Source organism: Sphaeramia orbicularis, chromosome 6, assembly GCF_902148855.1.
Source record: "Sphaeramia orbicularis chromosome 6, fSphaOr1.1, whole genome shotgun sequence".
Taxonomy (NCBI): Eukaryota; Metazoa; Chordata; class Actinopteri; order Kurtiformes; family Apogonidae; genus Sphaeramia; species Sphaeramia orbicularis.
The window spans coordinates 19,982,189-20,101,200 of NC_043962.1; the positions used below are offsets into that span (position 1 = coordinate 19,982,189).

General features: G+C 38.9%; 2 protein-coding genes across 4 annotated transcripts; one reads left to right on the plus strand and one right to left on the minus strand.

Moving 5' to 3' along the window:
- Nucleotides 1-28,538: 28,538 nt before the first annotated feature.
- On the minus strand, nt 28,539-62,756 carry mrpl23 (mitochondrial ribosomal protein L23). The gene is made up of 5 exons (XM_030137111.1): nt 62,642-62,756; nt 60,224-60,346; nt 50,238-50,320; nt 46,678-46,751; nt 28,539-29,548 (listed from the first exon to the last, which is right to left on the minus strand). The coding sequence occupies exons 1-5, from the start codon at nt 62,659-62,661 to the stop codon at nt 29,384-29,386; spliced, it is 465 nt and encodes a 154-aa protein (XP_029992971.1). The 5' UTR covers nt 62,662-62,756; the 3' UTR covers nt 28,539-29,383.
- A 6,678-nt stretch (nt 62,757-69,434) lies between these two features.
- On the plus strand, nt 69,435-115,991 carry LOC115421338 (SITS-binding protein). 3 transcript variants are annotated; one of them, XM_030137180.1, is made up of 11 exons: nt 69,435-69,670; nt 69,748-70,406; nt 72,593-72,764; nt 86,458-86,665; nt 86,886-87,036; nt 99,394-99,591; nt 100,037-100,305; nt 101,498-101,634; nt 103,829-103,950; nt 113,586-113,765; nt 113,933-115,991. In XM_030137180.1, exons 2-11 carry the CDS (start codon nt 69,936-69,938, stop codon nt 114,104-114,106), a joined length of 2,082 nt encoding a protein of 693 aa, XP_029993040.1. In that variant the 5' UTR covers nt 69,435-69,670; nt 69,748-69,935; the 3' UTR covers nt 114,107-115,991. The 3 variants fall into 3 exon arrangements, with proteins under 3 accessions (XP_029993040.1, XP_029993041.1, XP_029993039.1); XM_030137181.1 differs by having other exon boundaries at nt 69,956-70,406; XM_030137179.1 differs by having other exon boundaries at nt 69,435-70,406.
- The last annotated feature ends 3,021 nt before the right edge of the window (nt 115,992-119,012 follow it).

The window sequence follows — 119,012 nt, forward strand, 5'->3', positions numbered from 1 at the left end:
GCTGACTGTAGGATGTGCTGAGCAGGATGGTGTCAGCAGCGTACTCCAGGTCCTGGCATTAATGAAGTCAAATAAAATGACATTCACCAGCATTAAAGAAAATATACACAGCAGAAGAGTGCAAATGTGTATTCATTTATTTGTCGGACCTAATGGAACGCATTAGTCAGAACTAGATCCGTGGAGGAGCTCTTGGTGCCCCGGTTCACCCCCCACCCCCATAGCTTTCCACCTGGACCTGATGGAAAGCTGTCCGGGGGTGGGGGGTGAACCGGGACACCAAGACGCATATTTTCTTTAATCATGGTGAATGTCATTTTATTTGACTTCATTAATGCCAACTCCCATCACCGCGTCCTGTCCTGTCAGGAAGCCGGGCTACAGGCTCCAAGCGCCGCTGTTCTGACAGTTGAGCTGCTCCGTCCACCCGCTCCAGTCCGGCTTACACACCGGGGAGCGGATAGCTGTCCACCTGGACCTGATGGAAAGTTATTGGAGGGGGGACGAACCGGTACACCAAGCCACTCCTCCATGGATCTAGTTCTGACTAATGCTTTCCATCAGGTCCGACAAATAAATGAATACACATTTGCACTCTTCTGCTGTGTATATTTTCTTTAATGCTGGTGAATGTCATTTTATTTGACTTCATTAATGCCAACTCCCATCACCGCGGTCGTGCCCTGTCAGGAAGCCGGGTTACAGGTTCCGAGCGCCGGTGTGCTTGAAGGGCTTGATCCGTGCACAAAGCGGGGCTTGGTTCTGATTTCTGTGAACGAAACTAGTTCCATGATCCGTAATCGGAACCGGTTACGAGAACGGAAACAACTTCACGCTCCCCCGAGAGGCTTTCAGCAGCACAGATAGAAGGAGCTCCTGCCTGGACCAGGGACCACTGTCCCACTGACAGAGAAACAGAGCCACATTTTATTTTTTTTCAGAAAACAGTATCTCGTAAACTCATAAAAACAGAGCTTTTTTTTTTTTTTTCCGGAAAACAGTATCTCGTAAACTCATAAAAACAGAGCTTTTTTTTTTTTTTCGGAAAACAGTATCTCGTAAACTCATAAAAACAGAGCTTTTTTTTTTTTTTCGGAAAACAGTATCTCGTAAACTCATAAAAACAGAGCTTTTTTTTTTTTTTCGGAAAACAGTATCTCGTAAACTCATAAAAACAGAGCTTTTTTTTTTTTTTTCCGGAAAACAGTATCTCGTAAACTCATAAAAACAGAGCTTTTTTTTTTTTTTCCAGAAAACAGTATCTCGTAAACTCATAAAAACAGAGCTTTTTTTTTTTTTTTCAGGAAACAGTATCTCATAAACTCATAAAAACAGAGCTTTTTTTTTTTTTTTCAGGAAACAGTATCTCATAAACTCAGAAAAACAGCGCCGATTTTTTTTTTAACTTATTTTTTCTCGTAATTATGAGATAATTATCTCATTAATTCAGAAAAACAGAGCCGAAATTATTTTTTTTTGTGAATGCAATACGCTTCCGTAAAAAGGATTTCACGAACTCGGCCTCTATTTTTTTTGGGGCCATAATGAAGAACAAGTGATATCGGGGCAAAACGTCAGACTGTCATGACTGAACAAATCTAGTGTGGCAGAAAGATAAAAAGATAGGTTGAATACCGTCCAGTTCGATATTCAGTTAAAATTGTGTCCAGTAAGTCCACCCTCCTCTACAGCTAATGTAAACAAATATATAGGCATGGAACCAACCCATCGAGAAATCCACTAATAAATGGCATAGTGACTGCATTGTATAAGTCATAAGGAACACCAGAGGACCACCCGAAGCGATCATCAAGTAAGAGGCTTATTGTCTGGGTGGAGACTTCTAGTTTGTAGTGTTTAATAAAGCTTTATTGTTGAACTTTTGAACTGAAAAGACCCAGTTTGTCCTACTTCTACTGTGTTTGTAACATGTTGGTAGGGCATGCGCCTTAACCCTTTATCTTTATAGGGCACACATTGAAATACTCTGAAATTCTAAATTTCAACCTTGGTGTTGTTGGACATCATCATTTACCTCACCGTTGGTTGCTGTGACAACAGTCTCCCTCCTCTTGCTCTATAACACCTGAGCAGCACTTGCTAAAAAGTAAACACATGCAATAAAACAACTGTTATTAGGTTGTAAACTGACAAAAATCACCCATATTCACTATTTACAGCTTCAAAATTTCTATAATTGAATAATAGGTCAATAATGTGAAGCGCTTTGGGTGTCTAGAAAAGCGCTATATAAATCCAAATTATTATTATCATCATTATTATTATTATTATTATTATTATTATAAAATCTCTCTGAATCACTGTATTGTGTTAGAAAAACCAACATGCTTCTTGACCCCACTGAGGCATGGGATTGGCCCCATATTTAATGTTTGTGGAAATTACCAAAAATAGTCACTTGCCCAATAAAGGGTTAAGGCTATTGATTTAGCGTCTGTTGCCGTGAATAGTCAGGAAAGTGCATCTTTTTCTCAACAAGCAGCAACAGCTTAGTGCCTTGTCCACATTAATATGGATATATGGATATTTTTCTAAACATAAGCTATTTGTTTCCTCAACACCTCAAACTAGAAGAAAATACTTGGAGGAGCACAGAGTTACTGACGTGGGCGTTGCTTGAGGTTGTAAAAGGGGATTTTTTTTTTTTTTTTACATTGGGTGGATTTGTACATAACACTGGTCTGGTCAGTCTCCCAAAGGTATCCATGCTGACCTCGATCTACTGCAGGTCCTTCACTGATTTATACACCTGAATGTGATGAGTCAGGTGCAGATTCATTACACAAAGGGGTGTGGTGCCATTGTTTTCCAACCTCTCCATTTTCACTGAACACAAGCATACATATTGAATAGTGCAAATAGGGTAAAATCTGAGTTTGTAGCTGGGTTTCTGCGTGATTAAAAGGGCAAAGACTGAAACCTTAGCTGTGGTAGAAACTTTCCTTTTTGCTTACCTGTGTTTCTCTCTCTCCTTCAATAATTACATTCAACTACATATTTAAAAAAAATACACACAACTTCCATACATCCCCGCATACCCACGTCTCTGGGTGCACAATAGTATAACTCAACCTTTTGTTTTCCACAACATTTGGTCAAAAATGACAGCTGCGTCTCCTCTTTGACCGGGTCTTTATTGACCTATGAACCATTGACCATGGTCATGTGACAGAACCACCAACATGAATGTGCCTACTGTTGTATGTATGCATTTGCTTACTCAAAATTTAAACTTCTGCATATCAATCTGTCCCAAATCTATTGTTTTTTCTTCCTTTACAAAAATCAAACTTGATGTAATATCAGATGACTTTACCATGGTTTACGTGGTCCACCTGAGCGCTAAATAATACATAACACTATACAGTGATTCAGAGAGATTTTATAGAAATTTTGTTGATGTAAACAGTGAATATGAGAGATTTTGCCAGTTTATGACCATATAGCAGTTGTCTTGTTGTATGTGTTCAGTTTTTAGCAAGCGGTGCTTGTATGTTTTATGGCAAGACGAGATAGATGACAATGTCTAATAACACATTAAGGTTGAAGTTTTGAATTTCGGAGCATTTCAATGGGTGAACCTCTTTAACAGCAGTGGGCAGCCACATAAGCCATATCCAGATCTAAGCTACCCAACAAAGCCAATAAAACAGAATCAATCTATGTTTTTGAAGGCACAGCAAACCAGCAAACCTGCAAACTTTTTACATACATATTCATAGATATCATATCCAAATAGGGGCCAAAGTGGAAATGCCCAAAGTTCTTTTTTTGTTAGGTAACAGAAAAGCCATGTTCATTTTCAAGTGGAATGGTTAAGAAACATTCCAAAAAGGTAAATGCTAGAAGAAAATACTCTAAAAGACAAAAAAGACTTAGAATAAATGATCAAAAAAGCATGAATCCTCACTGAATCTTTACTTTAATGTATGGATATGTCAAACAGAATCCATACACTCATCCATTCACTTTTGTTTTATATCACACCAGCACATTCACTAAAATACAAATACAATAAAAGGCTAATAATCCCACTCCTCTATCACCTCATATACCCCAGAGGTAAGACACAGCCAAAAACCTCTTTAACAGATGTGGCAAATGTTTTCATTAACCTCTCAGTTTAGTTCAGTGTTCCATCTGAAATGTGTTTCATCGCATAGATTAAAAAGTTCTGTATAGCTTACTTAATACATTTGTTAGTATTTAACTTGATAAATGAAAGCCTTCTGAGTAGCGGTTTACGATGTAGTTGAGTTAAGATGAGGACACAGGCTACAACCCAACACTGAAACCCCCAAGAGCCCACATGTTGATTAGACAAAGTAACAGAGGAATGGTGAAGATTGAAACAGCCCAAAAAGGTAAATATGAAAAACAAGTGAATTAAATACATAAAAGGACTGTACAGTGCAATTATGGAGTCTCCCCACAACCAATGCTATCCATTTGCTCTATATCCCACAAACATGTTTATCAATTTATACAAACACTAAAACCCAAATCCCACCCCTCTGTCACCTTGAATACCCTATGAGTAAGACACAGCTGAAACTTCTTTGACAGATGAGGCAAATGTTTTCGTTAACCTTTCAATTTAAAGCAGCTTTGCATCTGAAATGTGTTCCACTGCATACATTGAAAAGTTCTGTGTAGCTTTCGGCATCTAATTGTTAGTGTTTTGCTTGATAAATAAAACCCTTTTGGGTGGTGGCCTATACTGCACTTGAGTTAAAATGAGGACACAGGCTGACCAAGGCAATAACTGAACACTGAAACCCCTGAGAGCCCCCCAACTCCATTATAAACCCTGTCAGAGATCTGCTTGAGGAGTTACGTGTGTGTATTTGTATGTATATATGTGTGTCCCTGACCACATTTTGGAGAGTTCTGTCAAACACCAAATCCATGTAAGGTCATTAGCCCACCTTGGACGTCTCTGCTTTGTGTCTTAATGGCAACTTCCCAAACATTCAACTCCTTACTGCCAGGGCTTCCCACAACTCACATATACACTCTCTGTTTCATGTAGACACACACAATCAAAATACAACCTGGCTGGAGTAGTGCTGTCTATAAATAGTAATGCATCTGATTGTGAGGGTGAGTTGTTTAAACTACCTTTACCTGCTGTTGTCATTATGTCCGTTACTGCAGCCAGTGACCTCAATTATTTATTATTAAGTATTATACTGTATTAGATTAAACAGTGACAGCTGTTTTATATTTGGTTCTGGTTATACAAACGGGGTGACAGACACTCAGGGGCCTCAAAACATACCAAATTTTCAGCAGGAAGCATATATTTATTATAAAATAAAATAAAAAATTCTCATTATTAACTAAGGGCAATGTACAATACACATGATGAGGTGAACAGAAACATTACTCCAGACTGAAAATGTTGCCTACAAACATACATGTACAGTAAACAGGCATCTGTCTGCTAACACATTTGTAGAACTTAATAATATGTATAAGCTGTGTCTGTGTTATAGAGCACATAAAAAAAATCACTTACTGCGTTTTATTCTTTGTTACATACTAGTGCTGCAACAACGACTCAATTAATTCAATCCAAATCGATTCTTAAAAGAGTTGGCAACAAATTTGGCAGTTGATTCATTGGGTCTTGAGCACATTAGTATTGAGGCATGTCCATATGCTGTGTAGTTTAACAGAGGAAAACACAAAGCAGCATGGCTGAGGCTTCGAATGCTAGGCCAGATTTTTAAAGCAAGGTTTACATTATGTTCCCGGTGGCAACGGCGGCCCTGTTTGGCCGAAACATAGTGCACCATTCATGTAACAAAACTTGAATATGGAGAAAAAAATGGCCAAAATCCCACATTACGTTTTGGGCAAACAGGGCTACTGTAGCCACCAGGAGCATAAACTTAGCTTAAGATAGTTTACATGTAGTGATTACTTTAGCCCACTAGCTAGTTAGACACTATTGTCATAATTGTAATGTTTTCATTCATCTCCATTTATCAGACCACCAGACTGACGTTACCTATCATTGACTGGAACTAATACATGCAATGCTAGTTTGATAGCCTATAACCGGAGCTAGTTGAAGACTATATCTTGCTAGTTTCTAACCATACCAAGTCTAGGTATCGGGCTAGCGCTCGCTAACTATACCCAAAGCCATTGCTGGGATGTAATCATTTGTGACTCGTCCACAGCCTATATTGCTTTGGGTTAAATATCAGTCTTTGAGACCTGAGACTTTTGTGTTTATCCGAAAAATTGGTTAATTACGAAAATAATCTACAGATTAATCGATTATTAAAATTATCATTAGTTGCAGCCCTGTTATATACATTATCAGTGGAGCCACAGAAAGAGAAAATTGTAGAAAAAAAACTTGAGAATCTGAAAATACAGATTTCTTCTGGTGCTGCTTTCTCCTTTTAGTCCAACTCAAAAAACTAAACATAAATATAGATGAACCTGACATAATTTCATGCTGCTCTAGAAAAATGAAGCTACTTTTCTGAACCTTGATATTGAGACACAGAGAAGACCAGTAGTCACATCCAGGTCACTTTAACCAAATCTAATTACGGTTTCAAGCACATATTCAACCCCCCTACCTGTCTGAAAACACCTATGATTAGACAAAATCTGCATCACAAATTAGATTTTCTACAGCCTGAAAAGACAGGCACGAAGTACATGCAGCTGTAGATTCTCTTGGCTTCTCAAACCACTTGAATTACAATATGCTGAAAGGGAATTACAGACTTTGCCAAATAATGCAAAAAAAAGCAACTATAAAGCACTGCAGCTTTAAATTCTAAACTTTCACATAGTCTAACTATGACACAACGGATCATTTTTGACAAGGCCTGACAGGATATCTCAGAAGGTCCAGTGTCTAGGGTTTACAGTAGATGCAATTGCTGAAACTGAATACAGTATGCTCACATTTTTTTCCTTACTGGACAGTCATCTGAAAATAACATTGACCGCTTTTCTACAGTATCCTCAGACAACCTTCTTCTTTCTGTTTTATCGTACACGTGATCTTTAATTGTAATGAATTACCACTAGCTCTTAGGTTGGATGGTGGGAAACAATTAATATCAGAACAAAAACAGTCCAACCAAAGATTGTTTCAGCAGCTGCGATAAGGGAGGGTGAGGCGAGGGGTGTATAGTCCGCTGACATTGATTGACTGATTGATTATTTCAAATATCAATGTTTAAAACCAGTACAAGAAAAATCAATTAAAAAAAAAAAAACATATTCGAAAAGGAGTGGGATGAAGTTCAACTTATATAATCCCCCCTTACTCTATCTTTTTACTGACCATAAATTCCCATGTCAGCACCCATAAATAACCATAACAAATCCTATACTTATAAAAATAAATTCTGACTAAGCCTGCACAAAACACAAAAATGCTATACATATCATAAATAAACTCTGTCCTTTTCAAACATTGTTACATATCAAAATATCTATATCTTCATTCATTATCTGAACCTGCTTTAACCTCACTAGGGTCATGGGGGTCGCTGGAGCCTATCCCAGCTACTTTATGGGCAAAGGTGGGGTAAACCCTGGACATGTAACCAATTCATCACATGACATATTGAGACAAACAGTCACTCTCACATTCACACCTATGGGCAATTTAGATTAACCAGTAAACCTTTGGATGGTGGGAGGAAACCGGAGTACCCAGAGAGAACCCACGCAGACATGGGGAGAACATGCATACTCCACACAGAAACGTCCCACCCTAATCAACTGGTGTTGGAATTGAACCCAGGACCTTTTTTGCTGTAAGACACGAGTGCTATCACTGCACCATCATGTCGCCCGTAAATATCTGTATCTGAATATCTAAATATAATATCACCATCTCTGTGCAACCTTACCACTTCATGCTACTACACCAGTGTTTTTCAATCTTGGGGTCGGGACCCCACATGGGGTCGCCTGGAATTCAAATGGGGTCGCCTGAAATTTCTAGTAATTGATAAAAATAACAAAAAGAAAACTTACTAATAAATAATAGATGGTGAGTTGACAGAGACAATCATAACACATAAAAGACATGACAAACTCTGAAACTGAAGCATTGTGGTTCTGTTTATCGTTCAAATATTCATTGTGATCGGTTTCAGATGCTGCAGCTCTTTCATAATTCATAGTTTGAGTTCTAGTTTGTTCAGTATTAATTGTTAGCCTTGTAAATCCAAGCTGGACTAACTGTACATATCCTGACCAAGGAAAATAAAATTCTCACTTTGTGCAGTAATCTCAATCTGGCTTTTCTGCCTCCGTCCATAATAATATACATTATATAGCTTAAATGTTGTCTAAAATTAATGTTTATTTGCGACATAGTATAGCAAACTATTACATGATCAAAAACAAATCAATTTTAACAAAAAAAAAGTCTCCATTTTGAATGTCTGGGGTTACCAGAAATTTGTGATGTTAAAATAGGGTCACAAGCCAAAAAAGGTTGGGAACCACTGGACTACACCTTACACATTGAAAACTGAAAGGACTGTGACTTTATCAGACTTTTTTTTTTTTTTTTTTTTTTTTTACTTCTTGGAATCTTTAAGCAGTGCAGTACATGGGAAATTCACTGGCACTGGGAAACGAAGCACACACTTCTGGCTTTGATTTCTTCCGACCAAGGTCTATTTTCCGGGAATACACGACCTCAGGGAATAGAAGTGAGCTGTGTGACACAGGGTTGACCATTGTAGGCCTGTTCTTCTCACCTGCCATGAAACAACAAATATTCCAAGGACTCAAGTAAAAAAAAAAAAAAAGAAAGAAACAGGACAAGAATTCAGACAGTGTTTGTGTGAGGTTAAGGTCTGGAAAAGTCACGTTTCTCTCACTCACTACAGTATGTTGCTACTCATCCTGTAATGTAGTAAGAGCTGCCACGTCACTGTCGATAAGGCTCTGAATCTGCTGTGAATAACAAAGATGAGATCACTTTCTGGGGAGGCTGTGGAAATGTTATGTTCATAGGAATCAGACAAACCGAGACAGAAGCATACTGTTTTTAAAATTCCACATTCCTAAGTGTCCACACCTTTAGCTATCTACCTTCAGTCCACATCAGGAGACAAATATTTTTCTGACGTAGCTCAGAAGAGATATGTATGCACACAGTCATAACCGCATGTACTGGAGCAGCAGCTGTTTTTGCTTGAAAAATTATTAGGGTCTGATCCAAACAAGGTTCCTCAGTGGGAGATGATCTGTGATATAGAAACTCAATCCGTTAATCTACCAGTCTTAACAACATACCTATGCAATTAAACTGAATGGCAAACTTGTTTTTCAAGTGTTGCTGTTTTAGAGCACAATTTTGCACTCATCACCTGCAGTGAATTTATTAGACCCCTCTGTAGATGAGGTCAGTGCGTTTAAGGCAAAGGATATGATGAGTATTTTAGCAACTGAAATCAACACGCACACATGTTCCCACACACGTTCTCGCATGCTGCATGAACACACAGAAAACATGTGCACAGACAACTCTCACTCATCTTCCTCTCTTACACACACACAAACACACACAGGCACACAGTATGACTCAGGCTAGCAGAATGTGTTTGCTCCTTGCTTGGCTCTCATCTGGAAGCTCCAGACATGAGATAACATGGATCCAATGATGACCGTCTGTCTGACCGAAGGAAAACGACCCCACGGGCTGAGTTCTGTAACCCACTCTAAAGTACATGCACACACACACATACAGAAACACAACGACGCAAGCTGCGGCTGCACACAAACAACCCCCAGCCAGCTCCATGGCACAGTCTATCTAATCCCAAGCAATCATATGAGGTAGCGTGTGGGTGATGCATTGCATATGGTTGAAGGGAAATTTACACACACCATCCTTTTATGTACTTAGCAGTTTATGTCTGATATAAACAATATAGATGGATGATTTTAAAGCGGAAAAGGCAGGCGCAATAGGATCCCATTAAGAGCACTTGAGGTTCTGTGAGACAGATGTGCTGCACCAAGAAAAAATATTTTCACGTTTCATCTGTATGACATTTAACAACATGTCATATATTTGAAATAATAAAAGAGAAGACTTGTATATGCAGGTAATTTTACTTAATGTGTGTGTTGGGCAGAAAATTGAGTAATACATGTGCAAGAAATAAGTAAGTCTCATGGTTTATCATTTTAGTGTCAAGCAAGTCCTGTGTTTCTGTGATGAAGTCATGCAAGTCAACTTGAGTCCTCGTTAAAAGCTGAGAAATTGTCAAGTCATTCATCGTTAATCTTTTAACATGTCACTTTTCTTAAAGCTGCGTATGATGTTCTTCACCAATTTTTCATCAAATCTGTAAAACCCAAGTGATAGCCTACGTATCATAAATCCGTTAGTCTTTCCGCGATTTCTCACCTGAATCACTTCCTTCACAGTGAACAACTTCAAAGTTAACTCCAACCCGGGCAGTCCATTTATTTACATATCAAACCAATATGTCACTCAGGCCTTTTCAGAAATTTTGTTGCGAAGTGCACTGTGGGAATGGGAATTCCACACATGGCCGCAACAAACACAGAAATGACTTCATGGTGTGTTGCTGCTGCAGCTGCGTGGAATTCCGAAAAGGCCCGAGTGACGGTTTGGTTTCAGTTTTGGTTTGGTATGCAAACAAACGGACTGCTTGTGATGGAGTCAACTTCAAAGTTATTCACCGTGACAGAAGTGACTGACGTACGTAATCATGGAAAGACTAACGGATTCGTGATACTTAGGCTATCCCTTGGGTTTTACAGAATTGATGAAAAATTGGTGACGAACATCATAAGCTGCTTTAAGGACAAAAGTTTTGTCTTTCAGTGAATATCCATGCTATATTGTGACATGAGCCTCATGAACTTCCACCTAGTACAGCCTACATCACCCTTGGATATGTGCAGATTTCAACAAGCGAACAGAGACAACAGGTCAGCCGCATGCTGATTGGCTGACCAATCCACATGACTATATGCTTCAAGATAGATTTCCTCCGAATAAGAAGTTTGACCAACAAAATCGGAGATTGTTTAAAAACACAAGAAAAGTACCAAAGAAAAATCTGAGGGTGTTTCCACAACTGGACTGATTGGAGCCGTTGTTCCAGAACAAGTCTTTGGCTTGGTTCCATCGTTCATATGTGAAAGCAGTAATCGCACTCTGTTACGGTACTAAACAACCAAGCTGAGACCACTTTGAAGAGGTGGTCTCAATGCGGCTGCAGTTGCTCCGCAGAGTAGTTCGTTTACAGTGTGAACATGAACACAGTGATAGAAATAGACAACTGCAGTTTTCTCTGCCACTCTGTGTCACCTGTATGTTAGCTGTGATCGGGTGTGCATGCAGGTCCAATAGTAGATATCTAATAATATCACAGAGCATGGATGTTAGACCATGGATGTCCATTTTAATATTCATGTCCATGTGGACTACTGTGCATCACGTCAGGTCAGAACCACAACTCTACACATGAGAAACCAATTGGGGGGAAAAAAACAGTTTATCCCCGTTGAGTTGAGAGAATTAAGAAACCAAGCAAATAAACAACAAGCTAAATTTAGTCTGCGCATTAGTTTCAATCCAAAGAGTCAGTGGGGACAGTTTTCTTTAGTTTCACTGTCTGACTCAACTGTACCACATACACGTATAAACAGTATGAAAACGTTTAGTCATGTGGATCAGTTAACCAATCAGCGCTGACCTGTTGTCTCTACCTGCTTGTCAAATTTCGGGGGGGATTCACTTATTGGCTTATTCGATTCAGCTACAAACTAGTGTTGGTAGAAAGTTCTAATCATCAACATGAACATCATTTTTAAAATAATGTAAACTGCAATAGAACATACTTTCTGTCTCAGGAGTCAGGACGAGTTTTCCAGTTTGCTAACGGTTTTATTGCTAGCTAGCATGGCATTAGCTAAATGTAGCTGGTGTTAAACATGCCGTTGGCTTTGAGAAGACGTAACGATGTGAAATAAAATATTTCCAAGAGATTCAATTGTCTAGACATTGTTATCAAATCAGTTTATTATAATTTAAGCTTACCATCAATGAAGGTAGCAGCAACTCGCGTCCTCTGACAAATAATACAGTCTGCGTGGGTCGGACCGGGTCCTCTGTGACCGTCTGACAGAAATTGCACAGGTTCACCTGGTCTGAAATGCAGGGGCCAGGCTAATTAACTATGGACAGACGCAAAACAACATTTCTCCCGAGTTAATGCCCACAGGCTTGACTAACTCTTTTCATTAACCCCAGCTCTGAATAACATTTAAATCACAGTGAGTTAAAACTACACTTTGAGAATGAAAATTGACTCTGAAATGTTTAACCCTGAAATTTTGAACTCTCCAATTTTTGCAGTGAAGGAAATGGGCTGAATAAATGTAAAACGGCTAAAATTAAGGCGGGGGTCAAATGAGTGGCCATTTTTGTCAAAAAAAAAAAAAAAAAAAAAGTTGTAAGAAATGTATAGAACTGTGTTGAAATAATGCTAATACATTTGTCCTCAGACTACTGATATTATTCGACAGTGGAAGCTATATTTTCAGAAATATTGGATTTTGAATAGCACGTGTATGTGAAAACTTTTGCTGGTGGATGGATGTGACATTACCCATGATGATCTGGTCAGTACCAGTACTTTATTAGTAATAAACTTATATACTTACTATTGCTAATTCTCCTCTTATTCATAAATGTTAGTATTGTGGATCTAAAACGATAACAGCTGACACAAAAACACAAAATGTGTCAGTGGATGGATGTGACATGGTTGTTCTGGATCCCATCATACTGATGCTCTGCAGCCATGTCACTGTTTCCACAAATGACTAAATGACAAAAACTTGGATCATAATTATTTATTTTATAGTTTATCATCATACTAAGGAGTAAATAACAATATAGAATTGTTATTTCTTTATAAAAATGATTATTATTAGAAAACTGTTGATTTAAAAGTAACATAAGCAGGATGGATCAGCACCATACTCCATATTGCAACCTGTAAAAATAAAACGCGATATGTAGTATATAATCTTGTTAGAAAAATTGGGGAATCTAAAAGAATAGAATATTTGTTTTTCAGGTAAATTCAGTTAAAATATAACTTAGCAATTTGTGACATAAAAATATAGCATTAATTATGATGAAACTGGACATTTTTGACCTGAAAATATAGTTTATATGATCATCAACGTGTTGCAACAGAACTGAAATCCTGTAAATTTGCATAGCTTGCATTTACCAACACAAAGTTCCTTTGGGGATTCACTTATATTGATTTCTTATGCACAAAGACATAAGACCTCTAAGCAAATTTTAGCCGAAAAAGCAAACAAAAAAATGTTGCATGTTCCAAAAATACAGAGACGTCAGTTCACACAGGACTGGTATAATCACAGGACATCTGTATTTGCTGAAATAGGTTAGAAAATTTTCGATGGAATTTTTACTTTCACAAATGTCAGATATGGCAGATTCATACAGGATCAAGATCATAGATAACCTCTGCAGCTGCCAGTTATTAAAAATAACCACAGATCCAGAGGTAATACTAGTCCTGTGTGAATAGGGCTAAAGCTAAGTTTTTCATCATTGTGAGTTAAGTAAGTTGTAAAAATTGCAACTCATATCTGACTTAAGTCATGTGATTTAAATGCTTTGTTGTTCAATAACCTGCCATGGTAGAGGATAGTAGGTATGGTATACTGTAAGTCATAGGTATATACTGTAAGCTTTACACACAAGCACCTGTGTTCCTAAATCACACACGTACTGTAAAAACCCCACATATGCACATATCCCATTGCAGATATATCCATGTTATTTTACCCCTTTGCCATTTTCCTCACAGGCCAAATGCAACACAGTTTGGAAACTCAACATGGATCGGTTCCCATCATTACCATAGTTGCCATTTTCATAGTGTTAGAGTTTTCCAGAGTGGAGAACTTCTGTTTGTTTTTACTGCTACTGTCACACATTTAGCTGCCCTGCAACCTGATTCATACCGCCAAACCTGACAGAGCTCCTTTGTATCATAAAACTGGCACACAAACTGTACATAGGGCATACTTGAAACACACATGCATGCTCACAAGTGCAAACCTTTACCTGAACTTTGGGAAATCTGTATATATACACATGCATTAACGGAATATATATATATATATATATATATATATATATATATATATATATATATATATATATATATATATATGTGTGTGTGTGTGTGTGTGTGTGTGTGTGTGTGTGTGTGTGTGTTACAAAAAAAAAAAAAGGCACACAAACAAAAGTGCACACAAGCCTGACAGTAAGAAGGTAAGCTGGTTCCTTTACATCAGAGTTTCCTTCAGTCCGCCTTGTTGGGAAATAATAAGTAGCATTTAACAGGCACAAAAGGAAACAGAGAGAGAGAAAGATGGAGTGAGTGAGAGGGAGAGGGAGAAAGCAGCCACCGTGTCCACTCACACAAAGAGCGTGTTTGAGCGCCAGCGTTGCAGATGGAGCAAGTGAGTGTGCAATAACAACGCTGATGACTGATATTTCTTTAACACTGGAGTCTATTCCTCCACATGGAAAAGAGCAGAAATGAGGAGGGGAGGGGGTGGAGGTAGGGGGGGAGTGGGTTGACCGGGGATAAAAAACACTGTATTCACCTGATGCCAGACCATTACATTATGACCAAATCCCCGTTATATTTACTGGTGGGGAACACTCAGTGGTGCAGGAAGCAGCTATAACATTGTTTTTCCCTCCTGTTAAAAAGCCTGTGTTCTAGTAAAACTTTGGGGGGTTCAAACCCACAGATCCCTTCAATCTACTTCCAGGGGGAAAGCTTAGTCACCTGAGCCCGCCTCTGGCCTCAAGCTCTCTTCATCTATATCACCATTTTTCACTTCTCCTTCTTTCTCTCTGCCTCTTACTAGGTCTCACTATCCACTTTCTCTCCATATTAAGTGGGCCATAAATGTGGACAGAAAATGTATGCAATGAAATAAGAGCCCGTGTCTATTGTAACTTTGCCTATATCGTGCTATTATGTAAGATGTTTTAAAGTCTTGGAGACTTACAGGCAGAAAGAAAAGGTCAAAGAAATATAATAGAATCCTTCTTTTATGAGTCATTTACTGGGTCATGGGCTCCCTTTTCTAGATTTCATCAACACAACAGAGGGATCTTTCACACAAACACAAACAGATATTATGTTACAGGAACAACAACCGAGAACAGAAGGGGAAAGAGAGAAAAAAAAAACCAGGCCACGATCATAACAAGGCCAAGACAAGATGGATCTGTTTTTGTCTGGTTGAGGACAGTGTAGAGCAAACTTTTTAATTACAAATAGATTAACCCACTGTGATGTTGTTGTGTGGTCTCTATGTAAACTCCCTCAATATTTTGTTTTGAGACTTGCGTGGATTCCTTCCCCTTTGTTTGTCTTCAGGAGACCCAGGAATCTCTCTTTGCAATGAGGGCCAGAGCCCATTTGAGGAAAGCAGCAGAGGGAGGGGGAAGGTGGCCTGATGCTTACGGCTAGTTGTGAATGCATCTTACACTGGTGCACTTTTGAGCGGCTAAACATTTTCGGTTGTTACAATAACTGTACACGTAGGCGTTAAGAAAGGCGCCAACAGCAGTTCCAGTCACTTCAGAACCACAGATGAAGTGTTGGACTGGAACCACAGCATGCAACATTAACAGGGCATCCATCCCCCTCCCTTGGACTGCCTCTGACTCGGGTCCAGCTCCCAGGGCTGTGGGCTGATGTTGTTATTGTTGTTTTTCGTGCTGAGAACAGGAGTCCAAGCCAAAACGTACTCCTGTTACAATAACAAGACCTGGAGGGCCCCTGCTTTGTTCTATGCTGTGCTTTATTGGTACAGGGGAGCACCAACAACGATGTCTGTGGACAATCAACAACCAATTTGCTAAGGGGCGGGATGGGAGATCAGCCAGAGACTGTTCCTTTGCTTTGTCTTTCCTCAAGCCGTGAGTCTCTGTCACGGTTAGACAACCATCTCTACTCACTTCCTCTTATGTGTCATCAACCACCACAAGGAACCATATGGCGACATTAGAGGCCATCTAGCAGAACATTGTGGGATATCTCGGTTCAATCATGAAAAAATTGGTGTGGGGTAACACGGACAAAAAACAACACACAAAGCCCACATAAATCAAGAGTTGAGGGGACATACACCACATATGTATACAAGTACTGTGTAGCAACGGAACCTCAAAGTACAAGACGAAAGTTGATAAATCAGAACAACGATACAATACAGAGACATGTAGGATAAAATATCCCATAATTTATTTTGAATCATAGAAATATGTGAGTCATAGGCTGTGATTCATGCTGTAGGACATGCAGTTCCAAATTTAAGTGCATGTGAGGGAACGTAGAGGTGTTCAGATACACTGAGCATGTAAAGTCTGGTTTTGCTTCTGTATGTTTATGCACGTACCGTCTTACTGTAAGTTGGTTACTGCTGATTCAGTCAAGTCTGAATCTACAGAAAGAGAATACCATAAAGAGAGAGACGGGTGCCTCCATCCAAAACCTGTGGTTTTTGCAGTCAGTGTAGCTACCTAAAACACTGTAGGGTAATGTTGACACAGTGCTCATGGGATCCACTAGACATTGCCAAGTCTTACTATAACTGATTTACTGCGGACCCACAATGTTTCCTAACAGGGAACTAAAATAATACTGGAAGGTCTTCAAGGTTTGCAATACCTGTTTTCATTTGCCATACCAATGACGGCAGCAACAGGGTATAGACCACACTAACCTTACCAACAAGTACAAGCACACAACAAAAGATCCAAAGTGTCAACATAAAGTTCTGGCTGCATACATGGCATACACAATTTTTTTGCTGTAAGATCATTAGGCAACACATACCCGTGTCAGTTTGCAGTACACATCTGCATCAGCAAACATAAAAATTAATGGATGGAGAGGCAAAGTCAATATGCAATCTGTTATGAAATTATTGAAGTATTAGTAAAAATACATAAATAGAAAGACTACATACTAGACAGTCGTGGGGGTAACATTAGAACTGTCTATGTCCACAATCTGTTCGGAATTGCTGAAGATGTCATTACCAGTCTTGTAGTGATTTTCACGTCTCTTAATACCTGTTCACCTCCCACTCAAAAAATGACGGGACAGGGGTAACATCCATTCTAGTGTTGGTGATGTGTGACAAAAGATGTAGTCCACTGAGACGTTTCACACAAAACTACATTACTCTACTATCTTTACTACAAACTGTGCCTTTTTTGAGTTGTAAAATTATATCTTTCAGACAAACATCATATGTATAAATGATGATACAATTTATATTTTTATTATGTACCAATGACTGCTGTTCTTTTTTTTTTTTTTTTTTAAGTTAAAACATAGGAAAGGGAAGGATTTCACCTTTCTGTGCCTTCACTGATTTTTATTTATGCCTATTCAGTGGAAATATCTTTTTTAATCACATTGTATAACATTCCACCAACTGGAATAGTACATCTCAGCTTCTAGCATCAGTGTGTGATGTGGTCTGGGACTTTAACATCACTGAAATGTTCCAAAGACATATTAAACCTGCAGACGCACAGCTACATATCTGACAAAACTGACAGGTATCATGAGGCTCTTGCAGATTCTTAAAGTCCTATAAACATTTAAGTGATGACCTTGTAATGCAATATGTCATGTGTATACATGACTATTAGAAGAAGTACTGTATGTGTAAGCTTTCAGCTACCTTGGTCGACAAAGGGGTTACTGATGCTGAGAAAGGGGATTAGGACAGCAGTGGAACCCCTTAGACCCCACATACTGGGGAAAGCCCACTCATTCCTTCAAAACTATTTACATAACTCCATGGAGAAAATTGGCCCTTTGCAGTTAGCTTTTCCATTTGCGCCACACAGTAAAGACACTGTTATGATAATTGTACTCTTACACGAGCAGGGGGCATATTCAGTACAGAAAAGGAAAAAAGGAAAAAGAGAATAAGAAAACTGCTGATCAGGAAAGAGAGTGGGGTTCCACGGATATTCCCCCAACACAAACACATTCAGTGTTGATTTTTGTCATTTTCTTGGCTCGGGGAAGTACAGTAGTTGGCAGAATAGTTAACTCTCTGATGGTTTGTATGACTGGCTGTCATGGTCTTAGAGGTGGCTTCCCGCTGCCTCAGCGTATGCCCCTTCCCTTCCTCTGTGGTGACCCTCGCCTCTCTTCGCCTCTCTTCTCCCTACCCTCCTGCGTACTTTTTCTCATTCACTCGTCTTCCATTTCTTCTTATTTTCTCCTATCCAGTCCAGTTGAATAAACAATCAACCTGGGCCCAGTTGTGCTGCCTGCTTCGCCTACTGCCCAGCTGGCATCCATTGTTTGCAATTAGTTCCAAAGCATGTGTCTGACAGCATGCATACTTGTATAGTACGCATGCTTGCTTGTACGTTTTTGCCGCCATACATGCATGTGTGTACACATATTAGCAGAAGCAAATTTTATAATCAGCAAAATTTAGGCACCCTAAGAAGCCCCACGTAGGAACAGAGCAGGTCTAATTATTAAGAACAATCCATCAATATAGTAGAGCAAACCCTGGAGCAGGCTCAGCAGAAAAACATGGCAAAAAAAGTGAAAGCAGAAAAAAATGTGGTTCTTACGAGGAGGGAGAGAAAAATCTGTCTTTACAATCCCCCTGTTTCGGCTTGCCAACTTTCTGCTGGCTGTTGGTAGTGCGGAAATGAGAGCGTGCTAGATTCTCCCCTCCCGAGAATAACACAAACCCCTCAAAGCTCAAATCAAACACACAATCCACGTCACAGGAAACCATTTTGAAGCGTAAAACCTCCCAATGGGAGCTCCATTTGAATGCTGCGGGTATGCGCTGCCTTGCTCGCCCCCTATGCCTCCCCCTTTCTCCCCTCCCGCTCTCTCAAGGCTTCAACCACAACCTAACCCGAACCACACCACCTCTCAGACGACAAGACTCCCTTTCTCTCACTCCCTGTCCATTTCCCCCCTTTATTTCTTCCTTTCCTTTTTTTGTTGTTCTTCTTTGCCTCTTTCACAGCAATTGCAGGAACAATTGTCCAATTTCATCATCAGCTATAAGACTTCATTTCCCAGCAATAGATAGATAGATAGATAGATAGATAGATAGATAGATAGATAGATAGATAGATAGATAGATAGATAGATAGATAGATAGATAGATAGATACTTTGTTCAAGTACCTAAGTGACCTCTCACCATCAGTCCACCCCATCTCCAACCTCCACCACAGCCCCCTGTACCCCCATTCGTGCTCTCCCTTCTTCTTTAAACAACCTCGTCCCTCTCCCCTCACCCCTTTTTCCTCTTTTTTGCCTGGCAATTGAAACGCAGAGGTCAGGAGGGCATATGGGAGGCAATCACAGTAGTTTGTTTTGGCTCTCTCACCCCCACACCAAGTCCTTGGCTGTGCAGAAGCAATGCCGCCACCTTGCCTGCTTGCTGCCTGGGAAACAAACACATCCTTAATCACCCAGAGGCCCTGTATCCGCCAAGGCCACACTAGTTGAGCCCTGTCTGACAAGCTCAGGCCAGAAAAGTTGGACTCCATCTGATGAACTCAGGCCATACAAGTCAAGCTCTGTCTACTGAACCCAGGCAACATTAGTGGCAGCCAGACAGTCAAATCCAGGTCGCACTCGTTGAGTACCCTGTTGAATCACAGCCAGCAAGGACATTCTCTTCAAGCTCAGTGTCTACTCAACCCAAGCCACTCATATTCAAGCTCTGATGGTCAAACTTAGGCCAGGGAAGTTGAACTCTGTTGAGTGAATCCAGGCCACAAAAGTCCAGGCATGCTTGTTGAAATCAAGCCAGAAAAGTCTGATCTATCTTTGGCTGGGTGAGCAGTTCTGTCATTATGTTGGCTAAGTGTTGGCTGACAGTGGGATTGTCTGACGTAAGCGTTGCGCAGCTGAGGGCTGGCAGTGAAACGAGATGTAAGACAGGAGGGAAGATGCTTTAAATAAGAGCCAGCACCCAACAGCCATTTTGACCAGATGAATTAGATGAGTTGTCTTACGCAATCAATTACCTCTAATCCCTGAAAACCAAGACCTTATAACTTACAAATACCATTCTATTTCCCCCTTTGTCCATCTTGTCTTTTGCTAGTTTACATAATAAAATATTTTAATTAAAACTCCTCGTAATGGTTCAATGCTTCACCACCTTTTGTCCCACCTCATTTGTACATCAGTCACAGTGTGAATGGGAAGGATCGACCAAATACAAATATTCAGGAATGTGTTTGTGTAACTGCATGTGTTTGTGTGTAAACAATGAGGGTAATAAAACTTGGGCTCCCCCACCAGCGTCTGTTTGACAATACAAGCTAAGGCGTGGTCTCATATCTGTATTATATTATAAACCACAGCATTCTCAGACCTTTGAGAATTTCTCTTTTGGGTCGTCGTATTAGAATATACCGTGTTACTCCATCACACAGCCACATACCACTGCACCCGCCGCTTTACGCTCTGTCTGCATCAGGATGTCGGACAATTAACCTTAAGGCTCTGCTCACTGGGTGATATAAGGAGATTAGTGGCCCTGGTTGATGGTGCGTGATGAGAGGGGACTTGTGTTGAAGCACATAAGATCTTGTTGCTTCAAGGAAATGAATTCACCCGATCTCTGAGGCTCACAGTCTCTCTTCTCCTCTGTTCTCCCCCTGAATTGTGTTTCAAGTCAGAGTGACCTGCGGGCAGACACAGAACAGTGATAGACCTTGCTGATCCCCGTCCAGCCCACCTCGCAGCCAAGCAGCAGCTGGAGCGCTGAGCAGGTACATGGAGCGCTGAGACCAGCCGGGGCTTCCAGGAAGTTCAGCATCAGGGATCAGTCTGTGTTATTGACTTGGCAAAGCTTTCAGCCAGTACGATTCCACCAGCGAGGGGTTCACTGACTGCCCGAAAACACAAGTGTCTATGTGTGTGCTGTTCTGCCTTCAGCTGTTTCATACTCCAGCGCAGGGCTCTGTAGTCCAGATGGGTGGCCAGGCCCCAGTTGATTTCTGTTATTCTGTTATGACAATTGAACCCATTTGAACCATTTAACTCTTCTCTTTCTTTCTGTGAAACACACGCATGTACTGTTTGCATCAGACCGACTCCCCTCTCTGCCCATCTTCTCTACATATCAGTGTTATTAACTTGTTTAACATGCAAATGTACTGTATGTGTTGAACAGCTGGCAGAGACAGGGACCACCCAGCCGGTTGATTGCAGATAAGCTGAAATGGAGTGTCAGGACAAATTCTTTCTCGCGTTCAGATAGTCGGCTAAGCATAAGCCTGATGCAAAATAACAATGCTTGATTGCTCCTCCCCCCGCTTGTTCACCACAAACAAATCTTTCAGGGTAAACACAGATGAAAGAGCCTGCCACAGCCCATTTAGTGATGAAGGCTGGCATGTGCTATCATCTATTGTCAAGACTTCTAATTGATCCTAATTGCCTCCTCCGAGGAGCTTGTATTTTCCTCACTGTGACTTTATTTCCGAGCTTGTTTATCAGACAGATTACACGAAAAGTAGTTCACTAATTTTCGGGAAAAAATGCAAAAGGGAAGGGCATGAGCTATGGATGCATCCATTGAATTTTGATTCACAAAAAAGGGGCGGATCCTTTCATTTGTGTTTATTTTCACTTTTCCATTAATTAAAAGATAGGACAATTTGAATGAATTACAGGGATTTAAGGCGTATTATCAGAAAAATGTACTGTAATTACCATAACAGCAAAGGCACTTAATATTAATATTATTGTTACTAGTGGCATTGTACCCGTGGTGTCATTGTACAATAGCATGAGAGGCTAAAATCACCCAGCATACCTCACAACATTTGAATACGGACATAAAATTGTGCCTAGTAGATAGTCAGGTAATGTTTGTATTCATTTGGCGAGTTTGGCAGCGATCGGGTGTGTGAAGGTCTGTGGTGAGGTCGGACTTGGTCCGAGGTGAGCTGGAACACGGCCCAAGGTGAGCTGGGATCCGGTCCGTGGTGAGCTGGGACCCAGTCCGAGGTGAGCTGGGACCCGGTCTGTGGTGAGCTTGGACCCGGTCCGAGGTGAGCTGGGAATCGGTCTGTGGTGAGCTGGGTGAGCTGGGTGAGCTGGTGACCTGTTAAAATCACCCAGCATACCTCAGAACATTTGAATATGGACATAAAAGTGTGCCTAGTAGATAGTTAGGTAATGTTTCTATTCATTTGGCGAGTTTGGCGGCGATTGGGCCTGTGAAAGCTGAGGACAACCTGTACAAACGCCCTCCTGTGCTGCAACATCGATGGGACATCGATCGGACAAACACGCGCCAGACACAGAACGTCCATTATAGTAGGATTATTAATAATAATCATCTATGTTGAATTCTCCACTCAGTGATGCAGCCATTTACATCTGTATTGCAGTCTATTGTTTTTGCATAAGCAGCAACAACTGTAGAACATTACAATGAAGCAATAAATAATTTTCAAATACATTTTATATCAACGCTTTTGTCAAATTACTGATTTCTTTGATGAGATGCAAGTTCTGCATCACACTGTTAGGATTTCTTTTGTAATAATGACTTGCTATACTGTTCTTCACTGTACTTACGTAACATCTTTAATATGGGTGTTATATGGTGATTACATTATTTTCATAAAAGAAAAAAAAAAAGATCCTGGAGAGGTCATAACAAAAAGCAAAAATAAACCTCAAAATGTAAATAATCAAATCTTAAATTAAGTTCCAGTATTTTTTCAGCCGTCAGCCCATTTTTTCAGGTGACTGTCAGACAACAGCTGACTTTTACGCTTAATATCAATGTGCACAAATGTTTTGCTTCTTCATGTGCGGAAAAATGCACACAGATGAAAGCATGGTTTATTTATACCTGCACTTTTCAAACCTACTTAATATCAGAAAATACCTAGACAGATGTGAATAACTTGATATTTCTGATACAGTGAAAAACATACTAATTCACTGTATTCTGTGCAACAATAAACAGCCAGTCCACATGTTTTCCACAATGTCCTCTTCAGTTGTTGCTCCTGGATCGGAGCCAGTAACTGTATAGATGTGAGTACAGTACGACTGTATATACACACTGAGGGCCCACTTCAGGGTACATTTTATGTATGTGTGAGTGGTTCGCAAGGAGCCATGCACATGAGCATCAAGCATGCATGTGTGTAGTAAATTCTTGGAAAAATGGAAATGGAATGGTTAACCTTTTTTCTTCTTTTTTTCATAAGGGCACATACAGTACATGGACCCACACTGAAGCAGGAACATACATACACGCACTTATGGGGTGACAGAGTGCACTGCCTGAGCTCAGATGAACCAATGGCAACCTGGGGAAGGAGGAATGTGCATGGCTGTAGTCCAAAAGAGGCCGTCAGAATCCTCAGCAGGCAACCCCGGTTGTCTTAGTGAACAAAAGTGTGAGTGTGTGGGAGTGTGTGCATCTGCACAAGAGGCTGATAGAGCTAGTACAGTGACTGTGGGACTATACAACGGTGTGTAATTTTACAGACAGTTGGCGATGAACTGTATGTGACAAAACCAAGAGTAGCACCTTCTTTTGTTATTGTTGTGGAGGCAGTTTTTAAGTCTCTTTCTCATTCCTGCATAGTCTGCCCCATAATTGGATGACTAATGTGAATTCCAAACAAAAATAAAAATGTAGTTTATTAGAATTATGGGACGCAACAGAGCATCTGTAGGTGAAGCAGTTACTACGGTAGAGCCAGCAAGGAGATCTGCCCCCTAGGGAGGCTGAAGAGAATCAGGGAGGATACTCACTATGCTGCCACTCATCCCACTGATCCCCAAAATACATCATGATGTCATGCAGATTCCAAATGTGGACTGCAGTAGCAAAAACAGGGTCATGTGTGCACTTGACTAATGCACAACTGAAAAGGACGAAAAAGGGAGGGAGAGAGAAGTAGAAGGAGGAGGAGGAGGAGAGCTGAAGGGCTGTTTAAAATATTCAACCCCCCTTCCATTAACTATCCATGTAGGGATAGGAACACGACCTGCACTGTACATCTCATGAGGGAGAAAAAAGAGGGAGAGAGAGATGGTGCACTGTGGGAGTAGACCGCTTTCATCCAGTAGCCCTTAAATCCAGCTCAGCATTTTCTCAGTGATGTCATCTCTTTTTCACTCACACTTCACCCTCTCCACTTTCTCCCTCACCTCTATCTGCTCTCTCTCCCCGTTCTCCCAGAGCTTTCTCCATCTCCTTTGCTCACATTGCCTCCCTCTGCACTTACATGACGTGTGGTGCATTACAATATACGGTGCATCATGTTCAGCACGCATAGATCCTTATAAATCTGTAGCTGGGGAAGAAGGAGCCTACAGTGAACCTGAGTTCAGGTGAAACAGGATTTTGCCGCATACCTTTCCATCTCCTCCGTCCTCATGTTCCTTCACACTCCAGCATCATCTGACAGGCAGGGAGAACACTAACAAACAAGGAAATGGCTGCCAGCTGCATGGACAGGAGGGAGACACACTGTGCTTGCAGCTTTTATTAGGTACGATGAGAAAGGAGAGGCTTGGGGAGAACATGGAAGAGAGCAGAGCAAGAGGAGCATGGGAAGAATCTCAGGTTAAAAAAAGGATTTAGAGGCTGTTGCGTGTCAGTGTGGCACATTTACAGAATTGGACGTTTATTTCCCAAAAAACAAGACTTCTATCTGGGAGAAATACATGCAGAAATACAGACAGCTCTACATTTGGCTTTGATTTTTAGTGAAGGCGCTCCACAGGAAACAACCACCAAGCCGGTCTCTGCCAGTGAGGACCGGTCTCATCTGCCTATACAAACCATAGCAGATCCAAACTGACTCATCTGTTATTTATTTTTTAATAAGTTTAATATGTCAATCAACATCGAAGGGTTTAAGCATTGTGACAGTATTAATATTCCTGTTTAAATCATCCAAAATGTTTTCATTACAAAAAAAAAAAAAATCCATGTGTGATTGTGAAACCAATCATCTGTTATACTGTCAACACGATCATCATTAAGATTTGTGAAGAACTATAATTATTTTAAGAAGCACATGTGAAATGAGAACATGTCATGTATGTGCACTGTATGTAATTTAAAACATGTCAGCTGCTATGGTGTGCATAGACCATAAAAAAGGCCTTTGTAGACTTTTCCATGTAGAGCTAATATGATCTAAAGTGGGCCGGACCAGTAAAATGATATAAATAATAGGATAAGAACTTATGAATAATGGCAACTCTAAAGTTTTCTCTATGTTTTTGTGTGAAAAAAGCAAAATTCCACGATGAAAATGTTTATACCTATGAACCGTACTTGAACATAACATGAACAAAAATGAACAACCTGAAAATTCTAAAGAAACAAAGCGCAATGTTAACAATATTACGCCTAAGTTGATCATTTATACATGTGCATCACAACTTAAAGATTTAGTAACAGGCAGAATATTGTATACAATTCCACATACTTCTCTTAAGACATTTCAGATTGTTCATATTTGTTCAGGATATTCATATTTTATGTAAAAGGATAGTCTGTAAATGTAACTTTTCTTCAAATGTAACTTTTTTTTATACTTAAAGAGAAAAATTTGCGGTTTTCATTATTTATAGGTTATTATGATAATATTTTACTAGTCTGATCCACTTTAGATTGAATTGACCTAAAATGATTTTAACATCCTTGATTATTAATATCTTCAGTGTAATTTTTGTATTTCACAAATTCACCCTAGGGGCCAGATTGGACCTCTTGATGGGCCGGTTTTGGCCCCCGGGCCGCATGTTTGACACCTGTGATGAAGAGGATCAGGGTCAAATGTTCTGGAAGAATCTAAAGGGTGACATGAGCCATCTTCCCCAGGTACCTCAACATGTTTCATCATTTCCTCTACAGCAGCAGAAGTTTACAACAGTTAGTGAGAAATGAGTTAATAGAGCTCATATGAGTACGAATAGAATACACAGGAAAACAACTGGATGCTGCTGTTCACTTGAAGGAGTTATATTTTGCTAAACCCACTTTTATTAGTTGTTGGTACATTTATTTGTGTATTTGGGGACCCTAGTAGTTCAAAAAGTTGGCATTTGAACCCTCCAGGTGCTGCAAAGCTATCTTTATATTCATTTTGGCAAAAATCAAGTGGATTTCTACAACCCGTTTTAATTCCTGCTTAATTTATGTCTATAATTAATTACGTCACGACATTTGCGCATATAAGGCCAAGACTTCTGACAAACATTTCTCCGAGTACGCCATAATTGTTTGTCAGCAGCAGCGATTGTAGTCCATAAAAGTCCTGAAAAAAGTAGTCCTAAAATGTTCAGTTGTTGGTTGAACGGGACAGAGCAGCACAGCCAACAACCTGAAGGGGGTGGGACATGAAGTGGCTCATTTGCATTTAAAGGGCCAGCGCTCAAAATGACCTTTCTGGTGTCATTACTCAGAAATAGGGTTGAAGATGGACCTGTGGAGTTGAATTTATGAAGAATTCAGACCCAAGCATAGCATTTACAGTTTATGTACACCACAGGAAAATGTTTTAAAATGCATAATTCCATTTAAAAACTAGAAGCACTTGGAGATCGCAGACCACCACCAAGGCAGATCAGTGCCCTGGATTTGGATGAAAATTTCAAGAAATGTTGATACTGGCACAAGGAACAAATGATTAAATTTTGGTGGTGATCGGGGGTGGGGGGGCCACTGATCTGCCTTGGCGGAGGTCTGCGCTCTACGAGTGCTTTTCTAGAAAAGACAGCGCAGACCTCTGCCAAGGTAAATCAGTGGCCCCACCTCACCCCTGATCACCACCAAAATTTAATCATTTATTCCTTGTGCCAGTATCAACATATCCTGAAATTTTCATTTAAATCTGTCCATAACTTTTTGAGTTATCTTGCACACAGACAGACAAACAGACAAACCAACACCAACAAAAACATAACCTCCTTGGTGGAGGTAAAAAGCAAAATATCACTCCTTTAAAGGCCACTGAATGTTACATGTTGAACCTTTAATACTGAAAAATCAACTGAAAGTATGTTAAAAGGTAATACTGGTTTTTTTTCTCCATTTGTTTCACTCTAATAAGTATTATGGTGATCCATCTCTAAATGATTCTTTTGATGAGCAGAAGGCTGTTTCTGTTAATTGAATATATAATCAGCATGCTTCTTCTGTCAGAGAGCTTATGTGTCGTTATAGTTAAGAAGTTACTCTTAATCAACAGGCTGTCAAGTACAAATGTGTGATGAAAATTACCACAATTACAACCACTAAGCTAGCATTTAGCAGCTGTGCTCTTTTGTCCAAATATGGTCATTTGTAGCTCAGAAACGGCAACAGCTAACATGCAGACCCCTTGGCTTCACAACAGCAGTCCAAAATCAAAAGATGACATCACTGTATCAAGTCCATGGCCTTTAACCGTATATCTACTCCTACTCCAGCTGTATCGTGTGTTGTTTTTCTCCCATCAGTTATTGGCTGCTCATATAGTCTTTATGAAAGTAACGAAGTGTTCTTACACTTTGAAACATGTCATCTAATAACACCATTAGTCACGACTATTGGGAGACTCCAGATTAGAAAAAGGTCACACTGTTAGTACATTTAATACCAGATAAATGGTTTTAAATGCATACAAGAGTGTTTATCTCACTTTAGAAGGCACAGGGTATCCCCATAAAGCGGAGGAGAGAAGGAACAGATATTGCTTGGCAAACACCAGCTCTCTGTTTCCCAACTTTCATGTGGGGTCTGTTCAGGCCTGGAGCCGAGCGAGAACAGGAATTTGGTCTCTCTGTCTGTTGGTTAAGCAGCTGTTCCTCTGGAGGTCCAGAAACGGACTGAGCAGTGAAAGAGGAAAATAAAAAGAGTGAAAACGAGACAGACAGCGAAGGAACGGAGTGTAACAGGAGGCTTGTTGTTACAAATCAGATTGCTTTACAGCGACACAGGGGGTGAGTGGTTCCAGGCAGTAGACAATGGGCCAACAAAAATCAATATTGACATTCTCCTTAGTGATAGCTGAGTTGGCTGGGTGAGGTCAGGGACTGGACCTTTGTATTAGCCAGCCAGCATTAGTGGTCACGGCTGGGGGACACTTACTGTAACCTTGGCCTCTCAGCATAATGGAGGGTCTGATCGAGCCCAGGAGAGGTCCCTCCCCTTTATGGGCCTTATTACCGTAAGAAAGCTCAGTCCTCCAGTGGCCCGATTCAACATATCATTACTTTGTCAAAACAGCTACCAGACCACGTTGGCACATGCTTAGGCCAGCTTGTGTGGCGAACAGCATCTTGAAGTGCCAGTTGTTGAGCGCAGCAGCCATGGGAGATGAGGCGCGAAGAAAGAAGAAAAAGAACACTTGGACAAGTGACCGTTTATTAGTTCTTATTTCAACAGCACTTACAATTAGACAGATTCACTGGCAGACCTGCACGCTAGGCAAACACAGACAAACACAGGGTACAATCTTTTCTCATGGTTATGGCAAGAGGTGTTACCACAAAATAATAAAACACTCCAACAAATTCCATGTTGTTGCTTTGCTGAAACAACATCTCAATAGTTGTTTACCTAAAGTGGTCAATTAATCCAAGGCAAACTCATAAAAGAGGAAAGGATGTGGGTTGTCCAGGTAGTCTGATCCAACTGGCTGAGAGTCAGGGCTACCACACCGTACCTCTAGTAAGCATGGCAGTGGTGGAGCAGGAAAAGCAGAAGTGGGACATCAGAGGAGACAAACAAGTAGGAAATTAAAAGGAAGACCACTGGCACAGAAAGAGGAGGTGCAGAAGTAAGAAGGAGAAAGAGAAATGATAATAAAAGAAGTAGGATGAAGAGAAGGAGGGAATAAAAGCAGGTCATTTGAGGTAATGAAGATTCTGTATGGTGGGCTGGTTTCATAAAAGATGGCGCCAGGCCACTCTCCTCCTCCTTCTGATTCTGTTCTGGCTCTGGTCTGCACTCAAGCCTCGCTAAGTCTCTCATACACACACACACACACACACACACACACACACACCAAACACACGTCCACACTCCTACACATATTGTATGCTCATTCTTCTTCGCTACACACTTGTGAGTTTTCTTACAGAAATAGAAGTTGACATCACCGCAGTCCAGTTGTAAATCAATAAATGCTACTCCCAATGAAACACCCACGCGCACACAACGCGCACCGACTTCCCGGTCAGTGGGCTGTCTCAGAGTCCAAACCATTCAGTGACCCCTCCTCTCCTGGGGTCGAGTTTCTGCCTCTGCTTCTCGTCCTCCATGAACTTCTCCTGCATCTCTTCCATGGAGCCCTCCGTCGGCGTCCTGTCCTTTTCTGGGAAAATGTCTGGGAAGGTGAACGTCTGGCCCTGAGCCTGGGATGAAACACAAGGAGGGAGGGAAAAATTAGCAGAATCCTTTGTGGTCTGAACTGATGATGAAAAATTAAGTGTTTGATTTGAACTTTGAATTTTGTCAAACGGCATTTTCCGTCAGTGTTTTACGATCTTTGTGGAGACAAAGTCAGATAGTGATTTGGACATCAGGATACCACTGTATCTTCCTCTCTACTCCCCTAACAGTTACACAAATGCTCTCTTCACTCTGGCATTGAATTTCTCCAACTCTCTCCCACATTTAATCTCTCTTCTCTCTCCATTTCTCTGGTCTTGATTTATTCAGAGGGAAAGGATGGTATCCATTATTTATTCCATACCAACCCATCTCTGGCCATGGCTAATGCATCACTGGCCCACCGTAGTCTGTATCAGCCATAGAGGACAGTGCACTACACGCATGTACGCTTACACACCCACACACAAAAAAGAACAGGTCAGTGGGTGCAGGCAAGCACACATATCCATAGCCCACCCCTCAGAGCCTCTCCGGGAGAGTCTTGGCAACAGGAATTCACTACCAAATCACTACCATCCTTAAAAACTCAGCCTTATGTGAAACTTCATTACAACTTGTGTAATGAAACTGCACTTAAATGTGTCACTTTTATCCCTGTATCTGAATTTTGTGTAGCTAGTCCTTACTCATTTTTTCAAAATGAGTGATAACAGTCATGGTTCATTTGTTTGTTTGTTTTTGTTTTTTTTTTGCCACAGCTTCTGTCTTGCAATGAGAAATAACCAGAACTCAATGTAATAATAATCAAGCTTTGGACTTATTTTAGTACACTGGTTTTTATTTTATTTTAATCCAATTGTCATTAAACACCAGCCATTCAATTATATTCTATCAGACTATTGATATTTTATTTCATTTCAATATTGTTTTTATAATATGAACACATCAGAACATAGCACTGAGTTAAATATATTCATCTGCTTATGTCATACCTCAAAAACTCACAAATCCCCATTCCCAACGGTAATGGTTCCTTCCGAAAGTTACAGGATGAAATCGGTTTGCAACACCATTGTCAATCAACTATTCTGTTTAAATATGTGAAATATTTTGTTTGGGGTCAGTGTGTAGGCGTAAAGGAATGGTCTGGCTCTGATGTGAATGTTACTTTGTCTCCAACCCCCAAAATACCAAGAGAAACATGCATATAATTACCACATAGCATGGTTTAATTCCCAAAGGGGAGACAACATGAAGCTCACTCAGCCAAAGATGCAGAATGGAGCTGACCTTGCCTACTCTAACATGTTCTTGAGTGGGGATACTTCTACTGCTCAAGAGTATTTTTAACAGTACACCTATTACTGCATGTATTTGAATGCAAATGATGAAATAGGTGCTACAGGTGGCAGGTTAAATTTTGCTGGTGAGGTTACAACCAATGAGAAACACTCAAACATCAAAATTTAAAACACAATGAAACTGATGGAAAGTGACAGTGAGCTTTTTCTCTTCACTGCTGTTGCTACTCTGATAACTGCAGTTTACAGCAAACTAACTCTTCTTGCTATGTTGACAGCTTATAATTTTTTTCTCCTAATAACAGTAAACAAAGCACAAAACAAGGAGCAGCTGATCGTGGGCCAAAATTGTAAAAAGACAATAGTTACATTACAGCATGCTTATGTTTCCAAAATATATCACATTATAATTGCTTCTTTAAATAGCCTAAAAGTCAAAGAGGCCGCCGTCTATTTCTTGCAACACTTGTAATTAGTGCACTGTCTAATTCCAATTTGGATGTTACAGTGAAAACAAGTCAGCCTGGAGGAAAAAGCTGGCTGTGTTTCAATCTGCATCGATGCATTAAGATATTAACAGCAATCCTCTCTTTATGCATGTGAGCTACAATTCAGCCTGGCATACCCAATCTGACAACACTGGCATGACCACACAACCGTCTACAGGACATTCAGCCATCCAAAACACAACCATTATGGAAACTACCATTTTGGGTAAGATACTTTACACATACTTGAATTCATGTCACTCTTTAAAACCTGGCCATTTGGGTCTAAACTCTCTGATACCAGCTTTGAGGAGCAGCTAAACGAAAACATGCACAACCTTCAATCAAAAGAAAATCCACCCTGTTCTTGTGTTCCTATCTTGTGGCAACGCCTGTATTGCAAACTACAGAAGGTTTTGAAGCGAGTGCAGAAATGCAGCGAGAAAGGCAAGAGTGCAAACACAGCCAGAAGGAGCAAACTTCATGAGGCACAGGCAGAGAGCTGCCAAACACCAGAGAAGCACCTGGAAACCAACAGCCCAGCCAAAGCCTTCAGTGTCTCTCTGCACTTGCACATGCTGCCATCGAGGAATGCAGAATCCTGAACACAAACACTGGACCAATCCAAGGAAAGTTTGTTGCAGGAGCTGGAACCAGGAGTTGGGAAGAGAAGGAAGCAACAGTGGGAGATGTGGGTAGAGGCGAGTAACTGAGGGAAGAGGAAGAGGAAAGTAGGGGAGGATGGAGGAAGTGTCTACTACAGCAACAACACTAGACCACAGACCTAGATCACAAAGGACTGGCGAGCCAAACAGGACTTCATCCAAGTTGAACCAAACATTGTCGCATGACAATTCCCAGTTATAGAGCGCAGTGCTGGACACCTTGTGTATACACACGCCAAAGATTAATAATGGCCTCAGAGAGAGCGATTCACAAAAACAACAAAGCCTTGAGATTGAAGTCAACAAAGCGCTAAGACTTGTTAAACAAGTCTTATTGTTGGCAGCAGGCCGCGCCCTGTGTGTGTGTGTGTGTGTGTCGAGCGTCTGCTGGACATATTTCCGCAGTCAGAGAAAGTGCTGGCTGAGAGCATTCATAGTTTTGTTTGAAATATACGTATACATCGGACCACAGCAGGAGCAAAGCCCATGTCCCCCCAGTCTCTGTGCTCTGAGCCAAAAAGATCTTTCCTGTGTGTCTGTCTGCCTCTCTGCTCGTGTATTTGTGTGTACAAGAGAAAGGGAGTGTGTGTATGAGTGCATGTTGAGTGATTTAGAGAGAAGACCGAGGCCTGGCCAAAAAGGACAAAAGTGGAGAAAGACAGGCATTATGTACCTCCCAGGGTTTCTTTCTATTACCTACTACGATTCCTAGACAACACATTGAAGGAGTGGATATTTCCCTCGCCTCTGCCATCATCCTTACCAAGCTCTCAATTGAATCAAGCTGCCATCCAGGAATATTAGGACAAGGCCCCACGCTTCTAACGATGTAAACAATCTCCTCTTACGCACATGAACAACCCATTACACCCACAGTTTCCCTCTTGATAGGAAAAGGAGGAGAAAGACCAGTGGAGGTGAGGGGTGGGGTTAAGGAGGCAAGACAAATGTTGTCGTTGACTCACTACCAACCCGTTTCACTTTCCCCGTCTGTGTATGTGTGTGTTTCCCTATTAAGCGCTTGTTGTGTTTCAGGAAGTGTGCATTTAGCCAGTCGGTCTGCCCTGTGTAACATTTGAGGACCACTGTCAGGCTTAACCAGATGATTGGGGACAGCTGTCAAATTGGTGACAACAATTGGTGTCTCTGTATTGTTTTTACTGCAGTTACATTCAGCAGAGACGGTTTTGTGACACTTTTAGTTGGAGCGAACCTCGAGGGCAGAGCAGCTCAATTTGGGGCCCGTAGGCATTTGTTTTGGCCCACCATGACATTTGACAAGCTCCTGCATATGTGTGACAGTTCTAACTGTAATGACTCAATGGTACAATTTACGCAGCTACACAGTGCACTGAGATTTCTTTGCTTCCCAATTAAATTGCACATCTTATCTACGCAGACTGACAGCTCTTCTCCCTTCCCCTGTTTGCATTTTCCACATTTTGTTTCAATAAAGGTTTACATGTCAACATAAGAGTTAAATCATAAACGAGTCCATAGTGTCCTTGAATGTCCCCCTGAATCAGTCAACAACACATACTAACAAGACGGATGGACAACAGACAGAATAACAGAATAACGAAAGGCAGCATTTCAGCACATACGTATCTGATAAACTGCAGAGAGTTTCGTGAAAAAATAGTGAACGGTTTTGTGTAAAATAAAATGATGACAGACGGGGGAAGACAGACACACTGATAAAAACCACCTCCAAGCATAACACAGATTTTAAGGTAAACTTTACGTACACACACAAGTATTCCCAAATTTTCTATATCAAAACCTTATAAGAAATACTTGCATGCTGTGTGTACTTTTATTTTGTAAAGTATTGACATTTACATGTGCATTCTGACTGAATTTTTAATGTTTGTGGATGGGTTTTTAACAGCTATTTATGCAAATTAATATCACTGAAATGTACATACACTACAAACAAAAAGTTAAGGATATTTCATTTTTTTTAATCTTTTTTTTTTTTGTCATTTTTGCCATTTGTAAATAAAACTATGTCTGGTCATTAAAAAAAATGCGTTTCAATTCAATCCACACACAAAAAGCGCTGTGCAAGAATCCCAACTGAAAAAAATAGCCCAAAAATTAAAAATATCCTTAACTTTTTGTTTGTAGTATATGTATATATCAGTAATTATGTCCAACATATCTGTGTCTATCCAATTTCACATAACATCAACATCTATTTCTATTCCACAACCCTGCATCCACATTCATTTTTCATAGGAAAGAATTCACACATCTCCGTTCTAAGGAAACATATGTATCTACGTCAGTGAAATGTCCCCATGTTAAACGTGGTTTTGTGCATGTGTGCATGCGGATACAGATATGTCACACACAAATCGTGGTTGCAACCCCAAAGGGGAAAACCAGGAAAGAGTGGAGTGAAAACAGAGAAGACCAGGCAAGAGATGGAAAGACACACAAAGGATCTCTGTATTCTATCTGATTGACCTTTGCTTCTGATCTGTAACCAACTGAGCATGCCGTCGCTGCTCAAAAACAGCCTCTGGGAAAAAAGAAATCTCAGTGTGTGTTTGTGTGTAATAATTTCCTCTTAAGAAAAAAAAAAGGGTGGGGGGGTAGGGGGGAGAAGAATGTTGAAAGAATGGACAAATGCGTGTCCAGCAACCTTGGAATGCATGTGAAATCAATACAGGGAAAATGTGAAGGGGGTGACTTTTTTATTATTCACTAGGTTAGATTTAAGTATGAAATATGAAAGCCATGGTTGTTCTGGCTTGATGTGTTAAAATGTCTTTGATGAAAGCAGGAAGGTGCTGGTGCGCGGTGCTTTTCCAACCTGGAGCTGAATAGAACATTATGGCACAGTCACCAGCTGAGGACACAAAAGGCTGATTCAACCTGCTGCTTTTGAGAGTTATACCGTACGAGACATTACCGGACTGGAACAGAACCATCTGCAGGTACACAGACGAGAAATGCATCAACATTTCAATGCCTACGACCGGGTTTCACAATAAAGTTCAGAGTTAAGTGACAAATCTGAGTAAAGAAATGAAAAAAAAAAAAAAAAAGGAGGTTTTCAATGATTATTACTCAACCCCATTGTGGTAGGTTTGACTTTATTTTCCAATATCCTCGATCCACGGCAAAAGCTTATTGGTATCAGATTTTATGTCCTCTGGAGTGAAATAAGCTTGGAGCGACATTTTATTACTTTGAACACTGTTCAGCAGCTGTAAAACTACTTTTTTGAGGTCAAATGGCGACTTCCATTCATATAATCGAGACAACTAAAAAGTTGAACCCATCAGAGAACCTGAGATCAGACTCTCTTTTGTGCTTTCTCAAAATCTCAAGCTCCTTGAATTATTGTGCAGTTAAATAAGATGTGACTGAAGGGTGTGAGGTAAGTACCCTGAAGAGAAGAACTGTCCATGCGGTCAAAGTGCCTAAAGAGGCTTAAAGCAGTCTGAAAATGTGAAACCTCAGCCCTATGACCCTGCCAGATAAATGCTATATTTGTGAAAGGGCCAATCCATCAGTCATGAGAAGATATAGTCATTAACGAAGCTGTCAATATAAATTAAACAGATGTGGGCTGTTCGTCTACAGCCAAATCTGGACCGCACACTGAAACAGAGAGGTGTTGACGATGCGGTGAGAAATCCCATGAGGCTGTGGGTCATGTGGCTGCGGTGGCAGTGTGGTGGGGTAAACCGTTGCAAACTACAGAGCCATCTTTAGTATTGGCGTGTGTGTGTATGTGTGTGTGTGTGTGTGTGTGTGTGTGCATGTGTGTGTGTGGCACAGAGTGAGAGAGACAGAGAGGTGTTCACATTGTGGTAGAATCCATTTTGACCACACAGTAGGAGAGCCTGGCAGACTACAGAGGCAGAGACCACAGTGGTGAGGTTACCAGGATTAGAGCTGAGGGTAACCCCCTGCTGAGTGTGTGGTATATATATTTGTCTACGTGTGTGTGTGTGAGTGTGTCCGTCTGTGTGTGTAGTATGTGGGTACATAAAACCTATTTTTCAAGGGAAACATTGACTGAGCATGCATCATGCTCTTTTTTAGCAACTCATACAGGTCTACTGTACACACTGTCCAAAACAGTTCCTTTTGCCTACTGCTGGCCAGTTTTCAACTCCATTTGGTCAGTTGTACCTGCCTTGCTCAAGAGCCGGTCAACTAGAATGAAAACATTCCCTGTGTTTTTTCCAAAAACAGATTTTAGCAGACCCTAAGTGTGAAATTTTACAGGTGCGATCACACTTTGGTGAATCTGTTTTCTTTGGTTAGGAGCACAGATTAAAAGTCTCTTTTGTTGCATTTTTCTTTTTGGTTCATTTAAGTTCACACTGCCCAATTACAAGTGAACCGGGGCTTGTAAAGCAAAGTCAGATGGACTCACAAGTAGCTTGTTTATTAGACAGTTTTGGCAACTTGTCATCTTGCAAGATTACAGATTTTGGAGGCTAATGAGGTTAGGGGGAAGTTCACCCCGGTTCCTTTAGCTTTAAATAAGCGCTGTGAACACTTTTTGCCATAATTAAGCATCCTTGGTGCTCATAGCATATAGAAGAGAAATAGACAAAAAAAAAGATGAATTCAGGCCCCAGTTTGCCCTTCATTCATTTATTTTTTTGTAGGTTTCCTAAACATGACTAAATATTGGCTTTACTTTTGTCACCAAATATCACTTGGGAAAACATGGCCAAACAGTGCTTTTTTCAAGGTGATCCTCTGTAGTCACTTGAGTTGCCAGAATTATTTTAAGTGGTTCCATTATCACCTGGGTAAACCTGAACAACCAAACCAAGACATGAGGGAAGGTTTCACACCGAAGCCAATTAAAAATGTTAATCTGAACAGATAATTATGTTTGATAAGGAGTACAAGCTGCTGTCAGCTGTTTAGTCTGTACCCCTGATATTAATCTTAAAGAAGTCCTGTTGTGGTCCTTTGGAATATCGTTTTACAGTGAGTCACATTACACCTTACCATCTTTAATGAAGGAATGTGCATCCCAAAAATGTATGATAAAAGTATGATACAGTTATGTAGTTATGTAATTAATGATGTGGTTCACCTGAAAAGCTGTCATCTTTAAGTGCTCCCTAAAATATACAGGTTATCTCATAGAGCTAAAGATGTTTAGGAAGAACATGGCTGTCCAGTTTAGTAATACTCAACACTCAGCTGCAAAGTCAAAGCCAACACTTGACTCTGATTGAACTGCACCACTGCTCTTTTTTTCAGCAATCTCAGCCTGATATCTGCAGACAGCTGCAGGCTGCACAACGCATCCCCACAGCATGTAGTCTGCTCCTGTGGCTTCGAGTCTCGTAATAAGAGATAGCAACTCGTCACAAAACACAAACCAAGACAGCAGATCAGCGTGCAGTCTTTTAGAAGTGGCCGCTAAACTCATTACGAGACAGTTGGAGAAGCTAGCCACCTGTTGTCACAACAGTTCATTCAGTACCACTAGTCACATCATCCTTCAACATACCGTAGTGGCTCAAATCAAGTAACAGAGGAGCTGTGATCTTGATCAGTTTTATGGACATTTTATATCATCCATGACCATAATTTCTAATTTAATTTGATATGTTGCCATCCCCTAACAGCAACCACTTGACAATTCACATTTTTAATGAACATACCCTAGGAATGATTGGTGAAATGAGTGGTGAAAACACAGGAATAAATATTTTAATTGGCTTTGTGTCTCATTAATGGCTGGAACCATGTCAACATCATCAGTCATAACATGCTAGTCATAACACCGCACATCTAAATTTGAGGCTACCATCATAAACAGCGAAGGTGTAAGTATAAGGCATCTAGAGTATCGTTTGCTGGCTTAATATTACATTATATAGGGAGGCTTTATGATCTACAACCACAGAGAAAAAATAGACAAAGTAAGGAGGGAGAGTCAGGAATGAAGATGGAAGAGGGCAGGAGAGAAGAAGAGATGTAGCCTGATGATTGTAAACAGCTCCTGCTGCCAGGCACTTGGGTGGGCCACACATTCACTCTCACTTTATCTCATTGACACACAAACACACACACAATTCTCTGCCCTGTTGTGCCTCCGTCCAGACCTCCTGGTACAAACCATTCCAGGAACAGAAGAGTGCAAGGCAGAGATGGAGATAAAAAGAAGAGCAGGGAGGGTGAAAGGGTGGAGAAAGTAAATACTAAAACATCTGAAAGTTGCTCTGGATGACACTGACGTGAGAATTATTCCATGTGAAGGGAAGACAATAAAACTAATCCAAATTCACTCCTTGGTCAAGAAGTCAGACTCCTGAGAAAATGCAAGAGACTGAAAGAGAATCAACAACTTGAGCATGAGAGACAGTAAAGGGAAATTCTCTTTGTGAAGGATAGATACAGTAAGTGGCAGTGACAGTAGACCACTAACCAACAGCATCCTGCTGTGGGTTTGTTCAGGGTCATGACCCTGGCCCTCCCTCCAATTACAATGACATCTCCTCCACAGCCCAGCAAAAGCCAAATAACTTGGTTAGATTTGGTTAGCAGTGATGTGTTTTTCTGTGCATCCCCTTGTCAGTCATATTAATGGCTGTCAAGATCATGAAGACTGAGAGATAATGTGAGAACAACATTTGCAATATTTACGTTAACACCCTTCGGATTACTGAAGCACTGCGGTATCATAAACTTTACAGTAGAACGCACCCTTGTTTCTCCGTACACAAGCTGATGGCTAAATAAACAAATACTCACCTCTGCCTTGACGCTACACACATGTTTTGTATCATGGAGCGAGAGCAGATGTAGATGTATGTATGTATATGTAAAACCCTGTTTCTAAAACCAGTGCAGCCCATAAATATGGCTTTAGTAGCGCACTTTTATAACAACTATTCAGCTGTCTCTGCTCCTGTAGTTTATCTGTACTGGATCATTTGAGTTACTGAATCATAGAGAGATACATTATTAAAGGTTTCAGACAGTAAGACTACATCAAATTTTTAGTTACCAAGACAGACAAAGATAGACAAAGACCAGAAATATGGCAGGTGGGCAAGTATCAGCTCAGGTATCATTTGAAGGGGGGGGGGCTTTAACATCAATCGCAGGGACGCTCTGAAATACTAGTGCAGGGCAGTCAGTGATACATGTAAACATACTTCTGCCCAGAGACAAACAGAGGGTGTGAGTGAGAAAGAGTCTGTGTGTGTGTATGTGTGTGTGTGTGTGTGTGTGTGTGTGTGTGTGTGTGTGTGTGTGTGTGTGTGTGTGTGTTGGTGGTTTTCATGTCTGGGCATGTCTGTTCCCAGCTTGCTACTGGATACATTGGACCCTGGTAACAGAGCTCTCAAGAAAAGATCATCACCTTCGAAATACACACTAAGCCACCCACAAAGACATTTACATCCAGCTGGTCTTGAACTGGACACTCAGGATCACAACAACAACAAATGGCACTGGCCAAGAACAACACCTTTAAATATGTTCATATTTGAAAAGATACGAACCAAATATCATCCTCAGCTGAAGGTGAACCCAGTATTGATACCTTAAAGCGGGATCCCACCTCAGGGTCGCCTCTCGAGCAGCCACTCTCATTACACACATACACACAAATAAACAGCTGTTCACTATCATTATCCCCTCCATCTATGTCATTCACACCCCAACCCCCACAATGTACCCCATTTCTCTCTTTCAAGCGCATGTAAACAACTCCCACACATCCTTACCCCTCCCCCCCCAATATCAAGCATCCCCTCCACCTCCACCTTCCACCCCCCAGTCTCCGACCCAACTATCTAGGCTACCAAACACACACACTCACACAAACACACACATACACACTTAGACTCTCACACAAAACACACTCACCCCTACATGCACATGCAACATAAACATCCAGGCAATGCCCCTGCCCCCTCCCTGACACTGAGGAATGCTGGGACCAGCTGGTGGAGAAAATAAAAAACGAAGAAGCATACCAAAACAGGAAATGCATCAGCAGGGGCCTATCAGAGGGCTTTATCAGGCCAGTGGCAGCCCCACTGAGAACCTGGGTGGCGCCGCATGCTGATTGGCTGATCAAAGTGGCAGCTGTGTCATTACGGGTCAAGGGGTCAGGGGTAATCAAGAAAGAAAGGTTACGAGCATGCACATACTCGTGTGTGTGTGTGTGTGCGCGCGTGTGCACGGTGGGGTTTGTCTGTGAATTTCCATTGCTATGAGCATGTGCACGCGTGCGTGTGCATGTTAGGGTTCGCCTGTGAATTTCCATAGCTATCTAAATAAGGGGGACCTGGAGGAAATGTGGAAGGAAATAGAAAGGAAGAAGACTCTGCTGAGAGAGATAAAGAAAGAAAAGGAGGAAAGAAATTTTAAGACAAAGAAAGATGGAAAGGGGTGACCTGAAGAAGCTGGTCTGGACATTTGTTTGTTTTCTTGATGAAATGCAATGATATTAATTGCTGTTGTAAAAAAAATTACAGTGCAGTCAAGCCTTAAACGCTTTGTGAAGGGTGTCATCTGAACTGAACTGGGAAAAGGTACAGAGTGAAACAATGAGAAAGAAACAGAGAGCCTGAACTGGAGCCATTCAAAAAAAGGTTTGCGTGTGAGATTCCAAACCGGATGGTTAAGACCCTGCTCCGTTCTCTATAATTCATGTTCTCTCTCCACTGAGCTCTTATGAAACCTACAGACACACACACATACACACACACATTTTTACTTAGGAGTGGATTTTCCAAATCAGGAGACACATAGGGAGATGGAGGGTCTTTCAGCTAAGCTTGATTGCCAGGAAAAGCTTCCCCTTTTATTAGGCTCACCACCAGCATGCATGTATGTGTGTGCACACATGTACATGTACACAAACTAATTAGTGAATCAGCCCGGTCCTTCTTTACAAAGATTTATATGCACAGATTGCTGACAGATACATTTAAGCGTGGTCTTGTCACTCTTTCACATTAGATTTGCTTTTTTGCCTTGCCATAATTTGTACTGGAAGGGTTAAATAACAGACAGAGGTCGCTACTGGTTGCCTTTTTCACATTCATCCCAATTTCCAGTCTCGGTTGACAAAATCATTTTGCTTTGACTCTGCTTTCTCCTGTCTCACTACCAATAAACTTAAAAAAGGAAAATAGCTCAAGGACAGACTTTATCCTAAAAAATGAAATGCAATTTTTCCTAAAAAGTTTACAATCAGGACTCTGGACACCCTCTGTTCTTCGACTGTCAATCCAGATGAGGAAAAACATTATGAAGAAAGAAGCCTCAGATTTCTTTCCTTTCAATTATTTTCCTGTGGTTTTTACTACTCTCTTGGCAGAGTTCTTTTATATTACTTAAATTATTACATGATTTATAATACTTTATTAAATATCCAATTTCAAATGTGGTTTTCTACATGTACAAGACAATGGAAATAAGGTATGTTAATTACATGAGAGAGACAAACAGGGAGAGTTGTGTGGTCTAGTTCTCTGCTGATTTTGCTTAGTGTGATGCTTTGGTTTTCTAAGAACTGTAGGTATGAAAAAAGGGAAATTCTGTATGGCAGAGTTCTACTGAATGTGAGAGGAAAAATCGGACAGAGACAGCGGGGAGGAGTGCGGTCAGGAGAAAAGTGGCAGAAGTTAAAAATGTTAATTGGTGTGATAAGCGAGGGTGAGGCAGAACAGGGAAGGGAAGGAAGCTGAGCAGCAGACAGACAGACAGACAGACAGACAGACAGACAAGGCTGTGTGAGGAAAGCTTGTGTTTGCGTGACATGGTGAAAAGAAGGAAAAGGGAGGGAAAGAGCGAGACCCATCAGGATCCAAATAGTCAAAAATAATATAATTCCACACAGATAAGCAAGAATTCGCCCTCAGCATGAACGCCTGATTCAGCACCTCCAGCTCCAGAGAGCCAGGGGTTCGCTATGAGCGGAGAACAGGATCGGGAGGTGTGGGTCGGGGGGCATCCTGTACCTCTGTCTACAACCGCCACAGCTTGGCCTGATACACACATCCACAGCCACACATATACAGAAAACCCAAGATTGTCTATTGTTAAGCAACAAGGAGTCAATAACAGATAAGAGATGTAGGAGGACAGTGAGAGAAGCTGTACAGCAAAACGTTGCCATCTAGTGTCAGTCAAACAGAGAAGAGAGCCAGACTTGGCCACAGTTTCCTTCTCATAATCACTCCCAATACAGCTGTTTCTTTCTCTCTACCCCCCCCCCCCCCCCCCCCCCCCCCCCCCCTTTCAGCTGTGTCACAACTCCTCCATGTTTGCCACTCAGTCTCTCCCTCTGTTTGTTTGTCTCGCTCTTTCTCACCCCCCCCCCCCCGTTCTCTTTCACTTATATCATAGTATGATGACTTCCCCGTGGACTGAGCAGGGGTGGAGACAGCAAAAGAAAGAAACATGGGAAATGAGCAATTTGAATGAAGCTACCACTTATTCTACAACTGTTGGTCCAGCCCCATCTCTTGTTTTGTTCTGCGGTTGTCGGGTTGGGACACAGCTTTGGGGCACTTCTTGTTCTGACTGGTGTTACCTGGTTTGCTGCAGCGTTATCAGTGACCAGGACCCCAGACGGAAACACAGACATGCTTTTGGTTCCTATAAAAGCCACACAAACAACACACACTCGGATGATAAATTGATTATTTTCTACACATTCTTACAACAAAAAAGTTTGGATGCAAACTCCTCAAATATAGGATTGACTTCTAATTACACTGACCCTCTGTGTTAGAAATGTAAAATATGTCATATGTAATAAATCTTATTAAATTAACCCCATTTAAGCTTTGTAGGAGTGCATCTAGTCTTTCCAGAAATGTCAACAACTAGATCGTGACCACTATTGGAATAGTGACGGCATTAGCTTATGTGTAAACAAAACTATCTGCTGACTTCATGACAACTGATGGCCAGCATCGTGACACCACCTTAGACCATCTGTGTGCCTGCTCTCCCTTCTGCTGCAAAATTTTCACTCACTGTTATCCTTATGCACAATGCTCTGACTCTATGAAGTGAGCTTTTGTCTGCAGATAAACTCTGCTGTACGGAGCTTGTGTGGGATTTAATCAAACCACACCCCAGTGACGGACATTCTTACACCAGACTCCCAGTTAGCCCACATGAATGCTGATGCACATGGGTTCCTATTCCCTGGGTACTTGTGTTCGTTTTATACCAACTGTCAGGCAGCAGAGTGAATTTTTATGCTGCATGATTGCAAACATCCCCCAGGTACCTGGACCTCCCAAGAAAACAAACTACTGTTCTTCCATTCTGACATCTTCTAAAAACAAAACTAGCTAAAATCAGCTGTTGATACTTGTAAGATGCTATAATGCATATATGTGCACTCTACTGTTCGCTGCATGAATCCTACTGATATGAACTGTAGAGACAGTTGAAAAAGGAGGGCTGTGGTCTACTGCATGGGTGGAAAATCTTCTTGGGGGTCTGTAACAAGATTTTTTTCTGATTAATACAGCACTTATGAATGTGCCGTTTGTTGTTGTTTGCGAAGGCTGATGCATTGGCTAGCATCCTGCTCTTTAGTTTCAGTTCAAGAAAGCAACATAATCACAATAGAAGCTAAAGTTGTCTTTACTGCACAAATAACAACAACTACTACTACTGTGATTTGATATTGAAAGTTTTCCCAAGGCTAATCCTCATAAAAACAAATAGAATCAACATTCATATTCAAAATCGTGAAATCAACATTGAAAACCAGCATATTCTCAGATGGATAATATGAACCAGCTGTAGACAGTCTCCTGACAGCGAATATGCATCTGCAGCACAATGTGTCAGTAAACAGGATCATTCAGAAATGCTGAGACCGGTCAGATATCCCATTCATATATTCACAGCGTCACCCTCTGGGAGCTTTCAATGTGCACTTCTGAGCACTCAGCCCACTGAAGTGCTGCAGCTGGCACCAGCCAGCACAGCTCGCTTGCAAACTAGCTGCCACTCCAAAGAGAGAAAATAACTCCTACTCAGACCAAAACTTACCACAGCCTTTTCATTTACATGCCAGGCAAAGAGTACTTTATCGTAAATGTTTGACTGGCAATAATGATCCCGAACAGTGACTGAAAACATTCAAAGATGACTATAATTTCAGTATTTTAAGTGCTTTCTCTTTTGTAAAAAGCACCATATTGGGTTTAGAAAGGTTTTAAATGGAAGCAAGGTTTAACTGGAAATGGTGCACCTCAGCAGTGAGATGGTAGTAGTGGTTACATTTAGGTTCAGATAGTCCTGGCAGTGCAGGAAAGCAGCCTGACTTTACACCCACCAGTCGCACTGAAGTACGAGCCAAGCATAAAAGCAGTCTGATAAACTCAAGATTTTTTATTTTGCACTGCTGTTTTCGTCACCCCACCAGCACCACCACCCTGTCTCTTGCTCTCTCACACACACAATCTACTCACCCTCCCCTGATCACTGCTCTGGCATGACTCCATCATGCCCTTAGTCACCTCCCCTTCTCACCCCTTGCAGCCCCTCACACACATGCACACTTTCCCACACACAGTGCACATTTCACACATGCAGACGCTATCTCTTCCCCCGATACTAGGGTCCCCCCTAAGCCCGAGGAAAATGGCCGTCACGGAACCCCGCTAACGGGAGGCCTCCCATTAACCGCAAACCAAGAGAAAGGAATGAGAGGGAGGGAGAGAGACAGAGAGAGCAAGCAAACGTATTACTGTTGCAATATTAGCTGATGGAGGGAGTGGGGAGAGCGGAGGGGTGAGGGAAGGATGAGGGTAAAATGGGGGGACCGCGGTGTGAGCATCGACCCACAGAACACTCTCCCACATGTGGAGTCAATTAGGAACAATCTTGTTTTCTACCCACCGCTGCAAAAGAAAGGAGGGTTTCCTGGGGCTGTGTGTGTGTTCCTTGTTCTTCTATCCTGGTGGGGACTTTGACCTGAATGTAGGCCTACACCAACCAGTGGGGACTCGAGTCACCGTGGTGACAAGAATTTTGATCCACCTGGGTAAAGCCTGACTTGATGTTCAAGACTTGATCTCAGGGTTTGGATTAAAATTAGGTTGATTTCAGGGTTTGGCTGTGACGTTTATGATTTGGGTAAGGGGCAAGTAAATGCGTTATGTCAAATTATGTCCTCACAGGGATGGTGAAACAAATGAATGTGTGTGTATGTGCGTACACAAGACAGAGACTGAGGTAGGAAGGGGAGTGAGAAAGCCTGTTTTTTTTCTGAAAACCTGCCAAAGAAATAGGCCGGATATTTGGTTTTATATCAAGCTGTTTTAAGCTCAAAGAGTCTGAGTCGCAGTGCTTCTGCCCGCTGTTCACCGTCAAATGAGCATGACTTCAGCAAACCGCGCCGTGATTACGCGACTACAGAGCGAATGACACTGAAGGAGAAAAAAAAATCCTCTAGGGCTCACAGCATGCATGAATGATGCACACATGTCCCTATCATCACCGTGTGCATCTGGTGAGACACAAGCATCACTACCGACTCCGCTGGGAATTCCAGACACACACAAAATCACAGGCCACTTCCTTGGTGTCAGACAAGAGGAAGTCTCCCCTTTAAAAGATTCATGGCTGCTTCAATTATGTATCCTCTTTCAAATTGTCGTGTTTAGACAATTTTCATTATTCATCCGTTTCAAGATTGATGGCTCCCAGTCGGGTGGGCGGTACGGCGTAAACAAGCGTCTACACCACTGTTGATTTATCTGGGTAAGATCAAAACGGCAAGCACAAAACAAAGGCCCCTTGCTTTTCACGTCTGCATCAAAGGGACATTAGAACAGTCACTTTTTAGACATTTTCAGGGGAGGTTTGTCTGATTTCAAAGGCTAACAGACATCAAACATTGGACGGACGCACAGGGGAATGGGCCTTCCTGACCCACAGCTCACCTCAAACACAGGTGTGAAGGCAACTGCCACGACGCAGTGCGGGAGTCTGGGCAGAAACCCCACCGCTGGGAGAGTCCTTTCAAACACACTAAGCGTACAGACACATGACTGCTCACATTCCACTTATGCCACAACACACGTGTACAGAAAGGTGAGCTACAACAGATGATAACCATAGCTCATTATTTCCTGTAGTAACTCTGGCATGTAACCAAAGACAACCTTTCACCTTCAGGTCCTGCTGGAGCCCAGACTGTTCCCTTCTTAAGAGGCCGGTCACAAGAACATGTGAAACGGCACAGGAACAGAGGTTGTTATTTTTTTTCCTTCTGTACATGTGTGTTCATTTCTGTCACATATCGGCTCATACCTGAATGCATCTGTGAGAGAATAACGGTGAGATTTCCAGCTCACCTTCAAAGGCTGGCCTGCTCCTGGGGGAACATCAACTACCCCGTTTCACCCTCTTTTGAATAGCAAGTCCCCCCCCCACAACAAAAAATAGCTTATGACACAAAAGCTGAAGCCCCAAAGTCCCAAAAAGGCCTTATCCTCCAGGGGGGTTGTGTTTAATAATGCCGCTCCACAATAAGAAAAAAGTGGATCAGTTTTTAGAGAAAGAGAAAGTTATTGTGGACTGGTCTCCACCTCCCACTGTGTACCGAACAGAAGTCGATGAGCTAATGCTATTCAAAAGGCCCACTATCAAGAAAACACTGGGAGGGGGAGGATAGGTGTGTATGTGTCTATTTGTGTCTCCTTACCAGCTGAACGTACGCTACTTTATAGTCCGGCTGTTTAACCCTCTGGTTCAGGTGATTCCTCTTCTTATTGGACCCTGGAAGATACATAAAATAGCAGGTATTGCATTTGTCTGCCAAAAGAAAAACCACAATTCGAAGATGTGAGATTAAGATGGTGGTCCAGTGATAGTGGCATCATCTATAAATACAGTGAATGTAGGACAGGACCAAAAAACAAAACAACTCCTGTGTAGCAGTGTTATTTTAAAACATGTGCTAAAAAAAACTAAAACTACTGGTGAAAATAGTTAAGTTTGTTAATTGAATACAAATAAAATGGTAATGTAGTCATCACTACATTAAAAAACACTCAGTGCTGCTAAACCAAAATAAAATTATATGGACAATCAGCTTCAGTATGAGCTGTAGCCATCCCACGTCATCTTCAGTAAAAACACTGAAAATGTCACAAAGTGTACAAGAATAAAACAGCTGATGAACACATATGTTGTAATATTTGTTTTCCAGATTTTATACATAAATGCTTTCCTTGTAATACCTGAAAAACAAAAACACAAAAAATAAAAATCTATATAAAAATTGTTCAGTTCCATAATATAAAACAAAACAAATCTATATTCTATAAAATCAAAAAACTGAAACTGAAAAAGAAAAAGAAAAAGAAATGAAAACTTTAAACTGGAGGGTTGTCAAATTTTACACTTAAGTGCAATATTTTGTCATTTGGGCACTTTCAGTGTTCTTCCACACAAGAACATGAATGAAGGCTCCAAATGAACATGGAGGGGAGTGAACGTGACATAGAATGTGATAATTCAGAACAGGAATTACTTGCATGAGAGTTCCAAAAACAGAAGGAAATGAAATGTGATGACACACAGAATGGCTATTTAAAACCATTTATTAAAACAATATAAAGAATTGAATCATGATATATACGTTACTGTGATATAAAATGGTATAGTGTGAAGATGAAGAAAAGTTTTAGTCCAATCACCTGCTCCCAGTCTGACAAATGAAATCATTGATGCAGACACAAACGTTCATTTGAAATCCAATTAACAGTTTTAAAGATGGAAAGCATTTCATCCATGTCACTACAGAGTTCTAATGTTTAATTGCTTAGAAAGCAATTATAATTATCCAAAAGACATGCTTCTGTATAGTGAAGTTCATTTCCCTGAGGAGCCACGGAGTCGTCAAGTGTGTGACAAAGCAAAGCCTGATCCAGATTATGAGTGAAGGCCCAGCGGCTCCTGTCACACCTCTCCAAGTGCATGTGTAGGATGCATGTTAATCAGGTCCTTCTGACAAAGTCTGAGGCACTTCAAGCAGGTATCAATTAAGTAACGTGAGACAAAAACGTTCATCAGTGATGGATAATGAATAGCGCATCAACCAGCACATCCCTGCGTTAGAAATTGAATCTCAATAAGACCCTGGTGGTCAAGTCAACAGGCCCTCTGAGTAAGTGCCATTGCCATGGGAACGGTTTATGACATGAAAAACAAGGGAAACATTCCGCTGTAATGAGTCATTTGTGTGTGTGTGTGTGTGTGTGTGTGTGTGTCTGTGTGTATATTGTGTCTATGTGGTACGTTTAGCTAGTAATCACTAGCCAGACAGCCCAGTGCTCAGGGAAAGCCCTGAGCAGGGTTGTAAAATACCCCCCTCCATGCCCCCCCAGCTAAATGGAGGCCCCTGTGTGGGTGGGAGCCAGAGGTAACAAAGTGTGTGTGCCTTTGTATGTGTTTGTGATTACATTGCTGATGAGGTCCTTGGGGAAATGCTGTGGAAGAGCAAGGTAAGAAACTGACCTGTCTCTTTATCTTAAAAAATAAATAAATAAATAAATAAATAGATAAATAAATAGAAAATTAAAAAAAAACAACAACACATAACAGGCTATGGGTGTTTCTTTCAAAGCATGTAGCCATTTACTAGTGCATACAGACAGAGCTTTCATACAACATTCGCAAACGCAAGCACAATTTCTCCCACTTTGAGATTGCGGTTTGGCAGCCAGCTATCACGTTACAAATCCCAGGCCAGAGAGGTAACCATGGCAACTCCTTCCAAAATACTCCTGCCGCCCATGGAGGGAAGAAAGGGTCGTTTGCACCCCTCTCTCTTCACTGCTTGTTCCCGTCTTTATGCTGCCAATTGAGTGGAACTCCTGACGCAGACAGGGATACCTTCTCTGACGCACCTCGGGATCACCGGGGGCCCTGAGCTGCCCTTTTTTCTCTATCCCCATGTTTCCCAACACAGCTCACTCCTTTCCTTCCACCTTCCCACCCACCCTGGGGCTTTCCTTTAACCTAGCTTTTACTGACACAACCCTAATAAACAACGTTAATGGGTCCTCCGCACTGTGGGCTAGGCTAAGCTAGGCGCCTCTTTCTCCCTCCCTGCCTCTGTCTCCTTGCCAGTCTCTCCTCCAGAGTTAGAGGGGGCTCCTCGTGGCCCTTTAGGCACATCACAGAGCGGGCACATGCCTCATCATTTTGCCTGCTTAAAGCTACCCATATCTCTTATCCCTGTGTTCTTCCTTGAACTTGCAAATTCCTAAATTCGTAGGGAGCCCCCAAAACAGTCCATGCAAACCCAAGCTGTTTCCTCTTCCTATAAATAGCCAAGAGGATTATTAAGTCAGTGACATCACACTCTTGTTAGCTGTATGATCACCCTTGGTGGGACCAGGAGGGGGGAAATTATGGGTTGGGATGTGCGGAGGGGATGGAGCACTTAGGCTCTTGAAACTTCAGGTTTGTAAGTGCAAGAGTATGTGTTGGTGTGGAAGGAGCATGGGGTGTCCTGGGACAGCTGGAGGCTGGAGTGCCGCAGCAGCAGATTTTCAGATAAGCAGCTGTGTGTTAGGGGGAAAGGAGAGCCAGGCACGCTAACCACTACCGCAACAAGCCACTGGAAAACACTTGCACTGCTGCATATCAATGGGAAGACCAGTTATATCATAAACTGAACCTGCTATCACTTATGTCCACTGGTATGAGAGTTACTGAAATCATCTCAAACATCCAACTTGAGGGTACATTGGTATATGTGCAATGACATGGTCTAAAAAAAAAACAATCAATGAATTTGGTTGAAGAATCAGTTACATTGCTAATATCATAAAAACACGTCATAGACAAAAAGTGGAGAATGTCAGACTTTACTGAATGTCTTGTAATTACTGAAGTATTGGACCAGAATTGTTTATGTTATGATCAGATGGCAAAACATTCTTGGAAAACTGGGAGATGGATGTTGGTCCTTCCTTGAAGGACTGGGTGACTGGTGTGGAGAAAGTAGCAGCTTATGAAAGTAATTTACAAAATGCAAGTTAGGAGAGAGAAATATCTGCTTAGGCTGGGCACAATGTAAAGATGGAAGAACATCACATTTTGACAAAAAAATAAAACCTACAGTTTACATAAAATAAACCATGAGAAAATAATCATTGTGTTGAATTTCATTCCATTGCAGCTGACATGACTTGGAGCTCATTAAAGCCACTGTTTAGATGAGCCTTTAGTGGAAAAGCAGTAGACACTTACCAAATTGAATCCTGGTCCGTACAACTCCCACGGGGACATTATAAATCTTCTCCAGGTAACTCTTTACATCACACTTGGTCATCCTGTCCAGAACAGACAGACATAAAAACAAACATAAGTACAGAGAAAGAGAAATCGGAGAGCGGAGGCCTGCAGCATCAGTGTTATGGAGGGGTGGCTCGAACGTAAGTGTGTGATAATTGAATGATGGAAGGCGTCTGAACTGTCAATTCAACATTCTCCAGTATTACATGCAACATCACTGTCCATTAATTCCACAATCACTCCATTCAGACCAACGTAGGAATGATACGGCCTGTTTCCACTCTGGATTCCCATAAACGCTGCTGTTCTATTACCTACTGTAACAGACGGGACACTCCCATATAAACCCATATTCGGCTTTTATTCTCTTGACCATAAAGTGGAGGGAAGACAAATGTGAGTGTCAGTGTTCATCCACTTAGCAGTCTATATGTATTGATCGTGCCCAGTGAAACCCTACACAGGAAGTGAAGCTAACAGCAGCTGAGGCTAGCCCATCGGGCGGCATTTGGAGCGGATTGCTCAGACCAGAGGAAGAAAGGCTTTTAACTGCTAATCAATCTAGCCAATTGGATTAGTCTGGTAGAGAGCACTTCCCAAATGCGCCTGACAAAGTGCTTAATAGCGACGCTGTGGTCTGACATGAGTGCCTCGGATATGGCTTCTTATATCACCTCATATGTTTCTTTGATAGAAGAGGATAATGTAATATTCCTGTTTTTTTAGGGGGAAAATGCACAATACCTCAAGCTGCTGCTGCAATATTAGGTGAGGCAAAAGCATTTGCATGAGAAAACCCCATCTGTGAAGACAAAGCCTCTTTGTACCTAAGAGTGATGTAATATATGTTCCATGCTGTACAAACAATAGCTTTTCACTCTATAATGGGCTAAAACTTTGGCAAGCCTGAAACTGATGCAAACCAAGAACTTCCCTTTGACCTGCTAAGTTTATCGAGAGAGGTAAACTTACAATTACAACGCACAGTAACTCTTTCCACATTTGACTGCACCATTATAGAAGCAGGATGGTTTGATGTGGTGACTCTTGATTACGATAGGGTTTTTTTTTTTTTTTTTTAACTAAATGCAAACTTAGGGCAGATGTCTTTGAGACAGGAAAGAACTAAGTACTCATTGAGATCTCCTTTTGAGATACTCCACACCACTAGGGAGTGGAGGGGTCTCTGCATTACTGGGTGACAAAAGATGTGGATTAACTTACCACGACTTCTTTAGGCTTACTTTTCTTTCTTTGCCCAGTCAAGAGAAGTGAGATGTATTTCCCCAGATGTGGCCTGCAGAGGTACCTTTCTGCTCTATTTGCACCCACCTCCCCCAATAACCTCTGTCTCACAGTGTGTGTACCAAAGGGCAATGAAGCAGAGCAGAGTCACTGGGGGTACTTGAGATCAAGGCAGGAAGAAAGAGAGTGCGGCTGCTCTGAGAGAAGAGTTTTCCTAGAAAGCACAGGCAGGAAGAGACTCAAAGTGACTGGGAGTACAGGGAGTCCTCTGACTCATTAGCAGACGGATCACTGATACTGATTAATGGGGGAAACATTTTCTAAACCCCTACTGCCTTTACCACTGTAAATACACAGCCAAGACAAAACACATTAAGTACTGCAAAATCTAAGGCATGGTGCTTTACTTGAAAATTTCCATTTTATGCAGCTTTACATATTTCTACTCAAGTATATCTCAAAGGCAAATATTCTTTATACAATATATTAAATGTGTCTGACAACTTTAGTTACTTCTCAGATTTACAGTTTTCCATTCACTTTCAGTCCTGTAAAAACCACATATTTCCAATCTGCTGATTTTGAATGTTCGTGATAAACTGAAGCATTAAGTGTCTTCATAGGTTGAGAAAAAACTCCTTAGGTCAACTAAACTATTAAGAACTCTTCCGTAATACTATACAGCCTCTATACGGGTAAAACGCTGACAGGGACCATTTTACTGTACAATGAGTGCAGTAAAATAGCACAAAATGCCCTTCCATGTGTAAATATTTTGGCAATAGCCACAGTTAAAGATAGCTGTTTTTATCCTGAACTGAGTCAGATCAGCTCAGAAAATACAGTACATGACTCCCATCCCAGCTATGAAATGTAATCTAGTCTGAGAAAAAGCCTTGGGCTGAAAGCTGAGGAGAAAATGTCAAGTTAAGCGTGTGCATAAACAAGGCTAAACTTAGACAAAGGGCGTGGTGTCTTCAATAGTGATGCAGGCAGCATCTGATCATCATCCCAGTATAAACTCCCATCTGACTATACAAGCTAACCTTTCACACGTCTGCCTTTCAGGAAGAATGAAAACCTGCCTCTAGCAACTGCCAGGGCTAAAGGCATCGTTCCTCAGCAACTGGTATATAATTACACGCAAACACACATGCTACAAAGATTCCTGGCCCAAGATGATGAAAGAACTCCAAACACAAAACCTAGAAAGGCATCAGATGACGCAGGCGATGAATTAGGTTCAATTATGGGTTGTTGTTGCCAAGCAGGTTTAAAGAGGCACACTGGCATCATTGACAGCAAACCCTGGACAAGACAAAAATTACAATTTTTATTTATCTGTAATGTTGTAGCAGTCATTAAATAGGATTCCTACTATTTATTTCCTACAAAACTCCCCAAAAATAACATTTAATTCACTTTTAATTACTTCATATTAAGTATAAATGAGTAAGACATCTGCCTTAACCCGTAAGTGTTAGTTAACTGGTTACATGGCAGAGACAGACAGAACAACTTCCCCACGTACTGTTCAGTTGACTACCACAGTTTCATTTATATAGTTATTAATCAGTCTTCCCCTCATTAAATTCAGGACAAGATGTCCAAGACCAACTTCTCCCATGTGATGTTAAAGTAAATTGACACATCAAAAAATACGGGACTGTTACGAGAAAATTCAGCTATCATTTATGTCAGCTCCCTCTTCTGGCTCTACAATGTGAAGTGAACTTTTAACACCTTCACACAATAACATAGCCCATCCATCCTTCCATTATCTGAACCACTTAGTCCTCGAGAGGGTCCTGGGGTTGCTGGAGCCTATCCAAGCTACCAACAGGCAAAAGGGGGGGGGGGGGGGGGTTATACCCTGAATGTTTTTTTTGCCAGTTCATCACAGGGCACCAACATAGACTTTCAACATAAATTCCCTACAATATATAGCCTACACATTTGACTGGACTCTTGGGATTTTACTTCAGGTGAGGGTGTTAGACCTTTCTCTTATCCTGCACACCAATGAAGCAGGGTACAGTTTCCACTTATGTTTCTGTTTATGGAACTAAAATAACTCACTGAGAGATGCATCGATCTCTATGAAACTCTGTAGGTATAATGACTGTATGTGTAGAAGTAATTAGACTTTAGTACTCATGGAAAATCAGCTGATCTTTGCCCTTGCGGATACAAATCATTCTATTAAATATTTGTGTGAAATCATCTTCATAACTGGTGAATAAATTCTTTGAGTTATAGCCAAAGGCAGTTTTTTTGAGGTCAAATGCACAGCAACCTTGACCTTTGACTTCCAAAAATCTAATCAGCTCTTCTGTAAGTCCCAGTGAAAGTTGGAGCTAAATCTAAAGAAATTCCTTGACAGCCTTTCCTGGGTTATCATAATCATAAGCATGCCCAGACATGATGTGACAGCATCCTCAGCCTTTGACCACCATGTTTTTACAAAACCTGTGTAGGGATGCATCTATAACTGTCTACAGCTGATGACCAAACGAAACATGGCAACCTCTGTAACTGACTAATTTGGTAATTCCATCCGTAGGAGTTTCATTCAAGGCCAATTTTTGGGAGGTTTTCTTACTAAACGTGTTGTGTTACAGACAATTTAGAACAGGCCCTTAGCCTAAAGCATCCCCCAGGCTTTGGGGCTTGGCCTTCTCCTGTTCATTCTTTATATGCTTCCCCTTGGAAACTTTATCCGCTGCCATGCCCTCCACTTCCACCGCTACTCTGCTGACATTCAGATACATCCTCAATGTATCATCTGATATTGCAACTACATCTGCCCTCACCTCATTGACAGTATTCATCGAGGTATGGCAACTTTCTCAAACTGAAATGAAATCAAATCTATCACTTAAGCCACAGAAAGCTTCTCACTCGACAAATGACAACCATGTTTATTTGGCTATTTTGTTTTATCTCTGGTTAGTTCATTTTATCATGATGAGTCACGTTTCAATGTTGCGTGTTCTCCGCTGTACAAACTGAATGTCAGGCAACAGTCAGTGCAAATTACTAATCACTACAGCAACATTTGATTCATAGAACGTGGGGTGTTGTTGCAGTCATGTAGTTCTTGTTTTATAAGGAACACAGTGTTGTATAGAGATGATTCAGTGACCGTTGTACTTCTTGTGGCTAACATGAATCCTTCTTGGAAAGATTGCTTGTTTTAGCAACTTTATTTGGCAAACCACTGGAAGGCTTTAATGTGGCTGCTTGTTTGATAGAAACTCATCCTAGGGTACATGTCTGACTTTTATACTGCCTTTATATTGGAAGATAAATTATAATGATTACAAAAGCAGAATGGAAAACACGATAATTCATGTAGATAAACAGTTTCTTCACAGCAAATATTATCGGCAAAAATTAAAGCAGCGGACAAATACACATTTACATCACTAAAAATCAGTCCCATTTCATAAAGCAAACTGTAATCTCAAAACACAAAGAGGATTGCTCAATATAGAGAGCTGTACTTTTCCTCTAGCGAGAAATATGTGCTCTTATGCAGCTCTTGGACGTCATCTTACTTGTACCCTTTATTAATAGGTCATAGGTAAACACTTAAAATGTCCCGATGCACAATTGCAAACACACACACACACACAAAACATCAAAGTAAATTGTGTCAAAGCGGCTTAGTGGTGAGAATGAAACAGGAGAGTTGTTTTCTGCACAGATGAAAGGCAAAAGAAAGCCGCTCCTCATTGTCAGCCCGCTCCATTGTCAGCTTTGGACCGAAATACGCACACTCACTACCTTAACCCTCCCATCTACACAGACAATACAAGCACAGAAGTTGCTCAGCACTAAGTATCAAGATCATAATAGCAGACTTTGTTTAGAGGGAAAGCCACTGAGGAACCTGAGACTTAGAGAAGAGACAGTTGAGAAGTTGATTGTATAAGAGCAGCGTGTGAAGGATTATATTTATTGTGCAGGTTTTGGTCTGACAATAGGACAGACACAGATCAAAGAAGAGGTCAACTGAAGTCACTGAACCTCTTAGGGATAGACAGGTCAGTAAAGACTCAAGAGTTAATTACAATAGTCGACTAGCTCCCTGAATGACTCCCTATGACATAAGCTGGGGTTAATTAGCGTGAAAAATGACCTTGTTTTCAAATTGGGCCATGTGTTTATGAGATGGAAGCAGCAAACAGAGGGATGACGACTGCTATGACGAACATAACATTGTTTGATCCAACAGGTAGGTACTGGTTAGCTGTACAAGAGTAGAAAAGACTGAGCTACTGTGTTGCCGGATCAGTTCGTTCCAGCCTGAGAAACTGCTGGATGGTCTGGTTTCATAGTTATTAGACAGTGTAGTAGCATGAAATGTGACTGAGTAGTAAACTGAACACAAGGTTCAGTGTTGTGTTCCTTTCTTTGTGTGTCGGTGCTGGCCTCTAGCCATGCCAGGTGAGGTACAAGAGGTGTATGTGGGTGTAAACCTAGAAATTCGATGATGTTCCTTCTAGAGAGGAAATACTAACATAGCACAAAAGGTTTGAGAACAATCAAAAAGACAAACAAACACTTCCCTCTAGCAGGTAGAAAGAGAATTACGAGAGAACACAGCCCAGGTGTCTGAAACAACAAGTGCCAAAGAGGGATTGGTCTTGGACGCATTGCAAAGTGTTCAAGAAAAGCACAATAAACAGCAAAGCCTAGGGTGGGACGGAGGGAGAGGAAAGAGAAAGCCGTGTTCAGATAGCAGAAGAAAGCGAGTGAATGATATGAGTGAGAGCTCAACAAAAGTAGAAAAAAAAAAACAAGACAGAACAAGACAGATCTCGCTCCAAGGTGTCTTAGAGACAAAAGCCACCTTGTGTTATTGACCTGAGAATTCCCACATTTCTACTTCTCATTAACGGCTGCTCTGCACTACAATGGCTTACCCACACACCAACACCACCTACCATACAGAGTCATAACTTCACCTCCACTGCTGTAATGAGCAGACTCATCAATTAGCTGAGAGTGGGAGTAATATTTTTGCTTGTGTGGCTGTCTCTCCATGTGTGCGTTTACGACACAGAGAGGATGAGAAGTAAAAAATAATAATGTTTCAAGGACGTACTGAGGCCCCAGCAGTATATCAATCAGTCATGAACCCCTCCCAAGCACAAAAGACTGCAAAAAATAAATACATAACACTCCCTGCACTTACCCACTTTTGTGCATATATACACACACACCAACACCAGTCTCACTAACTGACTTGCACTGAAAACCATGCGCGAACACACACACACACACACACAATTACATAAGTACCCTAGGAGTTTGGCAGAGAAGCGGCAAGAATCAGAGTGGGAGGCCAGGCACCTGGATGAACAGATTATGGGCTAAACCCCACCAGAGACACATAGATGATCTGCCTGAAACTTCAATTTTTCTCCCCAGTGTGGGCTCTGGGCCTCTCTGCGCCGGAGGAGCATTGCTAACCTCACTGACCTTGGCTTGCACATGAAGTCAAAATCAGCTCATCAGTTGACTGGTAAAGACCTCCTGTTGATTTTCATGGCCAAATATATATCGTCCAAACCCACAAAACTTGCAAGTAGTGCAAGACAAATAATAATAAATAAAGCACGGTAATATTCAAGGCCAATACTAGAAAGCAGTTTCAGATTTGACTGCTCTAATAGTCTGTAACACAGCCCAAATACCCACAATAACTCCTAACAAGTACACTCTTGACCTCACTTCCCACCCATGTCTGCCTTTCTCATATCATCATTGCAAGTGAGTTCACTAAAGACAGCCAGAAGTGGTAAAAACAGTCCATACTGTCAGGACTGCTGCCTCTGATTTCTGCTCTTGAGACTGCCATGCCACCTGGTGGCCATAATGACCACCACCAACCAACCCCAGCTGCAGTTTAATGGTCCAACAGTGTGTCAGAAAAAACAAATTATTGCAGTCTGAGATACAAAGCATTATGTAATAGGTCTCACTGAGCCCAATGTGGTAAAATAGTTTAATAGTAATTGTAAAAACTGGAAATACCAAAAAATAATGGTTTAATAGTCCTCAACATATTATTCTGACAGTTTTAACACAAGCTAGATGTCACTTACTCTAAGAAAAACTGTGCAAAAGTCTTAGGCCACTGTTACATTTATTGTTTTAACGAAGTTCTCGTGACTACATATTTGCCAAGGTACAAGAAATATGCACAGCATTAAAAACAGACGTTTCAAGAAAAAAAAGTGTTCTATAGCCCAAAGTGTCGGGTAGCTATTTAGCGTGAAATCCATTAGCATTTAAAAAGTCTTTATACTTTGCACAGTCAACATTTCAGAGATTTACTATGTTGATTTTCTGTTCTTCATTCAACACATTTATTTATTAAATGTATTGGCATAATAAAGGGGGTAAAATTTGTATTTTTGGGTTACTTTTTGTCCAACACAGACATTAAACTAAATACTGACTTTATGCTGCAGGGGGCATTTAGTTTAGATTATCGTGTGCACATTTCCTGTATTCTCTTGTTAGATCTCAATAGAAGAGACTAAGAAATAAATACATGTACTCATTTTAACTGAGTAAAAGCAACAAGGCTAAGGGTGGACAGTACAGTAAGTTTCATTAACTGGGATACTCCTCTGATTCCTGATGAGGTTCAGGTTTGTGGCATTGTGGTAATTACCTACTGCATGTAAGGATGTAAGCTAAGCAACACAGGTCTAGGCCCATGTCTGAGTATATTACTATGTCAGCTGTTGTTTGTTCACTGTTATTTGTTGTTCACATTAGAGGTATCCACAGGCCAATAGTGACATGAGGGGGGCTGAATTGAAAAATTGAAAATGTCTAGATGTCTATGCTTAAACATACATAATCCATAAGTTATCTAAACATTATCACACCAAAGCACAAAGTGACAAGGCTGACAAGGCTGTGCACTTTTCTGTAGGACATAGAGAAAAAGTTGCATCAGAAAAGCAACATTTAAATTTAAGCGAACAATTTTTGCTTAAATAGACATCTAATCAAACCAAACTTGCAATAGAGAGAAATGCTGTTGTTTGTAAACTGATTAATATGTGGACATTTCTTGTTATTTATGTTTTCCTGTTAAAGGAAAACTGAGCATCCATAAAGCTTTGTGTAAGTTGTGGGAGTCAGTGAACCTCATGTTTTTTGTTTTTTTGTTAGCAACACAATTGACAAACTTCAACTCCGATTAAGCACACTGAACAGATTTATGGAGAATTCAGTTCAAGTGTTTTTGATTCTGTTTTATGTAGTGCAAGCCACCTACCTGAAGGTGGTGTAATAATCTAAAAAAACTTTAGTCATGTAGTTTGACGTCCTTAAAGGTGCGGGAGACTTTCGTGACCAATTTTTCATCAAATCTGTAAAACCCGAGCCCCAGCCTAAGTATCACAAATCTGTTAGTCTTTCTGTGATTACTCACCAGAATCTCTTCCCTCAATGGTGAACAATTTCTAAGTGTACTCCTCCAAAAAACAATCCAATTGTTTACAAACAGAGCCGGTAGGATAATCAGGCATCTTCAGAATTTTTTCACGACATGCACTGTGGGAAGCGGAGCTCCAGTCGTTACCACGTCGTGTTTGTTGCAGCTGCTGTTGCCACTGCCAGGCCACTGGGGCCTATGGTTGCGGTCATAATGCGGCTGCGCGAACCTCCGCTCCCCACAATGCACATTGTGACAAATTTCTGAAAATGACCAAGTTACCTACCGGCTCTGTTTGTAAACAAATGGTTTGTTTATGGTGGAGTACACTTTGAAATTGTTCACCGTGAAGGAAGAAATTCAGGTGAGTAATCACGGAAAGACTAACAGATTCCTGATACTTAGGCTCTGACTTGGGTTTTACAAATTTGATGAAAAACTGGTGACGAAAGTCTCCCACAGTTTTAAGCAAATGTGTGATATGAAGACCCACATATGCTTTACAAAGACCAAATTTAAGAAGTAGTGCTTGAAATCACCTCTGTGGAGCAATCTGCTCTTATAGTGATTTTGTAGAGTTGAAAAGTGTTATTGAATTTAAGGTTTGATAATCATGAGTACATCATTTTTTTGCCTTTAGTCTAAGGAAAGAGGACGTATCACATCACATCTCACACATCAAATTAATTTGAGTTTGTATATCCATGAGTAAAAACATTACATTTTCATAACCAAGTTGTTATACACTATGGCTATGCATAGTTCAAACTGTTATAGACTATTATATACATGTAAAATACAAACATTGTTTATGATGTTAATAACTCAACAGTCATGCCAGTCTTTATGAGAGCAATCACACTGATTGTTTATATGGGTATTAAATGTTTTTAAATATGTTTCTTTTTCCCTTGTCCTGTGTGAAGCACCTTGAATTGTCTTGTTGCTGAAATGTGCTATACAAATAAACTTGCCTTGCCTATTACCTATTGTGTTTTATTAAAGTTTAGCTATCAGTTACCACAGAGCAGAACTCCACTCTTTGCAATGGATTCATTCATTCGGTGTTAATTGTGCCTTGAGTCATTACACCTTGTAACAAATGTGGTTACATGAACCAGTACAGTCTTACTAGCTAAAAATGCAGAATAAACATTGAATTCATTACATAAAATGTTTTTCTCCAATGCATCTCCACACAATGACAGAAAAGATCTGTAAGCAGACTTACTCCATTGGGATGCGAAACTGGACAGTGTCAGGAGGCTGCTCTTTTCCGGGCCTAACCAGAGTCAGGAACCAGTTGGGTCTGAAGAGCCTCAGCTGTGGGTTACCCAGCTGATACAGGGGATAGCTGAGGAGAAAGGAGGAAAATGTCGTCAGTGACTGTGTCCTTCCCACAAACCCTTTCTACAATCTCACTGTCAATGTTGTGTTTGTAACTAAGACTGCATGGTTCAACTTTAGTTCAGTTTTAATCTGGTATAATTGACTGCTGTCAAAATTTGAAGATATAAAAGAGCTGGATCAAAAGAGAGTTGTGTCATTAAGAAGCATAGGATGAGACCACTGTTTGGGATCCACTATCCAAACCACAAAGGGAATATTCGGTGAGTAAATATGACAACTGTCATTCCAGCTGGAGGAAAATATGTTGCTTTTTAATTGGTAATTGGCACGATTCTGATTAAAAACCATCATTTTTAACGATGCAGAAAACCAAACCTTTTAGTCCCGCATTACAGAGGTTATAATGAATTCTAAAAACATATTCAAATCATCCATCAGCATTTTTGAAATTTATAGTTTGGAAAATGTGTTCCAGGAAACACAAATTCAGATTAATTCAGTGATTCAGGAGTAGCAGGCAAAGTGTTTTACCATAACTGTCCCTATGACAGGTCCTGAGCCCATCATTGACTACATCAATGTGTGTAAATGTAGGGCAGGGCTGATATCACATAAGTAATCTATTTGATGCCACAATTATGTTCTTCAACACAGCCAACATTCAAGCAATAGGTTCATCATAGGGAAAGCCTTTGCAGATTAGTTTGTAGAGAAAAAGTGAATTTCTGCTCATTTCAACTATAACCAACATCTTATTGTAAGAGTACGGCAGACATTACAATTAGTTTGCTGAAAAAAATGTATGACTCTTAACGTAAATGCAATCTTTTCAAAAAGAAGCTGGCATGTATTGTCGGAAAACCAAGTATTATTTTCGGCTAAAATTTGCTTAGGGGTTCAAATGAGTGGCCATTTCTGTCAAAAAAAAAGTTGTAAGAAATGCATAGAACTGTGTTGAAATAATGCTAATGCATTTGTGCACAGACTACTGATATTATTTGACAGTGGAAGCTATATTTTCAGAAATATCAGATTTTGAATAGCACGTGTATGTGAAAACTTTTGCTGGTGGACGGACGTGACATTACCCATTATGATCTGGTCAGTACCAGTACTTTATTAGGAATAAACTTATATACTCACTATTGCTAATTCTCCTCTTATTCATAAATGTTAGTATTGTGGATCTAAAACAATAACAGCTGACACAAAAACACAAAATGTGGCAGTGGACGGATGTGACACGGTTGTTCCGGATCTCATCATACTGATGCTCAGCAGCCATGTCACCATTTCCACAAATGATCCCTGTGCAAAAACTAGCATCATAATTATTTATTGTATAGTTTATCATCATACTAAAGAGTAAATAACAATATAGAATTGTTATTTCTTTATAAAAATGCTTATTATTAGAAAACTGTTGATTTAAAAAGTGACGTGTGACATTCTTAATGTATGTATTGGCGTAACATAAACAGGATGGATCAGCACCATACTCCACATTGCAACCTGTAAAAATAAAACATGTGATATGTAGGATATAATATTGTAAGAAAAATTGGGGAATCTAAAAGAATAGAATATTTGTTTTTCAGGTAAATTCAGTTAAAATATAACTCGGCCATTTGTGACATGAAAATATAGCATTAATTGTGATGAAATGTGACATTTTTGACCTGAAAACATAGTTCATATGACCATCAACATGTTGCAACAGAACTGAAATCCTGTACATTTGCAGAACTTGCATTTACCAACACAAAGTTATGCACAAAGACATAAGACCTCTAAGCAAATTTTAGCCGTTTTTCAATATTAAATGACTCTATAGGACCCTACGTACACCACAGTTAAAAAGTCATCTCTTAATGACACTTAGCATAACAAATTATTAACACTGACTGACTTCTTTGGGAATAATGCCACTATCTTCCCATTTAAAGACTGGCTTACTTCAGTGTCTACATATCAACACAAGCTAATTGTGATGTATCCTAAACACTGGCTACATGCTAACGACAAGATATTTTAGCATAGCTATCAGATGCTAGCTAACTCCTCGTTGTATATAAGTCACAAAGACAACTGCTTAAAACACAGTGACAGTAGAAGAAATTCAGTGAAGCTTTTCTATGTTGATAACTTCAGTGAGATAGAAAACAGATGAAGGCTCAGACATTAGCCGCTAGCTTGCAAAACGGCCACGAAAAAGATACAAATACAGGTTTAATCGTTAACACAGTAGATAATACGCTTATTTTTGCCTAGTGCTGTGAATACATAACTTCGTGCTTACAATATTCGTGTCACCGGCATCACGTAAACGCTAGCTTTTACACATCCGCTGCAGTTTGTTGTTTTGTAGTCTTTTCAAGGTTGTCAAACGCTACACGTGTATTGAAGTACTTCCGGGAACACTTGTAATGCGCGTGCGCACTTGCTTTCGCCTGTGCCCTTGAAGACAGGGTTCAGAGGGCTGACACAGGAGGTCCCTCTGCAGCACTGTTTGAGAAAATGAGACTGAAATATGCATCTGATTTCCCTGTCATGTAAGTATGTTCTGACCAAGCACATAGACCATGAAATATGTTTATATCAATGATGATCAGGTTCCACTTTCGGTTTATGTGATAATGTGAGGTTTCATAGGGCTTAAAGATCTCCACAACTAATTCAGGAAATCTGCCATATTCTTCCCAGACCTTTTATTTATTTTCATTTATTTACTTTTGGTTGTTTTGTTTTGTTTTGTTTTGTTTTGTTTTTCGAAGCAGGTCAAAATACTTTCACTGAATTCTTTGTTGAACATGATTTATCTCAGTGTGAATGTGAAAATAAATGCCTTAATGCAAACTAACAAACAAATAAAGGTCAGTTTAAAGGTCCAGTAAATATGATCTATGACTATCAAATTGCAGTAATTATATATAATATTCATGATTATTTACTTAGTGTCTAATCAAAAGAAAAAATAAATGACAGTCAGTATGTTTTTTTTTTCTTTGTTTGTTTCTTTGTTTCTTTGCTTTAGAATGAGCCATTTATTTACAGAAGGGGCAGATCACCATACATGGAGCCCCCCATATTCCACCAGTGTGTCTCTACAATAACTTTGTCTACTTCTATATTTTTCCTTACATTTTATACCATCTATAATTCAGAGTCACCCACTATGTTTGAGTTTGTACTAGTGCTAATATTCCCTTAACAAACAGAACTGAAATTAGGTTGTTTTGTTTTGCAGCCACTGTGGCCCCTCCTTTCCCCACAGCTTTGAGCTACATTTCCTCATATGATGAGACAGCAGCAGAGGGAGACTTCATCCCATTCCTCCTTCAGAGCTCTTGCCCCCAGTGTCTGACCTCACACCAACTACGATGTGCTTACAGCAGGGGTAAGAATGATTGAAGGCCCCCTGAGTGGAACATGAGCCCCTGGCTCAGCTGGTTCAGACCTGGCAGTGGCAGGAAATGGCCTACATTGACAGCCCACACTATGCCAGGGAGGGAAGTTTCCATCAGTTAAGATACCGTGTGTGTGTGTGTGTGTGTGTGTGTGTGAGAGACATTTGATTATTATGCAGTCTTTGTATCATTGACCACACAGTCGTTCGTTTAACTATATTAGAACAACACAGGTGTCTCTGGATTTCCTTTTCTTGCCTCAGATAACGGGAATATTTGCTGCCATCACTTCTTTAGTTGTTTACTTGTTTGTTACTTTGGAATGGCATCAGCTGACATCAGTATACCGTATACTGGACGTGCATAAACATTGCAAGGTGTAGATGGGGAGATTACTTTCACATGACACACTGTAATGTGTAGTTTCCACTGCCTATTAAACATAAGGTCATATCTCCATAAAACAAATACAGTAAATATGTTCATGAAACCCCATTAGCTGTCAAAACACTTGCTTTGCTGACTGTTAATCAGAATATAGTGCATGTCAGTGTGGTGGTGTATAATTTATGCATAGTAGTGGAGTTGTTTGTGGGTGTTTACTGGTTCCTGGATCAACCAGTGTGGAATTCAATCCTCTACATTTCATAATATTTGTCAGTACTGACGCAGCTGAATGTGTTTCTACCTAAGAGGGTGGAAAGCTACACCTACAGTATAAGAAAAAATAAAGAAAAAATGCAAATAAAGATGCAATATCAACCACACAGATGAAACCTTAAACTCGGTAAAGACTGGTATGTATTACTGCAGCTGAACCTGTTTAACTCTGATTCAGTGAGGTAAATATCTGGTATTATTTCTGCCCTTATCACCTCTATACGTTTTGTTGAAAGATATTTGTGTATGTGTACCTGTGTGTAAGGTGTGAAAGGTTGATCCCTAGTTCTTTTGCCTCCTGTCTCCTCCTTGGACTCAGACCTGGAGCTTTCTATGGCTGCAGTAGCAGTAGCAGCGATCATTACCTCAGTCTGGGTGCCAATGTTTAGCAAAGTTCCAGCCAGTGCAGACCAGGCCAGGTCTATGGGGGGTGAAGGGGACCAGCAACATGAACCGGTGCAACCTTCAGCCAAAGGTCCGCTCTCACACTGTTGTCCAACTCTGCCATTTATAGATGTGATTCAAGCCTGTTTATTAACACACACAGTTGAGCTCTTTGATGGAAAATAAAAGTAAACCATATTATTTCATTTCACTGGTTGTTGTACCAGCCATAAGAATACAAACTGTTTTTTTTATTGCCTTCCAAATGACTTTGCAATAGAGAGCTCTGCTGCTGTCATTACCTTTTACATTTGCTCTTAGTGAAAATGAATGTTGCTTATTACTTTTTTCAGTTTTGCAGAAGCTGTAGTCTAGTTCATAGCCTGGCCACTCATCTACTCAGAGACAAAAGCCACACACACACACATAGATTTTGCATTTCTGTGTATTACTGAGACATTCCACCCACTTGTTTTAATTTCGTGGAGGCTTTGCACAAACGCATCATGCATATCTATAACTTTCTCTTTCTCATGCATTTCTCTAAGTCTCTCTAACTTTAAAACAAGTCTTACCCCTCAGATTTAACTATTTACATGAAGGGGACGTGCGTTTTGTCCCTGTTAGGAACCAGAGTCACCACAAGTGATTGTGTAAACAGATTTATATCTCTATAAGAAATAGATGGTTCCACATACGTATATATATGCATAGAGAGAAAAGTAACCTCAATCACAAGGAGCACACACGAGGTTCATTTTGCTGCAGATTTCAGATAATCATAATCTAAGAGAAACTACACCTAAATGTGAAGAGTGTCTGTGTGTATGAGAGAGAGAAAGAGTTGGAATGAAGGGTCAGGTCTGGGGCAGTGGAAAGTGGCTGTTTGTGCGACACTACAAAACGGGAGAAAGTGAGAGAGAGAGAGAAGATAGAGTCCTCTAACAGTAGAGGTGGATAGACGGAAACAGTTTGGTCTACAGCGGGACTGTCCCGCCAAGAGCAGGCCAGGCACTGGGGCCACATGGAAACTTTCCCCCTCTGATTCTCAGGCAGGCAGCCGGAGGAGAAGTTGTTGGTATTGAATATCCCAGAGAAGAAAAAAAAGGGGAAATGGTAAATTGAAGATCCAGACATGAAGATGGAAAAGTTTGTCAGTTCAAGTGAATAGTTTTGCATGTAATGGGACCCACTGTTGTAGTGTTTCCCTCTAAAGCCACTTCAACCTTGCATGAAGCACAGACCATCCTGATGTGTTGAACCATTTACTCAAGTAATTGCTTGACAAAAAGATGACATTTAGCAGCATGTTTTTATACTTTCACTTTTCACACTCAATAGAAAGACATAGTGATGGAGAGTGGATAAGGAGTAAAGAATGAGCTGCTGCCACAGGTTAGTTACTTTGATGACAGTTTGAGTGCAATAATGTGAATTTTATTTATATTTTTACATGTTCTATATTAATATACAACATAAATAGATGAGCCACATACAGTAGGCTAAGACTATACTACATTATGTGCATTGTGCACTACAGTCAGGGTTGAGGCGGAACTTTGTCAGGGGAGCCAATTATCATTTTTGGCAGCAGTTGTTTATAAAACCATTCTCATCCCCTGTTGACAATCTGTAGCAGATGTTTCATAGACAGAAGACTGTAAGCTTCAGTGGCTATCGGGTTTGACTGAACAAGACTGAAGGGAAAAGATTTTTAAAAGACACCATCAGTGCTTTAACAGTTTACGTCAATGAACGCATAATGATACTTGAAGTAAAAATATCAATTTTTACTTGAACTGTAGTATAAATCAGCTGACCTTTCGGGATTTTGTAACATTTAGGGATCTTTAAGGAGGTAGTCCATGAGATTTAGGCACATTAGTGACTTAAATGCTATTTTTTATTTAATTGCAACTTTACTCCCTCTGATCTTAATAAAGCAGTGGACACACTCATCACACAAAACATAAACCATTAGCCTCTCTTCCGACACACCTAATTAAACCCTTGGCCCCTTGCTATCAACACTAAATGAGTGGTCAGATGTAGTGGCCAATTCAGGTCAGATTCCTCTGTTTTTTCACGTCCCGTGTTCACACTCTCGGAGGGAGCGGGTGCATGCCACGCAGCAGTCCTCTGTCTATTAATAGTCACAAGGGATGGAGTTGGGGGCAATCTGGATGGCGTGTAAATTTAGGCCCTCCCCCCTGGATGTTCCGTTGATGTCATAAGCTTGAACTCTGACCCAGGAGCCTGGCTGCCACAAGGCCTATCATGAACTTGAATTTCAGGGGTTTCATTGCAAGTGTGCACGTAGTCACACACACACACACACACACGCACTTATTCATGTCAGATTACATGCGATTACATAAAAGACAACATCTGAAACAGTTTGGAAATCATGATGAAAACACTGTGGGAAAAACTTGACCATCGCAGGACATGAACTCATACAGTGATAGCTATTTGGTGTGCAGATGGAAGCAGCGTTCATTCCCTCCAAAAGACAAAGTAGCTTCTTGGTCATCTGCCTAATTTTAACCTGAACATATGTCTTTCAAAACCAGATAAGTCACAAACAAATGGCACCAATAACTTGCAGAGATTTTGAGATCTTATGCAGTTGGAGTGGGGTGATTAGGTAGAGTGTTCTCACAGGTTCCCACAGCCTTATCCAGTGTCTCTGCTCCTGCCAGAGTTATGCGATGGATCGGGGGGGCTGACATGCATAAACAGGGACAGGGGCAACTGATCTTCAAGGTATGTCAGCCGACACTCTTGGGATATCTGGTGTACAGCCCTGCGGAAGACCTTAACCTACAATCATAACAACATTGTCAAAGCCCTGATTCCTCTTGTCTTATTTTTGGGTTTGATAAAGTTGTTGTTAGATACCAATAGAGCCATGACCATGTTACAGTAAGAACTGTGTTGAAATAAATGGATAGTGACACTGAATCAAAATAAGTGAACATGAGCAGTGTACAGTTCAAGTTTCAGAGATGTGTAACAAAGAATATGCCTCTGACTGAAGCAACAGTCAACAAGGCTTTGTGTTTTATAGACCAAACACAATGATTGTCACGTACTTATTCATGCTCAAGACTCCAGACACAATAGATGTTGACAGTCTAAATGCCAACAAATGCCACCTTCCCCCAAGCACACCACCACCTGCTTACCCTTGAGGCACTCATAAACAACATTTCTGTCCTCAAGTGTCTTCTGTACAGCCACGGGTCACAAAAGCACAATTCACACTGTCTAAAATGCATTGACATGTAACTCATAATTACCTGGATCTGCTCTGGAGTTTGTTAACATAATGCTGTGATGCATAGAGTTATATTGTGTGTGAACTTAGGATATATGGAAATCATAGTCTCATATTAACCCTTTCATGCATGAATTATGAGAACATAATCAAGATTTTTTCCCTAAGTGTTTTTATTCCTCTTTAGGCATGAAAAAAACAATGACACGGAGTTGCATGGAGTTGCAAAAATGTCCACTCAGCTGGACACCATGCGTTTAATTTTTGAAGCAAAGAAACATGTATTTACTGGCATACTGTGTGAAAACTATGAACATGTTTTTAAAATGCTGCTAATCTGATATTTTCTGATGTCACATTTTAACATACACTAATACTAGTTATTAATCACTTTATGGAGATAATACGCAAAAAAAACAACTTTTTGTTAAAAAAAAAAAAAAAAAACCTGTTGAATACAGTCTAATAATAATAACAAGCAACTGATTTACACTAAAGCATGTTAGTGCAGGTGAGGTTTATCAAGGACGGTAAAGTTACTGTGAAGCTATGAATGTCAGTGTATGGGATGATCCACTGTGTTGGCTAATATGGAACTAAAACAATAAAATCCATGAATATACAAAAGAACAGCTTTGAATAACTGTCCACTGTAGTGACCACTATCCATGAAAGGGCTAAAACAGAGCATATATCTAATTTAATATTGAAATATGATGTACTATAATAATGAATATTAACTGTTATTGAAAAAATATAGGATCAGATCCAAACAGCAGGTATTTGTCCATGTTCTGATAAGATGGATGAAAAAGGTATGGTTAAATAAAATGGCACCACTGATATTAATTGATAAATTTTAGTTGTTAAAGTTAAAAGAGGACTGGTACTGGCCCTCCAGCCTGGATATTTGTTGGTTCTCCATTTATAAACTAAGTAAAACTGTCCAGGAAACCAGTTGAATCTCTCAATTCCAAAAGGTTCCTGGATGCAGCATGATTTATTACCAAATGAAATCTTCCAAACTCATGCCATCTCGTGGAATAAGTGAGGTAATAGCTGATAACTGACCTGTCATTCACTTTGATACATGAGCTTTTCCAGCAGTTTCATTTAAAACGCAGAACGCACACGAAAAATATTCTGCTGTTTAAATCATTTAGAGATTTCTGAATACCAGAGGATTGAATATGGATGAAGCTTTGCAACTTCCCCGGCCATGCCTTCCCCATCTGACGCCCCAGACCACACCAAACCCATCGGATGACAAGTCTCCACCGCCTTTACGCACGCAGAGCGCACAGAGAGTTATTGACCACGCATGGGGGTCCCTCCCTACTAGTCTGTCGGTGGCCTCCCAGCCCCGACGGGCAGCTCCAAGACTCTGCCAAACCCTCCTGATCCCCCACTTCCCTCTCTCTACCTTTCCTCTGAAGAAACAGTTCGGCGTTACGTCAGAAAGTGCAGGGCAAGCAAGACAGTCTCTTAGGAGCTATTCGTAGGCATTGCTGCCAAACCCGGCTTGGGGCTGCTTACGAGCTTATTGCAGCCAATGCAATTTACCAAACCAACTCTTTTAAAACTGCAGCAGTATGTGGTAAGTCATTTATTCATTCATACTGTTTTATTTGCCTGCTGGGATTTTTATTTCTCACAGGTTTTTTCACATGACAGGTCACTGTTGCTGGCACAATTGCGCAAAAGCCAACAGTGTAAACGGTGTAAAGATAAAAGAGTAGGCTGGTTTATCCTGTAGCCTCACCGAAAACATCATGACATGATGAAGCAACACAGATTTTTGACGCACACAGATTTCTGCAGCATTTTTTGTGTTTGATTCTTTGCTGATACAAAAAGTCAACATGCCCCACGCTCGAAATAGGAACCCTAGCCCCATCCCTGAGGTAACATGGGACACGGGATTGAAGGAGATGAACGAGACCTGGAAAGGAGCTATAGCCTGTCTCGGGGTGGCCGTCTTCTTCGTCATGACCATCGGGATCATATACTGGCAAGTGGTGGACCAGCCCAACAAGAACTGGATCCTCAGGGGGACTTTTAGCGGACTGATCTGGGAGAGAAGAACCCACTCACTGGTCATCCAGACCCTGACAGAGGACAAGACCTACGTGGAGATAGACGTTGGGAATGTGGGGAACCCAGACGTGGAGGTTCCTTTCGTGAGGAATCTGTGCTGGCTGAATAAAACGGAGTTCTGCTATACGTGGGACTCGGTGGCGGAGGTGAAGATCTCGCTCGAAGTCAACGAGGAGACGGAGACCGAGTGTTACAGTATGACATGGGCGCCGGTGCACTGTCATGTGGAGTTGAAGGTAGGATTCCTGTCAGTGTGAGTCAGTCCACATCACAATAAAAAACACTGTCACTGCATTATTCTGTTATTGTTTTCAGGCAAAACGCACAAATACATATGAACAGTTTACTTTGATCTCATCCTGGAAAGTCTCCACTTTCAACCCTGGCTCCTACAGATGAAGCTCATTTATAAATATAAATAAAAATATAAATGTGGGTGTTCTGAATCCCCTGCATAATATTGCATGTAATATAAGTGAAATACTGTTGCATTTATCATCCCCCTGTTGCTTTTATAATCTGCAAACCGCATTCATTTCACACACAACACATCTCACTGACGCGCGTAAATGTACCTGATTTCAGCTTCTTAATATATGAAAAAAGGGACTGAATTGTGCATTTAAATAGAAAAAATAATTACTTAAACAAGCATTTTACATTTTGCATTATTTAATTGCCATAAACTGTTTTAAAAAGGCACACAATTTAGTAAGTGGTAATTCAGTTCATTTTAAATATTCCGCTTTGTTTCGTAAAAAAAAATAATCTATTAATCTTTTGTTAAATTGTAAGTTAAATATACTTAAATGAATTATAATGATCTTTGGAGTTTTAATTGCAAAAATCCCATCCCCTCACCCTTCGCCCTTTTTCACAGACCTTCTTTGAACGGCACATGGCACAGCGGAAAACACCGTTAAATCTGCTTTGTCACAGTACAGTTAATATGTTTTTTCTTCTTCTTTGCATGCACAGCACTTACTGTACTTTTCCCCCTGCTTAATTATCAAAGGTATTTAACTATTGAGATGTTTGGGGAGGTTAATCTTTCTGCTGGAACATTCCTCGCCATAACACCTTGTCATGTGGTGTAGGTCACAGGGAATATTTCCAAACTTTAACAACAAAAGTGGCATTTTTTTTTTTTTTCTAATTTCCGAAAGTCCTCAGTGGTGACTCTCAGGTGGTCACTTTGGCACCTGTTTTTGAGCAACGCAACCCAGATTTGTGGACATGAATTAGGCTGTTCAAGCTCCCCAGTTGACGCACTTGAGTCCACGCGTAAAGACGAGAGAAGACTACTTTTTCTAAGAAAACACGTCATGTCATTGAATCCTTTCCGTGTGCCGTGACTTCTGAGACGGTTTCATATACCAGGCATCATACTATAGCCTCTACTCAACATTCTGCAAAAAAGTAAAAATAACTTTTGCAAAAGATTAAACCTCAGAAAATATTTGTCACTTGATATATTATAGTGAAAGATATATATATTTTACATTTCACATTATTTACTCTTTTACATAAGACTCCCTGCTACACATTTCTCTTTATTTTTCCCCAATACAAAACTCAAAGGAAAGGATATTTAGTTAAAAAGTAATCTCTGCAGAATAAACTGATTTTTTTTTTTCTCATTTCAAAGTTGCTCACTGTTACTCTTTTTAAGTGTAATCCGGGGTGTAAGAAAATATCGGTATCGCAATATATCACGATATTTCACTTCACAATACTGTATTGATATTAAAAAGTACTGTATCGATATTTTTAGGTATTTATTCAAATGCAGATATGGCAGAGGTTCATTTTTGTTTTTCGTTTTTCATGCTCTTTTATTTCTATATTCACATGGGTATTTGGTTCTGTTGTTTGTTTACTACAAAAGTACTACAGCGATATGTGTATATATGTGATAGCACGTCATACACGTAGTTTTTTTGAAATGGATAACACTGTTTTGTTAAATAATGGATAATTCAATCATCCTAAAAGCACTTTTTACTGTCTGAAAGAGGCAAATGTTTGTTTTTTTATTGGGAATGCACAAAAATAATGTTCTGATGTTGGATGATTCAGGGACTGAACACTATGTATTCTTTTTGCAATAGGATACAAACATTTAAGCAGGATCTGAAACTGTAATGTCTGTAAAACATTATTTATTTATTTACTTATGTGTTTTATTTTGTACTGGTAAAGCCACATGTTAAAACTTTATTTATCCAAATGCTGCACTATAATGTTTTCCAGAAAATAGTCTTTTAAAAAAAGAAACAAAACAAAAAATATCGCTCTGTTAACAGTATCATGATATATCGCGATATATCGTATCGTGATCCTAGTATTGTGATTTGTATTGTATCACCAGATTCTTGCTGATACACAGCCCTAAGTGTGATCTGTGTGTGTGATCTATCAGGACTGCTTCTCCATGACCAACGTGTCCTGGTACGGTGGTGCCAGTGTTCAGGGACAGACTTGGCCTATCAACGATCAAAATGCCACCATGCAGCCCTTCATCGTCAGCGATCTGAGGGACAATCCTTCAGGCTTCGGTTCTGCCCTGGAACGATACTTCCTGGGATCATCAGGTGAGAGGTCATCTCCATAGTAACCAAGGAAAATCCAAAATGGGGTACTTTTGGTTCCTGTCAGCTGTTGAGATGAAGATTACCTTCACTAAAAGCACAGACATTGTTGTTCCTCACACCTAACGCTGCTTTGAGAAACATCATTGTAACTTTGAAATGACATGGGGTCAGCTGTGTTTTCCACTATTACCATTGGGCAGGGTCTGCACAAGGGCCCAAGAAATCTGACCCCACGGAGGGTATACGACATGTGGCGTAAATCCCAGGGCGTGAGGGAAGCCCTGTGGATGCTTGTGTTTTCTTATCCCCTGACCCCCTCCCATGCATGTTTGTTTGTGTTTAAGTCAAGAAAAAAAAAAAAGGCCTGTCCACCACCAGAACCAACCGCACACAACTGGACGGGACAGTGGTTCCACAAATAGTGTGCAATCTAATACAGTCTGTGGCATGTCAGTTTATTAATTTAGAGATTAGACTACAAAGGAAAGCAAACCACCTTTAGCATCTTAAATTAACTCTTAGCAATACCGGGTTAATTGCCTTTTGTTTCTATTAAAAGGGCAGGTTGGATGAGGGCCCTGCTGACTCTTATAACTCATCCGGTTATTTTGGGGGTGTTAGATTTTATCCTGGGGGCAAAGGGGGGAGTCAAGGACCGCTGGCGGATGTGAATGGTTAATGTGACTGATGAGGAACGCGCGGTGTGTGTACATGTGTGTTTATGTGTGGTAGCTAGTATTGAATTAACCTTGGGGCATTGGGCTCAGATGTTGTCTTTGTGAGGCATTTGCTTCCTAAGCTGCTGCTCAAACCAAATCAACTTTGTTTTTCAAAGGTCTCATCATATATGAATTAAAAAATAAATGAGATTCATATCATTAAGACAGGGCTGTCAAACTCATGTTAGTTCAGGGGCCACTTTAAGCTAAATTTGATCTGCAGTGGGCCAGACCGGTGAAATAATAACATAATAATATATAAATAATGTCAACTCCAAACTTTCCTCAATGTTTTAGAGCAAAAAAAGTAAAATTATGCGATCAAAATGTTTACATCTATCAACTATCCTTTAAAATAATGTGAATATCATGAACAAACTGAAATTTCTTAAGAAAACTAAGTGCAATTTTAACGATATTATGTCTCAGTTTATCATTTACACGTGTAAATTACAACTTACAGATGACATTGGATCAACAAATACACAAAACAATTAATAACAGGCAGAATATGGGAAAACTTGCACTTCAGACATTTCAAAATGTTCATATTTGTTCAGGTTATTCGCATTTTTGTGAAATGATAGTTTTAGTGTAAATACAGTAAAATGGCATGAAGATTTTTACATTTACAAAGAGAAAAATTTGGCGTTATGAGTATTTATAGGTTATTGGGATGGTGTTTTACTGATCAAACCCACTTGAGATTAAATTGGGAACCTGAACTAAAATGATTAATATCTTCTGTGTAATTTTTGAATTTCACAAATTCATCCCAGGGGCCAGATTGGACCCTTTGGCGGGCCGGATTTGGCCCCCAGGCCGCATGTTTGACACCTGTGGTTTAGAGCAGGGGTGTCAAACTCCTTTTAGTTCAGTTCCACATTCAGCTAAATTAGATCTGAAGTGGGCCGAACCAGTAAAATAATAACAGTGAAAAAAGTAAAATTATATAATGATCAGGTTTACATTTACAAAGTTTCCTTAAAAATCGAAATAACATGAACAACTTGAATTGTCATAAGAAAAACAAGTGCAATTCTAACAATATTCTGCCTCGTTTTTATCAGTTTATCATTTACACATGTGTGTTGCAATTGCACAAAACATTTAGTAACAGGTAGAATATTGGTAAAATTGCATTTACTTTTCTCAAGACATTTCAAAATGTTCATATTTGTTCAGGTTATTCACATTTTTGTGAAATGATAGTTTGTTTTAGTGTAAATACAGTAAAATGACATGAAAATTTTTACATTTACAAAGAGAAAAATTTGAAGTTATGAGTATTTATAGGTTATTGTGATGGTATTTTACTGATCCGACCCACTTGAGATTAAACTGGGAACCTGAACTAAAATGATTAATATCTCCCGTGTAATTTTTGAATTTCACAAATTCATCTCAGGGGCCTGATTGGACCCTTTGGCGGGTCAGATTTGGCCCCCGGGCCGCATGTTTGACATCTGTGCATTAAGAGATCGATATTATTGAGAGCGTACAATCAGGCTCCACAAAAGCACCCTGAAGGAGTACACTTAGGTCCACGTGTCTAGGCCCACGTTGCATTGTTTCTTTTATAGTTTTACATAATTCTGTGCATGTGTGTACAGGATATTATTGTGTGTGTCTACTGACGGGACACAAACTTACACCATGTAGCCATTGTCCCAGACAGCTGCCAAAGGTGTGACAACAGCCAGTCAGGTGCTAAAAACAAACATCTATCATGACATCACTGATCGTTTGCAGCATCCTCACACACGTTCATTCACATATTGACAGAAACAAATGCACACATGCACACCCACATGCACATTTCGAAATGTTATGTAACGCAGTGGCAGGCTTAACAAGGCAGTCACATGACTTAAATCCCTTTTCCACCTTGTGGCAGTAATTATTAGGACCCCCGTAACCCTTCTACTTTTTTTGTTTTGCTTCACAGTGAGAAAAAAAAAAAAACACTGAAGAGATTAGATCCCAATGAGAACAACTGTTTGAATGTTGCCAAGTAACCACGCAGAGACACATACTGTACATAGCCCCAAACATAGCAAACTGATGCTCAGCAATGACAACAATGTCTATTGGAGCATTAAAGGTATATTTAACATGATATCTTGCTTTAAAGTTCAAGGATGTTTCCTGCTTTTAGATGATGTGAACATTTGTCTTGGAGAGACTACATTTTTTCGCAATTGAAGAAGTTACACTCAATATTGTTCTTGGCTGCTCTCCTACTTCATATCATGACAAATGAGTGGTTTTGACGGAGTGACTCCTTCAGGATATACACACTCCAAAAAGACTAAATACTGCCAGTAGTCATATTTAGAGATTATGCAAACGTGTTGAAAGTGTTTTGAGATTACTTGGAAATTCAGCTCCTTAATTAAGTCAAATAAGGCACAGGTGTCAAACATGCGGCCCGGGGTCCAAATCCGGCCCGCCAAAGGGTCCAGTCCGGCCCTTGGGATGAATTTGTGAAATGCAAAAATTACACTAAGATATTAATAATCCTTTTAGTTCAGGTTCTACATTCAGACCAATTCAATCTCAAGTGGGTCAAATCGGTAAAATACTATCATAATAACATATAAATAATGACAACTCCAAATTTTTCTCTTTGTAAATGTAAATATTTTCATGTATTTACACTAAAACAAAGTAGAATTTCGCAAAAAATATGAATAACCTGAAGAAATATGAACAACCTGAAATATCTTAAGGGAAGTAAGTAGAATTTTAACAAGATTCTGTCTGTTATTAAATGTTTTGTGCATTTGTAAGTTATAATGTACATGTGTAAATGATAAACTGAGACAGAATATTGTTAAAATTACACTTATTTTTTCAGTTTGTTCATGTTATTCACATCTTTTGAAAGGATAGTTTGTAGATGTAAACCTTTTCATAATGTAAATTTACTTGTTTTTCCTCTGAATCACAGAGAAAAGTTTGGAGTTGACATTATTTATATATTTTTACGTTATTATTTCACTGGTTCAGCCCACTGCAGATCAAATTTAGCTGAATGTGGCCCCTGAACTTAAATGAGTTTGACACCCTTGAAATAAGGCACTGACTATGAAGCTCTTGGATTTATTGCTTCTTCTCATTCCTCTCCTTACAGTAACTTTTACATAATTGCTTCATCCACACATTGCTAACATTGTTTTTCACCCAAAGTTTCTTAAAGATCTACTTACATGTACTCAACCAAACTTAACCCATAAAGACCCAAACATCCACCATTGACCAAAATCATCCATATAAACTGTTTAATCCCTATTGATCCACTAATCCGTGTAAATAATTGGTGTAAAATGCAGTTTGTCATCTTTTCATGGTCATCAGATATGACCCATTTGGACGTTCAGAGGCTCCGTAGTGAATGTGGAAACACCGTCATCTTCTACAACATTGATTCACCAGTAAAACCCATGGAGTTGGATCAATGACTTGATGGAGACACTTGGTTTATATTCAGTTAATGGGAGATTTTGCTGAAAAAGTCACTTTTTATTCAGTTTTATCAATTTTTTAACATAATAATCCTCATTTTTACATGATTAGTGAATTGAATATAGGAAAATATATGATTTACACTGAAAAAACTCAAACTAAAGAGGATGATATTATAATAAATGGTAATAAATCACTTAAGAAAGGTTAGATATAGAGAACAATCATTTGGGAACTGACACAAATGTCATACTGGGTCTTTATGGGTTAAGGAGCCTCATTCTACAATGAAAATATTGTGCAAAGGGCAGGTTTTTGAGGCATTTTCCTGAAGTGCTGTGAGTTTTTTTTGTCCTTTTGTGCAGCAGGGTGGTACTTTAATGGTTCAGTATGTGCCTGGGTGGGGCAGCAGGCACAATACTGTCATCTGTTTTATGTCGTCTGTACTTAGTAGTCATATCTGGATGTTTGACAAAGACACATTTTATATAGAAATGTGGCAAAGAAATGATCAAGTTTTTATCATCAACACTACGCCTTCTTACATTGTTCAATCTGCTCAAACAGGGATGTTAAATGTTAACTTACAGACTCTGATTTCTGTGATGCACATTGTCAAACATCAGATCCATATTAGTATTTTAAATTAGTCATTGGTGAAATCATGTATGACTAGTACCAGTCTGCCACAACATAAGCACAAAAACATCTTGTTAATATCAGACTGACTGGTCCCAATTTATGTAATGAATATCATCTGGATCGTTTCACATGGTGACACTTTGGACACAGATTTTTATGAAATATTAAACAGTTACATTTCCCTTTCCTTTATAAATCACCAAGAACAGCCAAAAAAAATGAGCATCAGGAGTTCATCCAAACTTAAAGCGTCATATTTTAAATGGTGATAGACGACCGTGGCTGCATTTCACAGTGTGATTTGGTAAACTGCTACAACTGAAGCAGATTTTATTGAGAAAAAAAATCATATTTTACTCCACATGTGCATAGTAAACAAAATAATAACTAAAGACTGAGTTTATGGAGCCATGTTAAGGTTTAATCACATTATTGATTTGTTCCTAGTTTTGGCAGCAACAGATTGCTTTTTGCACGTAAACGAATCATTTCTAATTGAGTCCAGGCCTATAAAACTCACTTACAGTGTGAAAAAATAAAGACAACATGCAAAACCACATGAATATGCATAGCTGGGCATATTTCTATGATTAAACTCTCAACATGCTGCAGTTTTGAGGTCACAGCTTAAAATAGGTCATAAAAAGTTGACATATGCACATATTTTGACTTCACACCTGTCTGTAGTTTCAGATAATAGTAAGAGAAACTGATGTGATTTACCATGTTTGATACCTGCTCCATTCCAAGCCCACTTTGAATGCATGAGAAGTATTTTACCTTATTGCCAAGGTCGCTGCAGGTGCATGTGATGGCAGCCAAATATATCAAAAGTGCATTGTTTCTCCACCGCATTAAACCCATAAAGACCCAAATATCCACCGGGGACCAAAACCATCTACTGATCTAAAATGTTTAATAACTTTAACACCACTAATCCTATCAATATGTTGAAAAATTTGGTATAAAATGCAGTTTGTCGTCTTTTCATGGTCATCAGATATGACCCATTTGGACATTCAGAGGCTTCGTAGTTACCATGGAAAGACCATCACCTTCTACAACACTGATTCACCAGTAAAATCCATGGAGTTGGATCAGTGACAGTGGATGGACACACTTGATTTATGTGCAGTTAATGATAGATTTGACTGAAATGTCACTTTTTTCTAAGGTTTTCTCTGTTTTTTATATAATAACCCTCAAATGTAATCTCATCATGATGATTAAAGTACATGGTCTGTAAATTAAATATAGGAAAATACCTGATTATCACTGAAAAAATACAAAGTATTGTGGATATTTTGATATATGGTGATAAATCAATTAAGAAAGGTTAAATAGAGAGAAAATTCATTTGGGAACTGCTGGAAAAGTAACACTGGGTCTTTATGGGTTAATGCACTTGAGATTGCTTTGCACCTCTGTTAATGACAAAGAGTGTAAAAATTTATAGTGATGCTCCCGCTGCACTCGCACAGTTTTAATATAATGACTTCATAAGAGGAAACAGGTGTGTTTTTCCTGCATTCAGTTTCATTTTACTTTCCCAAAAACAGATTCAGCCTCAGGCCATAATCCAGTGCTAATAAAAATTAAATGGAAGAGTCTCCACATTTTAATGAATTGAGTAAATGTTATTTACAGCTTCATAACCTTATGTACATAAGTTGATATTTGTTCAACAAATCTGCCGAACCCATGCGTACCTGTAACCTCAAAGTAACACGTCAGCAGATTGGTGAATTTGCCTCAGAAATATTGCAGATTTTGTGTAATATTAGGCTTTCTGCAGCTGTGTGAACCCGATGACCGTTTGTGCTGCACACGTGAGGTTTTGGTGTGTGTGCGCAGGACCTGTCTTCACCGGGTCTAGTTAGGAACACAGTATAAACAAGGATGGGGAACATGGAGCTGTGAGTGAAATGACTGAGTCCCCCTGAGGACAGACAGTTAAAGAGCAAGAAAGACAGCCTGAAATACAGAGAGATGACACACTGTATGTTATTATAAAACAAATAGGAGAGAAAACAGATTATCAAAGTCAGCTGGAAAAGTAGATTAAAAGCACCAGTGAAGCCGAGTGATATTTGAGAGTGTTGCCAACTGGGGGAACTTGTCATATCCCCACCTGTCTTTATCCATACAAAAACAACCGAGCTAGGAAGAACAGATTAGATATCACATCCTGCATTAATAACATAAGAAGGGACTCTCAGGCCGAAGTTGTCTCGGCGATTATAGAGTCTTATTCTTACATGTAGAGGACATTTTTACGATGTTTATATGGGATTTTAGTGAGCGAATGCAAACTGATATGTTATCCGATAATACCAATAGTTGGGGAATGAGATGTTGCACAAATCACTATGACAGCACACTTGTCGTAATGATAGAGCTGAAATAAGATACACGGAGGGATTCTGTCTCTGTGCAGAAACAACAAATGAAATTAAATTAAGAATTGGTCATGCAGTAGCTTTCTTTATCACAATTTTCCTGAGAAGTAACGAGGTCCAATCCATTGATTTGTTATCCTCATAAAATCACAAAATTTGACCCACATTAACTCATAAAGACCCAGTGCTACTTTTGTGTCAGTTCCCAAATTCTACTTTTCTTAATTAATTTATCACCAAATTTTAAAAATATATATATATATTATCCTCTATTTTGCATTTTTTGGTATAAATCATGTATTTTCCTATATGTAATTAATTTGATCATGTAGATCACAGTTGTCAAACATGCAGCCCGTGGGCCAAAACTGGCCCTCCGAAGGTTCCAGTCTGGCCCGCGGCAAGATTTTATTGAGTGCAAAAGTCACACTGAAGATATGAACAGTCAAAGGTGTTGAACTGGTTTTAGCCCAATGTGATCTAAAGTCAAATAATAGTCTAATAACCCTTACAATAAAATGTGAACAACCTGAAAATGAAGTACAATTTTAACAATATCCTGTCTGTTACTAAATGTTTGTGGATTTGTAGATCCGATTTGTAAGTTGTGTTCATAAATTGACACATAATATTGTAGACATTCTTATTTTAGTTACACATTCTAAACTTAAAAATTTCAACAATATTATGTTTGTGTAGCATTGTGTGTAATGCACATGTACAAGTGATAAGTTGAGGCATAATATTGTTAAAATTTAGCTTGTTTTTCTTAAGAAATAAAAATTTTTTCTGGTCATTCACATCTTTTTTGTGAAAAGATAGTTTGTAAATGTAAATATTTTCATAATTTAATGTTTTTTATTGCACTAAAATGAAGAGAAAAACTTTGAGTTGTCGTTATTTATAGGTTTTTATGCTATAATTTTAATGGTTTGGCCCGCTTGAGATCGAATTGGGCTGAATGTGGCCCCTGAACTAAAATGAGTTTGACACCCCTGATGCAAATGTTCATGGAAACTCAGAGTAAGTACAAAGTGAATTATATCAAAACAGAGAAAAATGAGGAAAAAGTTACTTTTTCAGCAAAAATATCGCTAACTGTAAAAACAAGTGTCTCCATCCACTGTCATTGATCCAACTCCATGAGTTTTACTGGTGAATGAATGTTGTAGAAGATGACGGCGTTTCCACGGTAACTACTGAGCCTATAAATGTCTAAATGGGTTATATGGCATGAAAAGATGACCAACCTGAATTTTACACTAATTATTTACATATATTGATAGGCTTAGTGGATCAACAGGTATTAAACAGTTTATATCTATAGATGGTTTGTGTCACCGGTGGCTGTTTGGGTAAAGAATCACACATTTATTTTCATTTTTTGTTGTTCATATACTTTGCACAGATCACATTTTCACTTGTTTGGATAAGCAGTGTTTTCAACCTGAACTAAGTTCTTATCATGTAATGACAGTTCCATGAAAATGTTCCAGACAGTTAATAATGACATGGTTTACCACTAATATATCATTAAAATGGTCACGCACATTTTAGCCAACAAATTAGCCAGACAGATTACCTGTCTCTCGTCATAATCACCACGCGAGGCTATATATGGAAAGATGGTTTTTGTTTTTACAGCAGGTTGTTGCAATAAGTCAAAGTGTAATAAATGACCCTACTACTATTTAACATGAGCCAGGATACAATAAAAGTAATTTATTTACTGTCTCTCCCTATCTGTTCCTAGTCTTAATTTTTTCCCTTGTGGGATCTCGAGTGAGGAAAACATCAGAATCCACTCACTCACATGCACATGTTTTTATACATTAGTAAGTTCATAGGTTTTCTGTCTCTTCTTCTGAGTCTCTAGCCTTTCTATCTTTCATTTTACTATAATTTGCTTCACTATCTCCCACTCATTATTTTTTTCTATCGCTGAATCAATCTTTCCGTGCAGCATCCCAGAACAAAAAAAGAAGAAAAAAATCTCATTTGTTGTTTGGTCTCTTGGAAGGAACCAGTTAAGCACAACAGACAGATAGGGATAAAAGTTATATAACCAATGATTTTGATTTTCTATCACAGATAATGATACCCAGTCAGTTTTATTTGATCCTACAGAGCCGTATAATGACAATGATAGGAAGAGTAGGCCACAAATACTTATAGTAAGAAAGGGAATCAGACGAACACCTACAGATACACATAAATTTTGTATTCTTAATTATTTCATCTTGCACCCATACCTATAATTGTTACTATATGGCAATGGTACTGATTGAAACTAAAAGTAGAGCAAACCTTTAGTTAGTATCTGTAATGTTTACTTCCTATAAGGATGTATCATCAGCTTAAATAAAGCTCAGTTTGCATGTGGAGGGGAAAACAGGCTTCCCCAAAACACTCCCCTGTGTTACTCAACAGGTCACCATGAGGTCCTCGGGCAGCTGCTCTGTAACCTCAACAAGTAAGAGGTGAAACGTTTAAAGAATGATTCACTTAGCCAACTGAAGCTTTGTTCAAAGTGAGCTGTCATCTCCTGTATGAGTGCTACTGTATGAAAATCATCCCTACAAAATTTTCCACAGTCAATCTCCTTCCTCTCCGTTCCATCAAGAGGAGCAGCAAGTAAAAGCCAGAAGACTAAAACCTTACCCACTGACTTACAGACTAATTTTTAATTAGTTAGCACTGTGCTACCTTTTGCAAATGACCAGGGAAAATAATGATTTAATCAGAATTTATCCATGACATGACATTCACATTAGAGAGAAGTAAAAGAAAATAAAGATGGAAAAGAAAAACATGTAATAGTGCATTAGTCTTTCCTGTCTGGTCCACTGACAGACAGAGTGCATTTGTGCCTGTAAAATTTGTGCCGAACAGACTGTCTCACACTTGAAACATTATAACTGATTGATGAAAGAAATAGAGCAGAGAAAGTTTCTTTAGTGTTTCATTATTTTTTTTTCTCAATAAGGGGGATTGGAAATTTACTACCATGGCAAGACCCCAGTTTTGTGGCCATCAATTTCTTGAGGTTGGGCACAGAAACTAAGTTTCCATTGTTAAGGAAACGCATGCCTCACACACACACACGCACATACAAGCACACACACATAGTTAGTGTTTAGCATTTTTATAACCCCAGTCAGGTCTGTAAGCGTGCACAGGTGTCATAAATAACCATATAAATATGACAGGTAAAAGAGTGCTGCCCATCTGGTCCCCAGCAGCAGGGAGGCGGTCTGCAGCCGTTTCTTCCAGTCCAGTCCTCTCTGAGGGCCTCGACGCCACATTAAAACCTTCCTGACCCCTGAGAAGGTGCATGGGGTCACCTCCGCTACCACCTCCATACCTTCAGTACAGACTTAGCAAGAGGAAGTGCAGACCCTTTATGGTCCTATAAGTCCTGCTCTGTTTTTCTTGGAAGTCTACAGTTCCCCGTTAAAGAAAGTGTGTGTGTTTATATGTGTGTGAATGTGTGCGTGCACATATGTGACGAGCCGAGGATATTCGATGTTGCTGGATATGTGTGTTCACTCAGCAGCTGTAAAAATGAGGCATGTGTGTGTCATATCAATCAAATCTGGCCAATAAACTTCATTCATTTTTATCTGTGCCTATGAGCCGCTTTGAAGGTGAGCGGATACGGTCAGTCTTGCGTATAACTTTTCTTTTGAGAGCTAGTGGAAAATATTCAGGAGAAGCTTGGAGTGTTTAAGGAATTGTTCTAAAAATAGGGTCCCCCCCTAGCTTCCCCTTTAACTCCTGGGCACCCCACCTTGGCTGTAACTCACAGTCTCAAATCTGCTTCTCTATCTTTAAATAACACTTATCGATTCCTGCTTTTCTGTGGATCTTGGAATAATACTCAAAGAGTCACGACTGTATCATATAACACAGCACACACTGAATCAAACTAGGGTTAGAAACTTTTTTTTTTTTTTTTTAACTTTTCCCAAAACATGTAGCTGTAACCGTGAAGTGCTTCAAGTAGTACTGAATAAACATAAAAGACAGGATTTAGTGTATTTAACCTTTAAATCTGCATGTTTAGTCAAACTGTTCTGGACCAGATTGTCATGTTTCCTTGAGGCCCCGCAGCATCATTTCCCATAAAAATTAAATATGAGTCAAGAAGTTATGCTTGCAAACTTAAACTCCACTTTCCACCCCGTGTGCACTTTGCTAAAACACTCTGTTTGCAGCCTGCTTTATCTGCACATCATTCTACGAGGCTGCTCGGTGTCTGGTATACTCTGGTTGCCTCTATTTCCACTGCCTGCATTCCACTTCCATCCTTCCATAAAGCTATAACATTTTCTCCTCTGGCCCACTTTTTACTCTACAATACAGTGATAACAGATGCAGTTCCAGACTACCTTTAACTTATTAAATATTCATCCTGGGCATTTTATTGATGATGGTTTAAAGATATAATGCTGTTTTCAGATGAAAACCTACATTTATCCCGTATTTATGAATAGGTCCCGGGAAGTTCTGTGGTGACCTAATACCTTGTGAGAGGCAGCTGAGGTGTTACCAGTATCTCTTTGACATTATCCGTTGCAAACACGTGAGAATTACCCTGAGGTTGAAGGTTCTTCACTAGGCTTTATGTTGTATTTGAATACTGATCTCTGAAAGTATTAATCTGATTATAAAATGGTACATGAGTATCCTGCCTGCTCCTGGTCCTTGCTTGTATAAGCCCATTGAAACTAGAGAGGGTGACTGAGGTGCGCCAAGCTCTCGGCTTGGGTTCTTAGACTGTCTGCCTGCTTTGGAAAGACGTCTTATACCTAATCTGTGCATTGATCAGCTCTACCTTCCAAATCCCTGTTTGGCTGCTTTGAGCAGATTGTGCAAAACTTGAACAATGCCCCGCAGGGTCACTGTCCGTATTGTACGTAGATAACGGCTTGCTTTTGTTCACCTGAGAGTAGAGAGACCCTCAGCAGAGCACCAAGGTTATTGTGGTTAACGAAAACTAACGAAATGACGAAAACTAAAATTGAAAAAACATTTTCGTTAACTGAAATAAATAAAAACTCAAATTAAAAGAAAAAAATGATAACTAACTGAAACTGTATTGTGTGCTTGCAAAACTAACTAAAACGTATAAAAATTATAGATAAAATTCCCTTAGTTTTTGTCTTTGTCAATGTTGACATAGGATAGAACACGTGAAAATTTCATCTAAGATCAGCGGTATAACAGAGGTATAGAGGGTGGGAGGCCAACGGTGAAAGTATGGAAAGTTTCAGTTTCATTTTCACGTAAGTGACGTTGTATATGGATTGCACCCCCACCTACATTAACCCCTCCAACCTGCTATAGGGAATTTATCCATGGTACTGTACATATGTTTGTGTCTGTGCTCAGTCAGAGCCGCCCTAACCTGACTCCCACATAAAGTGTCTGGTGTAACCTCACTTATTTCTTTGAATAGGATGGTGAGGAAGATAAAATATATGAAAAAAACTAATACTAAAACTAAACTAAACTAAAACTAAGCATTCAGAAAAAATGACAACTAATAAAAACTAGCAAACCTGCTCTAAAAATGAATTAAAACTAACTGAATTAGAGAGGAAAAAAGTCAAAACTAAATAAAACTAAACTATAATGAAAAATCCAAAACTATTATAACCTTGCAGAGCGCAGCAGAGATGGAGGTAGTGAAAGCTGGTCGGAGGGGAGGGAGAAGGTGGGAGTTAGGACGGGTGAGAAGTGGCAAGGCTAGGGTTAGAGAGAAACCTGAGAGGGAAGAGGCATTCCTTGCAGGGCACATACAGTACATCTGTGGACACAATTATCTGCTTCTCTTAATCTTATCATTTCACACAGCCCATGAAAAGCTGTAAATACATATAGTAAAACCAAAAACCGGTGATCAGCTAGGCTCATTTAATCACAGGTGTTCTTAGTTTTTAATGCTTGTTTCGTCAGATACATTAGGAAGCAGATGATGGGCTCATTTTAACACGTAATGCTTAATGACAAAGAATCAATCAAATCATAAATCTACTGAACTAGACCGGCAGTCTGTCTTCCAGTGTAGTGTATCCAGACTGTCTAACCGCTCTCTCACTGGTGTCGACTGTAACGTATTGACTTGAGTAAACTCATCCAACCGTATGCTGCTATATCTCATTCTAGGGAGTGTTTTTTTCACATCTGAGTGGAGCAATATCAGCTGACACAGCCAGCGTTCTACCTTCCACAACACTCCATGTGTCACCCTCATCCTGGTCTCAGTAACACTCTTGCACTATGTCATATCAGTGGAATCTGTGATGGACTATCTCAGACTATATTCTACTACTCCAAGACTGGCCTCAAAGTAAAATTACGTTCTTGTTGCACCTGGACTGTGACTTTTATATCTGTTTATTGCAGTGCATTTGAGTCTCTGAATAAGCATGTACCTTGTCCTGTGTGCTGTCGTTACAGGGGTTGCAGTGCTGGTGTCCCCTGATATTCCCCTGCAGCTGGGACTGGACAGCAGACAGCAGTTTTGCCTGCAGTCACTGCCTAGTATGGAGCGTCTCCCTCTACAGTACACTGTGTGTGTGGCCCACAACGTGAAAGCTGCTCACCAAGAAGCGGTGCAACAACTCACCGAGCACAACAGGGAGCTGCCCAACATGAAAACAATGTGGTTAGTTCAGTTTAGATTAAGATTAGAGGGGATCAGAGTTTGCGCGACTCTTTTCAGTGCCAGGCCGCGTATCCAGGGATATCAGAGTACCTGTAAGTCAAACACTGGAGCATCTGCAGGTCCAGTGAACACCGACTGAAGTTTTTGTAGGTGTTTGGGGAGTCGTAAAATAAAATACATCCAGGTTTTGAGGTGTATGATCCATGTGTGCGCCCTACAGGCTGCCGTTCTGGAAGCTGCTCACTAATGTGGATTCGGGGCCGAAGGTGGAGAGGGAGCTGAGGATCTTCTCTAATCGTCTGAAGAGACACCAGCTGGGGGAGGGAGTCATCAGCCTCAATGAACATTCCACCACCCTCCTCTCTGATATGGTATGTACTCCTCGCTCCACCGGTCCTTACACTTCAAAGTACTTGTTCTGTCTGCCTCCACACCACAAAGTCTGGAGTTTTTTGTTCTGTTTTTTTTACCATTTTTGTCAATGGTAGACCTGAAGAATGCAGAAAAAAACACTTACTGGATGAGTTGAAACAAATAAATTTAGCCCCTCGCATTGCTGTTCCCTTTAGCAGCTGCTAAAAATGCAAAAGGCTGTAAGTGGAATAGTAACTCTGGTCTACGCTCAAACATAGTAAATGTTAATGCTTGTTAAAACTAGATGCCACCTTCCAAAAAACATAACAAAGAATAGGAAGAAGAAACACCCCAGTGCACAGGTGTCAAACATGTGGTCCAGGGGCCAAAACCGGCCCGCCAAAAGGTCCAATCTGGCTCTTAGGATGAATTTGTGAAATACAAAAATTACACTGAAGATATTAACAATCAAGGATGTTGAAATCATTTTAGGTCAATTCAATCTAAAGTGGATTAGACTAGTAAAATATCATCATAATAACCTATAAATAAAGAAAACTGCAAATTTTCCTCTTTGTTTTAGTATAAAAAAAGTAAAATTAGAAAAAAAAGTTACATTTACAGACTATCCTTTCACAAAAAATATGAATATCCTGAACAAATATGAACAGTCTGAAATGTCTTAAGAGAAGTATGTGGAATTTTAACAATATTCTGCCTGTTACTAAATCTTTAAGTTGTGATGCACATGTATAAATGATCAACTTAGGCATAATATTGTTATCATTGCGCTTTTTTTCTTAAGAATTTACAGGTTGTTCATATTTGTTCATGTTACATTCAAGTACGGTTGGTAGGTGTAAAATTTTCATCATGGAATTTGACTTTTTTCACTCAAAAACATAGAGAAAACTTGGAGTTGACATTATTTATCACTTCTTATCCTATTATTTATGTCATTTTACTGGTCCGGCCCACTTTAGATCGTATTAGGCTGTATGTGGCCCCTGAACTGAAATGAGTTTGACACCCCTGCCCCAGTGTATCTATAAACAACTAACAGGTAATGTAGGAAATGCTAGCACAACACTTATTTTCATGGATGTATCATTATGAATACTGTGCTCCATTTCTGTAGATTTATCCCCTTAAATCTCCCTAAATCTTGCCGAATAATTGTCATTTGAGAAGTAGTCTGAAAAACAAAAGTCCATTTTGATTTACAAGGGTTGTTTTCAGCAGGTTCAGATCAGCATGTCTTTTGATGCAAACTGAAGATCTACAGCCAAGCAGAGCAAAACTCACAGACAAAAGTGAATGCTGGACTGGCAGTGGTCACAGATGATAGTCCATTATTGCAATAAACCACATCTGATCCATCCCATTTCAGATGAATGGTCGCTAATCTAGGCTGAGTAGAGGCTAGTTGGAATGGAAGCAGTGGCAAACTGGTTCCCCAGCTGACAAATGAAACCTTCAAATCACAGGTGTCAAACACATGCGGCCCGGGGGCCAAAACCGGCCCGCCAGAGGTTCCAATCTGGCCCGCGGGATGAATTTCCAAAATGCAAATTAGGGCATCAAATTCAAAAATAATATCATAATAACCTATAAATAATGACAACACCAATTTTTTTTCTCTTTGATTTAGTGCAAAAAACATTAAATTGTGAAAATGTTTACATTAGCAAACTATCCTGTAACAATAAAATATGAATAACTTGAACAAATATGAACAACCTGAACTGTCTAAAGAAAATTAAGCACAATTTTAACTATTTTCTGCCTGTTCCTAAATGTTTTGTAACTTCGTAGATCTGATCTGTAATGCACATGTATGAATGATAATTCGAGGCATAATATTGATAATAAAACTGTGCTTATTTTTCTTAACAAATTTATTTTTTTTCAGGTTATTCACATCCTTTTTGTTTGGATAGTTTGTAAAAGTAAATACTGGCATAATTGAATGTTATTTTTTGCACTGAAACAATTTGGAGTTGTCATTATTTATTGGTTATCATGGTTTTATTTTACTGGTCCAGCCCACTTCAGATTAAATTGGGCTGAATGTGGCCCCCGGAAGAAAATGAGTTTGACACACTTGTCATAAATGAATGCATAAATACTCTGTTTATCACCTTTTCTTTTCATTCTTTTTTTTTTTTTAATCTGTACATTGCAGTATTGCACATTTTGTACATTCTGTATATTATATAGATTTATGTTTTTATTAATCACATGTTTCTTTTGATCTCTCTATTTTAAAAATATTTTTTATCTCCACCAAGGAATGATAGAGGTTATGATTTCATCAGGATTTATTTGTCTGTCTGTCTGTTAGCAAGATAACTCAAAAAGTTACAGAAGGATTTTGATGAAATTTTCAGGAAATGTTGAAATTGGCACAAGGAACAAATGATAAAATTTTTAAATTTTGGTGGTGATACGGGGCGGTCATCAAAATCCATCCATTACTTTTTGAGTTATCTTGCTAACAGATAGACAAACCCCTGACACCCCTGCTTTAAATGATCTCTTTCTATGGTGGGTGTTACAGGTGGGTGGTGCAGTGGATAGCACTTGTGCCTCACAGCAGGAAGGTCCTGGGTTTGATTCCAACACCAGTTGATGGGGATGGGAGCTTTCTGTGTGGAGTTTGCATGCTCTCTCTGGATACTCCAGCTTCCTCCCACCATCCAAACACATGCACTGATAGGTTCATTGGTTAATCTGAATTGCCCATAAGTGTGAATGTGAGAGTGATCGGTTGTTTGTGTCTATATGTCAGCCCTGCGATGAACTGATGACATGTCCAGAGTGTACCCTGCCTTCACCCATAGGTAGCTGGGATAGGCTCCGGTGACCCCCTCAACCCAAGTGAAGATAAAGCAGGTTCAGATAATGAAAGAAGGATCTCTATTTGCTTCCTTTAGATAAAAAACTAGGTTTCATTATAAAGAAGACATAGATTTAAAGTAAGAATCCACTGAATTCTACATTTAATACTTTTTCTATGGCCCAATCCCAATTCACCCCTTAGCCCTCCCCCTTACCCCTACCCCTTTAGCCCTTGCACTTGGCACTACCCCTTGAAACAGAGCTGCAAGGGTTAGGGGTTGAAACATTCTCCTGTGAAATGGGACAACCCTTCGTGACCTGTTACGTCATCAGCAGTCATTGATGCCGCTATTAACAGATGCGACAACTTTGTTTCTGAAAGTATTCACTGTGCTGTCAGTAGCTGTAACCGTCTCTGTTCCATGGGCTTTGGTCATTTTTTTTTGCAGCTATCAACTATAAACCACAGAAATGCAATCTATAACACATTGGAATGGCATTAAATGGTTGATCAAATGATTAAGATGTTTACAAAGTAAATACGTACATTTGTGTGTCTCTTTCGTCACACTGCAGCGCTTTTTTGCTGTATTTACCTCCATCTTGCCAATGGTTCGAACAGAATTATGGGAAATTTCTCCTATCCCTCCATTCATACACTGTAAAAAAAAAAAAAAAAAAAAAACTGTAAAAAACGGTATTATTCCGGCAGCAGGGGTGCCGAAAAAATACTGTTAAATAACGGAAAATAACCATCTTATAAAAATACAGTAAAATCCACTGATAAAAACTGTATTTTGACAGTTTATCAGTGCTTATACATGTTATACATTCACAAAAACACACTTATTCAACATTTTTGGTGTGAAACCTCCTGTAATTACACAAGATATTTGTCAATTAACAAACAAGTTTTGTTAAACTTACACAACAAATACTTCTTTTATGGTTAATTGTCAGTAATTTTATCTTGTTTGATTTTTTTTTTTTACAGTATTAAACTATAAATTAACAGTTTCATCTCATAAATAGAAAATAAATATTTGTGAAATTACGATACATTTGCAAATGTATTTTAAGTGTATTTTTCTGTGAAAAAAAAAAAATTCTTTTAAAAAATGCAAATTTTATGGTTATTCAGTTACAGTTTTTTCATGTTATTTTACATTTGACATATAAAATCACAGTCTGTTTTTGTAATTTCACTGATATTTCCCTGTATCTTAAAAATACAGGAAAAATCTGTAAAATAAAAATTCAGTTAAATTACAGATTTTTTTTTACAGTGTAGTGTGTGTGGTCCTGGAAAATCTCCGTTTCGAGGGCTATACAGACTTCCGCCTTAGCCCTTCCTCTTCGTCTGATTGAGAATCGGGACTATACTACCCCTTCACGTGAACACGCAATACGGAGGGGTAGGGGTAAAGGGGAGGGGCCAAGGGGTGAATTGGGATTGGGCCTATGTGTATGGGTATGTATGAAAAATCAATCTAGTTTATTTGGACTTTGAAAAACTGGGATTTTGTACTGATTTATGCCTCCAAACCATCTTTCCATCAAACCGGCATTTCTATATAACTGCAATCTCCAAAATGCAATACTATATACATCCTAAAACATCACTCCCATGTTTCATAGAAATGCTCCTATTCACCATGTCTTCCTTCAGCTTTTTTCATTCTTGTCTAGTCTCTCAGTGTAGCTGTGTACTCTTATGATCCTCTTCTTCGGCCATTGTTCTGGGCCGAGAGGCTGCAAGGGGTTCATTGGTCCGAGGCTCAAAACAAGTCAGGGACAGAGATGAAAGGGTTTTCTTAAGTGGATCACCAGAGCGCTGCAGACAAGCCGAGAAAACAGGACAGAGGACAGGTTCACTGAAATGTCACAGCTCAAAAAAAAAAAAAAAAAAAGTGTTTGCCAGAGAGTAGACCATGCTACCTGTGTGATTGTACAGAGCGCTGTATTAGTTTTGGCTGCTGCCTAAAAATGTGGTATTTACAGAGACAGAATTTCTCAAAGATGACAGATAACAGCTTCTATTGCTTGTGGTGCTTGTGCTTCCATTATTGGTTCACATTTATCCAGATGTTGAATGCTACATAGCAGTGTTCCCAAATATTTTCGATTTAAAAAAAGAGGATTTTGATGTGTCTCCAGGACTAAAACTTACAAAAATACATCCTGATTTGCCTAAACAGTTACATTTCTACTGACTTTTGCTACCCAGTTTAGCTAAGTTTGGGCAGTGTTGATGGCAGCTAATGTTCAGAGGCTCTGTAGTGAATGTGGAAACACCATCATCTTCTACAACATCGATTCACCAGTAAAACCCATGGAGTTGGATCAGTGACAGTGGATGGAGGCACTTGGATTATGTTCAGTTGATGATGTATTTTATTGAAAAAGTCACTTTTTCTCAAGTTTTCTTTGTTTATGGTATGATAACCCTCCAATGTAATCTCAGCATGATGATTAACCCTTTCATGCATGAATTATGAGACCCTTAATCAAGATTTTTTTTCCTGAGTGTTTTTATTCCTCTTTAGGCATGAAAAAACATGCCTAAAGAAAATTTTCTTCTGAACCTATTTTTCATGGAGCCACAAAATTGTCCACTTAGCTGGACACCATGGGTTTAATTTTTGAAGCAATTAAAAAAAAGTGTTTATTGATATATTGTGTGAAAACTGTGAAATAAAAACATTTTTAATGCTTATTTTAGGTAATTCATTTCTCAGACAGGGGTAGTTGTTTGTTTACTGTCTAGTTTGTCTGATAAATGAATTACCTACAATAATTATATGTGGAAGACAGTCTGAACCTTTACCAGACATTTTTAATGCTGCTAATCTGATGTTTTCTCACATTTTAACACTCTAATACCAGTCATTACTCAATTCATGGAGATATAATGCAAAAAAAACAACTTTTGTTTAAAAAACTGTTAATTACAGACTAATTACAATAAAAGCAATTGATTTACACTTAAACATGTTACTCTAGATCAGGTTCATCAAGAACAGTAAAGTTACAGTAATGGTATGAATTGCAATGTATGGGATGGTGCATAAGTATCCACTGTGTTGGCTGATATGGAACTAAAACAACAAAACCCATGAATATATAAGAGAACAGCTGGAGAAAAGCTGTCCACTGTAGTGACTACTATGCATGAAAGGGTTGAAGTGCATGATCAGTAAATTAAATAGAGGAAAATACCTCATTTTCACTGAAAAAATGCAAAATAGACTGGATAATATTATGATAAATGGTGATAAATCACTTAAGAAAGATTAAATAGACAGAAAAAATAATTTGGGAACAAACACAAAAGTCTTTATGGGTCTTTATGGGTTAATATTTCAATTTCGATTTTATGCAAGGGAATCACAGAAGTCGCAATCTACGTCAGATAAAAACTTGGCATATTTTCAGATCCCTGCACAGACAGCATCTGAGTTGAGCTCTTCTACTTTAATTAAAGAAATAAACTCTCATCTTAGCACTGTTTTGCATTTTACTGTGCAAACTGTGGACCCAATAAAAACAGGTCTGTGACCCAGTTGTGGGTCCAGAGCCTGAGTTTGGGAAACACAGCATCAGAGTCTTCTCTGTAATGAAACCAGCAGGACCACTGTCAAGTGGATTTAACTCAATACCTGGTTATATTCCATTGCAAAACAAATATAGCTGAGAGAGGACAAGCAGAGGCTCTCTTAGTAGATCTCAGGTTGCTGTGTGTGGTAACTGTTAGATAGTGAGGAAATGTGTGTGTTGAGATTAGGAGGAGCAGGTGATACCAACACCAGCATGATCTGACCACAGAACAGAAGACAAGACTGTCCATCACAGAGGATAGGTTTCTTACTATAGAACAGGGGTCTCAAACATGCAACCCGCCAAAAGGTCCAATGCGGCCTGTGGGATGAATTTGCAAAGTGCAAAAATTACACCGACGATATGAACAATCAAGGGTGTCGAACTCATTTTAGTTCAGGTTCCACATTCAGATCCTGGGGTGTCGTAAAGGGGGGGTAAACATAACAAATTCATGGGGCCCAGCATTCCTGGGGGGCCCATAGAGCAGTGGAGGGGGCCCAGTGGATACAGGTTAGAAGTTGTGAAAATTTCGTTTAAGGTCCGCTGTATAATAGAGACATAGAAGCCGAGAGTCAGACATTGAAAGCAAGGTCATTATCGTTAACGAAAACTAACAAAATGACGAAAAATAGAATTGAAAAAAACATTTTTGTTAACTGAAATAAATAAAAACTGTAATTAAACTAGAAGCACTCAGAGAGCACAGACCTCTGCCAAGGCAGATCAGTGGCCCCCCCCGAAATTTTCATCCAAATCCATCCATAACTTTTTCAGTTATCTTGCACACAGACAGACAAACAGACAGACCAACGCCGACAAAAACATAACCTCCTTGGTGGAGTTAAAGAAAAAAAGATAACTAACTGAAACTGTATTGTGTGCTAACAAAACTAAAATGTACAAAATTATGGATAAAATTCCCTTAGTTTTCGTCTTTGTCAATGTCAGACTGATATTAAATCCATTTATTTCGCTCGAGCAATCTTAGCTGCTGGCACCATACGAGACTTCACGGTCCGTCACTTCTCGTCACTTGTCGTTTAGAGTCGGCTTCACGTTCCCACTCTACCTGGCAAAATCGAGACTAAAGTTGGGAGAAAGCAGCAGAGTCCTGTCTGGGATTTATGTGAATACAACGGTGAGGATGATAACAGATATGAAAAAACTAAAACTGAGCCTTTAGAAAAAACAAAAACTAATTAAAAACTAGCAAAGCTGCTCTAAAAACTAATTAAAACTAACTGAATTAGAGAAAAAAAAAGTCAAAACTAAATAAAACTAAACTATAATGAAAAATCCAAAGCTATTATAAACTTGGTTGAAAGCATGTTTCACTTTTGCTTCACGCCAGCGTTAGTTACGTTAGTTATGGACCGCACCCCCACGTATATAACTGCTGCCCCTACCCCACGTACATACCCGCCCCACTCCGACAGATTGATAAGTTACTGAATTTTATAAAGGGCTCACATCGTTTAGCTTATATGGTGCCCACAATTGCTAACGGCAAAGCAAAAATAATAATATAACCGATAAATAGTGACAACTCCATTTTTCTAGGTTCAACTGGACTAGTTTTGCTCTTTTGAAACAAAACTAGTCCATCTGAACCTCGAAGAACTACCAAGAAGAACAATGACCTGGGCAAATGAGAAACTGAATGAGAAATTGTTCTTATTTTAGTTCCAAACTCCAAATTTTTAGCAATATTATACCTGTTACTAAATATTTGTGTAACATTGTATGTAATGCACATGTACAAATGATAATCTGAGGCATAATATTGTTAATATTGTTTTTTTTAGGTTATTCACTCGGTTTTTGTGAAAGGATAGTTTGTAAATATAAATATTTTCTTTTTTTTTTATTTTGTTTTTATTGGAAAAGGAGCAAGATATCGCAGCATTATCATTCATACATATGATATCTGTTAGAGTCCTTTTTGTATTTCTTATTTTATACATACAAAAGTAGCAAACAGAGAAAAAAAAAAAAACTAACATATGAACTGAGTGCTTATAGTTTTGGTATTTCTCACTTAAAAGAAAAGACAATCACCGCTTTCAGTACCTCTGGGTTCTTTAAACATTACACATGTTTATGCAAAAGTAAAACATTCGCAAAGAATAAAGACAGGGAGATTATAAAGAAGACATTTTTAGAGGAGTGATACAGATTCTGGGCGACTAGAGGATACAAACTTAACCCATTTGTTCCAAATATGGTAAAATTTATCCCTCTGGATTCTGATAGAGTAAGTCAATTTTTCAATTTTGACAATTTTCAAGATGGTCTCGTACCAGTCTTCTAATGTTGGTGGAGTTGGCTTTAACCACCTTCTTGTAATAGATTTCTTGCTGACTGTTAAAAGCACCTGTAATAATTTTGTATCCTCCCTCCGTTCTAGTACTGAGACATCACCAAGATATAGATTTACAAAGTTATAGGTAACATGAACCTTGAAGACCGATATTAACCCTCCGGTATCCCGTCCAGCAAGGCCCTTACTAAGCGCCAAGTGTGCCTTTTTGGCACAAGTGGAATAATGTCAAAAAAAATGTTCATACAGTTTGTTTTAATTCTTTTATACTTTTTTCTATTTCATCAACTTGAGCCGTAAATAAAAATACCAACTACTCAATAACTGTCACATTTTTTAACCCTTTAAATGCTGTGTTTGTATTGTAAACAAACCATTTTTTTTGGATGCAAAAAACACAAAAAAATTATTTTTTTCAATATACTACATAAAAAGTGGATCACATATTATTTGATATTTTCAGCCTGGCATATGTCAATGATTAACTCCAACACTGGTTAATTTGCATTATTATTTTTGGTGCTAGGTCAAATGTACAAAAATACTAGCATCTGTCACCAAGTGTGCGTAAAATGCACACCTATAAATCAAACTATTAAATATTATATATTGATTTCTTTTTCTGCTCTAATTTGATTTTATTTTTGTAAATCAAGGTCAGCCCTAATCATACAGATCAAATGGAAGAAATAGTGCATTTTAGCCACACTTGGCAGACAGATGCTAGTCTTGTAATTTTCTTTTGTTTATAATGTGCAAATTTTAGTTGGTGGCCAGAATTTTAAAGATCATGCAAAAATGAACAACTTTTGAATTCTAACCTTATTTAAATTGTGAAAAATATGAAGTTTTTTAACATAAAGTGCAAAGTGTGCCTAAAAGGTGCACCTGGATACCAGAGGGTTAAAGTCCTGCTGTAAATGTAAATATTTTCATAATTTAATGTTTTTATTGCACTAAAACAAAGAGAAAAAGTAATTATAGGCTATGATGCTATTACTGTACTGGTTCAGCCCACTTGAGATCCAATGTGGGTGAATGTGGCCCCTGGAAGAAATGCGTTTGACACTCCTGCTATAGAATATGAACATGTGCTTACAGTCAGTTCATGTGACCAGTTTGAAAGGTGTATAGGGACAAAGAATGGTGGAGCGAACAAGACACATAAAAAGTCAATTGACTGATGCCATTTGGTAAAAAAAAAATGTTCCCCTCCTTACAATCTCGAGTTTCTGGTACATCAGAGATATTAAACCCCACTTCTGCTGGCTCTACATTCTCCACTTCCCCTCAATAACTGCCATAAAGAATCAGCCAAGCGTAAAAGGCTTCATGGAAACTTGTGGAAGTTAAAGTTGTCCGTGAAATTTGCAGCGCCACAGAAGTGTGACTCGCAACAAAGATCCTGTGTAAAACCTTTCTTTCATTCCAGTTTTACAAGTATTTATAAATGATCAATCACAAAATGACCTTTCTTTTCCAGTTTCCATAATAGTTTGAAGCTTGCCATAATTTAGAATGAATGCAGCCACTGGAACATTGGGCTTATTAATAAGTTTGACATGTTTTTAACATATTTCTGAGACATAATGCAGAGTTTTATGACCTAATATTTTTTTAATGATCTTTTCTGTATACTTAGAGTCAGATTTTACTATTTTGACAATTGTATGGAACATGCATTAGAAAAAACAGGTAGAAAGAAAGAAAGTGACATAACAGGCTAATCTGGGCCCTTTTCCCAACATGTGTTCGACTCTGGGGGGTCAAACTTTGTATTCTTAAGAGGTTTTGTTCCATAGTTATGTAACCTGAAATCCTTGTTTGACTTTACCTTGAGGATTATAGTATATGTTTATTGGTTCTGACAGAGATCTTACATCACAGCTATACATTTTCAACGAAAATAGAAAAAGGTCTTCTTGGAGAAAGAACTGTATTGATGATAAGGCTACCTACATCACAGTTAAATGTTAAATCACTTTGTCGATATTTTTTTCTCCGTATCTGTTTTTTTTTTTTTACATTCTTTTAACTGAACATTTTCAAAATTAAAACAGTCCAGCACAGTACATATGCAGGTTGTATGAAATATGGAGCAAATCCAAAATACGACCACAGTGATGATCTCAAAAATTGTTTGAACCTCTACCAAGAAGGTTAAATATTTCATCAGGGTTTGTCTGTTTGTTTGTTAGCAAGATAACTCAAAAAGTTATGGTTTTGGGTGAATTTTTTAGGAAATGTTGATACTGGCACAAGTAAGAAATGATTACCATAAATTTTGGTGGAGATCAGGGGTGGGGTGGGGGTTTTGGGTTTGTCTGTCTGTTAGCAAGATAACTCAAAAAGTTATGGATGGATTTTGATAACCCCCCCGCCCCCGCCCCCCCCCGGATCACCACCAGAATTTAAAAACTTTATTATTTGTTCCTTGTGCCAGTATCAACATTTCCTGAAAATTTCAGCAAAATAAATCCTTCAGTAACTTTTTGAGTTATCTTGCTAACAGACAGATAGACAAATAAATCCTGATGAAATCATAACCTCCGTCATTCCTTGGTGGAGATAAAAACTATTTTTAAAATAGAGAGATCAAAAGAAACATGATAAATAAAAACATAAATCTATATAATATACAGAATGTACAAAATGTGCAATACTGCAATGTACAGATTAAAAGAAAGAAAGAATGAAAAGAAAAGGTGATAAACAGAGTATTTATGCATTCATTTATGACAAGGGTGTCAAACTCATTTTCTTCCGGGGGCCACATTCAGCCCAATTTAATTTGAAGTAAGCTGGACCAGTACAATAATAGCATGATAGCCAATAAATAATGACACCTCCAAATGGTTTTAGTGCAAAAAATGATATTAAATTATGCCAATATTTACGTTGACAAACTATTCAAACAAAAAGGATGTGAATAACCTGAAAAAAAAAAAAAATTGTAAAGAAATATAAGTACAATTTTATCAATATTCTGCCTTTACTTATCATTTATACATGTGCATTACAGATCAGATCTACAAAGTTACAAAACATTTAGTAACAGGCAGAATATTATTAAAATTGCACTTAATTTTCATTAGACATTTCAGGTTGTTCATATTTGTTCAGGTTATTCACATTTTATTGTTCAAGGATAGTTTGTTAACGTAAACATTTTCATAATTTAATGTTTTTTTGCACTAAATTAAAGAGAAAAAAATGGCGTTGTCATTATTTATAGGTTATTATGATATTATTTTTGAATTTGATGCCCTAACTTGCACTTTGCGAATTCATCCCGCGGGCCAGTTTTGGCTCCTAGGCCGCATGTTTGACACCTGTGATTTATGATATATTTCTTCTTCTTTTTTCATTTTACGGTGGGTGACGTTAAGGGTCAAGGTGTATTACCATCACTTACTATGTATTAATGTGAGCCCAGATTGGACCATTCAAACTACTGATGCAAATACACGTTACACAATGAAAGTTTAATATATTGTTGCTGAATTATCATGATATTTGGTTTCTTTCCTGCTGTTTTTATAGTAACAACAGGTTGTACAATAGGCTAACTCGACGGTTAAACTGTATTATATATGTATTTTTGTCTTTGCAGGACCATGACTACCTCAACAGCAGGAAAAGGGGGATGTCCAAGAGACTGACCAGGGACCTCCCACTTGTCAAGCTTCTTAACATTTCCATCACCCTGTCCCCTTTCCTGGGCGTGGACACCACACAGTTCCACACCTCCCTCACGGACGGCAGTGAGGCCTACTGGCTCAGCCTCCCCTCAGCCCCTCAGGGACAGCTGGTGAGACCTGGGTGGAGCACATTCATCATCCTGTAAAGTACTCCAAACACATAGCTGTGCTCAGAGTGCTCTACATTTTAACCTCTTGATACTGTTTATTTTTATTCCGGTTGTTGTTTTAGTATCTCCCCTCTTTGATTAGTTAATTAAAAACATCCTTGTCGTGTGTAGTTCTCTGACACATCAATTTTTACTCAATATACAGTATTTGAGCGTGCAGCCCTCTGTAAAAACAAACCAGACACGTAGGTTTTTCCAAAGTGGACATTTTCCATCCGCCTTCCAGCCTCTTTCATTCACTACTTGTAGTTTGATAAAAAGCAGAGCAGTGTGAACATGGCCAGAAACCTTGCATTTAACAATTAGAGTTATTTACATCAGAGAAAACGGTAATGTCGAACAAAATCAAGCCTAATCTGTTTTCTGATGTCCGTCCATCCTTCAGATCCCTGTAATGAGTCAATGGCGAGGGAAGTTTTGCGTAAAGCTGAACATCACAAACCCAGGAGCAGTGAGCTGGTTCCTGGACAGAGTGGGGTCGCTGCAGGCCCACTTGGGGATGGAGTACATCATGTTGGAGGGGGGCGAGGGGAATCTGTTTGAGGAGCAGGCCCTGAGGCCGCCGCAATCTCTGGGTGGAGACAGATACATCAGCCTACTGGCAGATCTGGCCACCAGGATAGGAGACTCTACCATCATGACAGCAGGGACACAGTAAGCACTTCCTCTGAAATCAGTGCTGTAATTGAATTACCCCCCACCCCCCAAGGGGAGGCAAGGAGTATTGTTACCTCTGCCAGGAGGTATTGTGATCACTTTGCTTTGTGTTTTTGCATGCGTGCGTGTTTGTTACCTCCGCCAAGGAGGTTATGGTTTTGTCGGTGTTGGTTTGTCTGTCTGTCTGTGTGCAAGATAACTCAAAAAGTTATGGACGGATTTGGATGAAAATTTCAGGAAATGGTAATACTGGCACAAGGAACAAATGATTAAATTTTGGTGGTGATTGGGGGTAGTGGTGGTGGGGGGGTGGGGTGGCACTGGTCTGCCTTGACGGAGGTCTGCGCTCTCCGAGTGCTTCTAGTTTGTTTGTTTGTTAGCAAGATAACTCAAAAAGTTATGGATTTTCATCAAATTTTCAGGAAATGTTGATACTGGCACAAGGAAGAAATGATTAAATTTTAGTGGTGATCGGGGGGGGGCAGATCTGTCTTGGCGGAGGTCTGCGCTCTTCGAGTGCTTTTCTTGTTTGTTTGTGGGGTTTTTTTGTTCAGTTTGTATGTTTGCCTGCTTGTTAACATTCTAGCAGCAAAACTATTGGTTGAATACATACCAGTTTGGGTTTATAGACTACCAGTGTCCCAGAATAGATCTCATTACATTTTGGGAAAAATAAGTCAAAGTTTAAATTTGGATTAATTTTTTAAAATCTTCTTTTTTCCCCTATTTACTTATAATGGCCAAAATTTCAAATGTCTGTAGTAGCAAAATTATTGGGTGAATTCATACCAAATTGGGTTTATCGATTGCCAGTGAAGCAGAATAGATGTCATTATGTTTTGGGAAAAATAGGTCAAAGTTTCAATTTTTTAGGAATTTTTGGAATCTTTTTTCTTCTCCCATTTACTTATAATTAGCAAAATTTCAAATGTCTATAAAAACATAGATTTTGTTTCAATTTACTTCAAACTTGGCACATGTATTAAGGCAGTTGATATGCTGACATCTGCACACGCATAGACATAATGACATCAGCTGGATCGATGCCAAAATAAGCTACAATATGTGAGGGGTTTGTTGTGCCTGGAACCACTTGTTTAATATGGGATGTTCCTGGTCATTTGCTGCCAGGAAGCTGTCTCCTCTGCTCTTATTTTAAGTTGTAGATTTGGTTTGATGTTTGTCTCAGGTCCAGCCATAAGCCTGTTTTTGTGAGGATGACCCCCTTGCAGTCTGACTGGAGCCCTATGGGTCTGAAGGGCATCATTCCCTCCCTGCTGCACCATGCTCTGCTGGGATACAACTTCCTCATTCCCGATGCAGTAGGTAATACCACAGCCTATATGGTCACCTTTATCATACATACATTTTCCTTACCTCCTTACTAAACCATTAAAAATGCTTTTCAAATCACACTTACATCACAACATATTCCCTATTTAACCCATAAAGACCCAAACAGCAACTGGCGACTTAAATCATCTACTGGTAAACTACTTAATACCTGTTGATCCACTAACTCTATCAATTTATGTGAATAACCGGTGTAAAATGCAGTTTCATCTTTTCATGGTCATCAGATATGACCCATTTGGACGTTCAGAGGCTCTGTAGGGAACGTGGAAACACTGTCATCTTCTACAACACTGATTCCCCAGTAAAACCCATGGAGTTGGATCATGACATTGGTCACTTTTTCACTGGACATATGCGCAAAACTTTACCGACATTTACTAAATGTCAAAAAAACAAAAGTGCATAAAGTCAGTTTTCCCATTAAATCACAAATGCGATGATTTGTTTATTTAGTATCACGATGAACAGAAATATCTGTTGTTTTGAATCTAGAATGCTTGTTGCCCCTCTATCCCGTGCTAAATTCAGAAATGATTGGGTTTCCTTGTGTCCACACATGCCGCGCCATGTTTGTTTTAAAACTCTTCTTTTTCAATTGTTGCAACATCCATCAACATATGGGTTGTTTTGGTCATGTGACTCCAGTTGCGCAAAAAGGTCTTTCCTTTACAGTTTTGTGCGATATACCAATTTCCCTATGCCCGAAAAACCACCTCTTGTTAGCACATAAACTTTTCATCAAAAAATAAGAGTTCTGGTGAAATTGTCGTTTTTCCATTAGGCAAATTTTTATGCGCAAGTTATATTCGCACAATTTGAGGGTCAATGGAAAAGCGACTAGTGGATGGAGATGCTTGTTTTTGTGTTCAGTTATTGATATCTTTGCTGAAAAAGTCACATGTTCTTCATTTTTCTCTGTTTCTGATAATAACCCTCAACTTTAATCTGAGCTCTAATGAACATCTACATGATCAGTAAAATAAATATAGGAAAATACTTGGTTTACACTGATAAAGTGCAAAATACAGAGGATAATATTATAATAAATGGTGATAAATCATTTTAAAAAAGTTTAAAAAAAGAGGACAATTTATTTAGGAACTGCCACAAAGGAAGCACTGGGTCTTCATGGGTTAACGCAGTGTTTCTCAAACTGTGGGGCGGGTCCCTCAGGGGGGGGCACAAAGGCTTACCAGGGGGTCATGGGATCGCTCCTGGGTGTTTTTTTTTTTTCTTCAAGTTAGAACATGTAGCAGGTGGAACTAATATTTTTTGGACCAACCTGGACTCATTTTAAGGGCGTACAACAAACAAATCTACTGCCATGGTGATCTGTCACTAGACCAGACAAAGAGTTGAGGTTTGGACAATGGAAAAGGACTGGACTGGAAAAGAGAAATATGCGATGTTTCTTTTTTGCACAGTTTGCACTTCAGTGTTCTAAGATGTGCAATGGAAACGGGCTCATTACAGCCATTGATATTGTTCAAATGTTCGTTGTTGTTACCAAAATTAGTTTGTTCTGAAAAAGTAACTTGATTGTCACATTTGTAAGATAACTGCTCATTTCCTATTTTTATTTGGAAAAACATTGTCTCAGGGAGCAGTCCGGTTGAGTTTATTTGTATTATTCAAGCAAAAATCTAAGTTATTTTTAATTTAGCACAACAATTTATTCAAGGAAAACTAAAAAGTATTGTTATGATATTGATGTCTCTTTCAACAAAAGTTATACTTGCACCATTGTTATAATGTTATTGGGGTTGAGGGGGGCTTAGAGATTTTTCATCCTCCAAAAGGGGGCCCAACAGAAAAAGACTGAGAACCACTGGGTTAACTTGATATAGAAGTAATAAAAGAAAACCTACCAGAGTGTAACTGAAACACTAAAACAGACAAAACCATGTTCGAACTATTTATCAGTGAGATGAAACATCCAAATATTCCAGATTCCTGACAGCAGACATCAGCAGACGTCTGAGATGCAACTATTTACTTTGATGTAGAGACAACAGTCAGTTATCAAACACCATTGATTTTATGCCCATATTCGCCATTCATCACAGATGGGTAGCATGAAAACTGAACAAGCACACAATGAATATTTCCTCTCGTCTGTGAATGTGTATTAAATGTCTTTGACGGTCTGTTTCCTCTTCTACAGGTGGATCTCTGTCTGGAGACCTGGTCACAGATGAGGAGTTGTTCATCCGTTGGCTGGAAATTGTAGCCTTTCTCCCTGTTATCAGCTTCCACACACCACCCTGGGTCAGCGGAGAGGACCGGGTATGCAATTTTTATTTATTTAGACACTCGAACACACTTTCACCTTCTATTTTTAACCCACACACACATGCATTGTCTCAGCCCTATACTGTAATATGTCAGTATGTCAATGATTGATCAGGATACAGCAATTCCAAGACAAGCATATGCAATATACTCTGATTTCTGTGTCAATGGAAAGAGAAATAAAATTAAATTTCTATTTATTTATTAACAATGTACAAAAAAAGAATATACATCATATGGACAAAAATACTAGAACACATCACTCTTCATTCCCATTTATTTAAAAATAATCATCATAAAAATGTTCATGTCAGTTCTTGTCAATAATTATTATGATAAATGTCAAATCAGTGTTTCTTGTAAGTTTAAAGGTTGTTTTTTCTTCCTGAGTTAGTTATGAGTTAAAATTATTATCAATGGCAAATGACAAATATTTATGAAATCTAAAGGAATCACTTTTAAAATGACAAACTAAATAAAGATGTTTAATGCAATGGAAATTATACTATGACATTTATCCCCCATTAACTATGAAAAACTTGAAATCACTGTGTTCCAAAACTTATATAACTTATCGCCTCTTTAACACATTCACTATGTTTACATGTAGGGCTGTGTATCGGCAAGAATCATGGCGATGCGATACAAATCACAATACTATGATTACGATACGATATATCCTAATATATCATGATACTGTTAAAATGGCAATTTTTTGTTTGTTTCTTTTTTTAAAATAATTATTTCCTGGAATAATTTAATTACGCCAGAAATATGCACAAATACTAAACACATTTTTATTTTGATCACAACAGGATCTAATACTGTATCACAAAATTTTCCTAATTCTCCTAGTTTCCAAAGGAACTAACATTTGCCTCTCAGACAGTAAAAAGTGCTTTTAGGATGCTTCAAATAACCATTATTTAATAAAACAGTGTTAAATAATAATAATAAATAAGATATAAACAATAAAGAAAAACAAAAAACAAAAATGAACCTCCACAATATCTGCATTTGAATAAATACCTAAAAATATCGATACAGTACTTTTTAATATCGATACAGTATTGTGAAATGGAATATCGCGATATTTTGCAGAATCAATATTTTCTTTCACCTCTATTTACATGCACAGTATTTTCTATCTTTTTTTTTTTAACTTATATTTTATTAGTTTTAAAAGAACAACAACAAAAAGAAAACACAACAACATAAATAAGTCTGGGTAGCACAGTCTTAACAATTATTTTGCTTATATAATGTCAATTTTTTTCCACTTTTTGTTCATTTGTGGTTCTTGTAGTCTCAATCTGTGTGTTAGTTTTTCCATTAGAAATATGTCCTCGATCGTAGTTATCCATTGATCCTTTGATGGTACGTTCATCTTCCCACAATTCCCTGTTATACATTTTTTGCAGCTATCAACATCACCTTTACCAAATATTTAGCGTATTCACATATAGTAGTATTTTCTATCTTATTTTTATTTAACATTTATTTACCTAAAGACTCATTGAAATCAAAAATCTCTTTTACAGAAGTGTCACAATTGATCAGATTAAAGTCAGGATGGTAACTAAACATATATTACACAAACATCATATGGAACACAAGGTAAGTTTTAAATGATATGTACAAAAAGGGTAGTTTAAGTATTAAATTCATAAGGCAAAACAAGTACAACCAGATGTTTCTGCCTTCATTACATATAAGGGTTCAATAACAGTATTCTATCTAAAGTTTACATGGATAATTATACTGAATATTCCTCTAATATTCCTCCTCACATGCAGCCATCCATAGCCTATTAAAATAAATGATTTTTCACCGTTTTCCACTGGTAAAAGACGTTCCACAGTGTGAACTCCTCTCCCCTCTTTAGTTCCATCAAACACCTTCAGGAAAAAGTAGGGGTTTTTTTTTTCGATATTTGCTAATATCTTAAACCTGCTGACATCCTCTTCAATTGTAGGTTTTTCCATCAAATCCGAAACATGATTTTTTTCTCGGAGCATCCATCTGTACCAGACAGGATCTTTGACTTTACTCCTCCTGACAGCCATAAACCTGCAGTAAAAAGCACTCATTAGTTCAGTTAATTTAATTTTAAGATTTAATTAATTCATTTTCTGGTTATACACATGTCCTAAGAATTCTCATAAAACTGGAATAAGGTCTGTAATGTATTCCACATATTCTGAATATCCTAACAGAAAACACCTGTTGAATGTAGAATATTTTCAAATGTAGAATAATGTGTATATGATTTACTTCATTTTTAATTGTATTTATTTATTTTTAACAATGAGACACACACTATGATTTATTTATGTTTTGATAATTTGCTCCACAATGCAACTCATTGCAACTGCATCACCATCCAAATCCAATCCAACTTTATTTGTAAAGCACTTTAAAAGAACCGCAGTAGACCAAAGTGCTGTACAGAAGAATAAATAAAAGAATGAAATACAAGAATAGATTAAAAGACATAGAACAACTGTAAAAAAAAAAATAAATAAATAAAAATACCACACCAGTCCACCATACTGGGTTTTACTGTTTAGAGCAGGAGTGTCTAGTGTTTTAGAGCGAAAAAAGTAAAATTATGTGATCAAAATGTTTACATCTATCAACTATCCTTTAAAATAATGTGAATATCATGAACAAACTGAAATTTCTTAAGAAAACTAAGTGCAATTTTAACGATATTCTGCCCCAGTTTATCATTTACACGTGTAAATTACAACTTACAGATCACAGTGGATCAACAAATACACAAAACATTTAATAACAGGCAGAATATTGGAAAACTTGCACTTCAGACATTTCAAAATGTTCATATTTGTTCAGGTTATTCGTGTTTTTGTGGAAATTTTTACATTTACAAAGAGAAAAATTTGGAGTTATGAGTATTTCTAGGTTATTGTGATGGTATTTTACTGATCTGACCCACTTGAGATTAAATTGGGAACCTGAACTAAAATGATTAATATCTTCTGTGTAAGTTTTGAATTTCACAAATTCATCCCAGGGGCCAGATTAGGACCCTTTGGCGGGTCGGATTTGGCCCCCGGGCCGCAAGTTTGACACCTGTGGTTTAGAACAGGGGTGTCAAACTCATTTTACTTCAGTTCTACATTCAGCTAAATTAGATCTGAAGTGGGCCGAACCAGTAAAATCTTAACAGTGAAAAAAGTAAAATTATATTATGATCAGGTTTACATCTACAAAGTTTCCTTAAAAATGTAAATAACATGAACAACTTGAATTGTCATAAGAAAAACAAGTGCAGTTCTAACAATATTCTGCCTCGTTTTTATCAGTTTATCATTTACACATGTGCATTACAATCGCACAAAACATTTAGTAACAGGTAGAATATTGGTAAAATTGCATTTACTTTTCTTAAGGCATTTCCATTTGTTCATATTTGTTCAGGTTATTCACATTTTTTGTAAAAGTATAGTTTGGTAATGTAAACATTTTCATGTAATTTTCCTTTTTTACATAAAAAAAACAAAGAAAATTTGGGGTTGTCATTACTTACAGGTTATTATGATAATATTTTACTGGTTCACTTAAAATCTAATTGGACTGTATGTGTCTGTACATAGAACCTGAAGTAAAATGATTTTGACACCATTGATTGTTAATATCCTCAGAGTAATTTTTGCATTTCACAAATTCATCCTGCGGGCCTGTTGAGCTTCATTCCCATTATGTAGTAAAGGTTCAAAATGTAATAAGAATGTCACGTCATCTTGTAATAAAGCCTCATTATGTAATAAACAGACACATTTTGTAATAAACTACGTCAACACATTATATAGTAAATTTTTTCACATTATGTAGTAAGTTATTACAATTTGAGAAATTTATTACAAAATGCACTTGACACATTTTTATTTTTAAAAAAATGTAATAACATGGTTCATTATGTAATAACAATCCAAATTAATATAATTTCAGAGCAATTTAGAAGAAATTAGTCTCAGGAGCTACAGGTAATGGAATCAGAACTTTAACCACACAGTTTAAAGATTAATTTAGCACATTGTTATTCTGTTGCCGTGTCAGTTGTGTCTGATACAGTATCTTAAGATTTCGGAAAAATGTTCCTTGACACCCTCAGATTGAACAGCAAACATTTATTGTGTGTTTTATCGATTTATGTCACAGAGATAAGCTCCAGTCCATTTTCCTGAAAATAAAAATGTGTCAAGCGCATTTTGTAATAAACTTCTCAAATTGTAATAACTAACTACATAATGCGAAAAAATTTAATACATAATGCATTGAGGTAGTTTATTACAAAATGCGTCAGTTTATTACATAATACGGCTTTATTACAAGATGACGTGACATTCTTATTACATTTTGAACTTTTATTACATAATGGGAATTTATTACATAATGCGGCTCAACAGGCCCACAGGATGAATTTGTGAAATGCAAAAATTACTCTGAAGATATTAACAATCAGTGGTGTTGAAATCCTTTTAAGGCAGGTTCCATGTACAGACACATACAGTCCAATTAGATTTTAAGTGAACCAGTAAAATATTATCATAATAACCTATGATGTGGCATTCTTATTACATTTTGAACTTTTATTAAATAATGGGAATTTATTACATAATGGGAATTTATTACATAATGCGGCTCAACAGGGCCAGATTGGACCCTTTGGTGGGCCGGATTTGGCCCCCGGGCCGCATGTTTGCCACCTGTGGTTTAGAGAAAACAGTTGAGGTGAATGGACGTGTGAATGCTGCTGATTATATCCTATAAAAAAGACAAAGAGACCCATTTGGCGCTGCGAGACTATGTAAGAAAAGAGGCAGAGGAGTGAGAGTTTATTGACACAGCAGCCTCTCCTCAGCTCTGCAGGTCAGCGCTAAGAAGTTCCCACCGTGTCACTGAGCTAGACGCTGTGTTTTCAGAGAGGCGTGAGGGCCGACTGACCGCCGCTCTATCAAAACGCAAACCTGGTGGGGGGGCCGGCACTCCTTCCTGCCTCTCTCTGCTGGAAATCAGTTATGTACACTCTCAAAAGTAGAGGTACCAGCTTGTACTGAAAAGGGTACAAATGCTTGTCGCTGGGGGTGTACTTTTTTAAGAAACATTTCTGTAACCCTTTCGAAATGGTCCATTTTTGTACCTTAAGTACTTTACATAGAAAGAAAACTCTCATATAGTTGATAATGCCATGATGTTTAAAGTTTGAACCAGTGGCCTAATTGAGAAAAAAAAAAAAAAAAACGGCATAGGCAAGCTACGACATCAAGACATGGAGGTGTGAATGAAAACTTGATAAAACAGAGATTATGGTAATAATCAGAGGTTCTAATAAGCTAAAGAAATTATTAGGCTATTATCATTGAGCTAATTGGGCTATTAAATTAAAACATAAATTATTATTAAATATAATATAGAGAAATTACAATATGATATATAATAAATAATGTGGTAAGCCTAATGTTTAAACTATAATTAGGCCTACTGTTCAGTTCTCCTAGCCTATAGCCTATTCTCATGGTCTATACACATTTTTTAATGCTGCAGGGTACCTTATAGTATACATTTGTACTTTACATAATTTTGGACCCTTTTTCATAGTCTAAAGGTGCGATTCTGGCCTCCTAAAGACCAATATTGTACTTTTGAGAGAACATTCTTAAAAAATGTACTTATAGGTACATAAATGTTCTGATCTCGTACCTCTATTTTTGAGAGTGTACCGTCCACCACAAACAGGAGAAATAAACAACGCCTGTGGTCTGCGAGACTACAGTGACACATATCTACACTACTGACAATGTGGGAGCCGGGTTCAGGTTCCACTTGCTGTTTCTCCAGAGTTATGAGGGCTACCCCCCCACCCCTCCTTCGCCCCTTTACTTCCTCCCTCAATAGGAGCGATTGCTTGGCCCCCTCCCGACATCACCTGTGGTTAAGAGTCCATCTGTTCTGAATTACAATCCCCTCGTCTAGATTTATGGCTCAGGCTCGTTCTCGGCTACAACGTCAAGAGCCACTTCGGCAGGAATGATAATGAATTTGAGGACAAGTCTTGGAAAAATACTTTATTGTGGCAATTAAGATTTCCATGAGTAATTGACAAGTGTGACAGAGTGGGAGTGATCGACTGCGTTTTTTCTTTCCAGAAGGAGACGACTGAGGCAGCAAAATATATTGGTTATAACTTGTGTTGCGTGACAAAGATAAAAATAGGCTTTTTGGGCAGCTAGACATTTGTCAGCAGTTGATGTTTTCCATTTTGGTCTCTCGCAAAGGCCTTCAACTTATAAACTCAGATGAAGTGAGACTGAGAAGACATTATTATGAGAAGAATATGCTGCTGAATTACACATGATAAAAGCCTTCTGTTTTAGTTATTTTACTGCAGTTTAAGTGGAGCGCACCTTCGTTTCCAGAGCGTGTGGGACTTTGGTCAGTCGTAGACAGGTCACAGAAATGACTGCATCGGAATCGAATAGCAAATAAAACCTCAAACCCACATACATGCCTGGCTTCTCAATTAGAGAGGGATCCACTCAAACCCAGGCTGTGACTTCAAGCTCATTCCTACAAATGTTCTCAATCCCAACTCATAAAAATACATTTTTTATAGATGTGGTCAGGTTTTGTTTTTGTCATGGGACACTGCGGAGGATGTGACCCTTCCAGGAATGCTGAAGCAGTTTGGTCAGAAGGAGACAGGAGAGAGACTTGGACAGTGTTAGACCGCTAAGTCAACACGGAGCTGCTCTGAACTTCTATCTGTACGTCTGGGTGTAGAGATGGCACCGATGTGTTTAACAGACCTCACTGTTAGTGTTATTCTTGTACTGAAATCCTTGTGGCAGATGATTTAGTTTAGGAAAGAACTTTTTTTGTTGTTGTTGGTTTCAAATTCTCATTCACTCGAGATTTCTTGAAAATATATTTAGAAGGATATTAGTCAAAGACGTAAGTGGTTTTGGATGACGCTCTGCATGAAGCTTTTCAAAGCCTTTATATTTGCAGCTTTTGCAAACTAGTAGTGAAAGCATCATTTTGTGAACTGAAATAAATGTAAAAACATCACAAGTATATTTGAAGTACTGTGTTAACCAAGTAATATAAGACAAGATATGCCTTTACTTATCCCATAAGGCACAGGTGTCAAACATGCGGCCTGGGGGCCAAATCCAGCCCGCCAAAGGTTCAGGGGCCACATTCAGCTAAATTTGATCTGCAGTGGGCCAGACCAGTAAAATAATAACATAATAATATATAAATAATGTCAACTCCAAACTTTTCTCTGTTTTAGAACAAAAAAAAGTAAATTTACATTATGAAAAGGTTTACATCTACAAACTATCCTTTCAAAAGATGTGAACATGAACAAACTGAAAAAATAAGTGTAATTTTAACAATATTCTGCCTCAGTTTATCATTTACACATTTACATTATAACTTACAGATCACAGTGGATGTACTAACACACAAAACATTTAATAACAGGCAGAATATCATTAAAATTAAAAAAAAAAAAAAAAAAAAAAAACTCTTAAGACATTTCAGGTTGTTCATATTTGTTCAGGATATTCTTTTTTCTTTTTTTTTTTTTGCAAAATTATACTTTGTTTTAGTGAAAATACATGAAAATATTTACATTTACAAAGAGAAAAATTTGGAGTTGTCATTATTTATATGTTATTGTGATAGTATTTTACTGGTCCTGCCCGCTTGAGAATGAATTGGTCTGAATGTGGAACCAGAACTAATAGGATTGTTAATTTCTTCAGTGTAATTTTTGCATTTCACAAATTCCTCCCAAGGGCCGGACTAGACCCTTTGGTGGGCTGGATTTGGCCCCCGGGCCACATGTTTGACACCTGTGATTTATAGGTTAAATATTTTACTGGCCCGACCCACTTGAGACCACATGGGTTGTATGCGACCCCTGAACTGAGATGATTTTAAAAACTGATTCTAATATTAAAACAATAAAAATGACTTTGATTGTGCGAAATAAAAATAAAACTACACGTGCTCATAAACAAGCTCAACATAACCTGACACGTGCTGAACAGAGAATATGAACTGACTTCTGAGAGACGCTTCAGAGTGCCCTGCTGCAGGAGGAAAAAATAGAAAAACTCTTTTGTGCCATATTCCATCTCACACCTGAACCAGAGAAAGATCACATAAATACTGCACCACAGGCTAGGTTTTCACATGAATGTTGAATGTTAAATGTTGGTCGTTTTTGTTATGTTTTTGTTTACATCTTATGCTTATTTTACAGATATGTGAACCAAATATATCTTATCTTATCTTATCTTATCTTATCTTATCTTATCTTATCTTATCTTATCTTATCTTATCTTATCTTACCTTACCTTACCTTACCTTACCTTACCTTACCTTACCTTACCTTATCTTATCTTATCTTATCTTATCTTATCAACTTGAAATCAAGCACCAAACTGTAAAACTACATAAAACACCATACCTGCAGGTATTGGAGCTTATTTTGGCATCAATCCAGCTAATGTCATCATGTCTATACATGTTCTGATGTCAGCCTATCAATTGCCTCTATGTATGTGCCAAGTTTGAAGTAAATTGAAACAAAATTGATGTTTTTATAAACATTTGAAATTTCGCCCATTATAAGTAAATGAGAGAAGAAAAAAGATTTTTGAAAAATTCATTAAAAATTTGAACTTTGACTTACTTTTTCCAAAATGTAACCACATCTATTCTGGGTCACTGGTAATCTATAAACCCAATTTAGTTATGAATTCAACCAATAGTTTTGCTGCTACAGACATTTGAAATTTCGCGCATTATAAGTAAATGGGAAAAAATATATATTTAGAAAAATTCATAGAAAATTGAATCTTTGACCTACTTTTCCCAAAATGTAATTACATCTATTCTGTGTCACTGGCAATCTGTAAACCCAATTTGGTATGAATTCACCCAATAGTTTTGCTGCTATAGACATTTGAAATTTTGCCCATTATAAGTAAATGGGGAAAAACTAAGATTTTAAAAATTCATAAAAAATTTGAAAGTTTGACTTACTTTTCCCAAAATGTAATCACATGTACTCTGGATCACTGGTAATCTATAAACCCAATTTAGTATGAATTCAACCAACAGTTTTGCTGCTACAGACATTTGAAATTTTGCGCATTATAAGTAAATGGGAAAAAATATATATTTAGAAAAATTCATAGAAAATTGAAAATTTTACCTTCTTTTCCCAAAATATAATGACATCTATTCTGTGTCACTGGCAATCTATAAACCCAATTTGGTATGAATTCACCCAATAGTTTTGCTGCTACAGCCTTTTGAAATTTTGCCCATTATAAGTAAATGGGAAAAACTAAGATTTTAAAAATTCATAAAAAATTTGAACATTGACCTCCTGTTCCCAAAATCTATAAACCCGATATGGTGTGAATTCAACCAAGAGTTTTGCTGTTAAAGTGTTAACAAACAACAAAACAAACAAACAAACCAAAAACAATCCCCCTTGCCTCCCCTTCGAGGGTGGGTAATAAATCCAAGTGAAACTGTGATTACTGCTTTTTTATCTCTTCTGTGTTTCTTTGACGTAGGTGTTAAACTTAACTCGGACCTACATCGCCCGGCACCAGAAAACTGTGGTCCCCCTGATAGAAAAGTATGCAGAGGAGTGGCAGCTGACGGGATATCCCATCTATCGGCCGATGTGGTGGCTCAGTCCCAACGACCCCATGACCTTCACCATCGATGATCAGTTCCTCATCGGAGACGAGGTGACTTCATGGCTTCCCAATGGGGGGGTGGGGGGGTGGGATTGAGTTCCTCTCCTCGACCCCCGGCTGTAACTCGATGTCTTGCTAATTAAGCGTGCGATCCTCATGACATCTGAATTTGTTTTAACCGAACTAATGCCCGTGTACGTGTTGTCGCCTGTTTCCAGGTCCTGGTGGCACCGGTGGTGGAGAAGGGGGCAGCGCAGAGGGATATTTATTTACCCGACGGGGGCTTCCAGTGGCAGGACAGTCTGAAAGCGCAGGTGTTCGATGGGGGGACGTTCCTACAGGACTACCCCGTGGCCTTGGAGGAGGTGGCTGTTTTCTTACGGAAAAGCTGAGTCATATAATCCATCGCCTGACTTATCCTGTTACTGTTCTGAATCTAATTCTTTTTTTTTTTTTTTTTTTTTTTTTAAATACTTGTGCTGTTCTCAACCTGCACTTTTCCACTAAAGACCATGACCCAGTCTCAAGATCCTGTCTTGAGATGATATGTAGAAAGATTTTTTTTATACTTGCACTTTACAGTTCAAAATTAATGTGTTTTTTTTTTTTTCTTTGATACATTTTTTTTTTCTTCTTCTTTCCGGACTTTTTGATTTGTTCTGCTTCTGTGTATGTAAGTTCCAGAGTAATCTGTGGGTTTACATACTGCATTTCTACAGTCTTTAATTTTTTAATTTTTATTTTTTTTTGCTGCTGGCTCTCTTGACAAGGAGGAACAAAGCAAGCCCCTTGTTTGCTTAAAACAAATCTGAAACTCTCAACAAGACCAAATGAACAAGGACAAAGGAAGCTAGGCTGAAAGTGCTTAATTGAAGGAAATGCTTATTGGGAGGAAAGTAGCTCATGAAGACCGATGCACATTGGTACCATATGTCTTGCTCACTTATCGGAAAGGCTTTTACTTGAACTTATCAGGCCAAAAGGCTGATGTTTTATGAATGTACCTCAAGTTACTGTTTTTCACTACTTACCGAGTCAACAGACGCAACAATCTTATACCCCGTAGCACTTATTCTTAGAGTAGTTTGACTTTATTTTTAACATACCACTCTGTTGGACACACCTGAATGTCCCTTAGTACTGTAGGCCAGATGAACTTGAGGCCAAGCCACTGTCATTGTAAATTCTGGCTTTATTAAATGTATCCACTTGGTTTTACCCTCTTATTAACCTGCTGTAGTAAGTGCTTTACATGGGCTGCTCTTATTTTTTTTTTGTTTTTTACTAACTCTGATGTCTGATGTTGATATGTTGATATGCTTGTTGAAAGCCTGAAGCGCTGGATAAAGCCTTTTTGACAACACAACAGAGGTGAAAAGGAGATGTGAAAAAGGACGACGTTGGGGGAGGGGAGTTCTTTACACCCCCAAAAACAATTTTATTTTTATTTTTAAATGATGCTTTCGTGTTGTAAGAAATGTCTATTGCAACCATGTTAGATTCACCAGATGCAACAGTCATCACATATACAGTAACCGATCATACTACATCTACTTCAGTCGCATTAGTTTTTTTTGTCGTAGTATTCCTCATTTGTTTTGAACTGACTAAAAATAAGCGAATCAGATGTAAATGAGTTCTGATTTTCTCTCATTATAATATCAGCCTGTGATTAAATTAGATACAGTTAGATAGATGACATTGCTCTGTGGCAGGGCAGTACTAATTTGTTCTCCACAAGACGATCTTAAGTAATAATAATAATACAGACTCTGGAACCGTATTATCACCTAGTGAAGGCTTTACCACTAAATTGACTGTGTAACTTTGATCTAACGAGTTTACTGTATCGATTCATACACTCAGGTTTACTGATGCTTATAAAATCACTAAATGTCTTAGTGCGACACGATAAATTGTGAACACATCAACGTCTTAATCTCTCCTAGAGTTGAATGTACAACGGACAAACTGTGATTTCCCATTGCTTTCATGGAGTGCTGTGGTATGTTAAGTTGCAGAAGAAAAAAAAAACAAAAACTAAAGCTTTGATGTATTATTCCTTCCCTCTACGGACTGAGCAAAACACGATGCCATGTGCCTTAACGTGCCACTCTGCCACTTAAATCTGGACGACACAAGCGTCCGGATTATTGCAGTGTTCGCAATGTACATATTACGATGACTGTGCCATTACAAGTGTTTTTTTTTTCTCTTCTGTAAATCAGAGAATTTAGAATGACAAAGTTGCAATAAAGTTTACATTTTCTTACTTCACTTCCTTAAGTTCATGCTTTATTCATTACATCTGTGTTGTTTGTGTCTGTAGTTACACCAATGGAAAACCAGGTCATACTATTCATATTCAATTGATTTTCACTGAGCAGCAATATGAGACTTTAACCTACAGGTGTTAAACATGCGGCCCGGGGGCCAAATCTGGCCCGCCAAAGGGTCCAGTTCGGTCCTTGGTATGAATTTGTGAAATGCAAAAATTACACTGAAGATATTAACAATCCTTTTAGCTCAGGTTCCACATTCAGACCAATTCAATCTCAAGTGGGTGGGACCAGTAAAATACTATCATAATAATTTATAAATAATGACAACGTCTAATTTTTCTCTTTGTAAATGTAAATATTTTCATGTATTTACACTAAAACGAAGTATAATTTTGCAAAAAATGTGAATAACCTGAACAAATATGAACAACCTGAAATGTCTTAAGAGAAGTAAGTATAATTTTAACAAGATTCTGTCTGTTATTTTAAATGTTTTGTGTATTTGTAGATCCACTGTGATCTGTACGTTATAATGAACGTGTGTAAATGATAAACTGAGACAGAATATTGTTCAAATTACACTTATTTTTTCACTTTGTTCATGTTATTCACATTGTTTGAAAGGATAGTTTGTCGGTGTAAACCTTTTCATAATGTAAATTTGCTTTTTTCACTCTGAAACATAGAGAAAAGTTTGGAGTTGACATTATTTATATATTAATATGTTATTATTTTACCGGTTCGGCCCACTTCAGATCATATTTAGCTGAATGTGGCCCCTGAACTAAAATGAGTTTGACACTCCTGCTTTAACCCATGAAGACCCAGTGTTACTTTTATGCCTTTTCCCAAATGAATTTTTTTTGTTCTATTTTTAACCCTTCTTAAGTGATTTATCACCATTTATTCTAATATTATGCTCGGTATTTTGCATTTTTAAGTGAAAATCTGATATTTTCCTGCATTTAATTTACTGATAATACAAATGTTCATAAAAGATCAGATTAAAGTTGAGGGTTGCTATATCAAAAACAGAGAAAACTGAGGAGAAAAGTGACTTGTTCAGTCAAATCTATCAATAACTGAACTTAAACCCAGTGTGTCCATCCACTGTCATTGATCCAACTCTATGGGTTTTACTGGTGAATTAATGTTGTAGAAGATGACCATGAAAAGATGAAAAACTGCATTTTACACCAATTATTTACATGTATTGATAGGATTAGTGGATCAACAGGTATTAAACATTTTAGATCGGTAAATGACTTTGGTCGCGGGTGGATGTTTGGGTCTTTATGGGTTAAGTTTTATATATCAAACTGATTTTCTTTTTTTAACCCTATAATGCCAAACGTATCATTTTTGATACGTGACTTTTGAAGCCCTCAACATGATCAGTGTGATATTTTTTTTCTACAGGCAGAACTTTGCCAATTTTGAAAAGGAATTACCAATTTGTTAGACATGTTTGTTTTATGTTATGTTTTTGTTTGTTCAAAAATAACAGTATTTGAGCATTGAGACCTGATGTATCAAATATGATACAAAAGTGAAACTCATACATGGAAACTGATATTTGAAAAAAACTTTCTTTGGTTGTTCAGAAGGACCAATAAAGGCTCCAGTTTCAAAGAACTGGAATTTTCTGTCAATGATTTAATGGTTCAGGCTTTACAGGGTTTATTTTGACATGATCATAGAACACATGTACACAAGTATATACATGTTTTCCCTTGGACTGAAATAACACATACATTGCTGTGCAACAGTCTTTGGCTACGTTCACACTGCAAGCAAAAGAGGTCCAAATCAGATTTTTTATGCTCGTCTGAACAGCACAAATCAGACCCAGGTCACTTTCAAATCACATACATATCTAATGTTTTGCGATTTGACTTCATTCTGAACAGTCACAGTGCATTTCATCTGACATTGTCATTATTGAAATTATGTCACAATTCTTCCCTGGAGGATGACAGACCCAGCGAGTTCCATATTTGTTTCCATAAACACATTGTGCTGTGTGTGATACCACTTCAGGACCATAGACTGTTCACATATGAGTCTGATGGCAGTCGTATTTACGTTATAATGTGAACAACCATGCAAAAAAAATCAGATTTCAGAAAAAATAATCAGAATTTATTATTGAGACCTGCAGTATGAATGTAGCCTACGGCTTTGTTGTTTTTGCAAGGTTTTAATGGATGTCTGTCTTTATTTCAAACAAGAAATATGTGCATAATATTGAAAAAAAAAAATCTGAATGAAACACTTTCTGCAGGTGAAGACAGTATTTAGTGTGACCTCCATTTGGATTCAGTAAACCTTCAATTGTCTTGAATGTTTTCTTAGATAATAGTGTGTTATATTACAGACCTTCAGAGTGTCCCAGAGATTTTCATAGTCTTTTATCCTTTTCTCTACAGATGAGCCCATAAAGCTTCACCAATATTTCTTTTTTTTTGTGAAATGTATGACCACACATATGCATTTCTAAATCTTTCTAATAATATATTCAAAATCTATTTCAGAAAAAAAATATATTAGTATTGTATAAATTTTATGGGCTCATCTGTGTAGAAAAAATGATAAAAGACCATAAAAGCCTCTAGGACATTCTGAAAGTGTGTAACATAACACAGGATTATTTAAGAAAATATCCAAGACCAAGACAGCTGACGAAGATTTACTGAATCCACATGGAGGTCCCCCTAAATGCTGACTTCACCTGCAGAAACTGTTTCATTCACAATTTTTTTTTATATTGTGACATATTTCCTGCATATTTCTTGTTAGAAATAAAGACACACAAACATTATAAAACTAAAAACTTTTGCACAGCACTGTACATATCAGGGAAATTAGACTGCTGTTGTTTAATTCAATTTTCATTTTCATTTTAATAAAGTCATTTCATTTTATAGGCTTGTATAGACTAGAATAAAAGGGCCGATGGGACACTACTTGTTGACACCTGCTTGGTCCTAGATCTTCTTTTTGCTATTTCTTGTGC

Bases quoted from the DNA above. Each gene is read 5' to 3' on its own strand.
- mrpl23 (XM_030137111.1), bottom strand. From the start codon at position 62,661: ATGCCGGTGACACGAATATT. The intron at 60,347-62,641 runs GTAAGCACGAAG...CTTTCTCCTCAG, and splicing joins ATGCCGGTGACACGAATATT to CTATCCCCTGTATCAGCTGG. The intron at 29,549-46,677 runs GTAAGGAGACAC...GTTTCATCCCAG, and splicing joins AAGTAGCGTACGTTCAGCTG to GCTCAGGGCCAGACGTTCAC.
- LOC115421338 (XM_030137179.1), top strand. From the start codon at position 69,936: ATGCCCCACGCTCGAAATAGGAACCCTAGCCCCATCCCTGAGGTAACA. The intron at 103,951-113,585 runs GTATGCAATTTT...TCTTTGACGTAG, and splicing joins GGGTCAGCGGAGAGGACCGG to GTGTTAAACTTAACTCGGAC. The intron at 113,766-113,932 runs GTGACTTCATGG...GCCTGTTTCCAG, and splicing joins AGTTCCTCATCGGAGACGAG to GTCCTGGTGGCACCGGTGGT.